The 144,179-nt window shown below is 40.0% G+C and overlaps 1 long non-coding RNA gene and 1 pseudogene across 2 annotated transcripts; one reads left to right on the forward strand and one right to left on the reverse strand.

Moving 5' to 3' along the window:
* Window positions 1-16,188: 16,188 nt before the first annotated feature.
* LOC138986404 (uncharacterized) lies at window positions 16,189-54,544 on the reverse strand. Of its 2 annotated transcripts, XR_011463254.1 has the most exons (4): window positions 54,330-54,544; window positions 28,390-28,572; window positions 25,360-25,570; window positions 22,219-24,690 (listed from the first exon to the last, which is right to left on the reverse strand). It is a non-coding gene; the product is annotated as an uncharacterized lncRNA (long non-coding RNA). The 2 variants fall into 2 exon arrangements; XR_011463255.1 differs by lacking the exons at window positions 22,219-24,690; window positions 25,360-25,570 and adding an exon at window positions 16,189-16,334.
* Window positions 54,545-67,862: 13,318 nt separating this feature from the next.
* LOC138986498 (uncharacterized) lies at window positions 67,863-72,466 on the forward strand (annotated as a pseudogene).
* Window positions 72,467-144,179: the final 71,713 nt, after the last annotated feature.

Below are 144,179 nucleotides of genomic sequence, written 5' to 3' on the forward strand. Positions count from 1 at the left end.
GCTACCCCTTAGTTAGTGGACTTCCGACCGTCAGCACCTGTATTTCTTTGCCTGGAGGCTTTTTCTGAATATTGAAGCCCCTTTGGATGATGATGTCAGGGAATTAATGCTCCCTAGTAACAGTCTTCAAAGAATGACTGACAGAAGATAATGGATAAATACCCCCCAAATGAAATAACTCAAAGACACATGTACTACACTAGCTCTCTGAGTTCTGCAAGCAGGATTAATTAATTAATTGTAGTGGTTAATTGCAGTGGTAAACAGCTAAGTACCCCAGAGAAGGAAATGGCAACCCACTCCAGTATTCTTGCCTGGGAAATCCCATGGATAGAGGAGCCTGGCGGGCTATAGTCCATGAGGCGGCAAAAGAGTCAGACACAACTTAGCAATTAAACAACAACAACAAAATAGCTAAGTAACACTCCCTGATTATTTTACTTCTCTCCCTGTCTCATTTCCTTACCCCTCTGCCAGTGGTTTTGGAATCACCTCGCAAGTAACTACCTGTACTTGAGTCTTATCTCACAGTCTGTTTCTGGGAAAACCCATAATTAGCCTATTATTCTCAAAGTAAAAAGGGGGGAAATGAAATCATTTGCCATCACTAGAGATGATTTACTCTGAAAATTGCTAGTTAAAGGGAAAGAATGAAGTAATCACCCTAGATGAGGAATTTAAATGTATTCCCAGTTGAGTGAATGTTCTTCTTCACAGCAGAATGGCAACTAATAAATTTAACTGACAGAATTAGAAAATTATCATTCTAGAACTAGAAATGATATCATTGATCCAGGCATCAATGTACATTAAAACCATTATGTAAAAGGGTGATGGGAAAGAAGAAAACTTTCAATTTTCAGGATATATATTAAAGGTAGATGTTAAATTAAAATATAAGGAAAAATTCTGAGAAATCCAGATTATGAGATATGCCTCTAGTCAATTGTCCTGATCACTTTAGAAAGCCAATATCATAAGAATAAGTTGTAGGGATGACTATTCTAGGCTAAGAGTTTGAGGAAACCAAACCAAATGTATTGAGTGAAACTTGATTAGATATTGTGTATAAAAAATTGTTATAAAAAGAACATTTGGGGGAAAATTGCCATTTTTAAATGGGCAGAGCATTACATGAATTAAAGGAACCATTTATTTTCCTAGTTGCAATAATGATGTGGAGGTTATATAGGAGATGACCTTATTCTTAGGAAATGTATGTGGAAGTATTTAGGGATAAATTGTCATGATGATGCCTGCAACTTAAGTTTAAATATTTCTCGTGTGTGTGTGTGTGTGTGTGTTTTGAGAAAGAGGTGGTAATGGAAGAAATGAGGGTGAAAGGATAATATGATAAAACATTAACAATTGTTTTAAATCAGTATTAAATATACTACCAGGGGCTTCCCTGGTAGCTCAGTTGGTAAAGAATCTGCCTACAATGCAGGAGACCTGAGTTCAATTTCTGGGTTGGGGAGATCTCCTGGAGAGGGGAATGCAACCTACTCCAGTATTCTTACTTGGAGAATTCCATGGACAGAGGAGCCTGACAGGCTACTGTCCAAGGGATCGCAAAGAGTTGGACATGACTGAGCACATACACACACACACACACACACACACACAAATATATGGGAGTTCTTTGTACTATTCTTTTACCTTTCTATATGTCTGAAAATGTTCATCATAAAAACTGAAAAAAAAACATGCATCTGAGGTAAATATGGCAAAATATCAATATTTTAAAAACAGATGGTGCAGACATCCTTGTTTATTATGTTACTATCTCTGTTTCTGTTTATGGTTAATTGCTTCACAACATAAGTTAATAAATAAATAACCAAAAGCAAAACAAAACACTAAAGAAATAAGTTGGAGTTTATGAGTTGAAGAAAGGGAAGACTGTATTTGAAGTTGAAGGAACAAAAGATGTAAAGCCTATGGCACATGGGACCATGGTTTCTTCATTCAATATGGCTTCCCTGGTTACTGGGGAAGGGTCTGGAGGAATGTACCATGAGGCTAGATGGGCTAGCAGGAGAACCATGCAAGGCCTTGAAGATAGGCAAAAGGGCACAGAATTTAAGATGAAGGGAATGAAGAACTACAAAAAGCCTTCAGGCTAAGGAGAAACATAAATCAGAGAAGCATAGGCAAAAATAAGGAGACGTCAGGAATCTGTGGCAACAGTCGAGGTGAGTGGTGCTGCTGTGCTAGGCTCAGTTGTGTCTGACTCTTTGCGACCCCAGGGACTGTAGCCCACCAGGCTCCTCTGTCCATGGAATTCTCCAGGCTCAAGAATACCAGAGTGGGTTGCCATGCCCTCCTTCAGGGGGTCTTCCTAACCCAGGGACCAAACCCAGGTCTCTTGCATCTCCTGCATTGGCAGGTGGATTCTTTACCACTAGTGCCAGCTGGGAAGCCCTCAAGGTGAGTGATCACTCAGGCTTAATCCCTTCCTGGACCAATGGGAACAGAGACGGTTTTGAAGAAGGAGAAATTTATTTTCAAGAATTGCCCATTCAATGCACTATAGCTCATAATGCTGTCCAATTAGAGGAACCTAAAGAAACTGGATCAACACTAATGAGTAACCTCATTAGAAAGTAAATGCTTTCTAAATTCACTAAGATAAACACACAACTTTTAACAAATGCATATTTATAGAACCTGTGTGGGAGATATTTTGTCTGATCAAAAGAAGAATTTGAGCCAAGAGATATTTTCAATTGTGGTGGTTTATTTATTGAAATTTCTCTTTTCCAAAACCAGGCACATTCTAATAAATGTTATCAAGATGGAACTCTTATAAAACTGCACTATGATTACATTCTTGCAGATTTTAGTCACTTTCTGTCACTTCATAAATACACATCTATCACTTGGCTTACATTTTAGCACTACTTTAGCCAGAAAAATATAAAGAGGAAAAAAGAGATGGGAAAACAGCTGCTACCAACCTGGATGAGCCCTTTGTGTGAATTAGAAGAAGGCTTTGCTTTCTCAATAATGCCTTAATAAAGGACTACATTGTAACAGGCAAACGCTAAATGGCTCCATGATCTCTACCTCCTGGAGTTCACACCTGTGTATGGTTCCCTCAACCTGAGTGTAGGTGGAGCCTATGACTTGCCTCTAACCAATAGAATATAGCAAAGGTGATGGGGTGCCACTCCCACAGTTCCATTACATGACATGACTCCATCTTGCAAGCAAATGTGCTACCTTTCTCCCTTGTTGGCTTTTGAGAAGTAAGCTGTCATGTGGCAAGAGGACCTTTGGAGAGGGACACAAAGGAACTACTGGCAGCTTCTAGAAGCTGAGCATAGCCTCCAGCCAATAACCAGCACAAAGCTAGAGCCCTTGGCATTATAGCCATGAGAAAGTGAATCCTGCCAATGACCCCCAGAGCCTGGTAGCAGATCCACTGCCACTAGAACCTCCAGATGAGAACCCGGCTCTGGCCAATACCTGGGTTGCAGTCTGAGGACCCAGCTGCACCACGCCCATAGTCCTGATCCACAGAAACTGTGAGAATAAACATGTGTTGTTGTAAGTAACAAAGTTTGTTGTCATTTGACATGCAGCAACAGAAAACTAATACATACAGTAATACACAATCTCAGCAACCATAGACAGCAAACAGCTATTGACCCTTGCAGCTACATAGGGGATTGTATCTGCCTCAAAACTCCCTCTGCCTTTCTATTCTAAGAATACATGTGATTGCATATATACCCACCAGAATAATCCAAGATAAACTTCACATCTTAAGATCCTTAATCACATCTTTTGCCTAATAAGTAATATTCACATGTTCTTGGGATTGGAAAGTACATATACCTCGGGGAGGGGGGCTTCCCTGTGGCATTAGTGGTAAAGAACCCACCTGCCAATGCAGGAGACATAACAGATGTGGGTTCAATCCCTGAGTCAGGAAGATCCCCTGGAGGATGGCACAGCAACCCACTCCAGTATTCCTGCCTGGAGAATCCCCATGGACAGAGGAGCCTGACAGGCTACAGTCCATGGGGTCGCACAGAGTTGGACACAACTGAAGTGACTTAGCATGCATGCATACCTCAGGTGGTTACTTTTACAGGCTACCACAGTGATCCCAGCAGTGGCCTATGTAAAAAAAAAAAAAAAAAAAACACAAAGGGACAGGAGAGGAACACAGGAAAGCAGTGGAACACTATCTCCAGGGCTAAAGCAATAACATCCAGTGAGGTTGTAACTTAGATGGCTTTGTAAGTGGCTGGCTAGAACACATGCATCTCACTACAATTTGAACCAGGCCTGTTCAAATGCACCCCATGTGAGCCCGAAGATAGTTTCAGGTCTGAAAGCAGCAGGTGCTTGTGCCCAGATACACCGCAGCCCTCCATCACTGCACATTTCTACCCTGCCCAACACACAAGCTCCACAGTCTACACAGGTCCCAGCCCCAGATGAGCTGACTGTGACAAGAGCAGAGTAAGGGAACTGCTTACTGAAGGAATCCAGACACTCAAAGTACAGTCAGCGGACGTGTGACTGTGTACTCCAGGACTCAGCCAAGAGCCCTGAAATGTCTACACTCCCTGCAGTGCTCCCATGTAAGTTAATTCTGTGTTGTTGTTGCTCAGTTGCCAAGTTGTGTTTGACTCTTAGTGACCCCATGGACTGCAGCATGCCAGGCTTCCCTATTTCTCACCATCTCCCGGAGTTGGCCCAAGTTCATGTCCATGTAATCAGTGATACCATCCAACTATCTCATCCTCTGTTGCCCCCTTCTCCTCCTGCCCTCAATCTGTCCAGCATCAGGGTCTTCTCCAATGAGTAGGCTATTCGCATCAGGTGGCCAAAGTATTGGAACTTCAGCATCAGCATCCATTAATTCTGTCAATGTCCACAATGCCTAGATTGTAACATTGTAGATATGGGAACATTGTACCGTGCACAATCTAAGCAACTTTATACAGAGACTAGGGGAAGGTGTCATTTAGGAGCAGTGCTCATTCTAGGATCCTGAAACCACATTGCAAAACCAAATCTCCAGAAGATTCGGTTCAGTTGGCTGCCTCAAAGGAGATAAACATCTAAAAATAATAACCTCAATATGTGAATACCTCTCCTATTTTAAAGCATTCCATAATTGCTAGTAATGGGCAGCATATGGCTCTGCTAACATCTTAGTGGTGTGTTGCTCCTACTCACATTTTATGTGTTTGTGAGAAGATGAATTCAAATATTGGCACTTCAGTCTATGGAAGACCCTTAGATATGGCTATCTCACAGGCAATGTGAGTCAATCACCGACCTTGGCTAAGCTTCAAAAGTTCTCTGTGGTTTTGGCATTGCATACATACAGCTCAATAACAGCCAAGTCAGTGGGAAAAATTTGTCACGGTTACTTGTGACCACTTGAAAGAAAAAGTAAAAGTGTTAGTAGCTCAGTCGTGTCTGACTCTTTGAGACCCCATGGACTGCAGTCTGCCAGGCTCCTCTGTCCATGGAATTATCCAGGCAAGAATACTAGAGTGGGTTGCCATTCCCTTCACCAGGAGATCTTCCCAACCCACTTAAGTCAGACTCAAAAGAAGATGACAAACATCTATGGAAACATCCTAAATTCATTTAGGGACCTATAAACCCATTCCCAAGTATAGTCATGCTGACTTCAACAAATCACAATTTATTTTAGGTTTTTCATGTATACACTGACTACCATGATGACCCATTACTTCCTATTAACTTCCTAGTAGATACCTAAGAATAGCAGATAAATCTTTCTGTCTTTTGGAGGAGGATATCACTTTAGTATAATCAACGCTACACTGATGTCTGTGTAGATTACATCTATTGCTTACTTTATATCTGCAGGGTCTGTCAATCTATCAAACAAAGACCCTTATCAATTCTAGCATGATCATTCCTGCTGCTTGAACTCGTCTAGTAATTGCCAATTTAAAAATAAATAGTTCTGTTATCATCCTAGTTGTTGAAGCTAAGCTTACTCATTCATGAGCACCAGGCTTAGGTACTTTCACAGTGTGCACGAGCCAGATACATATCACTTTCTTGAAGAGTAGATGAGTCACAAGACTGATCAGTCAGTCCCCAAGTCCCCAAACATATGTTGGTACCCTGAAATTTCATTCTAACTGAAAAAAAAAAAAAATAGCTCCAGAGAAAATGTCTTCCAAAATAGTATTCTTTCAGTACTCCACCTCGTCGTTCTCAACCATAGTAAAATCAAAATAAGTTCTTCCAGAAATATTGTCCTGCATAGGGCTCAAGTATGAGTTTTCACTAGGCCTCATAAAGCTTCATCTGACTAGAGAAAGGCTGATCCCAAATGTCTTCTCCCCTAAGAAGTCAATTCAAATTGCTATTAACTGTATTTTTATATTTTCCCCAAATGATCTATTTTACTTACATAGAGCTAACCTCAGGAGACTTAAAGGGTAATAGACCTATATACCAAAATGAGAACAGAAAAGTCTTAGCCACGCCCTTTTCAAAATAAAGTGGAACCAAGCAAACTTCAGAGTTCGGTTATTTTTCTTTTTCTCTATGTTAGTTCTGAGATTTTTTATTTTTTAAATCACCTATTGCACTGTCAAACCTCTAGTACAATGATGAATAGAAGGGGTAATGACAGGCAACGTTATCTGGTTTTCAGTCACAAAGTAAAAGTTTTCAACCACCATAATATTGTAAAGAAATTATCCTCCAATTAAAATAAATATTTTTTTTAAAAGTAAAGCTTTCACCATTTCATGGTTAAGAATAGTACTTGTGCTCAGCTTGCTGCTCTGTGATGACTGAGAGTGATGGGATGGTGGGAGATGGAAGGGAGATTCAAGAGAGAGGGGATATATGTATATGTGTTACTGATTCACTTTGTGGTACAGCAGAAACTAACACAATATTGTAAAGCAATTATACTCCAATAAAAAGAAAAGAATAGTACTCATTGTAGATTTTTTTCTGTAGATAACTTTATTAGTTTCAGAAAGTCTATTGCTAGTTTGCTTATCAGAGATTTTACCTCCATAAATGGACATAGACTCTTATCAGTTATTTTCAGCATCTTATAGAGATGATCATATGACTTCTGTCCTTAATCCTGTTACTGCCAGAATTACAGATTAATTTTCTAGTATGAAACCAACCTTGTCTTTCTTGAATAAACCCAACTTGACACAGAGGTATTATATATTTTATATATTGCTAAATTTGAATGATTATTAGATTGCTTGTATATTGCAACATGTTCTCAAGTGACATTGTCCTGAAGTATTATTTCTTACGATATCCTTTTCAGATTTTTATTAGCTTTGTTATATTGGTCTCATAAAGTGAGTTGGAACATGTTCCATTTTTTCCCCTATATTCGATAAGGTTTAGACAGGCATTTTATTTTCCTTAAATGTTTGGCAGAATTTACTAGTGAAGTCATTTGGAAATTTTCTTTGTAGAAAATCTCCTAAATTCCATTTTTTAAAATGCTTTATTCAGATTTTCTATTCTTGTGCTGGCTTATAAAATTGTTGTTGTTAGTTGCTAAGTCATGTCTGACTCTTTTGTGATCCCATGGACTGCAATCCACCAGGCTCCTCTGTCCATGGAATTTTCCAGGCAAGCATACTGTAGTGGGGTGCCATTTCCTTCTCCAGGAATCTTCCTGACCCAGGGACCAAACCTGCGTTTCCTGCATCTCCTGCATTGTCAAGCATATTCTTTACCACTGAGCCACCTGGGAAGCCCAGTTGTATCTTTCTATAAATGTGTGTGGTTAATATAAATTTTAAAAATTTATTTGCATAAAGTTGTTTATAATGGTTTCTAACATATTTTTATATCTGTAGGATTTACAGTGACATTTTAAGATTTTTTATCTATTTTATTTGATTCAAAGTACCAATTGTATCCTTGCTGATTCTTTTTATTGTACCTTTTCCCCATTTGATTAATTTCTGGTTTTATTATTTTCTTCTTTCTACTTCCTCTGAGTTTAATTTGCCTTCCTTTTCCTAATTTCTTAAAATGAATGATTAACTCATTCATTTTCAGCCTTTCTCTTATGATACATGGATTGAAACCTGCAGCTTCTGATGGCCAGCAAGAACTGAGGCTCTTGAATGCTGCCAGCAACCACATGAGCTTGGAATGAAAAACTTGTTCTGGCTAACACCTTCACTGAAACTTTGCAAAGGACCTAGCTAATCCATGTACAGTCTCCTGACCCATGTAAACTATGAGTTAATAAATACCTATTATTTTAAGCCACCAAGTTTGTGGCAATATGACTAAGGAGGAACAGATAACTAAAACAATGCATTAATGTCAGCTTAATTACTGAAGGAGATGACCATTGAGTATAGAATTCTAGGATGGTGGTTGTTTTCTTTCAGTATCTTAAAGATGACATCCCAAGGTATTGGGCTTGTCTCTATGTATTAGGTTAATTTTTATTTGCCAGATACTATATTTATAAACTATTTATAGAAATAATATGAGGCATAGGATCATGTTAGCCTCCTTCAGAGTAGGTTTTCATTTCTTCATGCTTTGGTCTGGGGACACTGGTAATTCAAGAACTCTTCAATCCACTCAAGGATTGAGATAAATTGGACTTCAGTATCAGTCGAGGGTGCACACTCACATCTAGGATACAGGCTGTCTATGGTTCCAAGGCCATAAAGTCCTGAATGCCATATCCTGTATCTCTATCCTTATAAAACTGTCAAAAGTGACATTCAACGATGCTCAAATTCATGCATTTTAGGCTCTCAGTCACCTGGCAAGGAATTATCAAATGTCCCAGGGGAAAAGTGGCCGCAAACTCTGGTTTACTCCCTGGGTATCCATCATCTTCCCTATTGACCTTGGCCTAGTAATTCTTGACTCTAGTTTAGCTATCTGAACTGGCATTTTGCAGAATATTTTATAATATAATGCAATATATTAATAATTAATAGATATATATTGTTAATAACAATATTATAACTATAATTAATAACAATATCAGTGATTATATTAATAACTATATATCATTATTATCTTGTATTAGTAATAACATGGGTTTCCCTGGTGGCTCAGTTGATAAAGAATCTGCCTGCAATGTAGGAGACTTGGGTTTAATCTCTGGGTGGGGAAGATCCCCTGGAGGAGGGCATGGTAACCCACTCCAGCATTCTTGCCTGGAGAATCCCATGGACAGAGGAGCCTGGTGAGCTGCAGTCCATTGGATCACAAAGAATCAGACAGGACTGAGTGACTAAGCACAGCACAGTAATAATATATATTATATGTAATATAGGTATAAATAATGTATTTTATTATATAGTATATTAGTTATTATGTATCTATATATCTCCCAGCTTTTTTTTCGTTGTCTTCAGCAGGAGGGTTGGCCTTTTTTTTATAAAAACTTTTTATTTTACATTGGGGTAGAACTAATTAGGGCTTCCCTAATAGCTCAGTTGGTAAAGAATCTGCCTGCAATGCAGGAGACCCCAGTTTGATCCCTGGTTTGGGAAGATTCCCTGGAGAAGGGAAAGGCTACCCACTCCAGTATTCTTCCCTTGTGGCTTAGCTGGTAAAGAATTGGCCTGCAATGCGGGAGACCTGGGTTTGATCCCTGGGTTGGGAAGATCCCCAGGAGAAGGGAAAGGCTACCCACTCCAGTATTCTGGCCTGGAGAATTCCATGGACTGTATAGTCGATGGGATAGTAAAGAGTCGGACATGACTGAGCGACTTTCACTTTCAGAACTAATTAACAATGCTGTAAAAAGGACTCACCATACACATACATGTATCTGTTGCTGTTAAGTCGCTTCAGTCGTGTCCGACTCTGTGCGACCCCAGAGACAGCAGCCCACCAGGCTTCCCCATCCCTGGGATTCTCCAGGCAAGAACACTGGAGTGGGTTGCCATTTCCTTCTCCAATGCGTGAAAGTGAAAAGTGAAAGTGAAGTCGCTCAGTCGTGTCCGACTCTATCGACCCCATGGACTGCAGCCCACCAGGCTCCTCCGTCCATGGGATTTTCCAGGCAAAAGTGCTGGAGTGGGGTGCCATTGCCTTCTCCGATACATGTATCTATTCTCCCTCAAACTCAGAAGGGGTGGTCTTAATTAACTGGTCCACCCTTACCAGCCAAAGCTCTGTACCCAGGATCAGCACAGTCATCACCTGGGTTCCTCTCTGACCGCCTCCACCATGCCCCCCTGCCCCGGCTTACCCCAGGTTCTCTGCTCTTCCCATTTAACAGGCATCACTACCCTGATGGTGTCCCTTCTACTCCATTCTTATTCTGCTTCCAATCTTCTAGAGCCTGTGGAAGATTCAGGAATGCTGAGAGCATCATCCACAGAGCAGTTCATGCATTTATTTACACTGAAGACTATCTCAATTCCAAACTCCAATGAAGGAAACCTTAATTTTCTCTTCACCAGCTCCACATCTAGATTTTTATCAATTATCCAATTTAGCTAGCACTCAGAGACAGAACTTAGGCAGAACTAATCTAGTTCTATTTTTATTTTTTCTGTGAAATGGCAGTCATATATCCAGCTCTCTGACAAGTGAGGAACTGGATGTAAAAATGTCTTTTAAAACTGCAATGCTCTATCCAGAAATGTGGTTGCATCTGCAATTCTAGGCCTTTTACATTGACTACTTTCGTTCCTCTGTCTCTAACAGTAGTACGTAGTCTCTAGTCTTTCCTTCTCTCAATAGAAACTTTTAAAAGCACCTTACCCCAGGCATATAATTTAACACATTTATTCCTCCACCCTTTACCTCCTTAAATCTTCTTACCTCTTAAAATTTTAATAAGTGGTACTTCTAATATTATAATCATCTTCTCAGGATTATTTTTGCTATGTTGAAGCACAGAAAAGTGGACCAAGCTCCAGGTACAGAATTCATCTACCTACCAGCTAAATTCAAAGAACTAGAATTTAATAAATTTGCTATTCACTATTAAGGTGGATTCATATATAGTTCATACCATAAACAAAAGAAGTTTTAAAGTCTCTCAGGTGTGATTGTTAAAATACTTTTAATGTGTTTTCTTTTCCTCATGGATATCTCTAAAGGTCAATCAGTATTGATCATATTCAATTTTAATAGCTGTGTAGTATGAAATATTACAATTTATTTGATAATTTTCCTATGGATGTGTGTTTGGATTGTTTACAGGCTTTTTTGGTCACTGTAAACAATGATACAATAAATATTATTAAGCGTAAGCCCACTTGTTCAAAGAGAATCAGTTTGCCAGGTAGTATAGAAGTGTTCCTCAGTCAAAAGTGTCAATTACCTGCTCACTTTCAGACCTTCATACACTTAACACAAGTTTGAGTAAACTATTTAGTCCTACATCACTCTGGTCACAGGCAAAGTCATGCCAACAAACTCCCACATTATATAACCCTGTTGCCCTTGCCTCTCAGAGATGCCCAACTTTAAGCCAACATCATCAATAACAACAAAAGCCCACATTGTTTTTAATCAAAAACTTTAAAATGATTGTGCAAGATGCATTCTGCAGCATAAACACTGACCTTTGTTTTAACCCTCATCTCATTTTCAGCTAGGGTAGAAATTTTAGAAGGGGTCATAACAACTGTGATCATGGCCTCTGCCTGCATGGCCCAGGTTTCATTTATCCAGGCCTGCTGCTGATTTACTAGCAATGTCAATTCCCTGGTAATGCGATGATTTCATTGGTTTCACATATCTAACACCTGTTGTCTTTTCTTAAACAGTGAGTTCACTCAGCCACGAGTCGATTATTGCTTGGCCCTGAATCTTCTGTCAGATATTTTGCATCCTTTTTCTCCCCTCTCTGGCCCTCAACTTCAATGCCTCTCCCTCATCATGGTACTGTTCTGATTGGAGGGGTTGTATTTTTTTTTTTTTAATTTTCAAAGAGTTGGTTCTATGACCCATGCCATTACTGAATGCCAGTTAGCTTCTGTTTTCCACCACCATTAAATTGTTATTGAATAAACACAGAACTATTGAGACAACAGCACTACTATTACTGGATCTTAAACCCGATCTTTGATCTGGGTCCTCACATTGTGTGATAAGCCAATATTTTGGCATCTGCTTCGCTAAAAGAGTCCAGAATACACCACTGTGACTTAAAAATTATTTTGAGCAGAAGGCATTTGAGTTCCTGAAATTCCTTCTCTGCCTAAAAGCAGAGCCTCCCACAAGATTTCAGGCGTTATCAATTTCCTCCCCAGGAACAACCAAGGAAGACTGAGTCATTACTGAAGATGAAAAGCCTTCACACTGCACCTAAACAGATATTGTCACAAAAATATCGTTTCTCTCTCTCCTAAGGGCCCACTTGTCTCTCCACAAAGTCATTCATTGTCCCGTAATGCTCTTCATCCTCTCCCCCTTCCCCTATTAAGATGGTATATAAACCCCAAATTCTAAACACCCCTTTGAGTTACTTTTCTTTGTGAACTCCCCTATGTACATGATTGGAATCTGCCTTTTCTTTTGCTAATCTGTCTCTTGTCAATTTAATTTGCAATCCCCAAACATTGAATAAAGAGGGTAGAGGAAAAGTTTTTCCTCCATGGTGTTACTAATGAAGAGGAAGATAAAGGTGAGACATGGAAAAAGCAATGGTTTCATGGCAGAGAAAATAAAAGCTAAAAGCAGATTTGCTATATCCTCTCAATCTACTTCTATTATTATATTCCTGACATCCTTCTAAAACAGAAAATTTAAATAACTTTGAGTAGTGCAATTAGACAGGAAGAGAAACTAGAATGAATTATCGAAACTTCATAACTAAAAGATGTCACTTAAAAATACACTTTTTTTTCCAGTTACACATGTACAAGAGGCCCATACCTACCTTGCTCTTTTCCAGAGAGAAACTGTTAACTTGATTTTTAAGAAATTTGTTTTTCAACAAATTTTTTTTTTTATTATTAAATGCTTCAATCATTCTCCAGAAATACTCTTGGCAGTGTTTCATTTCTTAGAAAATTCTACTGAATTCCACACTAACAGAGGGTCTATTATGAGAGCCAGAGCAGGAACTAACTAATATGAACAAGACAATTCTTCCTGGGGTAGAGCTTAACTTGATCCGTCAGCCTGGCCATAGAGGTACCCCAAAGGCCCTCTTGAAGAGACCCTGCTTGGATGAGCATCATTCACTGAGAGCCCCTAGCTGCTGTGCCTTTAGGATCCACTGCAGCATTCCTGCCAAGGCCACTCAGGCCCCAGGATTTCCCACTCAGTGGTGACAAGGTGGGGGCACCAGATCTGGGCCATTCTGCCTGACACAGGACTTCTCTGATGGACAGTCTTGGTTCTGGGGCTCCCCATCTGCCTGGCTGAGACTTTCTCAGAGGTAGGCTATGTCTGAGGCTCTTCCAATCCCATCCTTTGTCCTTCCTTTTCCTTTCTTAGGGGTCATACCTGCATCGCAGTCTGAAGACTCTCCCTGCCTACTCCTGCACCTTCCCCTTTTAGCATTCACACTTATTTCTCCCTATAAATCTCCTTTGTATCTAATCCCATCCTCTATGAGGGACTGAATGGACTCAGTCCACAATCACTGCAAATCCTGAAGTATTATGGTTCATTTTTGCATAGTATCAGATATAGCATGGGCTCCTCAGGTAGCACCAGTGGTAAAGAATCTGCCTGCCAATGCAGGAAACACAAGGGGTGTGGGTTAGATCCCTGGGTTGGGAAGATCCCTTGGAAAAGGAAATGGCAAACCACTCCAGTATTCTTGCCTGGAAAATTCCATGGACAGAGGAGCCTGGCAGGCTTCAGTCTATGGGGTCGCAAAGAGTTGGACACAACTGAGCACACAAGCACATAGGTATAGAATAAGCCAAACTTGTCTCTCTAGATACTATAGAAAGTCCACAGAGTAATATAAGCTATCATTCATTCATCAGTTTCCATGTACCAGTCACTACATTCAATTCTTTTTGTAAGTAATTTCAGTTAAGCCTTATAGAAAACATATAAGTAATATTATCACAGTTTTACAGTAATATGCCCAAGGACACATTGCTACTTATGTTTAAAAAACAAAAAGACACTGGGATTTAAATCCAATTCTATCAAATTTCAAAACACATGTTCTTCTCTATACTATACTGCCTTCCAGCAGTAATAATAACAATTACTCTAAATGCCAGCTTGTATTAAGTGCTGGGCACTCAGCTAAGAATTTTATGAACGTTACCTCATTCGATTATCACAACAGCCTCACAAAATTGACATTATCATTATTTCCCATTTTACATATCCAGAAACTGAAGCTTAACAAACAAATAACATATCACAGATCATTGTTTGCTGGGACAAACTGAAAGGGTTATTCCATTATAGCAAATCTTATGATAGAGGTAAATCGATACAATTTTATTGAATTGTGATTTTGCTAATGGCAATGTCATTGAGATATCTTCTCCAAAATTCTGGCCTTGTTGGAATGCTTGTATACTGAGCATTCCAAAGCTCTTTCTTAGCTCTCTTGGGCCTCCTGTGTTGAGCCTTCAACACTGTAGTTCAAGAGAACCTCTGACTCATTGTTTAGCCAATGTTACTCTCTAGCCCCAGGACATTTCAAAAACAACAGGTTAATTCTAAAAAAAAAAAAAAAAAAAACAACTTCCCCAGCATACAAATCTAGTTTCCTAGAAAATATAGGTCTAAATTTGTTAACAAAGGGTATGATCTACGCAGAGTTGATTTTGCTTTTTGCGTAGTTTGGAAGCTGTTCTATTATGTTCTTTCTTGAGCTGCATATTAACTATAAAGAATGTACCACCATGTAACAGTTAATACATTTTTTCCCTCAGAAACACACTTGGATTTCTTTCTCTTTCCTCTGATGTGATTGCCACCCACACGCACCCACCAGTAAGATTAAATATTCTTTAACAAGAAAATAATAAAAGCTGAATAAATGCCCTCCAGCATCAAAAAATTGCAGCAGAAGCAGTAGGGAAAAATTCTGAGTTTGGCTTTTGTGATTATGTTTAAGACATTGAAGGAGGGCTGCTCTTGTTCTTCCAAGAGGCTTCTGGATGTTTTTTGTAAATCTAGCTCTCTGCCCTGCCCAAACAGTGGTAGTGGGTGGATAAATGTGGAAGGGGTGGAAAAAAGGAACAAAAGTGTATTTCAAGACTGGGTGGGGTAGGGGCTGGGGTTAGTCAAGGGTTTGTGACTCTCTGTTCATGAGCTACCATATTCCTGGTTGCTACAGAGCACCTCACATTTTGCATGGCTCAAGACATCTCAAAACTGTCTCCACTAAAGTCTTGGACCAGAGTTCATAGATACTGTAGCAGGCAATCTGATCCAGCTGACCCACAGAATTGGGAACTATGTAAATGGTTGTTAAGCTACATAATTGGAGTAGGAAATGGCGACCCACTCCAGTATTCTTGCCTGGAAAATACCACGGACAGAGGAGCCTGGCAGGTTACGGTCCATGGGGTCACAGAGAGTTGGACATGACCAAGTGACTACACACAGCACAGCATTAACACATTTTACCTTTAATACATATTTATTAAATTGTGTATTAATAGTTTTTGTGTTTTTTTTTTTTTTTTTTTAGAGACCACAGTGAATTTGAAGCAGGGGCAGGAACCTAGCTGGATGGGAGGGCAGTAAGACAATATATGATTCATTAAATTATGATGCTCATGGCTTTTTATCCTCCACTCAAAAATCACTGTGTACATCAATCCCAAATTCATCATGCTGCAATTTAAGCTGATTGTCTCTTCTGTTGTCCTCACAGGAAACTGAGTAGGTTTCATCTCCTTTGCTACGTTTTTTAAAGACATTTTAAAATTTCTCCTTGATCTTTCCTTTGGTTGACTAAAAAGCTCAGACTCCCTACCATGTTATCGTGTTTTATACATAACCTTTAAATCACCCTCTGGCTCTCTGTGAACTTTCTCCAAGTTCTTCTCGCCTCTCATTATGGATGTCTACAACTGCCTAACAAACCACCGTGATCATAACAGCATTAAAACAGCAACAATTATTTATCAATATATCTCGTCGGTCTGGGGAGCTAACTGTGCTCAATGAGCCAGTTTTCCCTTGGAGTTCGAGCATGTGGTTTTAGTCACTTACTGGGGCTGGAGTCGTCTTGAAAGCTTCCTTTCTTACCTTTCTGGAGAACAATGCTGCTTGTCAGCTAGGGCCCCAGCTGGGGCTGCCAGCCAGAATGTGTCCCATCTCTGTTGCCTAAGTTGGGTTCCAAGAGACTCCCAAGAGATACGGAGAGTCACACCAAAGCTGTCTCTTCCTTTATACTGCATCTGCAATCATAGAGAGTCGCATTCACCACGTTTTGTGCATCAGAAGAAAATCACTATGGCCGGCCCATGTTCAAGGAGAGGGGAATTTAAGGGTCCACCTCTTAAAGGGAGGGGCTTCTCAGGTGGTGCTAGTGGTAAAGAATTCACCTCCCAATGCAAGAAACAAAAGAGACCCAGATTAGATCCCTGGGTCAGGAAGATCCCCTGTAGAAGGAAATGGCAACCCACTCTAGTATTCTTACTTGGAGAATCCTGTGGACAAAGGAGCCTGGTGGGCTACAGTCCATAGGGTCGCAAAGAGTGGGACACGATGGAAGCAACTTAGCACTCTTAAAGGGAGGGATAACAAAATGTTGGCAGCCATGTGTTAAGACTGTGACATACCTCTTTAGTTGGGAAACCCATTGTCCTTTCAGTGTGTAGGAAACACGTGGAGCTGGCCATGAGGAGCTAGAATTAGAACTCAGGGCATCTGTCAGGGAGTTTTAAAGGCTGTCTGTGGCCATGGCCAGAGAAAATGTAAAAAAGAGCCCATAGACGCCAGGGACAAGGTCCAGAATGGGTAGGTCAGTGGAAATTGCTGTGGGAAAATGCTGGCCCCAAAGGGAAACCAGACCTGAGGATAAAGGCTGTTTAATGTAAGGGTAAACGGCAACCCACTCCAATATTCTTGCCTGGAGAATCTCATGAACAGAGGAGCCTGGCGGGCTACAGTCCATGGGGTTGCAAAGAGTCAGACATGACTGAGCAATTAACACACAACATATATGCAGAGAGAATGAACCCAGAAGAGCAGCGGTCAAAATGAAAGTGCATTTAGATACACAATGGAGTATTACTCAGCCATTAAAAAGAATACATTTGAATCAGTTCTAATGAGGTGGATGAAACTGGAGCCTATTATACAGAGTGAAGTAAGCCAGAAGGAAAAACATAAATACAGTATACTAACGCATATATATGGAATTTAGAAAGATGGTAACAATAACCTGGTGTACGAGACAGCAAAAGAGACACTGATGTATAGAACAGTCTTATGGACTCTGTGGGAGAGGGAGAGGGTGGGAAGATTTGGGAGAGTGACATTGAAACATGTAGAATATCATGTAAGAAACAAGTTGCCAGTCCAGGTTCGATGCGCGATACTGGATGCTTGGGGCTGGTGCACTGGGACGACCCAGAGGGATGGTGTGGGAGGGGAGGAGGAGGAGGGTTCAGGATGGGGAACACATGTATGCCTGTGGCGGATTCATTTTGATATTTGGCAAAACTAATACAATTATGTAAAGTTTAAAAATAAAATAAAATTAAAAAAAAAAAAAGAAAGTGCATTTAGCGAGCCACCCCTGATAAGTGCGATGTGAGTATTGTTTCCAGGGGTACCACTGTGGTATCACCCAGGCTTGACTCAGAGCTCTTCCCATGAGCAGACCTGTGCTGAGTACACAGGAGGCTTCGTGTCATAGCACCCACCTCTGATCACTAACCCTGCCTCACTGATGACTGCCATTGCCCGAGAAGAAGGGCAGAACCACCCCGAAAGGAATAAGGCTGCTCTTAGTAGTCTGAGTTTCTAAGTTGCCACACAGAAAAGCATGATGATGTTCATAAAGTATGCAGCAGACCACAGCTTTGTAAGTTCGGCTACGTCTCCAGAAAGGGTTTGCAGAACGGGCCCCTGCTTTTCCATAGAAACAAACTGGATTCTGCTGAAATCCTTTGATTTCTTCACCTAAAAAGAGAATAAGGTGAGGAAGGAGGCAGAGGCAGTGAGTTTTAACTTGAGAAGCAAGCAGACTGACTGGATCCAGGGAGGCTCAAGACTAGAAGCACGATATTTGCAAGTCAACCTCCAAGAAGAGACCTGTTAGATACACACTGGTACCATATGTAAAATAGATTAACAACAACGACCTACTGTATAGCACAGAAAATATGAAACGAGTTGCCAGTCCAGGTTCGATGCATGATACTGGATGCTTGGGGCTGGTGCACTGGGATGACCCAGAGGGATGGTATGTGGAGGAAGGAGGGAGGAGGATTCAGGATGGGGAACACATGTATACCTGTGGCGAATTCATTTCGATATATGGCAAAACCAATACAATATTGTAAAGTTAAAAAATAAAATTAAAAAAAGAATCTGAAAAAGAATGTTATATGTATATGTATAACTGAGTCACTTTGCTGTATACCTAAAACTAACACAACACTCTAAATCAACTGTACTCCAATAAAAAGAGAGAACAATAAAGCTCCAAAAATACATTCGGTGAAAACGCCCCTCAAAAGAATGAAGTACTGATACATTCTACAACACGGATGAATCTCCAAACATGCTAACTAGAGTAAACCAGTCACAAAAGAAAAAAAAAAAAGAGAAAGAGAGAGAGACACCTGTTTGCCTTAGAACTGGCAACCAGTGTGTGCTCATTGAATGCTTTTGCTAAATCCTACAGAACTGAGAGAAACCACCTTGACCCAGGAAAAGCAGGGGTCAGCTCTGTGGCTTCTTTTGTGTGTAGTGAGAAAGGGAAAAGCAGGAGAACTTTAAAACACAAAATGTATCCTGCCCCTCTAAATTTCATGTCCATCCAAACAACAGAAATGACTTTTCACTGTGAGTTTATATTTAGATTGTAATCTCATGCCCAAACCTACACACACATGCACTCATACACACACATACACAAGCACCCTGCCAGTTCCTTTCCCCATAACAGCAGCTCCCTCTGTGAAGTATACACAGCTCCTGGGAGAACTGGTGCCATGGTTACATCTATGTGTAAATGAGTTGTCACACTGATGGAACACGGTGGGACCATGCCCTTATTGTTCATTCAGACAGTGTTTACGGACCCCAGGCCAGGCAGGGCACTAGGCAGATCGGAGTTGGCAAAGATGGATAAGATTGAGCCCTGCCCCCCAGGAGTGACAAATGAGCAACAGGACTTGAAAAATCCTTCACACCACAGCCTAAAAACCTAGAGAAAATTTGGTTTCTTTGATCGCATCTATAAGTAATCTCATGCCCTCCTGTGAGTAAGCAGGAGAGCCAATGAGTTAAGGGCCCAGTCTGGTTCAAGTGTATGTCTATTCACCAGCCTCTCAACCTGCCATCCTCTCTGAGATGGTGAGGCAGCCAGGGTCATGGGAGTATGACACTATCCAGACAGGATCCTCTAAGCATTAAGAGGGATGCTACAACCATCACACTGGGACAATTGGAATCTACTGGGACCATCGGAGGCAAACCAGGACAAAAAGTCATTCCACCCAGCAGCAAACCACACGCAAAGTGGGGTTGTTTAATTAAAAGACTGTTGTCACAAATGAACTTACTTGTGAAACATAAAACAGACTTACAGACCCAGAAAACCAACTTAAGTTTACCAAAGGAGAAGAAGGGTGAGGGAGGGTTGGATTGGGAGTTTGGGATTAGCAGACACCAACTATTTTATGTAGAATGGATAAACAACAAGGTCCTACTGTATGGCACAGGGAAATATATTCAATATCCTGTGATAAACCATAATGGAAATTAGTATTAAAAGAATATATATATATAAAATATACATTATATATATATATCACTTTTCTATAAAGCAGAAAGTAACACAACACTTTAAATCAACTATCCTTCAATTTAAAAAGAAAAAGATTATTGTTAACAGTGTTGATAGGGTTGTGTGTGCATGCTAAGAAGCTCTAGTCATGTCCAGCTCTTTGAGATCCTATGGACTGTAGCCTGCCAGTCTCCTCTGTCAATGGGATTCTCCAGGCAGAGATACTGGAGTGGGTTGCCATGCCCTCCTCCAGGGGATCTTCCTGACACAGGGATCAAACCTGCATCTCCTGCATTGGCAGGGGGGTTCTTTACCCACTGAGCCACCTGGGAAGCCCAAGGTTGATAGGTTGATAGAGTTAAGAGAAGCCAAGGAGAGATGGGGAAGCACGCAAGGTTCAGAAGTCTAAACGGGTAAAAAGAGGGAAGGGTTCTAGAGCCAGATGAGACTTCTAGATTCAGGAGAGGGCTGTGCATCGGTCCTTGGGCAGAGGAATGCAGTCACTTATAAGCTATTGCCAGATAGGGAGGGAGCAGAAGGAAAATAACCCGTCTCTCTTTCCACCCACATGCTGGTCCCCAGGTGGTGCCTTCCATTGGTGAGAGGTGCCCAGAAGCCAGAGGGCAAGCCAGTTGATGCAGCCTGTGAAAAGTCAGCCTCCTGAGACCCAGAACAAAATGCAAAAGGGTGGAAATGGATCTTGTGTTGGGAGATGTGCATGCTAAGTTGCTTCAGTTGTGTCTGATTCTGTGCAACCCTATGGACTGTTGCCTGCCAGTCTCCTCTGTCCATGGGACAGAATACTCCAGGGAAGAATACTGGAGTGGGTTGCCACGCCCTCCTCCAGGGGATCTTCCCCACCCAGGGATCAAACCCATGTCTTTTACATCTCCTGCATGGGCAATTGGGTTCTTTACCACTAGCGCCAGCAGGGAGATGGGGCAAGAATAAATAACACATGGTTCAGTGGAGAAAAGGAACTTATAGACCCTCATGATGACAGGAAAGGTGTGAGGTCCTCAGACAAGGTCATTTCTGCTTCCAAGGCAACAAGGGAGCCCTCAGTTCCCTTGAGTGTCCTGCCCACCATGCCAGCGCCATCCACTGAGGGCTGTGCATGGTAGAACCCCAGGCTGCTAACCCTCTCGCCTTGTGTAAGGCTCAGTGGTGATTCTAGCCTCACCTCAACCATCACAGGTCACTGACCCATCCCTGGGTCTCTGCCAAGGGCTTCATCCCATCTGCCAGCCCAGCACCCCAACCTAAGATTCAGATGAAGTGTCCCTCATCCTCCCACAGGGGGTCCTTATAAAAAGTCAATGGGTACTCAACTCTAAGTTTATGGCACATAGGAACTGAGAGCTGGCATTGCCACTAAATGAAACTCAGGATCTTCCTGTGTCTGGCCATGCCATGCCTGATTCATTCTTGGAGTCACCCTTGTTTTTGTTCAGTAGCTAAGTCATGTCCAACTCTTTGTGACCCCATGGACTGCAGCATGCCAGGTTTCCCTGTCCATTATCATCTCCCAGAGTTTGCCCAAGTTCATGTCCATGGAATCAGTGATGCCATCCAACCATCTCATCCTCTTTTGCCTTCAATCTTTCCCAGCATCAGGGTCTTTTCCAATGAGTTGGCACTTTACATCAGGGGGTCGAATTAGGAGTCACCCTAATTTCTAACTAAGTCACCACCACCCCCATCTTCTCACTGAAACCTGGAAAGGTAAGAATCAGGATCCACACCAGCTTGGTTTTTTTCTCCCTTTTCTTCCTCTCTCTTTCTCTTTCCCACTTTCCTCTTGAGGGAAAGGGGCACAGCTGTCTCCTACTTTCCTGGGGTCACATTCTCCTTGCACTGAAGCAACGAGAGTCATCATTTTGCTATGTGAACTCAGTGTGTTTCTGTTCTGCTCTGGGTCCTTGATGCTGGAGATGCTGAGGTGCAAGAGGGGAGTGAGAAGAGGGGTCTGCTTTCAAAATTGAGCAAATCTTTTCTTTTTTAAATTTATTTACTTTACATTGAAGGATAATTGCTTTACAATGTTGTGTCGATTTCTGCTATACATCAACATGAATCAGCTTTACGTATTACATGTCCCCTCCCTCTTGAATCTCCCTCCCACCCTCTACTCCATCCCATCCATCTACATTGTCACAGAGCACCTACTTGAGCTCCCTGAGTCATACAGCAAATTCCTACTGGCTACTTTACATATGGTGATATATGTTTCCCTGCTACTCTCTCCATTCATCCCACCCTCTTCTTCCCCCACCCCGTGTCCACAAGCCTGTTCTCTATGTCTGCGTTTCCATTGCTGCCCTGCAAATAGATTCATCAATACCATCTTTCTAGACTCCATATATATGCATTAATATATGCTAAAAAATTGAGCAAATCCTTTCTGAAAACCATAGCTGAACTTACAAAGCTGTGGTCTGCTGCATAATCTTATTTTTGTGAACATCCTCCTATGTTTCTGTATTTCTTCTTTAACACTTCTTATCACTAGTGTACACACACACAAAAAAAAAAAACCCTCAAAAAATGTCTAGGCTATCGAGTATCCTAGGCTGTCCAGGGTAAGATCACATGCTCAGGAAAGCAGAATAGAAAATGACATCAATATTTTTAAAATATTAATCCCCCTTAAAATTTTAATTTCCTTTTCCTAGCTACATTCTGGAAGCCTGAGCTTTCAAGTGAAGGGCACGCAACACCTGGGCTAGGGCAGCAGTACACGAAGCAATGTGTGAACTTGGGTCGGAACCCGATCTCTGCCCCTTCTTAGCCATGTAACCTTGAGCAGGACACTTCACCTCTATGAGCTTCACTTTCCTGCCATGTGAAATGAGGGTGCTCACATCCACCCCTCAATATCATGGTGAGGGATAAAGAGAAATAAAGATAAAGAACTGGATAAAGAATTGGCAAAGAGCCTGGCCCATTCTAGGTGTTTCAGTGACATTCATTTCCTGCCCAGAGAGCTAACCCTGAGCAAGAGCAGAACTACAGTTCCTAGAGTTGTTTGAAAACACAGGGGCTAGAATTTCCAGACCTTAGATTCTTTATATCACAGAATGGAGCCAGGTGGGACAGAAACTAGAATTGATGGAGTTGTCTCCTATGGGAAAGACACAGGAGTAGAGCTCTGTTAGTCCTTATAAATGATCTCATCTCCAATGAACAGGAGAAAATGAGGCTCAGAGAGATTAAGTAATTTGCCTGAGTCGTTCACTTCTTGTTAGTAGCTGTGGAAGTGCTTTTCATTAGAAATACATCATTCTTAAAACACTTTGTCTGCACTTTAGCGGATACTGTGGGCTCTGTCCCAGTCCCCTTGTCAGGGCTGGTGCTCCCATCCCCAGCTGTTGTGATGATCAGTTGCAGACACAGCTGGGATGCTTAGCTTGAAGTGCTCTTGGCTCCAGGAAGCAGCTTTGTTTGTCCAAGTTTACGTCTCCTCCAAGGAGTTCAGCCTCAGTGTCCGATTTGGAGATTCAAGTTCTGGGCCCTCAACCTCAATTCGGGATGACTCAGGACGGCCTTCCCAGCTCCATCACTCCCTGTACGATCAGCTGAGACCTCTGTGGCAACCACATGGAGAGTCAGCTTCTGCCTCTCTCCAATCCTGCCCCCTCACTTCCTCATGGCTCTGTCTCCCTAGTGACATGCTCAGTGAGTGACATGCTCAGTGAGTGACATGTTCAGGCACTCAGTCATGTCCAACTCTTTGTGACCCTATGGACTGTAGCCCACCAAGCTCCTCTGTCCATGGAATTCTCCAGGCAAGAATACTCAAGTGGGTTGCCATTTCCTTCTCCAGGAGATCTTCCCAACTCAGGGACCAAACCCGTGTCTCTGATGTCTCCTGCATTGGCAGGCAGATTCTTTACCACTGTGCCACTTGGGAAGCCATATCTCCTTAGAGCACCTCCTAATAAACCTTTGCACACAATGTGATCTCAGTCAGTTTCCAGGGAACTCAGCCTAAGGTGTAGACTTAAACCTGAATGTTAGGGGAAATGAACAAACAAGCAAGCACCCACTGGGCCTCAAAACCCAAATCTTATCTCAATTATATTGACCAAATATAAAATCTTTAAATCTTATTTATCTATTTGGCTGTGCCAGGTCTTAGTTGAGTCATTCAGGATATTTAATTCCCTGACTAGGGATTGTACCCAGTCCTCCTGCATTGGGAGTACAGAGACTTAGCCACTGGACCACCAGGGAAGTCCCAGAATCTTTAAATCTTAAAGGCTCTTAATGTAATCTTGTATATCTATGTACAAATCATACATAAATTTCACTTTATGTAAAACATGAAAGACGGAATTTCAAATCACACTAAACATAATAAATATAGAACTTGCTTTGTTAAAACTCTACTGTATACATTCAAGTAAAGGCTAAATTTCAAATGCCAACAATATATGACATAAAATTAAACATTTATAATAATCACTTTCTTAAAGTGCTATTTTTAATACCCATAAGAGAAAACTCATTCTAATGCTTTTTTTCCATCCAAACCTCTCTACATTCCTTTACTTTCAGAACCAGATGCTTCTGTAACTAATGGTGGTATGAAGAGTGACTGGTGTAAGTGGAATGGAGTGAACACTTCTCGAGAGGAAGCAGGACTAAGAGAGGAAAAAGGATGCTCGAATGCTCCATATGCCAATGGTACACTTAGGACTTTTGAAATTAATCAATGGCCTCCTGGGTATGGCAGGCTCTGTCTGGTGTCCATATACAAAGGATTTAATTGTAGACAGGGTTCTCAGCTACAAGATAAGAAAGAAAGAAAAATAATAGTAACTAGTGGTAATATTAATAGTAATATTAATAACTAACACTTATATAGCATGCATTGTTCTCAGTCCTTTAAACATATTAAATCATTTAACCTTTAAAATAATCCCATGAGATAGTCACTACTATTGTCACCATGGTAAGGAAATTGAGGCATAGAAAGACCTAGCGATTTGTCCAATGTCATTCAACTAATAAGTTGAGCTTTTACCCAGATTATTTGGCTTCATGGTTTTTGCTCATAACTATGCCCTAAGGGGGAAAGGCCACTGCCCTCATAGATGTGGGAATCATCCCAGAAGCCATACCTTGTCTAGAAATCACCAGTCCCAGGAACTACTGTGGCAGCACAAAGACATCACTATCAATCCTCATTTCCTGAACCCACTGACAATTAACTACTTAGCTACTGAAGGTGTTCATTATACACCCTGGGTTGCTTTAGCTAGATATTAATTTACATGAGGTATAAAAATATTATTTTATATATAACTATGCCATTTTAAAGAAATGGTTTTGTTTCCCAGCCTAGGTTAACTGAGGGGACACAGTAGTAAATGGATACCTTGTGCTACTGTTGAGAACATCACTTCACACAAAATAAATGAAGGCTAAGTTTTCATGGTAGTTTGGGTACTCACCCATAATTGGTAATCATCTCCAAAAAGTCCAGCAAAAACTCATAGATCATAGATCTTACATGCCAGTGAAGATTGGTTGACCCATTTGTTATTTATATCAGTTAATTTGACCAAAGCTTTCTTCATTAACCTCTGCTGAGAAGTCCAGGAGGAGCACTACTCATCCAGTATGTGATCACTTAATGGTATATTCTCCTTACTGCTGTTATTCCTGTTATAATTTTGAAGTAAACATTGATTCGTCAAAGGTCTGGAGCTAATTTTACACATACCAGAATATTTCAGTGGATGAAAAGTCTGAGACACTAGGAAGTAATAACTAAAGGTATGTATCAGATAGCTACTGCTGTGTAACAAACTGCTCCAAAGCCTAATGGCTCAATACAAGAATCAGTGATTTTGCTCATGAATCTGCATGTTGAGGAGAGCTGGGGAGAGAAAGAGGCTTTCTGTTTTATGCAGCATCAGCTTGGGCAGCTCAACTGGAGGCTGGAGGACTTGTTTTCAAAATGGCTCACTCATATGGCTGGTAACTTGGTGCTGGCTGCCAGTTGAGAGCTTAGCAGGGGATAGGGACAAGGGAGCTCAGTTTCTTTCCATGGTGGGTCTTTCCACAGGATGTTTGGGCTTCCTTAGGGCTTGGTGGGAGAAGGCAATGGCACCCCACTCCAGTACTCTTGCCTGGAAAATCCCATGGACGGAGGAGCCTGGTAGGTTGCAGTCCATGGGGTCGCGAAGAGTCGGACACGACTGAGCGACTTCACTTTCACTTTTCACTTTCATGCATTGGAGAAGGAAATGGCAACCCACTCCAGTGTTCTTGCCTGGAGAATCCCAGGGACGGCAGGGCCTGGTGGCCTGCCGTCTATGGGGTCGCACAGAGTTGGACACGACTGAAGTGACTTAGCAGCAGCAGCAGCAGCAGGGCTTGGTAGTTTGGTTTCAACCATGAACATCCAAGAAGCAGAAAGAAGCTGTCAACTTCTTCGATTGGGCCTAGAAACTGGCACAGTATGACTTCTACTATATTTTCTTGATAATCAGTCACAGAACCCAGATTGAGGGGGAGGGAACATAGACCCCCACCCCTCCATGGGAAAACAGTCAGAGAATGTTTGGGTAACATTTCAAATCACCACACAATGGTAGTCACAGAATGTCAGGCATATAACATCTCTATTCCACATTGTTTTTTTGGCATATGTGAAAAACAGTTTAGAGAGGTGAAGTTAATCCCCAAGAACACACAGCAAGATAGTTAGAGCCAAATCTAGAATTCAAGCCTTGATTCCTGGCTTTGTTCATTTTACTGAAAAGCAGAGCACTCTATTCAAATTGCCCTGACAGACTAATTCATAGACGTTCTGAAGATAACTCTTTAAAAATTACAGCTAGTTGCAAATGGCTAAATTCCTCAAAGATACACATTTACCACTATTATAGAGCATTGACATGTTAATATATTATAATAATATAATCATATAATGGCCATAAAAAGATAATGATACATTAATCAACTTTCATCAGACATTACAGTACAGAGGCTACAGCAGTGAGCAAGAAACAGCCTCACCCTCCTAGAGTGTACAGGTCAATGGGAGTTACAGACAATTAAACAAGAAAGCACAATGCAGTTTGATTGTGGAAAATGCTATGATGAGGGACATCTATTTTGTTTTGAAAGCACACAGAAGGGGAGAAGCGAAACCTTTGTTTGCAGGACAAGAAATTCTTCCCAAATAATGGGATGCAGAAACCAAAAGCAGACAGATAAGTAGGGATTATTCAGGACAAAGATGAGAAAATTTCAGGCCAAAAGAATAACATGTATAAAGACATATTAAGAATAAGACTCTAGATTGTGTACAAGACTGAATAGACTCAAACTATCACAGTCTCTAGCAGATGAATCAATGAATAGTAGTTGAACTAAAGAAAACACAGGTGATTCCTTGATTATCTCAAGTCACCAGGAAAGAATTAATCTTTCTTGGTTCTTTCTCAGACTTGACATAAGACTAGAGGTTGTTGGGTTAAGAGAGGAACAGAAAGACACGGTTAATCCACCCACATGGCAACTATACTATACCACATATTATTGCCCAGGACAGCCTAGAAAGTCTGTTTTCTTCCTTTTACCACCAATGCTGAAGCTATTTGTTTCTCTTTGTAAATGCTTAATGCATTCTGGAAAGGGTATAGACAAATACTCTTGGTGAAATTATGCAATCTTACTTGTCAGATTGAAATAAATGTTTCACCTTTCTGCACTAATTGCTAATTATGAACTAGCTGATATAGTTCTCCAATGGCCTTAATTTTCTCTCATAGCCTCTGTCTTTTCTGAGCCTTGCAAAAGTGATTCTCAGGAGTCTCAGCTGACATTCCAGTTTCCCCAGAGAGTTTCCCATGATTACTACCAAGGACTTCCAGAAAACATATATTTGACTTCAAAAGGAGATATTTCTTCATTGTGTAGCACCCACTTCCTCCACCCCACCCACATATACTGTTCACTTCTCATCTGAGCTCTTTAATTCAGCTCTACAAATAATTTGAATAAATTATGTTCAAGACACTGAATTGGGTACCATAAGGGTCCTGAGGATGAATATGACACAGATTGTAAACTCCTTGAAAGTGAATACCACTGAGAAAAAAATACATGTGAAATAATACAGTGTAATACATGGCAGAGCGTGGTACATGCCCTCAGAAGTAAAATGTCAGGCCATAGTAGTTTATTCATTTTCCAGCAAAAAGAATCCAGGAAGACTATGGTAGAAGCAGCATCTTAGTTGAAATTAAATGGATAAGTAGGTAGGATTATATAGACTTTCATATGAACGGATAATTGTAGAATCAGATACGCAATACCTATTTTTTTTTTTTTTTTTTGCAGAGTTTAGGGAACTAAAGACTCAGCTGTATGTAGTAAACAGCTATGCTTCACTAATATTTGTTGCTCATTCATATGGGAGGATTACACTTCTCCATCCTATTAAAACTACATATGGCCAAGTCACTTACCTTGACCAATGAGTGAGCAGAAGTATCCATTCTGGATGGAGGCTTTAAGGACCAATGCCTTCCTCACCATGTTTTCCTTTCCATCTGCCACAGCTACTGGTAACATTGCAAACAGAGGCTGCTCCCCTCTTGCATTCCAGAGAGAAGATGATATGGAATAGAACCAGGGTCAACCTACAGTGACTAAATAACACGAGCAAGAAATCAACCTTTGTTGTTGTAAGACAGTGAGATTTTAGGTTTGTTCATGTAACAATATAAACCAGCCCATCCTGATTAAACAGACACCAAACTTGTCCTAGCCAGTTGAGGACTTCAAAAGTATAATATAGGGCTAAAAAATGGAGTGACTTGTGACTTGTTAGATGCTCAGTCATGTCCAACTCTTTGGGATTCCATGAACTGTAGTCCACCAGGCTCCTATGTCCATGGAATTCCACAGGCAAGAATATTGGAGTGGGTTGCCATTCCCTTCTCCAGGGGAATGTCCTAACCCAGGGATTGAACCCATGACTCCTGCATTGCAGGAAGATTCTTTACCATCTGAACCACCAGGGAAGTTATTATTTTACTGTTCCCTAATGTTCCAGGCATTCTATGAGGCACTCTACATACACGATTTCAATTAAATCTCACAGCTTCACAATGTTTAAATCATTACTCCCTTCATACAGATATAGACACTCAGAGAGGTTAAGAAATTTGCCCAAGGTCACACAGCAGGTAGGAATCATTGTGGAGATTCTAATCTCATGTTGTGTAATACGGAATCTGGTCCTTTTGCGGTGATACATGGTCGGGTGTCACAGTGGTAAAGAATCTGCCTGCCAATGCAGGAAACAAAAGAGAACTGCGTTTGATCCTTGGGTCGGGAAGACCCCTTAGAATAGGAAATAGCAACCCACTCCAGTATTCTTACCTGGGAAATCCCATGGACAGAGGAGTCTGCAGACTACAGTCTATGGGGTCACAAAGAGTCAGACAAGACTGAGCAACTGAGCACACACACAGCCTGCCAAGTCACAAAGATACTACAAGCTTAACTTTCCTAACAAATGATATCTCTTGTTTTGAACTTGATGGTCACGTTACCTAAACCGACTTTGGAAATAAGTGGATGAAAACGCTGATACCAGCCCCATTATGTGTTGGAAATATGGGCCCCTGATCAATAATAAATAATTTCATTTAAAGCAAGAGAAAGAGGGAGTTGCCTTGTGACCTAGTGCTTAGGTTTCATCACTTTCACTGATATGGCCCAGGTTCAATCCCTGGTCAAGGAACCAAGACCCTACAAGCTGTGAAGTGTGGACAAAAATAAATAAATAAAATCAAGAGAGAGATTAATCTCAGAAATTAATGAAATCCACTGTGTCCCATCAAACTCAAGTGCCATCTTGGATTCTAGGTGCTTTTCTTTCTTTGTGATGATGGATAACGTTACAAGGTTAGATTTCCTTTAGATACCATAGGACCACAAAAGAAGATTACATAGTTCAGTAGAAACAGAGTGTTCCCCAAGGCTTGGCTTCGTCTATGTGGCTCACTCAGAAACATGGGACTTCAAATCTCTCATCTCATCCACTCTGCTTTTACAGGCTGAAAATTCTGCTACAAAAAGCCAGAAATGGGACTTCCCTGGTGGTCCAGTGGCTAAGACTCAGTGTTCTCAATGCAGAGGGCTCGGGTTTGATCCCTGGTTGGGTAACTAGATCCCACATGCCTCAACTAAAGATCCCACATGCTGCAACAAAGATTGAAGATCCTACATGCCATGACTATGACCCAATGCAGTCAAATAAGTAAACAATTAAAAAAAAAAAAAAAGCCAGACATATACAATCAGTGAAAGTGAAAGTCATTCATTCGTATCCGACTCTTTGTGACCCCGTGGACTATATAGTCCATGGAACTCTCCAGGCCAGAATACTAGACTGGGTAGCCTATCCCTTCTCCAGTAGATCTTCCTGACCCATGAATGAAACCAGGGCCTCCTGCATTGCAGGCAGATTCTTTACCAACTGAGGTACTTAGGGAAGCCCTAGGAAAACTAGTCAAGATAGACTAAACAAGTATGCAATGGATCTCAGAATGTTAGTCCGTCAGTTGTGTCTGACCCTTTGTGACTCCATGGACTGTAGCACATCAGGCTCCTCTGTCCATGGAATTCTTCAGGCAAGAATACTGGGGTGGTTTGCGATTTCCTTCTCCAGGGGATCTTCCTGACCCAAGGATTGAACCCAGGTCTCCTGCACTACAGGCAGATTCTTTACCATCTGAGCTACCAGGGAAGCCCAGATTTAGGAGAGTTGGTCACAAAAAAAGGAGATGTCTTCAGGCTATGGTGGAGTTAGAAGGAGAGCAGAAGCTTTGAGAGAAACTCTAACTTATTATCTCCTTTTCTCTCCAGTTCACCTCCTCTTGGCTCTTCCCTGCCATGAATGTGGCTACTTACAGTTGGTGGTCACTGATAGAGAAGTCTATACTTCTCTTTTATCAAAAATCTAGTACATTTTTGGTAGTCTCTAGTTGAATTTTTCTTTTAAATTTTACATATCACTTCCTAGGTATAGTTATCCCAACCACAATGTCAGGGTTTTTAGCTGATATTTGGAGGTTTTTTGTTTTTTTGTTTTTTGTTTTTTTGTTGTTGTTGTTAGCTAGCAGCTTTTATGTTTTGATATATACATATCTGAACCACACAAAAAGCACAGAAAGACACAAGAATAAGTTCAGTTCAGTTCAGTTCAGTTGCTCAGTCATGTCCGACTCTTTGCGACCCCATGAATCACAGCACACCAGGCCTCCCTGTCCATCACCAACTCCCAGAGTTCACTCAGACTCATGTCCATCGAGTCAGTGATGCCATCCAGCCATTTCATCCTCTGTCGTCCCCTTCTCCGCCTGCCCCCAATCCCTCCCAGCATCAGAGTCTTTTCCAATGAGTCAACTCTTCGCATGAGGTGGCCAAAGTACTGGAGTTTCAGCTTTAGCATCATTCCTTCCAAAGAAATCCCAGGGCTGATCTCCTTCAGAATGGACTGGTTGCATCTCCTTGCAGTCCAAGGGACTCTCAAGAGTCTTCTCCAACACCACAGTTCAAAAGCATCAATTCTTCGGCGTTCAGCTTTCTTCACAGTCCAACACTCACATCCATACATGACCACTGGAAAAACCATAGCCTTGACTAGACAGACCTTTGTTGGCAAAGTAATGTCTCTGCTTTTCAATATGCTATCTAGGTTGCTCATAACTTTCCTTCCAAGGAGTAAGCGTCTTTTAATTTCACGGCTGCAGTCACCATCTGCAGTGATTTTGAAGCCCCCCAAAATAAAGTCTGACAGACACAAGAATAATGGGACATAAATCAGACACTGATCATGGAGTCTCAGGCCTTGCAGCTGAGTAGTTTACAGAAAGCCAGGTAAAAGGCAAGGGATAACTGGTGAGACAACCCATCAACGGAGCTGAGCAAGTGATGATGTAGAAATAAGATGCTAGATGTACCAACATGCCGGTGAGCATCTTTCATGCTTTTCCTGAAACTTATTTTCAATAATTTTGATTAAATGGCTTTTTAGCAGCTTCTAAACTTTGACACCGAGATTCTTTACCATGAATAAGCATTATTTAAAGTTGGTCAATTAGATGCCATTTGTTCTTTTTTCTTTTGTTGAAATTTTAATTTTGATCTACTTAAAACATACACACACAACATGAAGAATATTGTAGAAGACATCCAGTTACCATTAACCTTCCTCACCCTGTAGCCTGCTCCGTGACATTACTTCTTATAGGAAAACTAGAGTGAAACCCATAGCTTTTTTGCTTACTCTCAAATATACTGAAAAATTCTCTTCAATTCCCCAAACAACTTCATGTCAGTTATTTCCCTCTGGAATAACAGTAAAAATGTCAAACTCCTCTCAGAGTCAGAGCTTCTCCATTCTCCTAGCTGAGCCCTTAGCCAGGTGGAAAACTTGCATTGAGAAGACAGACAAGTTTGCTTCCTCTCTAGTTTACCACCTTGAATATCTACACTTCTTTCCCTAACTTACTAACTGTCGTTTCTAACCCCTCTGGAGCCAAATTTTGGGGAGACAAGAGGGAAACAGAAAAAGGCCTTGTGAGGGAGTGTTAATTTCCTCCTTTAGATATGATGAATTTTTAATTTTATCCCTCTTGTGGAATGCCCCATGGGTTTTTTGAATTCCTCATCCATACTCATCACCAAGAACGTTCTACCCGCTGTCCCCGACATGAGTGATACATTCTCCACCTGGCCTTTTGAGAATCTACCCTTGACCCACTATTTCTTTGCATTCTTCCTCCACACAGACCTTGTACTATTCCTCCTCTTAAGGCCCTCTTAGGCAAAATCCCTTTGAGTAGTTTCAGACTCACCTACTTTCTCTATACATATTTAGTCCATCAGAAACTCAAACCTTTGACCAGTCATCAATGGGTATCACTTTACTCCCCAGCCACAATGGTAAGTTGCTTCAGCCAGGCCCTAGAACTTTATTTCTTGTTTGTTTTTATTAATTTTTATTGTAAAACAACAATGTTGGCTTAGTTTCCACTGTACAGCAAAGTGAATCAGCTATATGTATACATATATGCCCTATTTTTTGGATTTCCTTCCCATTCAGGTTACCACAGAGCACTGAGTAGAGTTCCCTGTGCTATTCAGTAGGTTCTCCTTAGTTATCTAGTTCACATATAGTATCGCTAGTGCATATGTGTCAATATCAATTTCCCAATTCCTCTCACCTCTGCTTTCCCTTTTGGTGTCTGTATATTTGTTCTCTAAGTCTCTGGAACTTTAGATTCCTCACAAGTATAATATATACCAGGGTACAGCACCTCCCAAACTCCAGAGGATGACATACTAAAATCTGGAAGTAGTCTCACTGATGGCTTTCTCAAAAGAGACTTGAGGTGATGGGCAAGGGCTTCTCCCCCTTTTCCATGGTAACAGGGCACATACAATGCCCAACAGTGTTCTTTAAAGAATGAGCTAATATCCAACTCGCTCATTTTCTTCAAATGTTTTTATAAGTTGGAATTGCTTCACTGGTCTAGCCCTTCATTTCCTCTACTGTCCTGGAGTCTCAGTCAGAACGGAAACTATATCCCATTTCAACATCTTGCTTACATTTACTTTTATACTGTACACTCTATTAGAGCTTATATTTGTTTAACATAATTCAGTGCAAACAAACTTTGTAGTATTCTATGGAATTCATGTTTGTTCACATCTGACTTTTTGTAGCATGCTAGTAATTTGAAAAAGATCAGGGGCAAGCTTTCTCATAATTAAAGAGAAAGCCCTAGCAATATATAAAGACTTTTTTAATCAGTTCAGGCTGTTAAAGCAAAGTATCACAGACTGAGTGCCTTTTATATGACAGAAATTTGTTTCTCACAGTTCTGGAGGCTGAAAGTTCTAGATCAAGGAGCCAGCATAGTCAGGTTCTGGTAAGAGCCCTCTTCTGGATTGCAGACTACCAACTGATATATCCTCACATGGTAGAAGGAAAAAGCTCCCTGGGATTCCTTTTATAAGGACATTAATCTCATTCATGAGAGCTCCACTCTCAAGACCCATAATCACCTCCTAAAGGCTCCATCTTCTATTATCATCACATTGGGGGTTATCATTTTAATATAAAAATTTGGCCAGGGGGGGACACAAGCATTTAGTCCACTACAAAGACATTAAGGATACTGGTGAGAAGTCCATCCAAAGTCCCTTCCTTTTAAGTAGTGGCTAGTTTAGTCAATCAAGAAAACCACCACAATTTCCATTATGTTAAACTATCTGAAGAAGCTACAAAGATATTTCTCACTGTATTGGAAGGGAGGATGGATGGGAGGGACGGAAGGAGGAAGGAAGGAAGGGAGGAAGGGAGGAAGGAAATGGTGGCAGGGAGGGAAGAAGGACCATAATTTGAAATATTCTACACTCTAGATAAAACTATTTTTATCCAAATTAAACAGCACTGCTATCGTTTAATGGACACAAAGTTTCGGTTGTGCAAGATGGAAAGAGTTCTGGAAGTGAAGGGTGGTGATGGTTGTACAGCAGTATGAATGTTATTCAATGCCATTGAACTGGACACTTACAATGAATAAGATGGTAAATTTGATGCTATGTATATTTTACCACAATTTATAAAAGAAAAAAATTTTAAACTAAAAAAGAATTAAATGTCCCCAATATCGTACATCACTTCATCAATATCAGTCCCATCACTTCATGGCAAATAGATGGGGAAACAATTGAAACAGTGAGAGACTTTATTTTGGGGGGCTCCAAAATCACTGCAGATGGTGATTGCAGCCATGACATTAAAAGATGTTTGCTCCTTGGAAGAAAAGCTATGACCAACTGAGATAGCATATTAAAAAACAGAGACGTTACTTTGCCAACAAAGGTCTGTCTAGTCAAGCCTATGGTTTTTCCAGTAGTCATGTATGGATGTGAGAGTTAGACCATAAAGAAAGCTGAGTGCAGAAGAATTGATGCTTTTGAACTGTGGTATTGGAGAAGACTCTTGAGAGTCCCTTGGACAGCAAGGAGACCCAACCAGTCCATCCTAAAGGAAATCAGTCCTGAATATGCATTGGAAGGACTGATGCTGAAGCTGAAGCTCCAATACTTTGGCTACCTGATGCGAAGAACTGACTCACTGGAAAAGACCCTGTTGCTGGGAAAGATTGAAGACAAAAGGAAAAGGGGACGACAGAGAATGAGTTGGTTGGATGGCATCACTGACTCGATGGACGTGAGTTTGAGCAAACTCCAGGAGTTGGTAATGGACAGGGAAGCCTGGTGCACTGCAGTCCATGGGATCACAAAGAGTCGGACACTACTGAGTGACTGAACTGAACTGAACTGAATATCGTACATCTCAAAGATGAAAGCATGAGTCCCTGGCCAAGAGCAGAGAAGTTTCCTATGATAAATGGTCTACTTTCCCACTGTCTTAATTATATATATATATATATATATATATATATATATATACACATATATAGTGGTTTAGTCACTAAGTCATATCCAGCTCTGCTACCCCATGGACTGTAGCCCGCCTGCTGCATCCATCCATGGGATTTTTCAGGCAAGAATACTGGACTGGGTTGCCATTTCCTACTGCAGGGGATTTTCCCAACCCAGGGATCAACCTGGGTCTCCAGCATTGCAGGCAGATTCTTTACCGACTGAGCCACCAGGGAAGCCATATAGATATAGATATAGATATAGATATAGATATAAATATAGATAGATAGGTAGATAGATAGATATAGGTAGAGAGAGGCTATTTTTTCCGTTTTGCTTTTATTTTTTTTAAGTGTCTTCATGTCTCTGACTTTTTACTATCCTGTCTAAATTTTTTAAAATTTTTATTGGAGTATAGTCAGTTTACAATGTTGTGTTAGTTTCAGGTGTACAGGAAAGTGAATCAGTTATACATATACATATATCTACTCTTTTTTAGATTCTTTTTCCATACAGGCCATTACAGAGTACTGAGTAAAGTTCCCTGTGCTATACAGCAAGCTCTTATTAGCTACCTATTTTATATCTGTTTGCATTTTAAGATCATTTTATCAAAAGACACACCCACTAAACTGTTGGGATTTTTATCAAAATATCCACAAACTTATAGTGCTCTGCACCTGGCTTTCTACATTCAGGTATATATATTTTTTATCAGATTTATTTATAGATAAGCATTTGTTACTTTTATGAATTGCATTCTTTTTTATGAATTGCATTCTTTTTTATGAGTTGCATTCTTAAAATTATATTTTCTAATTGGCTGTTGCTGATGTATTAGAATATTATTGATTTTTAAGTTTTGTTTTTACCCATTAAACTTGTTGAAATTTCTTAATAGTTCTAATAGCTTTTTGAGTCTCTTGAATTTTCTATGGAAGGAACTCAGTTCAGTTCAGTCACTCAGTCATGTCCAACGCTTTGCATCTCCGTGGACTGTGGCACCCCAGGCTTCACTGTCCATCATCAATTCCCAGAGCTTACTCAAACTCACGTCCATAGAGTCAGTGATACCATCCAACCATCTCATCCTCTATCATCCCCTTCTCCTCCCACCTTCAATCTTTCCCAGCACCAGAGACTTTTCCAATGAGTCAGTTCTTCTCATCAGGTGGCCAAACTATTGCAGTTTCAGCTTCAGCATCAGTCCTTCCATTGAATATTCAGGACTGATTTCCTTTAGGATGGACTGGTTGGATCTCCTGCAGTCCAAGGGACTCTCAAGAGTCTTCTCCCACACCACAGTTCAAAAGCATCAATTCTTCGGCGCTCAGCCTTCTTCACAGTCCAACTCTAACACCCATACATGACCACAGGAAAAACCATAGCCTTGACTAGACGGACCTTTGTTGGCAAAATGATGTCTCTACTTTTGAATATGCTATCTAGGTTGGACATAACTTTCCTTCCAAGGAGTAAGCGTCTTTTAATTTCATGGCTGCAGTCACCATCTGCAGTGATTTTGGAGCCCAAAAAAATAAAGTCTGACACTGTTTCCACTGTTTCCCATCTATTTCCCATGAAGTGACGGGACCAGATGCTTTTTTAATTAATTTATTTTTAATTGACTGGTAATTGTTTACAATATTGCTTGTTTCTGCTGTACATCAACATGAATCAGCCACAGGTGTACCTATGACCCCTCCTTCTTGAACCTCCCTCCCACCTCCCACCCTTTCCCACCCCATCCCACCCCTCTAGGTTGCCACAGAGCCCCAGTTTGAGCTTCCTGCATCATACAGCAAATTTCCACTGGCTATCTATTCTACATGTGGGAGTATATATGTTTCCATGCTACTCTCTCCATTCATCTCACCCTCTCCTTCCTCCCTCTTGCCCTTGTCCACAAGTCTGTTCTCCGTGTCCAATTCACTGTAGGTGTTTAGAGTCACATTCAGAGATTGCTGTTCTTCCAGATTACTCGGTGTGAATGGCCTTTGTCATGTATCAGAGGTTCTAATCAGCAGCAAAACTGTCCCTAGGGCACTGTTCTGGGAAATAGAAGCAGTTAAGTGACTTCCTGGAGGAGGGTCATAAGCCAGTCTCTGGAAAAACAGTGTGGAGTTATTTTCTACTGTGCTTGTCTTCATCAACTCCATCTAAAATGCATCCTTTGCTCATTGGCTCCATCTCTGCATTGTTTTGAAATTTTCCGTGCATTTGCTTGTTTCCCTCCAAGTAGATTATTGGATCCTTGAGGATAAGGGCTAAATAGTCCCCTTCTTTTATCTCACATAAACTCTTTAGAATATAAACCCTATGAGGAAAGAGACTTGGCCTATGGTGTTACTGCTGTTTCCAGTGCCTAGTATAGTGCCGAGCACTGTGGGCACTAATTGTCAATGAATGAGTCAGCCTTAGGCTTCAGTCCATGTTTGGCAATTTGCTGAATGCATTCAGAAATGGTGATAGAATGAATGAGCCCGCCTAGCCCGTAGTCTTTCATTTTGATTCCACCATTCTTTCACCTGGACATCTCTATTTCTAAACAGCTTAAGTAAAGCTTGATGTTGAGGTTTTTGTCAATGCCCATAAAAAAATGTTTGACAAGTGTGCAATCTAACTTCATGAATTTCAAAACAGATGACACCCATTTTGATAAATGCATATGATTCCGCAGCTGATGAAAAAGAAAAATGAAAATGGGGCCAAATTACAGTTTGGTACCTAAGACAATAATCAATCTTTCATCACACTAATGGTATGTCATGAGAATGTAAAACCACACGAAGACAGGAAACAGGAAAGACCTCACACCAGCTCTCCAAGAGAGTCAACGTAATTTGGTTAACAAGACATACTTATCTGTGAATGAATTATAGCTAAGTGTGAACCTGGCAGTTCAATTATAAAATGTCAAAGCTTTCCAGAAACGATTACCACCATAGCATTGAGTAAGTTTACCATGGGCAGAACAGACTAATTGGTAGAGTTAGGTCTATTTTTAAATGTCAAACAACATCCTACTCCTCTTCTAGTGCTGCTCTATGTATCTTAACTGGGAACACTAACTACCTTCAGGTTTATCATTCCCACCATAATGATCTATCCATGTTTGTTTTTTAAATCACATAGTAGGGGAGAGATACACAGAAATCTGATAATAAAGTCCTGGTCCTGCCTTCTAAGGGGTGGCAGTAACATAGGGAGAAATTAAAAGATGCTTGCTACTTGGAAGAAAAGCTATGACCAACCTAGACAGCATATTAAAAAGCAGAGACATTACTTTGTCAACAAAGGTCAATCTGGTCAAAGATATGGTTTTTCCAATAGTCATGTATGGATGTGAGAGTTGGACCATAAAGAAAACTGAGTGCCAAAGAATTGATGCCTTTGAACTGTGATGTTGGAGAAGACTCTTGAGAGTCCTTTGGACTGCAAGGAGATCAAACCAGTCCATCCTAAAGGAAATCAGTCCTGAATATTCATTGGAAGGACTGATGCTGACGCTTCACCTGATGCGAAGAGCTGATTCATTAGAAAAGACCCTGATGCTGGGAAAGATTGAAGGCAGGAGAAGGGTGGGGGGGACGACAGAAGACGAGATTGTTGGATGGCATCACCGACTCAATCAACATGAGTTTGAGCAAGCTCCAGGAGCTGGTGATGAACAGAGAAGCCTGGCATGCTGCAGTCCATGGGGTTGCTAAGAGTTGGCCATGACTGAGCGACTGAACTGAACTGAACATAAGTAGGGAAAGGAGAGAACTTTTGTTGCATGCCTTTATTTGCCACTGCCAAATTCAAACTCTTTTCCTGCCCTTCAAGTGCTCTCTTTCAGCTGCATGAACTCAGTTACCTATTCACCTGCCCCTTTATTTCAAAGCAGAAAGCCTTCCCCCTTGATGTCATTATAAACTTCCTGAATATTTTTTATGTTGTGAATCCATAAGGTCACTCATCATCATCCTCCCATGATCCCTTTATGGACTCTAGCTGTTACCCTCCCTCCCTAAACATACTTGTAGAAACAGCCTCTAGATTCCCAACTGTCTTAGTTTGGATTGCCCAAGATGCCAACTCTGAGTCAAGGATTTGGATGAAAATAGCGTTTTTGAAAGTGATCCAGAAAATAACAGAAACGGAGTGAAGAAGTGAGACAGGGAAGAAAAGAAAGGCAATAAAAAGGGCACAATCATGAAGTCACTGTGCTGTGCTTAGTTGCTCAGTCATGTCTGACTCTTTGCAACCCCATGGACTGTATCCCACCAGGCACCTCTGTCCATTGGGATTCTCCAGGCAAGAATACTAGAGTGGGTTGCCATGCTCTCCTCTAGGGGTTCTTCCCAACCCAGGGGTCTAACCCAAGTCTCCTGCATTGCAGGCAGATTCTTTACCATCTGAGCCACCAAGGAAGCCCCATGAAGTCACTACTGGGGGCAATGTGAGCTCAGTTCCACTGGTAACTATGGGAAATGGTGTAGAACACATACCTCAGAGTCACACTATCCAAGGGGCAAAAGGGCCAAGGCATTTATTTATTCAGCTGTTCCTATCAGCCATTGCTTGAAGACTGCTCCTAGGTGGCATGAATTTCCTGGTACCTCTGGAAAGGAAGAGTTGACTCAAGCTGCCAGAGGAAGCCCTGAGTTGCCATTTCTGACATTTGAAGTTGGTCCAGCATGCAATGAAATAGTTAAGGCTGAGGAAAGATGGATGAGGCCCTGACAACATCTGCTATCTCAACCATTTGGGGGTAATGTGGTAATTTTGTATATCTAGGTAGAAGTCCTTTCAGCAGCCTTTACAACAGAAAAGAAACTAAGATGCAAATCCCCATGCAATGTTCTAACTATTCCAACTATACCCAAGTGTCAGGAGCCGCGTTAGACATTACTGACAAAATGGAGGCATGGCGCCAACCCCCTCTCCTCATCTCGCAGGCACAGTACCAGGATGAAGGAGTTAGGCCTTGTGATTCTGACTTGTTCTTTCCTTTCTTCGGTTGAGTTGGCTGGAAAGAATGTTAAGGTGCTTGAGAGAAGCATGAGAAAGCACAAAGCCTTCTAAAGTTGTGCCCAGAAAATAATCTATAAAGTAACCATTAACATTTGTTCAATGATCTTTACAAAGAATGTCCCAGGATGAGCACGTAGGCCGCAGCTTGAGGCCATGGGAAGGCTTATTATCTGAGACCTGTTTGTGAAGGAAATATTTATGGCAAAAGAAGTTTGCTGAGTTCAGGGTTTAGGAATAATTAAGAATAGCTAGAAGCCTTTTTAGGAGATAGTGATCTTAAGATGCTAGGGGCAAACAGGATTTAGAAAGATAAGAAATAAACTGAGGAATGTAGCATGAGTTACAATGTAATCACAAGTTAAGTATAGGACACATAAGAAGAAATAGATAATAGATAGCAAAGCTGATTCTGAGAGAATCGCTGAAGAGGAACTCTGTTTGTAAGACAACAGTGATTTCTGGAGACAGTAAATCTGGGTGGGGGAAACTGAAAATGTCAAACCTCTGACCTAATGCTTTTGTCAAAGTATAAAAGAGAACCTGAAGCTTGAAATAAACATGTAGTTCCATACTATGAGTCAGAGGCTACATCATCGTCCACCAACACCACTCACCCCTTCAGGCTGATTCCCTGGCTGCTGGAGCTGGACTCTGGCACCCAAGTCATTCCATGCTGAAGCACTAAATGGTAATACTCAGCCCACTGTACCAGCTCCCTGTCTTCACACTGACAACCTTTGTCGTTTGCAGTAGGGATTAAATTCAGAGTGAAAATGTTCAAGTATACTTCTTTCTTCAGAAAAAAAAAGTCCTGTAGACAATATTTTATTAGAGCTAGGCAAATAGTTGTGTGTGGAAAAATGTTCTTATTTTAGGAATAAGAGGACTATAAATCCTGAGGCAATTATCTTTAGGAAAGCAGCAAAGTAATAGAAGAAGGAGTATTATCTTACCTTTAGTGACTTTTTGTAATATCAAAATAAATCATTACTGACTGAGCTGAGAGGTAATTTCAATATTATAAACAAATCAGTATAACAATTAAGTTATCAGGAATGAAATCAAACTAAATATAAAAACTATTCTTCAATAACTCGAGATGGCTTTGCCCTTTCAGTAGGAGACTGAATTCCAACTATCATATTTTCAAAAGAGTCTTCAATGTATCTCTTGAAATCTTGGGTTCCATTTTTCCCCAGATATTAATGGACAGGAACAAGGAAATGGAATTTGCCATCTATAATAAGCTAAAATTAATAAAGCTTAGTGGATTCTACACAGTGATAGAAGAGGGGTTCAACCAGAAGTCTTCATAAAAACACTGAAAGAAATTATGGCAGAATCCCAGTAGCAACATTCTAGAAAGAAGAAACTTCATTTACATTGAGTTGAGCTCTTCTTCCAAGAAAAAAAATATATATATTTATTTTGTCCTGAATTCTTTTCTTAATTGAAGTATAGTTGATGTACAATGTTACATTAGTTTCAGGTATATACCATAGTGATTAAGTATTTTTACAGATTATACTCCATTAAAAGTTATCACAAGATAATGGGTATAATTCCCTATGCTATACAATATATCCTTGTTACTTACCTATTGTATACTTAGTAGTTTTATCTTTTAATCCCATTCCCTTAATTTTCCCCTCTTCTCTCCCCCTCTCCTCACTGGTAATCATTAGTTTTCTTTCTATATCTGTGAGTCTGTTTCTATTTTGCATTCATTTGTATGATTTTTTAGATTTCACAAATTAGTGATATCACACAGTATTTGTCTTTCTCTGTTTGACTTATTTCACCAAGCATAATGTTCTCTAAATCCATCCACTTTGCTTCAAATGGCAGAACATCATTGGTTTTTATGGATGAATAATATTCCGTTTATATATATATATATAGATATACACACACATATATATATACACACATACATACACACATATATAACATCTTCTTTACCCTTCATTCTGAATTCTTTTCAAAGTGTTTTTCCATAAAAATCCTATTGAATCCCTGAAAAGTTCTGTAGAATAAAACCCAGCATATTATTGTCATTTTATAGATGAAGAAACTGAGGCATGGAAAGGGTCAAGAGCCTTCACTGAGATATCACTATAGCAACAGAGTATGAAGTCACTTTACCCAGCCATTGTATGATGCTCTTCCTGGACAACAGGATGAAACTTACATCTGAAACGTAGGCACAGAAATACCCTATAAATCAACAATAGGCTGGCCTCTTTCAGAATATAAACTCAAGAGAGTGAACCTTCAATGATGAAGATAGCTTTAATAAGGAAAGTAGAGACAGGAAGCATGCACGTGCGTGCACACACACACACACACACACACAATACTGCCAAAAACTATCTTCAGTGAATGCTAGGTCTGGGGTTGTGCAAATATCTTCAAGCTGTTTAATGTTAGTCATTGACAATTTCCTTTAGCTCCATGATTGGTGGAAATAAATATATGCTCTCTCTAAAGCTCAACCCTCCAAGGAAATACCTAGTGCTGATAAACAAGTTCTGTAATGTCATGTGCTCTCTGAAAAGTAATGCCTCTCACACTCTAGAACACTCCAAGAGCTAAGTTAAAGAAATGGAAATTTATTTAATGACTTTAATAAAACATGAAGATGTCTGAAGCAAGCAAGTGTAATATGGTGGGAAATTTTCACTAGATAACACCTATTTGCAGTTGTCATCTGATCTGTGTAGAACTGAAAACCCTATCAGATATGTCACTGATTTGGTTGAGTAGGGCTATTCCTTCATTTGGATACACTGGAATACTTATAAATTAGTTTTCTTACTAAGTATACACCACAGATCATGTTTACTCTGCCTTTACTTATTAGTGTCCATCTTAAAGAACCTCAAAGCCATTACTCAATGATGCACTGTTTTATATATGTCTGTAGATGTACAGCAATGTCTGGTCATCTATTCCATACATTTGTAGAATGCTAACTGTGTTCAGACACTACTTCAGGCATTTCATTGGAAACACAAGAACTATTTTAACTACTTCATTTTAAGAATGAAATGGCTTAGCACACGGAGTGTTAAAAAAATGTGAACTAAATATTGAGTGAAGAATTAGCTGGAAAGAGAATGTGATAATCCAAGTTGGAATAGACCAAAATCAGCCACACACCAAAAATAATAGCTTTAATTAAAAAAAAAAAAAAACTCTGCTTTGTTTAAACAGCAGGCACTCCTAATTTATATTCCAACTAACAATTGCTTTTCCAATAATAAAACATCCATTTCCTAACTTGTATCCCAAACTCTTTACTCCCTTGTTTATTCACCTCCCCCTGCCCTGTGCATGCCTGTTCAGTCTCAGTCAAATCCAACTCTTTGCGACCCCATGGACTGCAGCCTGCCAGTCTTCTCTGTTCATGGGATTTTCCAGGCAAGAATCCTGGAGTGGGTTACCATTTCCTTCTCCAGGGGATCTACCTGACCCAGGGATCAATCCCACATCTCCTGCATTGGCCAGAGGATTCTTTACACTGCACAACCTGGGAAGCCCATCCCCCTTCCCCAGCACTGAATTAATTTCACAACTCACTTTTCCTCTTCTGATAAAATTAATCAAAACAAGGAAATAAAGACCATTTCAAATAGTGGGTCTTCCTTGCTAGGTAGTTCTTCAATGCAGGTGTACATCATTGATACCAGCTACTTCCTAGCCACTGACAAGATTCGCCAGTGTCTTCCATCACAACATTTAAGCCACATTATTGGTAGGATACCACCTTGCCACTTTTATCACAGGCAAAAAAAAAAGTGCAGCTGTCAACTCTTCACTCTCCAACATGAAATTCTAACACCACCCGCTGCCAATAACCAACCTCATTAGCTCAGGGAACCAGGTAATCTTTTCCGATGGTGAGGAAACCAGAATTGAAAGAGACACGTGTACCCCAATGTTCATCGCAGCACTGTTTATAATAGCCAGGACATGGAAGCAACCTAGATGCCCATCAGCAGATGAATGGATAAGAAAGCTGTGGTACATATACACAATGGAGTATTACTCAGCCATTAAAAAGAATACATTTGAATCCGTTCTAATGAGATGGATGAAACTGGAACCTATTATACAGAGTGAAGTAAGCCAGAAAGAAAAACACCAATACAGTATACTAACGCATATATATGGAATTTAGAAAGATGGTAACAATAACCCTGTGTACGAGACAGCAAAAGAGACACTGATGTATAGGACAGTCTTTTGGACTCTGTGGGAGAGGGAGAGGGTGGGATGATTTGGGAGAATGGCATTGAAATACGTATAATATCATATATGAAACGAGTCACCAGTCCAGGTTTGATGCACGATATTGGATGCTTGGGGCTGGTGCACTGGGACAACCCAGAGGGATGGTACGGGGAGGGAGGAGGGAGGAGGGTTCAGGATGGGGAACACATGTATACCTGTGGTGGATTCATTTTGATATATGGCAAAACCAATACAATATTGTAAAGTTAAAAAATAAAATTAAGTTAAAACAAAACAAAACAAAAAAAACAAAACTTACCTTGCCAGTTGGACTCTGGCCCCTCCTCTTCCACTCTGCCAAACCCATTTATTTCTTGACCCACTATTTTCTGTCTCCACTGTTGATTTGCCACAGAAACAACTCTGGATCATTTCTGGTAGAGTCTTAATTATCTAATCCATGGGATTTAAAACTCTTGAGCCTTCCCTTTTTAGAAGGAAAATTTGAGGGGGGAATAGGTACATGTATACGTATGGCTAAGTTGCTCTGCTGTGCATCTGAAACTACCACAATACTCTTAAATCAACCATACTTCAATATAAAATGAAAAGTTAAAAAATAAAAAGAATTTCTCTTCCTTCATTTTCTATAAAATCTATCTCATGATCTACCACTCTGCCACCCATCCTCAGTCACGGTTACCAACTTTTCCTTGGGGTTTTTCTGCTCAGAAAAGTAACACATGCACATTGCAGAAATTTTTGAAAATATATGCAAAAGAGTAAAATAAAATTTTCTAAATATAAATAATCTGAGCATTGTAGAGTAGTTCTTTCTAGGCCATATGCTTTCATAATCAAATTCCAATCGTGCTGTGTTCATTATCTTGATTGTGGGGATGGTTTTACAGGCATATACATATGTCAAAATGTAGCAAACTGCACACTTTAATGCATGCAGTTTATTGTACGTAAGTCATTCCCAAAGTAAGCTGTTTTTAAAATGTAAACAATATAAGGAGAAACATTATTAATTAGAAGTGTAATTAAGGAAATAGAAATTGAATGTTTGAATCTACTTATAATTTTTTTTCTAAATTATAGCAAAGGAGAGTGATGAGGATAAAAATGATTCTGCTATAACTGGAATGTAGGACACAATTCCTTGTTTCCTTTTTGGGCTGAAACTCTTATACTTTGGGAAGGTTGTTTCTGTCTGTCTGTACGGAAAAAGTAGTATCTAACAGGCATAAAAACTAAAGTGATCAGAACCATGTTTGTAAGATATAAATAGTTTTGTATATGGCTTTTTTCACATAAGCACTTTTGTAATGCCAATTAAAATTCTCCAATAAATAGAATTTTGGGGATATCTCACAGACAGTGAAACCATCCAGTGAAGAGACTGATTTATTAACCTGAATACTCAATAATAGGATAATGCTTTGTTTCTAATTTTTGATGATTATTTTGAAATATAGGATTAATTTACCATTATAAGTTATTACAAAATATTAGCTATAGTTCCCTGTTCAATAAAAATATGATTAATATTCTTGTAAATAAATTGTTTTGGGCCTCCAAATGGTTCCCTGGGATAGATTTCTTAGAGTAGAACAGCTACTCTTTAAGGCTCATTTTACATTATTCTCAGTTGTTTTCCTGAAAGGTTAGGTCAATTCGTTCTCTTATCAGCTTTGGCTAAAAATGATCATCTCACTGTACTGTCAACATCTTTGTATATGTTTAAAACCTCTTGTTATTTTATGGGTGGGAAGGTATCTTGTTGTTTATGTTTGCATTTTTTATTCCTAGGGAACTCAGATATGTTTCTGATATAATTCAGAGGCATGCAAACATTCTTTCTTTTCTGTAAATGCACTGGCCCAGTTTTCTACGGAGACATTACAGCTCTGGTTGCTGATTGGCAGCATATTTATGCATTAACTATAATAAACTTTTGTCTGTCCTGTTATACCAAAATTTATTTAATATATGTCACTTATCTCTATGGAGTTTTCAATATACCTATAAAATATTTGCGTATTTGTTTGTTTTACACAAAGCTAGTAATATTTTCTCCTTTGTGTTTTCTTTTAGTGCTTATTGGCTGAGAAATATTTTCCTCAATTCAAGATTAGTTCTAATACTACCTATTTTAACTTTAGGGATTTTGTGGTTAGATTTTTAACTCTAAAAGCATCTGAAATGTATTTTGGTGTATGATATAAGACAAGAATGTAACTTGATATTTTTCCCCAATAATTTTCTCAGCACTTTTGTTGAATATGTCATTCCTTCTCATTCATCTGTGATATTTTCTTTAGCATATTACTAAATTCTTCCATAGGGCTTCCCTGGTGGCTCAGCAGTAAAGGATCTGCCTGCCAATGCAGGAGACACAGGTTCAATCCCTGGGTCAGGCAGATCCCCTGTAGAAGGAAATGGCAACCTACTCCAGTACTCTTCCCTAGGAAATCCTATGCACATAGGAGCCTGGGTCCATGGGGTCACAAAGAGATGGACATGACTTAACGACTAAACACAACAACAATAAGTTCTTCCATATGCTAGGAACTGTTTGCAAGCTATATGTTCTTTTAAATTGATCATTCAATATTTCTGGTCATAATGATGCTGTAGCTTTTTGTTTGTTTGTTTGATATCTAGTAAAGCAAGTCATTCCAAATGTCCATATTTTTTTTGTATTTCATAACATTATTCGTAAGTACATTCTTCACAAAGAACTTTCTATAATATCCCAAGAAAAAAATTCACTGGGATTTTTAAAATTATATTATCCCTGGTTTATAAAGAAAAGGCCAGTGAGAGAAAAAAGCAAGGCATTGCTGGAGTCCTGAGCCATGGGAGAAGTTAGGAAAGCTGCCAAATTCCCTTCCCCATCTCCCGCACCCCCAAATGACCCAGAGTCTAGTTTCACCAAAGTTTACAAAATACAGTGAAAGTCAAGCAGGGAAGAGGCTCCAAGGGAATCACGCATAGACATTGGGTGTCTCTGCAAGAAGGGAAGACTGGCACCAGGTCCTGTCTTGAAATGTAACTAGAGAGAGGACTTGCTGATCCTCCCGAGGGGGACAAGAAAAGGGCTGGCCATGGAGCAGTCTATATGCCCGATGGTCAGTTTGGCATTAAAGGCCAAGTTTCACTCGGGTTATCTGAATGGCTTGTAAGGAAGCCAAACCTGCTCAAATGTGCGTGTATCCCTGCCCCTACTCTGAGGTGGCTGTGTTGGCTGCAGCAGGCTGGTGGTTAGTGAGCAAGGCTGGAGAGGAGGTGGAGTTTGGAAGATATCAAAGAGTCACATGGTAAACATTTCATTGTCCCCAGTGAGAGCTAGTGTTTAGACCTGTCACCCAGAGGGCATCTGGCCCCTGTCAGAGAAGCCGCAACAACTAAGAGCTGATTGCCAGGAAAGTGAAAGTGTTAGTTGCTCAGTCGTATCCGACTCTTTGCAAGCCCATGGACCGTAGCCCACCAAGCTCCTCTGTCCGTGGGATTCTCCAGGCAAGATTATTGGATTGGGTAGCCATTTCCTTCTCCAGGGGATCTTCCTGAGCCAGGAATTGAACCCAGGTCTCCTGCACTGAAGGCAAATTCTTTACCGTTTGAGCCACCAGATTGCCAGGGAATGCAGCTAAATCACTTACTATTTTCCCTAATCCCTCCTCCTTCACCCCTGCAACACAACAGAAGCCTGCCAAGAAGGGGCAGCACTTGGGAGCCCTGCCACACACCATGGTTCACTCCAGGGCCCTTGAGCCACAAACCTGGTAAACTTGGGGAAAGAGAAAAGCTCTGAGAGTACATGAAATTGACAGATTTTTAATATCCTAAAAATGAAGTCAAGGAATCATCCCAAAATGTCCTTAAGGGGTCTGTGACCCAGCGGGTGGGACTTCTCATATAACACAGTTGTGGGAGTGAAGGCTGAGAATGGAGAAAAATAAAACCATTTCCTCTTTGTACCCCACAGAGATGAGACAGTTCAATAAAGCACTTACATATGAATAAGCAAAGAGGAGAAAATAAAACTCATCTGTTATCCCACAGGGCAGCTATAACTAATATTAACTGATGTTTGCCAGGGATTTTTATGTGAATTTCTTTTCAAAACTGCAATTACAATATATTTTCTGTTTTTTTTTTAAACTATCTTTTATTCTCTAGAATATATTCTGAACATTTGTACTTTTTTGACAAAAGTATAACATGATTTTCTTTTTTAGGGCACCCCAGACAGCCTGAGGGATCTTAGTTCCCAGACCAGGGATCGAACGTGGGGCCCCTGCAGTGGAGCACAGAGCTTTAATCACTGGACCAACAGGGAAGTCCCAACAACATAATTTTAATATCTTAGAATATTGCATCCTGTTGGTTGGTTATAATTTATTCAGGAAATGATATATTCTTTCATATTTAAAGTTGCTTCCAATGTTGTATTATTATATATAATACTGCAATAAACATCCTATTACTTCCTTAGGGTAAATCCTAGTAGCGGAGTTCCTTTATCAAGGGTATATACATTTTAGAGCTTTTCTGATATGCTGCTAATTCACCTTCTTTCTACACATCCACCACTAGCCAGTGAGAGTCTTTTGCTGCATGCTATCTATCTTCCATTTTTTGAGTTGCCTAATATCTATTTGTAGCATTATTTCTAAATGTACTTTTTAAAATATTAGTGAGAACTGATATTTTTTCATTGTTTTATTGGTTATTTATAATTTCTGTGCTGTGCAATGCCTGTTTCTGTCTTTTGCCCATTTTTCTACTAATGTACAATTTTTCCTATTGTTTTGTAAAAGATGGTTACATCCATTTTGTTGTAGTTGTTGTTGTTCAGTCCCCAAGTTGCATCTGACTCTTTGCAACCCCGTGGACTGCAGCACATCAGGCTTTCCTGTCCCTCACCATCTCCTGGGGTTTGCCCAGGTTCATGTCCATTGAATCAGCGATGCCATCCAACCATCTCATTATATCCATATATCTATCATATATATTGCAAATCTTCTTCCCAGTTCCTTTTTATTTATGAGGTTATATTCCATGCCAAAGTGTAAACTTCTTAGATTTGACCATATAAAATTGTTTTATGATTGATGTCTGGAGTCAACAAACTTTTTCTGTAAAGGGACAGATGATAAATATTTCAGGCTTTGCCAACCAAATGGTCTGTCACAACTCTGTCTTTGTAGAGCAGAAACAGCCCTAGAGGATAGTCACTGAATGGGCATGTCTTCATTTTAAATTCAGCCACGGGTGGGCAGTGGGCTTCCCTGCCAACACAGGAGAATCTGCCTGCCAATGCAGGAGACTCAGGTTTGATTCCTGGGTCAGGAAGATTCCCTGGAAAAAGAAATGGCAACCCACTCCTGTATCCAGTATTCTTGCCTGGGATAGCCCATGGATGGAGGAGGCTGGCAGGCTACAGTCTATGGGGTCACAAAGAGTTGGAGATGACTTAACAACAATGGGTGGGCAGTAGCTTTTCCACCTCTGGTTTAACTTATTAGTGTCATGTTTGGAAAGTGGTTCTATACCACAAGGATATATTATTTTCTATAATCTATTCTTACTTTATGGCTTCACTTTTGAAATGTCTGTCTTTAATATAATCAACTTTGTTATTTAATTTTTCTCAAATGGGTTAGCCCTCTGGTCTAAAATCATTCCTTCAATAATTCATACATTTCCAACTGAGTAGATTTGCAAACTTTTCTAAGTTAAAAAATGTGGACAACTGCACATATACTTGGAATTTTAAATGCTATTACTCTTCAGGAGCTAGTCCAGTTCAGTCACTCTGTCATGTCTGACTCCTCATGACCCCATGAACTGCAGCATGTTAGGCTTCCCTGTCCATCATCAACTCCCAGAGCTTGCTCAAATTCATGTCCATCAAGTCGGTGATGCCATCCAACCATCTCATCCTCTGTCATCCCCTTCTCCTCCTGCCTTCAATCTTTCCCAACATCAGGGTCTTTGCCAATGAGTCAGTTCTTCACATCAGATGGCCAAAGTATTGGAGTTTCAGCTTCAGCATCAGTCCTTCCAATGAATATTCAGGACTGATTTCTTTTAGGATGGACTGATTGGATCTCCTTGCTGTCCAAGGGACTCTCAAGAGTCTTCTCCAACACAACAGTTCAAAAGCATCAATTCTTCCATGCTCAGGTTTCTTTATGGTCCGACTCTCACATGCATACATGACCACTGGAAAAACCATAGCCTTGACTAAATGGACCTTTGTTGGCAAAGTAATGTCTCTGCTTTTTAATATGCTGTCTAGGTTGGTCATAGTTTTTCTTCCAAGGAACAAGTGTCATTTAATTTTATGGTTGCACTCACAATCTGCAGTGATTTTGGAGCCCCCCAAAATAAAGTCTCTCACTGTTACCACTGTTTCCCCATCTATTTTCCATGAAGTGATGAGACCAGATGCCATGATTTTAGTTTTTTGAATGTTGAGTCTTAAGCCAGCTTTTTCACTCTCCTCTTTCACTTTCATCAAGAGGCTCTTCAGTTCCTCTTCACTTTCTGCCATAAGGCGGTGTCATCTGCATATCTGAGGTTATTGATATTTCTCCCGGCAATCTTAATTCCAGCTTGGGCTTCATCCAGCCTTGAATTTTGCATGATGTACTCTGCATATAAAGTTAAATAAGCAGGGTGACAATATACAGCCTTGACGTACTCCTTTCCCAATTTGGAACCGGTATCTGGGGGTAGTATCATGCCTTTAATTATTAGTTTTTCAGTACATTTTAATATCTTGTATAGCAACTCTACACCCACCCTCATACTCTTCTTTTTGTCTTTGTTGTTGACTTTATCTTCTTTTTCAAAATATTCTTTAGAATCGTTTTGTCAAGTTCTAGTAAAAATTGTGCTATGACTGAAAATTATCTATAATTTTCAGATAAACTGACAATCCAAGACAGTGGTATCCACTCAGTGGAGGTGACTTTCTCATTATCATTGGCCTCATTAATTGATCTTATAATCAATAAATGCAACTTTAAAAGCACTGCTTTGTCATTTGGAATTAAATGTAACATTTTCTCTTTTTTTTAAATTTTTTATTTTTTAAATTTTATTTTATTTTTAAACTTTACAATATTGTATTAGTTTTGACAAATATCGAATGAATCTGCCACAGGTATACCTGTGTTCCCATCCTGAACCCTCCTCCGTCCTCCCTCCCCCCATACCTCCTCTGGGTCGTCCCAGTGCACCAGCCCCAAGCATCCAGTATCGCATCAAACCTGGATTGGCGACTCATTTCATACATGATATTATACATGTTTCAATGCCATTCTCCCAAATCTCCCACCCTCTCCTCTCCCACAGAGTCCATAAGACTGATCTATACATCAGTGTCTCTTTTGCTGTCTCATACACAGGGTTATTGTTACCATCTTTCTAAATTCCATATATATGCGTTAGTATACTGTATTGGTGTTTTTCTTTCTGGCTTACTTCACTCTGTATAATAGGTTCCAGTTTCATCCATCTCACTAGAACTGATTCAAATGTATTCTTTTTAATGGCTGAGTAATACTCCATTGTGTATATGTACCACAGCTTTCTTATCCATTCATCTGCTGATGGACATCTAGGTTGCTTCCATGTCCTGGCTATTATAAACAGTGCTGCAATGAACATTGGGGTACATGTGTCTCTTTCCCTTCTGGTTTCCTCAGTGTGTATGCCCAGCAGTGGGATTGCTGGATCATAAGGCATTTCTATTTCCAGTTTTTTAAGGAATCTCCACTCTGTTTTCCATAGTGGCTGTACTAGTTTGCATTCCCACCAACAGTGTAAGAGAGTTTCCTTTTCTCCACACCCTCTCCAGCATTTATTGCTTGTAGACTTTTGGATCGCAGCCATTCTGACTGGCGTGAAATGGTACCTCATAGTGGTTTTGATTTGCATTTCTCTGATAATGAGTGATGTTGAGCATCTTTTCATGTGTTTGTTAGCCATCTGTATGTCTTCTTTGGAGAAATGTCTATTTAGTTCTTTGGCGCATTTTTTTGATTGGGTCATTTATTTTTCTGGAGTTGAGCTGTAGGAGTTGGAGGAATCAACCTACCTGACTTCAGGCTCTATTACAAAGCCACAGTTATCAAGACAGTATGGTACTGGCACAAAGACAGAAGTATTTATCAATGGAACAAAACAGAAAGCCCAGAGATAAATTCACGCACATATGGACACCTTATCTTTGACAAAGGAGGCAAGAATATACAATGGATTAAAGACAATCTCTTTAACAAGTGGTGCTGGGAAAACTGGTCAACCACTTGTAAAAGAATGAAACTAGAACACTTTCTAACACCATACACAAAAATAAACTCAAAATGGATTAAAGATCTCAATGTAAGCCCAGAAACTATAAAACTCCTAGAGGAGAACATAGGCAAAACACTCTCCGACATACATCACAGCAGGATCCTCTATGACCCACCTCCCAGAATATTGGAAATAAAAGCAAAAATAAACAAATGGGACCTAATTAAACTTAAAAGCTTCTGCACAACAAAGGAAACTATTAGCAAGGTGAAAAGGCAGCCTTCAGAATGGGAGAAAATAATAGCAAATGAAGCAACTGACAAAGAACTAATCTCAAAAATATACAAGCAACTCCTACAGCTCAACTCCAGAAAAATAAATGTAGCATTTTCTTTGAGAATAAGATTTAAGTGCTTGAAATTTTGAAACCCACTGATTTAACCTATTGACATTTGTCATTATTATGGCTTATGTCATCTTATTCTATATTTTCATACATTTAACACTTCTTTCTGGTTTCCTTTGCTTCTGTTTTTTGATAATAACTGACAATTGTGCTAGTGGTTATTTAAAGGTTATCTTTACAAACTATTACTCATCTATATGAGTGAGAAGTGAAATTATATCATTTGAGTCTCTTCTGTTTGAGACAAAGGATATAACACAAGCTTATATTCCTGACCCTCACTACCTGGTCCCCACAACCTTTTCAGTTTTATTAATAATATAACAAAGAATTTTAGATCTACCATCTTTTTTAATAATCATGGATCTTCTCATTTTGGAATGATTTTTGACATTTTTATTTGATTTTATAACAAGATTTTTTTTATTAATGTTACTATCCTTCTATTCTGCAGCTATGTTATGAAGACTATGTCTTCCTGTGCTCTGTTGTAAATGTCAAATAGTTTCTTGACGTTTTCCTCTGGATTCATTGGTAGATAATTATCAGAAGTCTGTTATTCTTCTGAGTCTTCTAGATACATCTCCCCCATTGTTCTATGGTATTTTTCACAGGCCTAATTGTTACTTATTCATCTTAGTCCTTGATCCTGTACCCTGTTTCCAGCTAGTGATAGAATATACTTCTCCTACTTAGAACAAAATGACAAGTCGATGTGCAAATTTAAGCAAAATTTACCTTTGTGCACCTTTGTCCCATGTGAGATGATGTGTCCTTCCTACCTGATGGCCTGGTTCTCTGAACTGATGGGTTACATGAAAAAATGATAATTCCCAGCATGCACTACAACCTGGGTTCTTTCTACAATGGCCCCATGTAAATGATGCCCTAAAAACCTATTATCTGTGTATGTACCATCCCTTCCCATACTCAGGAGAAAAGAAAGATACTCACATTTCTGGCTGATTCAAATCTTGAATCTCTGGGTGAATCTCTAGTGAGTGGAGAACAAAATACTTTTCTACCTTTTACGAAGCATTTTGTTTCCAAACCCAGCTCTTGTTGTCCTGAAATTAGTTCCAATTTCTTCAAGGTTCTGACAGTATATGATCTATCAGTTTTATTTTCCATGCTGGGAGGTTTATTTTTCCCCACAGGCCTTCATTAGTGTTTTCTGTTAGCTGTTGAGAGAGGCTTCCCTGGAGACTGTTACCCAGATGCCACTTTGAGTAACAACAACAGCCACAGCTAACATTTACTGAGAACTTACCATGTTCCATCCCACCATTTTTTCATTTAATCACCACTACAGCCCTCATTTAACCTCTCTAAGACTAATTTGCCCAAGGACATTCTGCTAAGGGCACACACTGCCATGTACATGTATTTAATATCATTTCCAAAAGAAGCAAAATCATTTGCTATGTGGGATTCAAATAAATACACCATCTTTCTCATGCTGCTTTTCTAAATTTCTTAATCTTTCTGACCCTGACTTAACCCCTCAAATGCCAGTATTTCCTTTTCCTTCCCTTGAATGTTGATATGATACATGTACTCATTAGCTAACTGTGATTAATCATTCATTTGATATACATCTCATGTCAGTCATGCCTAATAAATGGGCATTTTGTAATCAAATTTAAATTTAAAAAATTTTAATTTTTTAGCTGGAGAAATTATAGGTTTCAGGTACTTGAATGAACGTTTTACTTCTGTGTCATTTTTTTTTTAACTTTATGGAAGAAGGATCTTTTCATAAAGAATATACAAGTCATATATTTTTTCAGTATTCATGGGCTTCCCTGGTGGCTCAGATGGTAAAGAATCTGCCTGCAATGTGGGAGACCTGGGTTTGATCCCTGGGTTGGGAAGATCCCCTGGAGGAGGGCATGGCAACCCACTCCAGTATTCTTGCCTGGAGAATCCCTATCGATAGAGGAGCCTGGCAGGCTACAGTCCATGGGGTCGCAAAGAATCGGACACGACTGAGTGACTAAGCACACACATACCCTTTCAGAGATATACATGACATAAAATGTTAACAATTGTAGAGAAGCATTGTACACAAGCACCAGATTCACTAATATATATGGTCACAGGAATGTGAAGAAGGCAAAACACCTATACAAAATCATTACAAGTTGGATTTTCTGGAAAGCAGATTGGGAGTTTAACGTGCACAATGTTTTTTAGGGAGTGATCTTAGGATCAACACCCGTAGAAAGAAGGAAACAACAGCAGGATTGAATAGCAGGAGAAGCTGGGTTGTGATGCAAGGTCAACAACAGTCTAAGCTCACCCTCTTGAGCATCGTCAGAGCCTCGGGAGTTTTCCTGCATTGGGTCAAGATAGTCAGATTGTTATACTCCCTTCTCAATCAGGCATTGGAAAAAAGTCATCTGGGAAGGGAGTGGCCTCGGTGAGGCTGCAGTTTGCAGCTAAGGCAATCTCTGAAGGTGCTGACATTGAAGGCTGACTGCTGGTAACAACCTGTCCTTCACTGAAGGGTGATCTGGGCAGAGGAGCATCACAGGACCCAGCACAAGGAACTTCTCTGAAAAGGCAGGCATTTTAGAGATGACCAAATCACTTCAGAATGTTTCCAAGTACTTCAAGGCTTCCTGTAATTTTTCAGTACTTCTCAAAGTCCTAATAAAATGAAGATGGTAAATAAATCACTACTTTCCATGGGACTTTAGCTAGTAATCACTAAATACCAGAGTACTTGGGAAAGAAAAAGAATTGACTCTCAGTGAGACCATACTGGGGCTTCCCAGGTGGCACTAGTGGTAAAGAACCTGCCTGCCAGTGCAGGAGACATAAGAGACACGGGTTCGATCCTGGGTCAGGAAGATCCCCTGGAGGAAGGCAGGGAAACCCGCTCCAGTATTCTGGCCTGGAGAATCGTCATGACAGAGGAGCCTAGCAGGCTGAAGTGACTTAGCACATATGCACACACAAGTACTCTCTGGCTCAGATTTTAACATACATAATTTCATGTCACCAGCCCAACAGTGCTGTGAGTTTACAAAGGAGAAAAAGGAGACAGAAAACTTACCCACAGCTGGTCAATTGTATACTTAGAAACTAGATCACCACAAATCTCTTGATCCACTATGATGGCTCATCCTGACAAAGTAGCTGTGATGTCAGACACACCCACTCCTGGCTTTCAGGGTGTTTTGGCAAATGGTGGTAGAGCCTATGGCCAGGGAACCTGGGCCAGAGCAGATGGTCTGGATGGTGCCCAACACTGTCCCGGGAGAAAACAAGGGGCTGCTGTGCTGTCCCTGGACAAATGTATCAGGCATAGCCTTCTTGGAAACGTCCCATGAGAGAGGGTCTATTTAATGTGGCTCCTCACAAAGGTCGTCAATGATCCCCACATGTTGATGGATCTTTCATGCCTTGAAGGAACTTAAGTGACAGAACCCACCAATTAACTAATATATAATATTCCGAGAGCATGTGTGTGAACTTCTGCATTGGAGGAGACACAAAGAGATTTAAAAACAGCATGTTATAGTCAAAAAAGCACTGGCTTTCCACTTCACTCGGAATAAAATTCTTTGTCATGGCTTATAATTCTTACCCTTATTCCCCCCCTATTTCTCAGATCTTCCCCTCCCCTTTGTTCACTTTAGCCACACTGCTTTTTTTTTTCGCTATTCCACTTGCCTGGAACAAATCTTCCCCAAATCTCCGTGTAATTGACTTATTCTCTTCCTCCAGATTTCAGCTCAATTTTTTTTTTCTGTTTCAGAGAGGTTTTCTCTGATTCCCATAGCTAAAGTCATTTTCTATTTAACACTGCTTTCTTTTCTTCATGGCACTTCTCACTTTTGGAAGTTATCTTCTTTGCTCATGTACTTGTTCATCATCTGTCTCCATGGAATATGTAAACTGCGTGGGAGCCTGGACCTTCTTTATCCCCACTACTTAGAACAATGCTTGACACCTGGGGCTTCCCAGGTGGCGCTAGTAGTAAAGAACCTGGCTGCCAACGCAGGAGACAGAAGAGATGCAGATTGGATCCCTGGGTCAGAAAGATCCCCTGGAGGAGGAAATGACAACCCACTCCAGTATTCTTGCCTGGAGAATCCCCATGGAGAGAGGACCCTGGCGGGTTATGGTCCATAGGGTTGCAAAGAGATGGACACGACTGAAGCAACTGAACGTGCATGAGCATGACACATAATAAGGACTCAAATACTTACTGCATGAATAAACAGGAAACCTAGGTTCCATTTCTACTCCTATAAGTTGCATGAGATTGGGAGGATCATTTTAACCACTTTGAATGGAAGCTCATTCATCTAGAACAAGAGTTAGCACACTATGGCTCATAGACCAAATATAGCTGGTCACCTAATTCTGTAAAGAAAACTTTATTAGAATACAGACATGATCATTCATTTGTGTATCATTGCTACCTGCTTTAATGCTGTAGGAGCAGAGTTGAGTAGTTGAGACAGACACCATATGGCTCCCAAAGCTTAAAATACATACAATCAGATATTTTAAGGAAAAAGCTTGCAGACCTTTGGTGATCATAACACCTACAGCATTTTTGTAAGGAACAAATAGGAAGATGTGTGTGAAAGATTTTTATGAAATGAAAAACTGCTACTCATGTCAGGGGGTCAACTTTATTAGCTAGGGAGATGATTGTCGTGAAGACACTACAATCAGTCAGTGATTGTGTAAAGAAAGGAACTGCCTTATAAGATCCAGACTATTTCAAGCAGGCTTCAAAAAGTGTGAAATCATCCCTTTGGGCATAGGCCAGCCAGCCCTACCTGAATACTAAGGCTAGGCTTGGAGTTACAAACACCTCACCACAGTGGAAGTAGAGAGGAGACAGACACACTTGATCAAATTTCTCTACTACTCATCAATTGTGTGCCTTTATAACCTCATCAACTCTACCCAGCAGGTTCCTCATCTGTGAAACAAGGATATTAAATTAATATATACATACTACTATATGTAAAATAGATCAAAAGGACCTACTGTATACGTATCACAAGGAACTCTACTCAATACTCTGTAATCTGAAAAATAGATATATATATCTTGATATTTGGAGAAGGCAATGGCACCCCACTCCAGTACTCTTGCCTGGAAAAAGTCCATGGGGTCGCTAAGAGTCAGACACGACTGAGCGACTTCACTTTCACTTTTCACTTTCATGCACTGGAGAAGGAAATGGCAACCCACTCCAGTGTTCTTGCCTGGAGAATTCCAGGGACAGGGGAGCCTGGTGGGCTGCCGTCTCTGGGGTCGCACAGAGTCGGACACGACTGAAGTGACTTAGCAGCAGCAGCAGCATGTTGATATTGTTCTGTCACTAAGTCATATCCCACTCTGCAACTCTATGGACTGCAGCATGCCAGGCTCCTCTGTCCTCCACTGTCTCCCAGAGTTTGCTCAAATTCATATCCATTGAGTTAGTGATACTATCTTACCACCTCACCTCATTTCTGCCACCTCCTTCTTCTTTTGCCTTCAGTCTTTCCCAGCATCAGGGTCTTTTCCAATGAGTTGGCTCTTGCATCAAATGGCCAAAGTATTAGAGCTTCAGCTTTAGCAACAATCCTTCCAATGAATATTCACTGTTGATTTCCTTTGGGATTAACTAGCTTGCAGTCCAAGGTATTCTCAAGAATCTTCTCCAGCACCACAATGTGAAAGCATCAATTCTTCAGTGCTCAGCCTTCTTTATGGTTCAACTCTCACATCCATAAATAACCACTGGAAAAACTATAGCTTTGACTATATGGACTTTTGGCAGTAAAGTGCTGTCTCTGCTTTTAATATGTCTAGGTTTGTCATAGCTTTTCTTCCAAGAAGCAAACATCTTTTCATTTCATGGCTGCAGTCACTGTCCACAGTGATTTTGAAGACCAAGAAAATAAAATCTGTCACTGTGTCTATTTTTTCCCCATCTATTTGTCATGAAGTGATGGGACAAGATGCCATGATTGTAGTTTTTTTGACATTGAGTTTAAGCCAGCTTTTGCACTCTACTCTTTCACTCTCATCAAGAGGCTCTTTATTCCTCTTCATTTTCTATCATTAAAGTGGTATCATCTACATATCTGAGGCTGTGGATATTTCTCTTAGCAATCTTGATTCCAGCTTGTGACTTATCCAGCCCGGCATTTAGCATGATGCACTCTGCCTAGAAGTTAAATAAGCAGGCTGACAGTATGCAGCATCATCAATCTCTTTTCCCAGTTTTGAACCAGTCAGTTGTTCCATGTATGGTTCTAACTGTTGCTTTTTGACCTGCAAACAGGTTTCTCAGGGGATGGGTAACATGGTCTGGTACTCCCAACTCTTTAAGAATTTTCCACAGTTTGCTGTGATCCACACAGTCAGAGGCTTTAGTGTAGTCAATGAAGCAAAAGTAGATGCTTTTCTGGAATTTCCTTGCTTTCTCCATGATCCAGCAAATGTTGGCAATTTGATCTCTGGTTCCTCTACCTCTTTGAAACCCAGATTATACATCTGGAAGTTCTCAGTTCACATACTGCTGAAGCCTACCTTAAAGGATTTTGAGCACAACTTTGCTAGCATGCGAAATGAGGGCAATTATATGGTAGTTTGAACATTCTTTGGCATAGCCCTTCTTTGGGATTGGAATGAAAACTGACCTTTTCCAGTCTTGTGACTATTGCAGTTTTCCAAATTTGCTGACATATGAGTGCAGCACTTTAACAGCACCATCTTTTAGGATTTTAAATAGCTCAGCTGGAATTCCGTTAACTCCACTAGCTTTGTTCATAGTAATGCTTCCTAAGGCCCACTTGACTTCATAATCCGGATGATCAGCCTTAGGTAAGTGACCACACCATTGTGGTTATCCAGGTCATTAAGATCTGTTTTGTATAGTTCTTCCTTGCATCTATATGTATAACTAAATCACTTTGCTATATACCTGAAACTAACACAACATTGTAAATTGAATATACTCCAATATAACGTTTTCTAAAAGTACCTATTCTATAGAATTGTTGTGAAGATCAAATGAGAAAATGCATGGAAGGAGATAGCATCTAGCTTATTGTCAACATCGATGGCAATTGTTACCACCATCTTCACTGTCATCATCTAGCTACCTCTCCCACATTCTGAATTAAATCTGTGGCTAAGAAAACAAATTGGTGTACCTGTTCCTTTATACACTGGCAGGATCTACACAGGATGCCAGTGATCTCATTTTCCTCCCTGTTTCTCCTGTATTCATCTACTCTCTCCAGGGCTGCACAACTCACTTCCCAGATGACCTTTGAACCCTAATTTCATCCTAGCCTTTTCTCTTCCTTTCTCCCTACATCTAATATACTGCTAATTTTGCAGTCTATTATCTGTGCTCTGTACTCTATATTTTATGGCCCAAATCTATTTCACAGGCTCACCAGTTCCTGTCTCAACTCCTATCACAGCCTTCCAGGTGGGCACGTGACTCCAGGGAACCCCAGCTTCAGCCCACCTTCCACACAGCATCAGTGTTATTCTCTAGAATAAAATCATGCCACGTCTTTACTTTAAAAGTTCTGGGATTCCCCATGGTCTCCTTGCTGCATGAGGCCCTTCTAAACCTGCCACCTGCTTGCCTGTTCAATCTCATCTTCTTCCACTTGTTTCCTACTGACACCCTCCCCGTGTATGTTTCAATCACATGTACCTATTCGCTGCTTCCCTGGCCAACCTATAGAACGAAGAGTGAGGGAAAAATGCTTATTGTCATGAACTGCTGAGATCTAAGAAGTTGCTTTATAAAAAGCAGCATTCTCTCGGCAGAAATATGACTAATATGTGAATAGAAATTGTAAATGAATAACCAGGTATTGAGCTAAAATGTTCTTCCCCTGATATAACATCTATAGCCTAATTTCACTCCAAAATAAAGTCATGGATTTAAAAATTCACACATAAACTTATAGAGAGAGGGAAACCATATTATGTTGTCCTTGGGAAACATTTGCTAAATGTGTATCTTATACACCCACAACTTAATCACCATTAGCAGGAGCAACTTTCTTTTTTAAAATACCATAGTAAAGTTTTAAAGAATAAAAATTGTGACCAAAGAAAAACCAGAGGCAAGAAAAATGCAGATGAAATGGTACTGCATAAAAAAACCTGAGAAGGAACAAAACGGGGCCAATTTAGATTGATTGAATGATGCAGGATAAAGGAAAGGAAGCTCAGAAAGATAGATAGCCACGAGGATCTCTGGATAAGAGGTCTCCAACGGGCAGGAAGAGTGAAAAGCCGAGCAGCACCCTGGAAGTGGATCTGAGCCCAATGAGTCACCTAAGAGAGGTAAGTACTGTAGCTGGGTAAGAAGGTCTGGGTCATGGGAGAACAGTGTTCCCAAGTAGAGGTAGCCATTGAATTAATTCTCTTGGGCATTTATCTGAGAGCCTTAATGGATGCTAGAAGATCATTTTGCCCACATTAGCTACTAAGGAGACTTGACCCTTAATGAGAGGCAGCATCGGGTACATTAATCATCCTGCTAATGGCCTAACCTCTTTGATAATGTCACATAGACAGTTCTTTTCCCTGATTGGCTTTGAATTGCCCCTGCCCCGGCAATAACTGTATATTGTTTCTCTTGCCTTGTTTCTGGGAAGAAAGGAAAAGAGAGAGGGAGGGAGGAGACAGGAGGCAGCAAGAGCAAACTATAACTCACTCTTGGTAACTACTAGAGCCCATGAATGAGGCAGTGTTGGTACCTTGGGAGTTACCAGCAAAGTAAAGATGTCTCGTTTAGTTCCTAGGGCCATCTGTGCGTACTCTGAATTATCTTGATCTTCAGTCTGAATGAGAGGACTTGATATGTTTCAGAACTTGGGGTCCATATCCAATTTGTAGCAAAGACTCCTTGGATTCTTGCTGGAAAAACAGAGAGAGCAGGATAAAACCAGTTATTATTACTCATCAAAGGGAAAAAATTATTTCATCCAGCCTTTCCAGGTAATTAGCATGACATCATCTAAAAAGCCCATGGTGTGAAATGGGTACTATCATGGAGGACTGATCTCAGCTCTTTAGGTTCTTCATTTCAACATAAACTTTGAATAAATAGAAGAAAAGAAAGCAAATACGGTATTGTTTTTTATTTGGATAGTTTAAAACTTTTCATCCTGGAAATTACATCTAAGAATAATAAGATACCAGTGCCTGTTGAAAAGGTCTAATTCTGTTGAATTCGAAGTTTTCACAGGCTATAAAGTGCTAAATCCTTGGGAACAGGTTTGTATATCTGGTTTTAAAAGTCCTTTGTACCCAGAACATGTAAATAAACAAGTATATCTCCCACATCAACAGGAAATCCCCTGGGTAATTTTGGAAATGGGCATTGATGGCACTAATGGCAGCATCCTGGTTTAGCATATGTAAGTTCAGTTATGATAGAATAAGTTCAATTATGATGGGAGAAGTTCAATTACGATGGAATAAGTTCAATTATGATGGAACATGTTATAAACTTCAGTGGTCAATTTTAGAAAACATTATTTATATTAGAAAAAAATTTAATGGTAAAAATATAATAATTCAGGACTTTAAATGAAAAAAAATGCCCTAACATTCCAACAATTCCTAACATAATAGAATAAGTAAAATAAAATTGGGAAGAGAGTGAATCAGTTTCTCCTACAGGCCTTAGGCCCCCATTTTTAAAATAAAAGGCATGCACCAGAAAATTTCTAAGTTGCTTCCTGGTGGCAAAAGGTGAAGAGCTCCAAGTTTGTGTGTGAACACAGATTAAGGGGAAACCCTCCTGCCTGCAGCCAGAGCTTCTGTAATTCTGGCAGTCCACTCTTATCCCCCACCTCACTCCATTTTGCCTTAAATCATACAGCTCACCAGGAACCCTTCTACTATACCAGGACCAGTTTTCTCAACCCATTTATGGACTCTCACCAGGTTATTCCTTTCATTTGGAATGTCAACCCTACATCACTTAAATTCCTTTTTTTTTTTTCCTTCAAGGCACAGCTTGCTGTTTGCTTCTTCTGTGAAGCTTTGCCTGAATAGATCAGTTCTGGCTCTTTCATCTTTCTGAGCTATTGTTTGTCTGATATACAGTGTTATATAGTCCACTATTTACTGCGGATGTTTCATTTAGTTTAAGAGCTTGGGCTGTGGAACCAGGCTACCTAGATTCAAACCTCATCTATACCACTTATTTACCTTAAGACCTTGGGCAGTTGGTTAACCTCTATTAACCTCTTTATATCTTGGTTCCATCACTTGTAAACTGGGGATAATGTGATATATAAATCAGAAGTTCTGTATCATGGAACTATTTCTGCCAAATCATCTTAAGTAAGTCCACTGAGAATGTTTTAAGAAATGTGTTCAACATTCTACAGTGTCAACATTATATAACATTTTTTGTGGTCTATTTAAAACTGTATAGGTATACAGTATTATTTTAATACATCCATATCCATGTAAGCAATTAAAATACAAATAAATCAATAACATAGTCTCACCACCTAGAGATAATTTTTGTTTTAAATGTTGCATTTATTCTTACAGATATTCTTTCAAAAATTGTGATAGTTTTAAAATATGTCCACAAAGTCTTTAAGACTACTGCAGAAGGCAGAGCCTAATTCCCTTCCCACTGAGAGTGGGTCAGATTTAGCTTGTCTAGCTGTTAAAAAGTGGCAAATGTGGCAATGTGTGATTTCTGAAACTCGGTCATAAAAAGCATTGCATCTCTCTTGCTCTCTGCTTTTCTCCCTCTCATCCTCTCTCCCTCTCTTTTTGTCTCACCACTCTCTCTGTGGGAGCCAGCTGCCATATGGGGACATTCAAGCACCACAATAAAGTGGCACATATGGCGAAGAACTGAGGCCTCCTGCCAGTAGCTACATGAGTGCTCCATCTTGGAAGCAGATCCTCCATCCCCAGTCAAGTCTTCAGAGACTGCAGCCCTAGCCAACGTTGTGACTCCAATAACATGAGCAACCCTGAGCTGGAACCACCCAGTCAAGCCATTCCCAAATTCCAGACACACAGAAACTATGAGATTATGTTGTTTTAAGCCACTAAGTTTTGGGGTAATTTGTTGAGCAGCAATAAATAACAAATACACACACACACACACACTGTGTTCTCCTGCCTCACAGAATTAATCACATACTGTATATATAGAAATCACGTGTTTACTGATCTTTCAACCCCTACAGTAAAAACTGCTTGGGAAAAGGGAATGTTTAGTTCTTAGTTGTTATATCCAGTACCTAGCACACCGCCTGCCATATTGTAAAGTTCAGAGCTTCTTTGATGAATAAATGAGAGTGTGACTAATGCAGAAATAGAAGAAAAAGTGGAACCATTGTTGAAAGATGTGGCCATGAAAGAAGGGAAGTAGTAGGATCATACTGAGTTAGAAGATTAAAGTCAAATGAAGGAGGACTGGTTCAAAACCTGATCCTGAGACTGTCTAAGCTGAAACTAAGGATGGACCCAACATCAGGCTTTGAATTCGGTTATAGAGATAAAATCAGCATCTGTCTCAGCCCTTGGAAGGCAAAAAATAAATAAATAAAACATATAATTTCTGGTATCTTTTTATTTACACTAATCAAAAGTCATATGAGAGTATATAGATTACCCTGATATTTAATCAACATAACACTTATGAATGAATGAGACATATAATTCTGATTTATTGTCATTATCAGAATGTTCACATTCAAATTCTAGATGTATTTGGAGAGAAGTATTCTAGATATAACTTGGAGTAAAAAAAAAATTCATGGGCTTTACATATTGAAATTCTTTCAAACTGTTGAAGCATAAATGTATATTGATCTTCGCAAAACTTAAATGCTACTACAATTAATGATGTGAAAGCTGTCAATTTTATATTCAAAGACAATTATTAAGTATTTTTAAATAGTTAAATAAGTAGGGACATAGATTGACAGTTTATACCATATTAAGTATGAGTATTCATTGATAAATTAATGAAGAAGATTAATTCCTCTCTAAAGCAGCAAGCATTTCATACAGACTTAAATAGAAGGCCAAATAACAGAGATTAAACTATATTATAAGTCTATGCTTTCAGGGATTGATTTCAGTGCTATCATTTATACTATTAAACTAGGTAACACAACTATTTCTGAACAGTTAAGAAAGCAACTTTCTCAAGCAATGCACAGAGCTTTTTTGAAGGTGACTGCTTCAACCGAAGTGTATCACCATGACCAATGTTCAAGTCCAACAGACAAGGAATAGATATCCTTAGACTTTTCTGGTTACTGGTAGAGAGAAGCACATTCTAAGTTGCTTCAGTGGTGTCCCACTCTTTGTGACTGCATGGACTGTAGCCCACCAGGCTCCTCTGTCCATGGGATTCTCCAGGCAAGAATACCGGAGTTGGGTTGCCATTTCCTACTCCAGGGGATCTTCCCAAACCATGGATCGAACCCACATCTTGAGAGTCAATTCCTAGGCAGGTTGATAAGAAGTCTGGGGGTCCCCGAGGAGAGAGGGGTCTGGGGTTCTCAACGAAGAGATAGGGGTCTGGAATTCTCAAGGAGGAGGAAAGGACAAACGTTTTGTTTGTTTTGTTTTTTTCTCTACATTCCTTAGTCTTAGTCACATGTTGGTTTTTTTTTTTTTTTCTTTAAGCCTGGAACTGATGATTACACAACAAACAACTCAGTTTAAACTTTGTTCAATTCAATTCAATTCAGTCACTCAGTCGTGTCGGACTCTTAAACTCTGTACTAGGCATTATATAACAACAATGTATCCTGCTTGAGGACAGTTTCTCCTTCCTGAAAACCTTCTGACTAATCCTGATATCTTAGAATGTATGCTATTGGAGTGGGTCTGGTAGGCTCTTTTTATTGTTAAATTCTAATCCTCTTATCCTAAAATGTAGATTGTGGGAGTGGGTCTAGTAAAATGTTTACAACTTTGAGACATTCTTTTTATTTGTAATAGCTAATTTAAAAAGTATACAATTCCCTTGCTAAAGACTAGTAAGGGGGCACTCTCTGTACCCCTTCTGATGTTTATGTCAGAAGCTTTCTCTGTACCTTTTTATACTTTAATAAAAACTCTGCTATATAAAAGCCCTTGAGTGATCAAGCCTGGTCCCTGGTCCCAAAGTTAAATATTCTTCTTCTTTGGAGATCATTAATCCGACACCATTCACCATAAGCTATCATCTTGGAGGCTCGTCCAGGATCTTCAGGACAAAGTAAGAACACTCAGAGCTCTAGCCACTCTGCTTTCTCAGTATACACATTTTCTGCTTTACTTTACTAACTCTTCGGTGTGCTTATGTGAATGAATGACACACTCTGCATGAAGCAAGTGATGAGCCCTGCTCTGTGATTTCACTGTGCCTTGTAATGACTGAAGGCAGCCCTAAAAAGGGGAGCCTTGTCCAGGGTTTATACCAACCAACCAATGGCAAGAGACTCCCAAGTTCCCTGTGAAGGGAGCGACCAGACATGGGCAAAGCATTTGGGCCAAACTTTCCTTTCTCAGTCAGTTTTTCCTGGTCTCTTTGACCATTTCAAAATTGTGTGGGAAATTAGAACTACCAACTTAATCTGTCAAATCATAGACTTTCAATGGACTTGTGATTCATGCCATTACTGTATACTTTTACTTAGATGCCAAGCTTGATAGTCATAGGAACCCAGACTTGCTAGCGAACATGAGGTTTCTAAGAACATAGGTTCAGAATCCCAGCTTGGGAGTACGGTGGGCTTCTTCCACTGTACTAGCTCTTAGTGGACTAGATACAGCTCTCCAGTGGTTTACTGACGTGGCAATGATTCATTGCTTCTACTGCAGTCAGGACTGTACTCAGGAACGTGAACGGGGACACATAAGATGGGTGCTTCCTCTAGTAGTACTAGCTTACTAGCTTGGGAAACATTCTGGGAAACTACTCTGGCAAATCAAACAAAGGTCGTGGTGGTATGGAACTAGAAATCAATTGAGGATGCCATCAGGTCTACCCCTGGTGCATCTCCACCCTGCCTCATTGGTAGAACCAGGAGGGACGGGTAAGGTGCCTGGGTGGGTAAGGGACAGACTAAGGAAGGGAAGCTTCAGTGGAAAGTCTGTCTACACCCCCATGTAGAGCAGGGAGGGACGCCTCCAATGGAAGGAAGCAAAGGCCCTGGTCACCGCTTTTTTCTCTCTTACAAAGGGGAGGTACTCAAAGTTACAGACTCACACCCTTGGATTGTGTCCTGAAAAACTGGGATAAGTTTGACCCCCAGAGTTTAAAGAAGACATGCCTGACTTTCTTTGGCAAATCTTCATGGCCACAATATACACTGGAGGGTGGCAGGCAGACAATGGCTGGTTGAAGGGTCTCTTAATTACGATACTGTTTTACAACTAGACTGGTTCTGTAGAAGACAAGGCAAATGGGTAGAAGTGCCATATGTGTTACTCTTTTTCTCTCTGAGAGATATGCCAGACTTATGTCCTAAGGGTACAGATTTGGGTGTAAAGCCTTCAGCTCCCTCCTGTCCTCTTACTCTGCCTTTGCCTCTGTATCTTGGGCTCACAACTGAGCAAGATGAGGGTCAAGGAATCCCTCCAGGAAGAGTTGCCTCAGTATCGATAGAAGTTCAAACAACCCCAGTTCCAAGGCAGCTTCAGACTAACTTGGTTTCAATAGGAACTCAGACAGTCAAAGTAGAGGAGGCACAGAAAACCAAAACTAAGGATGAGACAGAGGACAAGAAAGAGGATGAAGATGATAAAAAGCAGCTTTCACTAATCTATCCCTGGGAATGTATGCAAAGCGTAGCTAGAGGGGTGAGGAGCAGCCACATAACTTACTGCCTCTTGAGGAAGCCCCCACTGGGAAAAATAACCAGTCCATAAGCTGTTTTCTTATCCAGAGGTACAACAGATAAAGAGAGATCTTGGAGACTATCTAGAGGATCCAGAAAAGTACATAGAAGCCTTTAAGGGACTAATTTTACTTTATGAGCTTACTTGGAGAGATGTAATGTATGTCTTGGGGGAGATGCTGACTCCTGACTTGAGAGTTCAAGTTTTGAGGGGAGCTACTGCTTTGGAGATGAATGGCTTGAGCGTGAGGCAAGGAGGAAAGAGGGGACATGAAATAGCTCTCTTCCCTATGGGGAGACAAGAAGTTCCCATAGCAGAGACAGACTGGGACTATAACATGGCTAAAAGAGGGTGGGATCAGAACCACTTTGCCAGATGTATTCTTGTAGACCCAAGTGAACATGCTAAGACTTTAAACTATGTTAGGTTGACTGACATGGAACAGGGAGAGAAGGAAACTCCTGATAAACTCCTAGTAAATTCCTAGATAGACTACAGGAGGCTCTCTGCAAGTTTACTGAGTTGATCTTAAAAGTGCAGAGGAGAAATGATCCTAAAAGATAAATTTCTCACTCAGTCAGCTCCAGATATCTTCTGTAAGTTCCAAAAACAGGCGTTAGGACTGGATCAGTCTTTAGAAAAACTGCTTCAGCTGGCTCAGACAGTATATTACAGTAGAGAATATGAGGAGGAAAATAGGAGGCAAAAAAAAAAAAGACCAGGGAAAGACTGAAGCCCCAACAATGGCTGTTAGATCCTCTCTGAAGCAGCCTGAGGAAAAATGCCCAGAGGAACCCAGGTGAAAAGGGATGGGCTTGCTATTACTGTGGAAAAGAGAGGCATCTCAAGCAAAGTTGCTCTCAGGAACCTAAGCTGCCCCTGGCTCCCTGTCCAGTCTATAAAGGACCACCCTGGAGGAGAGACTGCCCCCAGAGGTGTCAGCCCCAGGGGTCAGGCTCTCGGGACAATCAGAACTGAACGTGCCTGGGGGTCCCCACACAAGCTCCCATCATAATAACACCTGAGGAACCCCGGGTATTAATAACTGGGCGGGGGGGGGGGCGCCAATCAGTCGATTTTCTTTTGGACACTGGGGCAACTTTCTCTGTGCTCACTGAAGCCCCTGGTCCACTTTCCTCTTGATCCACTACTGTAATGGGACCATTAGGACCAGCCAAATGCTATTATTTCAGTCATCCTTTAAGCTGCAGCTGGGACTCTGTGCTATTTTCTCAGGAGTTTCTGATCATGCTGGAGTCTCCCTCACCCCTTCTGGGGAGGGATATACTGAGCAAGATCCAGGCCTCTGTTTTCATGAACGTGGAACCTGCTCTTTCTTTCCAATTAATTGAACAAAATGTAAATCTTAAATTGTGGACTAATGGAAAAATGGTGGATTGAGCACAAAATGCTGTTCCGGTCATTATCAAATTCAAAGACCCTCACCTATTTACACATTTAAAGCAGTACCCACTAAAGCCCAAGGTTAAGGAAAGGTTAAAACCCATCATTGAGCATTTAAAGGAGCAGGGGCTATTAATTCCATGTAATAGTCCATGCAACACTCCTATTTTGGGTGTGAAAAAGTCAAATGATAAATGGAAACTAGTTCAAGATTTATGAATAATAAATGAGGCTGTGGTTCCTTTTACTCATATGCCAAAAACAAATGGATTTTCTTGCTTGCAGGTCTGGGTAGACACTTTTACTGGATGGATTGAGGCCTTTCCCTGCTGTAGAGGACAGGCTAAGGAAGTTATAAAATTTTTAATCCATGGAATTATTGCCAGGTTTGGGCTGCCATGGAGCCTCCAGAGTGACAATGGCTCTGCCTTTAAAGCTGCTGTAACTCAAGAGGTGTCAAAAGCTCCAGGAATAAATATCACTTATACTGTTCCTGGAGACCCCAATCTTCAGGGAAGATAGAAAAGGCTAATGACATTATTAAGAGATATCTGCATAAATTAACTCAAGAGACTCAGGATAATTGGCTTAAAGTTCTACCCATAGCTTTAATGAGGGCTCGGACTGCCCCTAAAAAGCAAGGACTGTCCCCCTTTGAAAGTATCTATGGAAGACCTTTTTTATGCACAGACATTGTTATAGACCCTGAAGCCTTAGCGTTAACTAACTATACGACTCAGCTTTCAGCCTTTCAAGAGATGTTATGGAAACTCCGGGAGGTGACTCCTGACCCAGCCTCTGAGTCAAACAAGCCACTGTTTAACCAGGCACCGAGGTCCTGATAAAGACTTTGACATCTGGAGGCCAATCTCTCAAGCCCCTCTGGGAAGGCCCTTACCAGGTTATTCTTTCTTCTCCCACAGCTGTCAAGGTACCAGGAACTGATTCTTGAGTGCACCACACTCGAGTTAAAAAGTGGCACCCTGACCAAAACTAAACAATGTTGTTTTATGTCTTTATCCTCTATGCTTTCACCTTTTACTTTTCAGATGGGCCTGATAATCTATGTGGGCCTACTCCTGCTGACTCCAAAAGTCCTGAGTCTGCCGTTTGACCCTCAAGACAATGCCTTCCTGTCCTGGGTTCATTCTTACACTGCATTCCACAGTCTAATTTCTGGGTCTGCAGAGCACTCCCCTCTTCATCGGTTGAAGGTTTCCCATGGTGGGTTTCTTCATTTCAAGGAAAAGACTTTCTTCAACTCTGAATATCTTCACCAACAACAATCACGTGTGATGCCTTTCTTTAATCCGATGATATTTGGCAATCCTAAAATGGACTAGTGTAACACTTTGTACCTTAACTATGGACATAATGTGACTTTCGACTTTGGTTATACATTATCTTGGTTTAATGACTATTTTGCTGCTCATAAGAAGTTCAGGTCCTCCCTTTTGCCTGGCCAGGCACTCATTGGGACTGGACCCTCAGTCACGCTGCTTTGCGCCTAGTGGGACCTACTGGATATGTGGCTCTTATGTATGGGCATGGCTTCCCCCTGGTTAGATAGGGAGATGCACCCTGCTGCTGCTGCTAAGTCACATCAGTCATGTCCAACTCTGTGCGACCCCATAGACGACAGCCCACCAGGCTCCCGTCCCTGGGATTCTCCAGGCCAGAATACTGGAGTGGGTTGCCATTTCCTTCTCCAGTGCATGAAAGTGAAAAGTGAAAGTGAAGTCGCTCAGTCGTGTCAACTCTTCACGACCCCACAGACTGTAACCTACCAGGCTCCTCCATCAATGGGATTTTCCAGGCAAGAGTACTGGAGTGGGGTGCCATTGGCTTCTCTGGAGATGCACCCTAGGTTTACCTTTTACTCACAGCTTCATATTTTCAGAGCTTTCAGAGAAACCTGCTAATCTGCCACCTTAAAACTCACTGGGTAAGGTCTGTATTTCACTGTTATGATTATCTGGCTGCAATATTCATTCCCTCTCTGGGAACTACAAATGTTATGCTATGAGTTGATGCTCTAACTTTACTCAACAGGCTTTACAAGATTCTCAAAAAGCTATTTCAGCCCTTGCTGCTGCTGCTGCTGCTGCTGCTAAGTCACTTCAGTCGTGTCCGACTCTGTGCGACCCCGTAGACGGCAGCCCACCAGGCTCCCCCGTCCCTGGGATTCTCCAGGCAAGAGTACTGGAGTGGGTTGCCATTTCCTTCTCCAATGCATGAAAGTGAAAAGTGAAAGTGAAGTCACTCGGTCGTGTCCGACTCTTCGAGACCCCATGGACTGCAGCCTACCAGGCTCCTCCATCCATGGGATTTTCCAGGCAAGAGTACTGGAGTGGGGTGCCATTGCCTTCTCCGTTTCAGCCCTTAATGCCAAACAAATACAAATTAGAAGGGTGGTTTTATGACAGATTGGCCTTAGATATTCTAACAGCCATACAAGGAGGAACTTGTGTTATTATTCATACCCAGTGTTGTACATATATACCATATATGAGTACTAATGTTACTCACTTTATTAAACACATGAACAGGCTATGGATTCTCCTGAAGCCTCAGTCACCTCACTTTGGGAAATGTTAACTAGCTCCCCTTGATGGAAACCTATCTTAAATGTAATAACTCTAATTGTTCTGTTTTTACTATTTGCTCCCTGCATCTGTAACTGTGTAACTGGATTTGTTTCTAACCATTTGAAAGCTTTTAAGTCACAAATAGCTGTCCAGGCTCCTAAGAGTCCCACAGACTCCTCCAACTATTATTTGGGGCACATGGATCAGAGATCCTCAATATGAGGGTTAGGAGAATATGTTGCCTCAGCAATTTAGGGATGACGCCCTTCAACAGCAGGAAGTAGTTATGGAATGAAAATGATGCCCCTTTCCCTTGGCAACATAATTCTCCTAAAAGAAAAAGGGGGAATGAGAGAGTCAGTTACTAGGCAGGTTGATAAGAAATCCGGAGGTCCCCGAGGAGAGAGAGGTCTGGAATTCTCAAGGAGGAGGAAAGGACAACTGTTTTGTTTTTTTTATTTCTCTGCATTCCTTAGTCTTAGTCACATGAAACTTTTTTTTTTCTTTAAGCCTGGAACTGATGATTATACAATAAACAACTCAGTTTAAACTCTGTACTAGGGATTATACAACAACAGTGTATCCTGCTTGAGGAGTTTCTCCTTCCTGAAAACCTTCTGACTAATTCTGATATCTTAGAATGTATGCTATTGGAGTGGGTCTGATAGGATTTTCCTATTGTTAAGTTTTAATCCTGTTGTCCTAAAGTGCAAGTTGTGGGAGTGAGTCTGGTAAAATTTTTACAACCTTGAGACATTTTTTTGACTTGTAATAGCTAATTTTAAAAAGTATAATTCCCTTGCTAAAGACTAGTGAGGGGGGCACTCTCCATTTCCCTTCTGATGTCTATGTCAGAAGCTTTCTCTGTCCATTTTTATACTTTAATAAAACTCTGCTATACAAAAGCTCTTGAGTGATCAAGCCTGGTCCCTGGTCCCAAAGTTAAATCTTCTTCAGAGATCACAAATCCAACACTGTTCACCGTAAGCTCTCAGTCTCTTACATCTCCTGCATTGGCAGGCAGGTTTTTTACCACTAGTGCTACCTAGGAAGCCCCAGTAGAGAGAAGGGAAGGCTTAATAATATGGTGGCAGCCTTGGCCCCAGTAGAATCCTATGCTGACAGAACAAGCCTCAAAATATCTTGCTCAACCACCAACCTCATTTGAAAATTAGCATCCATTTGGTTTCATAAATGTGTATTATAGTGACCACACAATCAATCCAGCAGCTGATAGTACCAGAGAAAACATTGTCATGATCTTAAACATGATTCTGATTTATAATGTCAATCTTGTAAAAGTTCACTCTTAGATTATTCATAAAAAATATTTTGGTACATTTTCTTAGAGCTACCATATGACCCTGCAATCCCACTCCTGGCCATATATTGGGAGACAAACATGGCCTAAAAGGGTACATGTACCCAAATGTTCATTGCAGCACTGTTTACAATTGCCAAGACTTGGAAGCAATCTAAATGTCCATCAACAGAGGAATGGATAAAGAAGATATGGTACATATATACAATGGAATATTACTCAGCCATTAAAAACAAAATAATGTCACTTGCAACAACACTGGTGGATCTAGAGATTGTCATACTGAGTGAAGCAAGTCAGAGAGAGAAGTAGAAACATTGTATGACATCCCTTATGTGTGGAATCTAAATACGTGATACAAATTAACTTATTTACTAAACAGAAACAGACTCACAGACTTAAAGAATAAACTTATGGTTGCTGGGAGGAAGAATAAGAGGGAAGGGATAGTTAGGGAGTTTTGGTTGGACATGTACACACTGCTGTATTCATGTTGATGTCTGGTAGAAACCAACACAATACTCTTAAACAATTATCCTTCAATTAAAAATAAACAAATTAAAAAAATAAAATGGATAACCAACAAGGTCCTACTGTATAGCACATGGAGCTCTGTTCAATGTTATGTGGAACCCTGGATGGGAGGGCATTTGAGGGAGAATGGATACACATATATGTATGTCTGAGTCCCTTTGCCATCCACCTGAAACTATCAAACATTGTTAATCATCTCTACTCCAATACAAAATAAAAAGTTTAAAAAAAAAGACCCAGTGCAGCCAAATAAATAAATGAAAACAATATTTTGGTACATTTTCAGATTTATCCTCATCATCTAGAAGTTCATTTTATGATGGTGATTTTGAGCTTTGGCTTCAGCTTGGACTCACTATGATTTTTTAACACTGGCCTTTGAATATTTGGCAAAAATATGTATTCAATGAACTATAATAAAAACCACACATGATGGGAAATAGATAACCCCTGCAGTGTTTGGTAGATGTCTGTGGCTCCAAATCTGAATAAAGGGAAATCTCAATAAGGTTTTTCTTTTGTTGTTGTTGTTCCCAGAGGAGGGCTGGGATTGATGCAAAGGTGTAATTAAAGGAATAGGAGAAGTGAGATGGTGTCTCCCTGACAGACAACATGGGTCAGGAGGTGGGGAAAGGGTATGATTATGGGGAGGCACATTTTGTATCTTCAACATGCCAAGCAGCACTGAGAAGAGACCCAAAAAGGAACCTTATGATACTGCAGTAACAAAATTAAATCTCCTTCTTAGATAGGGTTTCAGGCAGGACCTCCTCATTCCAGATTTGTCTTTAGACCAAATGCTATTAGCATGAAGATTGGAGATGTTTGGGTATCTACTGACAGATGCAGGAATTAATTAAGCATAGTAGTGGAGGTGCTATGGGGATGCAGGGATTAGAATCCCCAGGGTCACCACATTACCAGACCAGGCCAGCACTGAGAGCCCAGACTCTGCCCCCCACGGCCACTTGCCAGCCTGTCTATCTTGCTCAGTGTGGAGATCAGCTGTCCAGACCCCTAATTGCTAACCAGCTGCTTACTTCGCTTCATTGTTCACAGAGATATTTGAAGCAGAATAAAATTTACCTTCCAATTACATAGAATGCCTAAATTGCTCTCTACAATTCCTGAACCTATCTGAGTATTTATTGAGCATCTAACATGAAAAAAAAACAAAACAAAACCTAGTATTCAAAAGCACTTGGCATTATCATAGAACAAGGTGGTTAGGAGTATGAAATATGGATTCCAATAGGGCTTGAAATCCTGACTCTTTCAGCTCTTTGACCTTGAACTAGCTATTAAAAAAATTTTCTGAGTCTTAGTTTTCCTCACATATAAAATGAGATTAAAACTCTGACAGGACAGATGAACTGTTGCTACCCATTTTTTTTTTTTTTCCTTTTCAGCTGGAGTTCTCAAGTCTCATCAAACTCCTGGTCATTTAACTGGCCTCACCCACCTCGTTAAGGTTTTTGAATTGTTCTCCTGGTAGAAAAGATTCGAATTGGAGGAAGGATGTCAATTTGTCATAAGCTGTGTTCATTCTGGACTCAGAATTCAGGCATATTAGGAAGCAGCTAGGGCTTCCCTGGTGGCTCAGACTGTAAAGAATCCACCTGCAATGAGGGAGATCTGAGTTTGATCCCTGGGTTAGGAAGATCCCTTGGATGAGGGCATGGCAACCCACTCCAGTACTCTTGTCTGGAGAATCCCTGTTGACAGAGGAGCCTGGCAGGCTACAGTCCATGGGGTCACAAAGAGTCAGACACAACTGAACAAAATGAGCACAGCACAACACAGGGTCTGTTTAAGGGCAGGCCAAAGAGATACAGGAAAAATCGCCTCCCCAAGAGAAAGCAAAGTCCAAACAGCCTGACTCAAGACTGAGGGGCCAGTAGATTTAAAGAATCACCAGAATTCTGACCATAAATATTTTAGTTACCTCTTAGTGAATTCAATGATGCAAAGTGTACCCTATTATAGTACTTGCCAATCTGGAGATTTATGAGGTTTTAGGGAGGTATCCCTCTCAGGTGTCAAAGGCTTAGTGTATTATCTTATAGAGTCTCTCTATTCTTTTAAATAACATTTAAGTTGGTTTCCAAACTCTGGGATAACAGGAAGCTTACATAAGCTACTAAAGGCAACTGAAATCCATAGCAAATAATAAGTTATTTGCTTAGATTTCCTGGGCAGGGGATGTTTCCATCAGGTTATGTTAAAACAGCATCTACCTGAGCAGAGAAATTTATTTCTGTATTTACTGAAAGCTCCCTATGAGTAAAGTACTAAATAAACAGTGTACTTAGACAAGGGGTTACAAAGGCAGCAAGATATAAGTCCCACTTTCAGGCAATTTGTACTTTAGTTTGACTAAAAGTAACAATAATAGTTTATATTTCTATGACAGTTTACATTTTTCAGAGTTTTAATACCTAACCTCATTTCATCCTTAAAGATTCTCATGACCACTTTAAAGACGAGGAAACTGAGGTTCCAAGAAGTAAAGACTTTTTTTGAATATCATAAATTGAATACATAACCACAATTCAAACACGTCTTCTGACTCTTGGTTGAACTGTCTCATGCATTATAGCTGCATCTTAAAAATAAAGATCTATGCCTTTGCTTTATCAAGGTAGAAGGGAAGGAGCAGAAAAAAATTTTTTGATTGATTTCCCCAATCAATCAGGGCCCAGTCGGGGGCTGTTATAGTCCATCTGGCTCTGACAAAAAAGCTATCAAGGAATGAGTAGAAAAAGAAAACTGTTTTTCTACCATCCAAAAGAGCCACCTGGGAAGCCCCAAAGAAGGAAGTGAAAAAAAAAAAAAACAGAAAGTATTAAGAAGACTTGAACTAGAATCAATGGTGTGATAACATACTCTCTTACAGGATCTTTCTTGTTTACCTTTATATGTCCCAGTGCCTGCCACAGGGCCTGGGACATAGTAGGTATAGGCACTCAATAGAAAACGTGTTGTCTAAATAAAATATCAATGGGAGCAAACAGATAACCATGAAACATATTGTAATTTCAAACATGGTAAAGAAGGAATCACAAAGCAATAGGGATTAGGTGTTTAACACAAGGAGTTTGGGAAATTAGCTATTTAGAGAAAATCAAGTTATAGTCTTATTTTATAATATAATCTCATGCTGTGCTCAGTCACCCAGTCGTGTCTGACTCTTTGTGACCCGGTGGATTGTAGCCCACCAGGCTCCTCTGTCCATGGGGATTCTCCACCCAAAAACACTAGTGAGTTGTCATGTCCTCCTCCAAAGGATCTTCCCCACCCAGGGATCAAACTCAGGTCTCCTGCATTGCAAGCAGACTCTTTACCATCTGAGCCACCAGGGAAGCTCAAGAATCCTCGAGTGAGTAGCCTATCCCTTCTCCAGTGGACCTTTCTGGCCCAGGATTGAACTGGCATCTCCTTCACTGCAGGCAGATTCTTTATCAGCTGAGTGAGCTACCAGGGAAACCCCAGTATAATCTCATAATGTCAAGTAAATGCCAGATTAATCAAGAAGACACATGCCAAGAACAAAACTATTTTTTAAGGCAGAAACTAACTAGAAATTGCTATTTCATTAATTCCTAATTGATTTTCTAAATATAAAATAAGAAATCATATTGTAAACAGCTAATAGCAAGATTACATAAAAAGAAGATTTGGTTCTTGATTTTAAATTTTTAAATTTCCGTATGCCCAAGAACACCATGAATGTCATTTATGAGCTAGGAAATATATTAACAATAAATTTAAAATATTAATAATTTAACATATTTAAAATATAAAAAGCATGTAAAAGTATCACTTATGTAAAGAACTAACAACTCAATAGAAAAATAAATAAACTAAGAAAAATGGTCAAAGACATAAAAAACTAATTTATAGAAGAAAAAATGGAAAATAACTGAAAAAAATTCAACCTCACTGCTAATCAAAGAAATAAAGGAACACTGAAATATTTTTATGTATTTGTAAAAATTTAAATTATAATGCTCAATACTGTCAAAAGCATGATGAAACAGCCCTCCTATAAATTGATGGAATAAATTAAAATGGCACAAACTTTCTAGAAGGCAATTTGGCAATTGTGACCAGATTTTTTAATGTACATAGACTATAAATTAGTACAGACATAGCTCCCAAATCCTGTGGGTTGGGTTCCTAACCACCACAATAAAGCAAATATCATGATAAAGCGAGTCACACAACTTTTTTGTTTCCCCAGTACATAAAAAAGTTACATTTACACTATACTGTAGTTTATCAAGTGTGGAATAGCATTATGTCTACAAAGGACAGTGTACATACCTAATTTTCAAATATTTTATTGCTCAAAACTACTAACCACCATCTGAGTTTTCAGCAAGTCATAATCTTTTTCCTGGTTTTCTTGCCTCAATATGGATGGTTGCTGACTGATCAGAGTCATGGTTGCTGAAGGTTGAGGTTGCTGTAGCAATTTCTTAAAATAAGACAATAGTGAAGTTTGCTGCATCAATTGACTCTTCTTTTCATGAACAATATGTACAGTAGAACCTCTTTCAAAATTGCAATCAGTCCTCTGAAACCCTGCCACTGCTTATCAACTAAGTTTATGCAATATTCTAAGTCTTTTGTTATCATTTCAACAGTCTTCACAGCATCGTCATCAGGAGTGGATTCCATCTCAAGAAACCACCTTCTTTGATCATCCATAGGAAGCAATTCCTCATCCATTAAAGTTTTATTATGAGATTGAAGCAATTTAGTCATATCTTCAGGCTCCACTTCTAATTCTAATCCTCTTGTGGTTTCTACTCCACTGCAGTTTCTTCCTCCATTGAGTCTTGAATCCCTCAGTTATCTATGAGGGTTAGAATCAACTTCTTCCAAACTCATGTTAATGTTGATATTTTGATTTCTTCCCATGAATCATAAACATTCTTAATTTCAGTTCTTCTGCCCATTTTTAATCATTTTTTTATGTCGAGTTAGTATGAGCTGTTTATAGTGTTATTCACTCAGTCGTGTCCAACTTTTTGTAACCCTATGGACTCTTAGCAACCTCTGTTGATACTTTACTGTATATCTCAGAATAGTGACACTGTAAGGGATTTTTTTATTTGTTATTTTGTTTTTGCTTTACTGTTTTAAAATTATTTTCAAATGTTGGTAATTGAAAAATTATTTATTTAAGACTGTAAAGAATACTGAGAAATCTCTGGGCAATAGGATTACAAATATTCTTCACTTTCTTCTGGATAACTTCTCTGTATTTTTTCAGTATCTTTACAAAGAGTATGAATGATTTTTATTGAAAGGAAGAAAAAGTTATTTTATACACAAAGAAGATATGGGTATCTCTTGAGTGTGACATTTTATTTCAACATAGTATTTGTACAATTCTATGAAATATATTTTTAATAATAAAGATCTGGTCTGAATAAGCTAGAATAGATGAAGAGTTCAAGATGGAAACAAATTTGGCAGTGAGTCCCAGGTATCAAATATCCTTTCAGTTTTTTCCACAAGGAAAATGTGACAGAAATGAAGACTTATTCCCCTCATTTTCTGTTCAGCTTCCATGGCAGACTGTGGGATGGAGAAGGCTTAGCTGCAGGCTTGCTGTTTTGTGCTCAGAATTTGAGGGAGAAAGGAACAATAATTAGGGTGTGGCTAAGCGGAGAGGTCTTAAGAGTAGTATTTATAAGGTATGTACACATTTTTTCCCTGGTGGCTCAGAGGTTAAAGCATCTGCCTCCAATGTGGGAGACCAGGGTTCGATCCCTGGGTCGGGAAGATCCCCTGGAGAAGGAAATGGTAACCCACTCCAGCATTCTTGCCTAGAGAATCCCATGGACAGAGGAGCCTGGTGGGCTACAGTCCACGGGGTCCCAAAGAGTCGGACACGACTGAGCAACTTCACTTCACTTCACTTCACAAGTTAAAACAAACAAAAAAGTGTTGTTGTAAATAATGTGTTTATTTCACCTTTGTTTGAAGTTTAAATAATGGTAAGCAACTTTTCAATAAAAAATATCGAAAATGTAACAATGGCTGACATATTGAGGGCTTGCTCTATGTCAAGCACTGTATTAAATTTTGGCCATGCAGTTTTTCCTTTCATCTGAACAGCAACTCTACAAGATAGGAACTATTTGAATCTCCATTTGAAAGATTTTGGAAAAATTAGCTCAAAGACATTAAGTAATTTGTCTACATTCCTAGTAAGCAGTAGATCTGAATTACCAGGTTTATCTGAAGTTAAGCTCCAAGCACTTTATATTACCTAATATATCTACTAAAGCTAAAAAACAACAAAAATGCATTCACATGGTCACCAACATACTAACTAAAAAGTTAAATAGTAACACTGTCCTTAAAAGCCCCAAACAAGAAACTACCCAAATGAACATCAGTCATTGAACAGATAAATTGTAGTATATTTACACAATGGAATGAATTATCTACAACTACATGCAACTAAGAGATACACCACAAACAAATAGGCTATCACAAGCATAGCGTTGAGCAAAAGAACTCAGGCCCCAAAGAGGACATAATGCATGATTCAATGTACTTACGTAAAACATGTGAAAGACAATCAAAACCAACCTATGGTTTCAAAATCAGGATAATGATTACTCTTTGAGGTTGGGAGGTGGTGGCAGGTGAGGATAGTGGCACATGAGGGGTTTCTGAGATGCTTTTAATGTTCTATTTCTGAATTTGGACCCTGGTTACAAGAACGTGCTTACCTTGTGAAAATAAATTGAGCTGTACACCTGCCATATATGTAGCTGTCTCTATAGCTAGTGATGCCAGAGAAAAACGTGGTTGGTGACAGACATCTAGTTTAGTTGCTACCATGGGGAAACCTCAAACACACTCCATGCACGAGAAAGTAGTACGAAGTGATAAAGGTGGGTTGTGGAAATACTGATCTGATAATGATCAGCTTTCTGAGATATAAACAATTAGCTCTGGGGAGTGACAAGTAATATGCCACAGCAAGCTCACTTGGTTACTTTTCCATCAGAATTCAGAACCACAGAGTGTCTGTTTGGACAGCAGGAAAAGTGTTTGCTTTAATATCACCACCTGCAGAATGAAATTCAACCAATTAAGTTAGGAAATTGCCATTTGCAGATAATTATTATTTAGTTGGTTTCTAACTTCATAGCTCTGCAGCCATTTGAGGACAAGGTCTCAAAACTGCCACAGGGTGTGGTGTCGGAGTTGGTCTATTTTAACTTAATGATCTGGAAGAGGAAATAACCAGCATGGTAATGATATTGCAAACGATGCTAAATTGAGAGTGTTGCAAATGCTAATAAAGGCAAAGGAACAAAATGAGAAGACTTTGCTGATAAAATCTGGGCTTTAGTAAATAATACCAGTGCATTGAATTCCTAAATCTCTACCCTAACAATAGATTCCTGAACACATTCTTTTGTGCTCAAAAAAAGTCTCATATCTAAAAAAATTGAATATTCTATTTCAGTATTGCAATCCTAAATAAATTTGTACAATTATAGGATAGTATTAAATTTAAAGAAAAGTTGCAAAAATTGTAGAGAGTCCCCATATACTTGACACCCAGTTTTCTCTATTATTAATATGTTACATTAGTATGGTACATTTCTCACAGTTAATGAACCAATATTGATATGTTATTATTTATTAAAGTTCATACTCTTTGCAGATTTCCTTAGTTTTTACCTAATGTTCCTTTTCTGTTCCAGGATCCCATCCTGGACCCCATATTCTATTGGCAGTTTTGAAGACCACTGGTCAGATATTGGTATTTTGAAGAATGTCCTTCAGTTGGAATTTCTCTGATGTTTTGCTCATGATTAGACAAGGATTGTGGGTTTGGGGAAAGAAGACCACAGAAATAAAGTACCAATCTCATCACATCATTTTCAGGGTACATACTATCAACATGATTTATCGCTGCTGATTTTGACCTTGATCACCTGGCTAAGAAAGTGTTTGTCAGATTTCTCCAATGTCCTTACTTTCCCCCCAACCCTCAGCAAGATTTCATTTTTCTTACAGCTGAGTAGTAAGTATTCCATTGTGCGTATATGTTTCTGTATGTCTGTGTATGTGTGTATTTCACATCTTCTTTAACCATTCATAATTAATTTATGACAAAGGAGCAAAGAACATAGAATAGAGAAAAAATAATCTTTTCAAAAAAGGGTGTTGGGAAAACTGGACAGACACATGCAAAAATTTAAATTAGAACACTATTTCACACCATACACAGAAACAAACTCAAAATGGAGTAAAGACTTGAATGTAAGACCTGAAACCATAAAACCCTTAGAGGAAAACAGACAGTGTGCTCTTTGACACTGGTCTTAGCAATATTTTTCTAGATATGTATCTTCAGAAAAGAAAACAAAAGCAAAAATAAAAAGGACTACTTCAAACTAAGAAAGAAGCTTCTGCTCAGCAAAGGAATCTTTCTGCTTTCTTTTGAAAGTGAAAGTGAAGTCGTGTCCGATTCTTTGCAACCCCACAGACTGTATAGCCTACCAGGCTTCTCCATCCATGGGATTTTCTAGGCAAGAATACTGGAGTGGATTGCCATTACCTTCCCCAGGAGATCTTCCCAACCCAGGGAATGAACCCAGGTCTCCCACATTGTAAGCAGACGGTTTACCGTCTGAGCCACCAGGGAAGTCCTGCTTTCTTTTGAATCTTTTAATTAGTGTATTTTTGACCTTTCACATTTAAGATGACTATTGATATAGCTGGATAAAGAATCCACCTGCAATGCAGATGACGCAGGAAATGCAGGTTAGATTCCTGGGTCAGGAAGATCCCCTGGAGGAAGAAATGGCAACCCACTTCAGTATTCTTGCCTAGGAAATTCCATGGACAGAGGAGCCTGGTGGGCTACAGTCCATGGGGCCACAAAAGACTCAGACACAACTAAGTGACTGAGCACATCTTGTTGAGTATTTTGTATGATTTCATTTTGTCTGCTCTCTTAGAATATAAGTCATATGCAATTTTTTAAAAAATCCTAGCAATGATCCTAGAGTTTCCAATATATTCTTTTAACTAATCTAATTTCATATCTAAATAACACTATATGCTTTAAGTGTGGTCAAGTACCTTAGAGTATTCCAATTCTCCCCTCCCATTTTTGTAACATTTCTGTCTTGTCACCCTGCTTATTTAACTTATATGCAGAGTACATCATGAGAAACATTGGGCTGGAGGAAGCACAAGCTGGAATCAAGATTGGCGGGAGAAATATCAATAACCTCAGATATGCAGATGACACCACCCTTATGGCAGAAAGTGAAGAAGAACTAAAGAGCCTCTTGATGAAAGTGAAAGAGGAGAGTGAAAAAGTTGGCTTAAAGCTCAACATTCAGAAAACTAATAAGATCATGGCACCCGGTCCCATCACTTCATGGCAAATAGATGGGGAAACAGTGGAAATAGTGGCTGACTATTTTTCTGGGCTCCAAAATCACTGCAGATGATGATTGTAGCCATGAAATTAAAAGATGCTTATTCCTTGGAAGGAAAGTTATGACCAACCTAGATAGCATATTAAAAAGCAGAGACATTACTTTGCCAACAAAAGTCCGTCTAGTCAAGGCTATGGTTTTTCCAGTAGTCATGTATGGATGTGAGAGTTGGACTGTGAAGAAAGCTGAGCACCGAAGAATTGATGCTTTTGAACTGTGGTGTTGGAGAAGACTCTTGAGAGTCCCTTGGACTGCAAGGAGATCCAACCAGTCCATTCTAAAGGAGATCTGTCCTGGATGTTCATTGGAAAGACTGATGTTGAAGCTGAAACTCAATACTTTGGCCACCTGATGTGAAGAGCTGACTCATTTGAAAAGACCTTGATGCTGGGAAAGATTGAGGGCAGGAGGAGAAGGGGACGACAGAGGATGAGATGGTTGGATGGCATCACCAACTCAATGGACATGGGTTTGGGTGAACTCCAGGAGTTGGTGATGGACAGGGATGCCTAGCATGCTGCGGTTCATGGGGTTGCAAAGAGTCGGACACGACTGAGTGACTGAACTGACTATCATTTATTCATTCATTTCATTTCAGATTTCATTTATCCATATGTTATAATCACTAAGTGCATTGTTACTACTATTACTATAAGTAGTCATTCTTAGATCAATTAAAAATAAAAAATTAAAAGATTTTACTGTGTTTTCAATTATTTATTTCCCAATGATCTATCTTTCTTTTTATAAATCCAAGTTTCTGACCTATGTGATTTTCCTTATGCCTAAAGAACTTCTTTCGACATTTCTTGCAGGGCAAATCTGCTGGCAGTTGGCTGTCTCAGTTATTGTTTGTCTGAGAAAGGTTTTATTTCTCTTTCATATCTGAACGTTAATTTCTTTGGATATAGAATTCTAGATTGGTGATTATTTGTTTTTAAAACTTTATTTCATGCCACCTTTTTCTTGCTTGCATGGTTTCTGTTTAGAAGGCCACTATAATTTTTATCCTTATTTCTATATAGGTAAAGTGTTTCTACTTCCACTGTAACCCCTCTCTCCAAATTTCTGGCTTCTTTAAAGAGTCTCTCTTTGTCTTGGGTTTTCTGTAGTTTAAATAGGATATGCCAAGGTATGGGGTTTTGAAGAGGGTTGCTTTTGTTTTTGTTTTGGAGGGGAACTATTTTTCTTGCTGGTGTTTTATGAGCTTCCTTGATTGGTGGTTTATGTACATCATTAGTTTTGGAAGGTTCTCAAATGTAACTGCTTCCAATTGTTTTTCTGCTCCGTTCTCTTTTCTATTAATAATATTCCATTTACATGTATGTTATACCTTTTGAAATTGTCCCACAGTTCTTAGATGCTCTTTTCTGTTTTTTTTCCCCCACTGTTTATTCTCTTTGCACTTGAGTTTGAAGAGGTTTTATTAACCTATTTTCAAGCTCATTGAATCTTTCCTCTGTCAAGTCAAATCTATGGATGAGTCCATCAGTAGCATTTCCTTTTGATTCTTTCTAGAGTTTCAGTCTCTGTACTTAACATTACCCATCTGTTCTTGCATATTGTCTACTTTTTCTATTGGAGCCCTGTGGACAAAAAGAAATATTGTCTGCCATTTCAGTAAACAATGACTGTTGCCTGCTATCAAGCCATCAGCCACTGCAGACACCTCCCACAATGCACCCTGAGGGGAATTCAGGATAGAGAAAAACTAGATACTGGCCCTGGATAGTTAAGATACATAGAAAAGGGAAAATTTCAATAAGCCCAGACTCTTGCATCTTCCTATGCATAGAAAAGAACTAAAATCATTAATTTGAGATGTCTGATTTTTGTGATTAGCAGAAATCTTTTGATGTTTCACTTCATGTTTTGTTTTGTTTCTTCAAAAAAAAACTCCTACATACCCTGTTGCTCCCCTGCTGCTGCTGTTGCTGCTGCTAAGTCATTTCAGTTGTGTCCAACTCTGTGCAACCCCATAGATGGCAGCCCACCAGGCTCCACTGCCCCTGGGATTCTCCAGGCAAGAACACTGGAGTGGGTTGCCATTTCCTTCTCCAATGCATGAAAGTGAAAAATGAAAGTGAAGTCCCTCAGTGGTGTCTGACTCTTAACGACCCCATGGACTGCAGCCTACCAGGCTCCTCCATCCATGGGATTTTCCAGGCAAGAGTACTGGAGTGGGGTGCCATTGCCTTCTCTGGTTGCTCCCCTACCTCTGTGGAATAGTTTTCTCAAAGCTATCTGAGAAGCTACCTCCCAGGCTATAGTCCTCAATAAAACCCTGAATAAAACATAACTCACAACTGTTAGGTTGTGCATTTTTATAGTCAGCAGACCTTAAATATTAATCACTGTCATTTTAGATTGTCTAATGAATAAAACATCTGTTTCATATGTGAGTCTGGTTCTTATGATTGCTTTATCTCTTCAGATTCTTTTTTATCTGGCATCCAGGCATGCCTTGTATTCTATTGTTGAAAACCAGACATATATGTGTGTGTGTGCACTCAGTCATGTCCGACTCTTTGTAACCCCATGGACTGTAGCCCACCAGGCTCCTCTGTCCATGGGATTTTCCAGGCAAGACTATTGGAGCAAGTTGCCTTTTCCTTCTCTAGGGGATCATCCCAACCCAGGGATAGAACCTGGGTCTCTTGTGTCTGTTGCATTGGCAGGTGACTTCTTTACCACTGTGCCAACCAGTAATAAGTACTGAGGCAAAGAGGCTTTTAATGTGAATATGATTGTTAATCTGGCTGGAAACTGGGCTCTGTTTAATGGTTTCTGTAGCTATAAGTGCCAAAGACTTCAAAATCCTCTAGTGTCTTTTCCTTCTCCAAAACAAAAACAAGGATACTTCCTAAAGTACTCAAAGAAAGTATTTCTTGCTGCTCTTTTGGCTATAATTCACCCTTACTATACTAGAGACCTATGGTAAGTATGTAGGAGGTGAGCATTTGATAATGTTTTGCTTAAATCTCAGTGTTTTAGTGGTCCTGTGTCTCAGAACTATAACCTTCACAAATATTTCTCCAGTGACATGGATTTTCCCCCTGCCCCAACTCTCTTCTTGGCTGCAATATCCACAATCTATTTCCTAGGTGAAGCTCTGACCCTTGTTGATCATGCTTTTCTGCCCTAGGTAAGACAGGAGGGCTAGAGGAGCCTGTCTGAAGTGGGAGGAACACTCTTCCTCCATTTGAGGTAAATATCAGGAAATGTTTTATCCCCTCGACGCTATAGGTTTTTGTTATGGAGAAGACCCTGGGATCATTTCACAAAGATTACTCTTCTCCTCCCCGTGCCAGAACCATGAGGGGATCTTTCTCACATTTTCCCCAGGAGAATCTAGTTCACCTCTGTAGGTAAATTCCACAAAATTGTGCGGCTCTTTAAAACTGCAACCCCAGGATTTTCTCACTCTCTACCTAGTCCACACTCAACCTTCAGCAATTCATCAAAAATTACCATTCAAATGTTCCTATTAGTCTATATCTCCAAAGGCTTCTGCTCCATGTTAGCAGATCTCAGTTGTAACTACCTAGATGCACCTTTCTATACAGATTTCAGAGTGATTTGCTCCAGAAACTCAGTTCTCTAGTGGGTCCAAAAAAAATTGTTGATTTTCAGCTTGTCTAGATTTTTTTTCCTCATAAAAACAGGAGTGAAGACTTCTAAGCTCTTTACATGTCAGAGCTGAAACCAGAGTCTGTCCATCATTGCATTTAAATCAAAGAATATGACTAAAAGATTCCCAGTGTTATGTTTCTAAGAGGGGCATTGGGAAATGACATTTATCTAGTGTCTGAAATTTTATAGAGTAATAGTTTAATCAACAAATAATTGTTGAGTGCCTACTATTGTAAGGGATGAGGCCACCTCAATGAATAAAACAAAGTCCCTTCCTTTATGAAATTTATATTCCAGTCAGTGGAAGACAAAAAATGATGATCCATGCTATAAAGTGAAATAAGAGTGGGCAAGGATGATACAGAGTGATAGGATGGAGGCTGGAGGATGCTGTTTTTTTTTAATTTTTCTTTTTATTATTATTATTTTTTTTAATCTTATTTTATTTTTAAACTTTACATAATTGTATTAGTTTTGCCAAATATCAAAATGAATCCATCACAGGTATACATGTGCTCCCCATCCTGAACCCTCCTCCTCCTCTCTCCCCATACCATCCCTCTGGGTCGTCCCAGTGCACTAGCCCCAAGCATCAGTATCATGCATTGACCCTGGACTGGCATCTCGTTTCATACATGATATTTTACATGTTTCAATGCCATTCTCCCAAATCTTCCCACCCTCTCCCTCTCCCACAGAGTCCATAAGACTGTTCCATACATCAGCGTCTCTTTTGCTGTCTCGTACACAGAGTTATTGTTATCATCTTTCTAAATTCCATATATATGCGTTAGTATACTGTATTGGTGTTTTTCCTTCTGGCTTACTTCACTCTGTATAATAGGCTCCAGTTTCATCCACCTCATTAGAACTGATTCAAATGAATTCTTTTTAATGGCTGAGTAATACTCCATTGTGTATATGTACCACTGCTTTCTTATCCATTCATCTGCTGATGGACATCTAGGTTGCTTCCATGTCTGGCTATTATAAACAGTGCTGCAATGAACATTGGGGTACATGTGTCTCTTTCCCTTCTGGTTTCCTCAGTGTGTATGCCCAGTAGTGGGATTGCTGGATCATAAGGCAGTTCTATTTCCAGTTTTTAAGGAATCTCCACACTGTTCTCCATAGTGGCTGTACTAGTTTGCATTCCACCAACAGTGTAAGAGGTTTCCCTTTTCTCCACACCCTCTCAGCATTTATTATTTGTAGACTTTTGGATCGCAGCCATTCTGACTGGTGTGAAATGGTACCTCATAGTGGTCTTGATTTGCATTTCTCTGATAATGAGTGATGTTGAGCATCTTTCATGTGTTTTATTCAAGAGTCACAGGAGAGTAAGTGGTAGGAAGCTTCATCATGTGGAGCCTCATTAGCCACCATAAGGATTTGAGTTTTCACTCTGAGTAAGATTGGAAACCACTGGAGAATTTTTCAAACAGAAGAATGGCATGAGTTCACACATTTTTAAAGAATTGATCTGGCTGCTGCACTGAAAACAGATTGCTGTGAGTGGGGAAGACAAGATGGAAGAAGCTACAGAGACTATTGTGGGATGCTACTGGAATAATCCAGGCAAGAAATGGTAGTGACTTTGGAATAACGAGATGTTGTCAGATTCTGGAATTATTTTGAAGGTGGAGCCAAAGGAATTACTAATGGATTGATTACATTATTTAAGCTTCATAACAACTCTTAGTAGAATAAGGGTAATAATATTTATGAAACATGAAGAAAGTGACCAAGGAGATCTTACCTAGGTCCCTGAGCTAGTGAGTGACAAATCAAAATTCAAAGCCTAGTCTGTTGGGCTCCAAACCCCTAACTCTGACCCTCTCATTTCTAGACTATTAGGGTTTTGAGGGATCTTTGAGTCAGCCCAACACCTCATTTTACAGAAGAGAAAAAGGAAAAAGGTTAAGAGACATACTTTAGGTTCTACAATTAGCTAAGGGCAGGACTAAGACAAAAGACACTGGCTAGTGATGCTTGAATGGGTCACTTTCTACTCTGCTATACTGCCCTTTCCTCAGGTGAGTGGGAATAAACAGCCAAAAGGTTGCAGATAATTTTCAATTAAACCTCTGTTCACAGTAAAAAAGGTCTATTACAAAATCCACTGCATATTGGTCATTTTTGAGAAGGCATTACAAGACAGGGGTGATATTTATCACACTGGACCCTGAACACTGCCTGTATTTTCAGTTATTAACAAAATTATGCAATATCTACTGTAAGTCTTTTTAAAGAAGAAAAGGAAAGAAAAAACTAAGCAAAGGAGATTTATGGAATCAACCAGTTCTAGCTGCCTAAGAAACATGCCAGGGCTGGCAAAACGGTTGATTTCCATGTGTTTTTAATAGGATTCTTTGGGGATTTTTGTGCCAGTAGTATTAGCAGTTACTGTGTGACACTGCCTGTGACATTATTCTGTTCATCTTAATTGGCTGTTTTCTCCTTGAAAAGATATTATTGAAGAAAAACAAGAATCGCAATCCTGGAAATAAACTGGGGGCATTTCCATTTGTAAAATACTTTTTTCACCTAGTAAGATCCATTTGTCCTTCTAATTCAACTCAATCTACAATTTATTAAGCCCTGACTGTAGGCCAGAAATGGGAATAAGGGATTTATGCATTGTTTATTTAAATCCTCAAAACAGCCTTATGAGGTAGGTATATTATTATCTCCATTTTACAAATGAAATGATAAAGTTTACTAAATTGCATGCCTTTCTTTGGTTCACAGAAAACCCTCGGTTTATCTCTACACTTTCAACTTCCACAAGTAAATCAAGGATTACAGTGCTATGTGATATCTCTCTTCCACTATGCTTTGAATGCCTTGAGGGCACAAATTCTTGCATTTCACTTAGTTCCATTTATTCCTCACAATAACCCCATAAGATATTGTTTAAATAGCCTCCTATTTATCCCATTAGTGAGGGAGAAATTCCCATCCTAGGGTAATGGGGATGACTGATCACACAGTACCAAATACTGGACAGATGAGATTAATAGCACTTTGCTGCTGCTGCTGCTGCTAAGTTGCTTCAGTCGTGTCCAACTCTGTGCACCCCCATAGAGCCCACCAGGCTCCCCTGTCCCTGGGATTCTCCAGGCAAAAACACTGGAGTGGGTTGCCATTTCCTTCTCCAAGGCATGAAAGTGAAAAGTGAAAGTGAAGTCGCTCAGTCGTGTCCGACTCTTGGCTACTCCATGGACTGCAGCCTACCAGGCTCCTCCGTCCATGGGATTTTCCAGGCAAGAGTACTGGAGCGGGGTGCCATTGCCTTCTCTGGCAATTTGCTAATCACATGTATTTAGACTCCTCAAGAAGAGGACACCACACTATGCAGGCCCACGTGGGGGATGCACTTGGGAGCAGAGTGAACCATTATGTGCTGCAGGAGGCAGGCTTTGTAGTGTCAAGATGGTGGGATGGCCCCTGGTTCCCACATTACAAATGTGTAATCCCACAGTTGTGCAATTCCATGGCTTGGCAGAGAACTGGAACCCACTAGTCATGGACAGGCAGGAACTTGGTCCCTATGATAAAGAAGGTTGCTTGCCTAGGGGACCTTATCCACCAGAACAGAATTGGGAGGGAATTTGTGGTTAGTCTTTTCAAAGCCCTCACAATTTTATCTGATGTCAAAGTAGTATGTACTACAGAGCTTTAATTTTAAGCCTGACACCACAGACAAGCATCATTATATTCAATTTTAAAATGAGGAAACGGAGCTCAGAATGCTTATATCATGCATGGAGTCACATAGCCACTGAGAAGTTGAGGTTAAACTATGGTCTGTCTGATCTTAAAAAGCATATTTGGCTTGCAAATTGTTAATGGTACATCTTCAGTTTCTAACAAAACTTTCAGTGTGACTTCTGAGAAGTATGAGAGTGGAAAAGAAAGAATATATACTTTTCTGGCTGAATTCAATGTACAACACAAAGGAATCACCACAAATGCTTTGCAATCAGGGGGCAGAGAGACCCACTGTTGGTTCATGCCAAGGTTCCCTCAACCTGCCTGTTGCCTATTTAGCCCATTTACTATGAATTGGTCCAGTCTAGTTCAGTCTCAGAAAAAATACAGGCATAGCTTAGCTAAATTAGCATGGAGATTTTAATATGCATATTACTGTTCTTGAATGTTTTGACTGTCATTTATTCATAATAACTTCATCCTTTTTGTTTTAAATATTTTAATAGTCTTTGTTTTTCTTCTTGTATTCTTATTTTCTTAAATCTCAAGTTATCGTAGACCCCATTTTCAGCTTCAGTGTGTTTTGCTATCAATAATGAATCTAATTCCTAAAATAATATAGTAAGGTTTCTTCTTTTTTTCCCCTAAATTTACTGAGTCATTTAATTTCAATCAAGAAATGTGAGACAGAATAGCTGTTGTTCTTGTAAATTTCCTGGGAGCAATTATCTTAATTGTGATAACATTGGGGTAAGGATAGTGACAGATAGGGGTCCCACAGGGCTGCTGTTTATGGATTTTGAAATATAAACACTAATTTATAGGCATAAAGTATGTAGAGATTGCAGAGTTTAATAATGCCCCAAAACTGCGTTATATGCGAGTTGGCTTTTTGGCTGTATACGGTTTTTAGAACCTGGTAACCATGAGGAACAAATACCTCAAGACTTTGAAGTTAGTCATCTATTCCAATGCATGAGAGTCACAGGGCACAAAAGGAAAGCAGGTGACAAGCAAAGCAACAAGGTAGTAATTGGCATCACTCCCCAGAAAACACCATGAGAGTTGAGATAAAGGTAAAATGTATTATCAAAGTACCAGAATCTCCTGATGATGGAGCAAAAATAAATATGCAGTCATTGACTCAGCAGTGTCATCTCTAAGAATCTATACCAAAAATACACTGTCAAAAATATACTATTTGTAATAGCTAATGACTAGACACAACACAAATAAATATCCATCACCAAGAGAAGGATTGAATAAAATATGGTATATCTACCTAATGGAGCCCTATGCAACTTTAAAAAGGAATAAGACTATCTACAAACAGCTAGATGGAGAAAAGTATGTAGTATGTAGTATACTAATAAATGGAGGAAGAACTATCATAGAAGAGACTTCAGAAACAAAACAACCAAATACAATGTGTGAACCTTGTTTGTATTCTGATTTTATATACTACATAAAAGTAGTCTCATTTCATGAGACTACTAGGGGAAATTAAACACAGACTAAACATCAGATGAGGGCTTCCCTTGTGGCTCAGCTGGTAAAGAATCCCCCTGCAGTGCAGGAGACCTGGGTTAGATCCCTGGGTTGGGAAGATCCCTTGGAGAAAGGAATGGCTACCAACTCCAGTATTCTGGCCTGGAAAATTCTATGGACTGTATAACCATGGGGTCACAAAGAGTTGGACATGACTGAGCAACTTTCACTCACTCAAACATCAGATAATAAAGAATTATTATTAACTTTGTGGGTGTAATAATGATATTTTGGTCATGTTTTCTTAAAACATGAGATACTGATATATTTTTTTAATCAATTATCTGAAGTCTGTTTTTTACTTTTGAAATACTCCAATAAACAAAAGGGCAATGATGGCAAAGAAGAGTTGAAAGTAAAACAACAGGTGTTGATAAATGTTGAAGTTGGATGGGGAATACTCTTTTTTTACTTTTGTATATGTTTAAAAATTACATAATAATAAGTTTTTTAAAAAGTATTAGGGCTTCCCAGATAGCACAGTGGTAAAGAATTTGCTTTCCAATGCAGGAGATGCAGGAGACATGGGTTCAATCTTGGGTCGGAAAGATCCCCTGGAGGAGGAAATGACAACCCACTCCAGTATTCTTGCCTGGGAAATCCCCTGGACAGAGGAGCCTGGTGGGCTACAGTCCCTGGGGTTGCAAAGAGTCAGACACAACTGAATGACTGAGTGCACGCACACACACATACACACACACATATTATATATATATATATATATATATAATATGTGTGTGTATATATATATATATGCACACACACACAAGTATACTATATATGGAGAGATATAGAAATAGAGATGGATAGATAGACAGACACCTATCCCTTGGTCCCAACCAAGAGGTCCTGAATCAGTTTATTTGGGGCAAGATTTGGGAATCTGAATGTTTTTTAAAGGTCCAAAGTCCTTTAGTATTCTCATTAATCAAGTAATAGAATGTAGCATTTGGGGGTTAAAACTCAAGGATTATGATTATTATAAATCCATACTGTTAAAACCATGATTGATAAAATTTCTTTCTCAGATAATTCTAAAAACCCTTTAGGATTCTTAAGTGACTTAGGGTTACATGAATAACATGGATTTTTATCTCAGCCTACTTTGATGTTCACATCTGCTGATTAATAGAGAGTCATGGTTGACAGAATGCCAGACACAGGCATAATATACTTAAGTCAACTTGAGGGCAGGGCCAGCATCATCTCTGTCTTTTATAAATGCCCATCGTCTCTGTCACTTTGAAGGATTATAGAGAGGTTAACATGTATATTCGTGCAAGTGTGTCTGAGCCCTCAAAGAAAGTCCTTCAATAAAATCCAAGGTATTAGTGGTAAAAGTGAAAAGTAAAAATGTTAGTCACTCAGTCATGTCCAACTCTTTGTGCCTCCATGAACTGTAGTCTGCCAGTCTTCTCTGTCCATGGGATTTTTCAGGCAAGAATACTGGAATGGGTAGCCATTTCCTCTTCCAGGAGATCTTCCTGACCCAGGGATCGAACCCAGGTCTCCTGCACAGCAGGTGGATTCTTTACCCTCTGAGCCGACCGGGAGTCACTCATCCAATGGGCTCATTAGCTGAGGAAGAAAAGCCTAGATTGGTGAATGGTATCATCCCCACCAGCACCAGAGAAAATGAAAGGTGAGAAAGGGAAGAAAAGGGAGGCTTGCTGGGGTGAATTGCCCAGTCACCTTTTCCATGTTTGAAAGAAGAAAGACATGAAGTCTAGAAATGTTATCCACCCCTGCAGCTTCCTTTCACATACAAAGGGCAGGGTTTGAACCGGAAGTTTAACCACACCAACCTCCAGAAAGAAGAAAGAAAAAGAACTTACATGTATTTTTATTTTGCTGTGAGTTTTTTAAATCCATTTGTAATTACTTTTTTGAGCAAGGCTGAGCCAGCAGCAAAGTTTCTCTAAAGCATTTTATCAAATGGCTTATTTTAACTCTTTTTCAAAATGAAACTGTAGAACTTTCTGTCTGGGAAATCTTTTCTTTGAAAAAAAATGTGGCTGGTGCTTGCAAGTCACTTTAGAAATCTCCACTGTCCTGGGGTGTTCCCCAGCAAACTCAGCCTTCTTGACGTCTTCAAGATGGTTTTATGCTGGATGCTGCCTCCAATTAACAAAGCTCGTTAGGGATTGATATGTAAATTCAGAGTGCAAATTTGTTAATTTGCAATGAGAAATAAAACTTCTAGACGGATTGAAAAAACTCTTCAATATTGGTAGATCCAACAGCCATTCAACAAATATTTATTAAACACTGTAGTAAGCTGAATAACAACACTCAAAAATAACCCGTCTTAATCACTGGAATGTGTAAATGTTACTTTATTTGAGAAAAGGGTATTTGCATTTTGAGATGGCAAGATTATCCTGGATTTATCCTGGATTTAGAGCCCAAGTGGGCTTGCAATCACAAGGAGAGAAATTTGACTACACATTCACAGAGGAGGCCATATGAGGATGGAGTAGAGAAAGATTTGAAGATGGCAGCCTTTAAGGTTTCAGTGATGTAAGCAAGAGCCAAGGAATGCAGGCAGCTACCAGGAGCCAGAAGAGACAAGGAATGGATGTTCCCTGAAGGGAATGGAGTCCTGATTTGATATACACCTTGATTTCATCCCAATAATACCAATTTCCGATTGCTGGCTTTCAGAACTGTCAGAGAATGAATTTCTGTAGTTTTAAGATACCAAGTGTATGATAATTTGTTATAGCAGTTACAGGAAACTAATACAAGCACAAACTGCATGTCAAGTGCGTGCACACGAGGAATACAGTGGCCACACAACCTATACGGTCTCTGTCTTCATAGAACATCACAGCAGGTAGTGGAATGGTATATGATTTGATGACATCAGGCCTCAGTAACTTTTTGTATTCCTGCCACAATAGGTTTATATAATTTGCAGGCAGACTGATGTCAAATGGAAGGGTCTTTATTTCCTCCAGACAATTCTCTAGTTTCTTCTTTCATGCACTAAGCTAACCATCCCATATACGATATGGTTTAGATTTTACCTACTTACTGAATTCTTGAGGCACCACCTCGTATAGCTGTCTTCACATTATATTTGATATTATAATGTTTACAATGAACAAAATCATAGATGTTGGGCACTGGAACAGGAATAGTTTTCACATTTTATGACACTTTTGGCTGAGACCTTCCATTCAGCAAAGGGACCTGTGACCTGGACAAACATTCTGGACATTTTGCAAATCATTAACTTTAGTGTCCCATTGACCATACTACAGACTGTTAGGTATGGTGTGCTGCCTTGCAAAGTATGATACATTTCCGTACATTGGGTTTAAAGATGCCTTGTGATTTATAAAACATCTAGGATGAACTGTGTTTATCACAGTTAACAAATAGAATTTTATTGAAGTATAGTTGATTTACAATACTGTGCTAGTTTCAGGGTACAGCAAAGCCAATCAGTTATATGTACACATATATCTACTCTTTTTTAGATTCTTTTCCCGTGTAGGTCATTACAGACTGCTGAATAGAGTCCCTTGTGCTATACAGTAGGTACTTATTAATTGTCTATTTTATATATAGCAGTGTGTACATGTCAATCCCAATTTACCCCTTTCTCCTTTCCCCGCTGGTAACCATAAGACTGTTTTACACATCTGTGACTCCATTTCTCTTTGTAAATAAGTTCATTTGCACTATTTTTTTAGATTCCACATATATGCGATATCATATTTGTCTTTCCCTGTCTGACTTACTTCACTCAGAATTTTTTGCTTCAATTGATAAAGTCTTGATGCCCGAGTCCAAGAAAAGCCACCCTCCTTTGCCTCTGACTTCAATGATGTAATCCAAACCAGGCCTCCTCCCCCAGCGCAGGTACAAGGTTGTTCATCATCCAGTATCACAAACAGAAAAATTGCCCAGGGTTTATCCTCCACTGTCACTATCCAAATGTGGAGCTTCAGGGACAAAAGAAAACACAGGCAGTTCACACAGCTAACTTCACTACAAGCCTAGGAAAGGGAAAATCACCATATTCCTCTCTTACGGTTTCCTATCTCCTGCAGTTCCTGTATTCTACCACCAGTCCACATTCGCTATTAAGAAATGAGATTAAGTCACTCATTTCTTTAATTCCCTCTAGGATTTGTAAGGTTTTCCATGGGTTTCAGATACTTATATTGGAGTCAGTAGGCCTAGAGAAGTGGTCTGAATGCCAAGGTAAAGAGAATAGAGTTTGCCTATTTGACTTTTCTGCTTTCATAGGCTTTGAAAAAGCATGGACTGAAGATCCTCTTTGGATGATGCATTTATTGAATTCTTAAATACATTTTATGATTATAAAGTAATAATGTAATCATTGCTTATAATTTAGAATATGAATTAAAGTATAAAGAAGAAAACAAGACCACCTAAAAAAACGATCACTCCAAAGTAAGCAGTGTGGGCATTGACTATGGATATATTTCTTAATGAACTTATGATAATTATCTGTATACAGTTTAGCATCCTGCTTTTTTCATTTTACTTGAGTCATATGTTTCCGTGTCATTATATATTCCTCATAAACATGACTTTTCAGGGTTGTAAATATCCTATCATAATATATTTGACCACTTCACTACCATCTGACACTTCTATAGCGTTCAATTTCTCACTGTTAAAAGTAGAGCACTTTGAATACAAAGTCTTGCGTATAAATTTGCAGGGGGTGGGGGAGGTGGGGTGGGGTGGTGGAACATCCATAATTGTTTCACTAGGATAAAATGCTAGTTGTGAAATTACTAGTTGAAAGAGCATACAGACTTTAAGTAATTTTTATTAAAGGATGCCATCCATCCCCGAAAGTTCACGAATCATAAATGTTAATAGTTGATGAGCTTTTAATCGAGTGAACACATCCGTGGAATCAATACTCAGGTCAAAAATATTACCAACCTCCCAGAAGTCACCCTCCCAGTTCCTAAATGCCATAAAGGTAACAGCTACATTGATATTTGGGCTTCCCAGCTGGCACTAGTGGTAAAGAACCCACCTGCTAATGCAGGAGATGCAGGAGATGCAGGAGACTCCAGTTTGATCCCTGGGTCAGGAAGATCCCCTGGAGGAGAGCATGGCAATCCACTCCAGTATTCTTGCCTGGGAAATCCCATGGACAGAGGAACCTGGTACAGTCCATAGGACTGCAAAGAGTCACACATGACTGAAGTCACTTAGCACACATTATACTGACCTTTAACACAACAAATGAGTTTTACCAGTTTTTCAACTTGTTATAAATAGAATCATTTTTACAGTATGTGCTCTTTTTATCTGGCTCCTTTCACTCAAAAGTATGTCATTAGTGGAATTCATCCACGTGGTTGGGCCTAGCAATCATTTGTTCATTCTCATTTGCTGGATGGTATTCCGTTGCGGGCATATGCCGAATTCATTATCCATTCTACTGCTGATGGGTATTTGAGTTCTTTTCAATTTAAGGCTATTATGAATAGTACTGCTATGAACATTCTAGTACATGTCTTTTGGTGAACATATGTACACATTTCTGTTGGATATGTACCTGGGAGTGGAATTACTAGGTCGTAAAGACAGCATATGTTCAGCTTCAGTAGATACTGTCAAACAGTTTTTCCCAAGTAGTTGTAGAATATGCACATTTTAAGTCTCTTGACGCAAACTGCCATTCACAAAGATTTTCTCCCCTTACAGTGTATTTTCCAGCAGCTATGAGGCACCATGTGGAACCCTTCCCAACAGTCGGTATTATATGGGGAGGGAGGTGGGAGGGGGGGTTCAGGACGGGGAACAAGTGTACACCCGTGGCGGATTCATGTTGATGTACGGCAAAACCAATACAATATTGTAAAGAATTAGCTTCCAATTAAAATAAATAAATTTAAATTAAAAAAAAAACCTTTGCCACTTCAAGAGGCCAAAAAGTAGTTTCTGTGTGTGTGTTTGTGTGCATATGTGTGACTTCTCTGCGTTTATTTTATTTTATATTGGGGTATAGTTGATTTACAATGTTGTGTTAGTTTCAGTGTATAGCAAAATGAATCTCTTACACAAATACATTTATCCACTTTTTTACATTCTTTTCCCATATAGGCTATTACAGAGTATTGAGTACAGTTCCCTGTGCTTACACAGCAGTTTTTTATTAGTTATCTATTAATATTTTATATATACTATTGTGTATATGTCAATCTCAATCTCCCAGTTTATCCCTACTCTCCCAGTAACCCTAACTTTGTTCTCTACATTCATGACTCTACTTCTAAAAGGTGATTTCTTGCTATTATGTCCATCTGTATTTCCCTGATTGCTATTGACAGTCAATAAACATTCCACAAAACAAAAAACAGAAGTTTCTAACAAGCATGTGAAAAAGACATTCACTTCATTTCCAAATTATCTATTAGAATGTTTGTCTTTTACATGTTGTTTTGAAAGGTTTTGCTTTATATTGAAATCATGGATGATAACTTTACATGCATACTCATATTCAAATTAATCCAGGAGTCTATTTTATGACTCTCTAATGACTTCTATTTTTAATCTTTGATTCAGTAGGCAAATTTACTATGAACACATCATGGTCAAGGATATGTGCTACACACTCTAGTAGACACAAATTGTTCAACACATATAGACTCTGCCCTTAAATAGCTTATAGGCCATTGGCTGCATAAGACCCTTAAGTGGACATCTACAGTGCAGAGCAGCAAGATATGCAAGTCACGGGCAACAAGGGAGTAAGAGGCTTCGAAGTGTAGAGGAAAGACTAAGAACTTTTGGCTGGAGTCCTAGACTACATTGAAGGCCCAGCCTCCAAGCTGAAACTTGAAAGATGAGCGAGTCTTCTTCCCTACTTGAAGTTGAAGGGGAAGCATAGGCCAGGCTGGCAGTAAAGCCAAAAGGTGGCCCGGGGCACGTTGCAGACCACAAGTGTGTCTAAAACAAGATGAGTAATGAAATGAATGGTGAGCTCAAAAGATGAGAAGGCTGTTGAAAGACAGAGAGCCACTGTTGTCACTGTTCTAAAAGATTTCATTGGCATCCAACTGTTCCTTCGTGTTCAGCCTCATGTTCCCTTTAGAAGAAATGCCTCCATTGGGCTCTGAGTGCCAGGCTAGGCTGGGTGGACTTAATGTGCTCAGCCGCATGTGCACAAAACAAGGAAACTTTTGCCATTGAGGCAGACGAGAATGTAAGCTGGGGAGGCACATTTATAATTCTGGAGACAGACTGAGTCAGTCTCAAATGTTCTCCTATTTGAAAAGGGAAGAAAAATAAAAGCAAGGGTGGACCAAAGGGAATTATGGCTTAGAGAATCCGAGGAGAGTTTATTTGGAGTTGTCTTTTGTAAGAGAAAAACAACTGGGGATGGGAGTGAAAAGCACAGAGATAGTGCCTGAGGAGGCCCATGTGAATTGCAAGTATGTTGGCCAAAAGAACTCCAAGGTTCTGATGATACTCTAATTTATGTTAGCAGTATTACAAAATATTCAGGGCTTTTCTTCTGCTCGGCATTATACTTATACCCTAACACTGTGTAGCCAAATCTGTTTTCCTCATTCCACTTAATACCCATCCTCCTTCCTCTGTGGTCCCCACAACACAAGCACGTGCACATACACACACACACACACACACACACACACACACACACATGACATGGTGGGAGCACTCCTTTAGAACCACAAAAGTCCATAAACCTACTCCCTGGCTTAGGGCCCAGCAAAAGGAAATGAGGGACTAACTGTGAGTAAGACTCACTGTGCTGTGGGTCACAGGCTTGTTTTCCTAATGCTATTCAAGGGCTCTAAACAAATGATCAAAAAGAACTTGTGAAAGAATGGGAGTAATTTTCCTTCCCGGAATTTGGTGATCCACAGGTGGGGCAGTGGGAAGGTCAGACCCAGGTGTAGGCAATAAAGGGTTGTACTGTTTGCAGGTAATTGGAAAACAATAATAATGCCAGCTAAGCTGGTCTGCTTTCTTTTCATCATGCATTGGCAATGCTTCACCAGTCAGTGACAAAATAGTCCTCCTCCAAAAACTCTCTGGTTGTTCTTGTTCCTTTCAAGTTTTAATACTATAATATGTATGTAAACTTCAAGAGAGCAATTTTTAGTGATTATCCTTCAATCAGCATGGTATTCTATGAGGAAATGAATTCGGAGAACTCTCAGTCCTAGAGCCAGCCTGTGACACACACAGATCCAGCTACATAGTTCATTTCTAGAGAAAATCTAATTCCAAAAGATTCAGCTCACTCTGAATGCAGTTTCTGTCTCCAACCCCCAGGGCACTACACAGCCCCACATTGAAACAGTAGATCCAAAATAAACAATGAGAGCCAAATGATTCTAAAGACAAAGAAACAGAAATTGAGCTACTTCAATTTTGTCATTCCAGGGATGAAATCTCTGAACTTAGTGGCAGTCATCCTCTTGGAAATGTTTCCTCATGTGGTTTTCTTTTTCTGTTGGCTTTTATTTGTTGCTTTTCAAAAATGACAGTAATGTAATTAAAATTTATCAAACTGGTACCTTTGGGTTTTTTTTTTTTTTTTGGTAGTGTAATATTATTTATTTTGTAAGTGGCATAATATATTAATGGGCATCCCAGGTGGTGCTAGTGGTAAAGAATCTGCCGGCCAATACAGGCGATGCAGGAGACATGAGTTTGATCCCTGGGTCAGAAAGATCCCCTGGAGAAGGAAAGAGCAACCCACTCCAGTATTCTTGCCTGGGAAATCCCATGGACAGAGGAGACTGGCTGGCTACAGTCCATGGGGTTGCAAAAGATTCAGACACAACTGAAGCAACTAAACAACAACAAATATTATGAGTAATGAAATCTGCCTACTCTATTCTACTTCATGGTTTTAAAATGTTGATTTTGACTCAGTAAATCGATTCCATGACCCACTACTGAGTAGTAACCTATAGTTTAAAAAATACTGAGAAGGAAATCTTGACCTTTCAGCATTCAGATAATTTAGTTGTTGGTCTTCTGTAAGTTGCTCAGTCATATCCAACTCTTTGCAACCCTATGGGGTGTAGCCCACCAGGCTCCTCTATGCATGGAATTCTCCAGGCAAGAATACTGGAGTGGGTTGCTATGCCCTTCTTGATCCAAGGATTGAACCAGGGTCTCCCACATTGTAAGCAGATTCTTTACCATCTGAGCCACCAGGGAAGCCCATTGGTCTTTTACTCCAGAGCGGGGTTTGAAAAGCCAGACATCCCTTCTCTTTCTGTATCCTGGAGAAATCTGAACTCAGCTTTCACTAAAAACCAGAAACAAGGATGAATCCAAACCAAAATAAAATTAAAACAGGACCAAAAAGCATGTAAAGGAACAAAAAGGAGACCTGGAAATTTTCTGAAACTTTTAACTAATGAAATAAGCACTCTTCAACTAAGAATACCTCTGCAAGTCAAGGGAGGGCCTAATTTATTGCTGCAATAGAAAAACAATAGAAATTTCAAGAAACAAATTTTGAAGAAGGGAATGTAATAGTACAGTACTACTTCACTGACAGTGAGCAATGTTTTTGTTGTTGTTGTTGTTTAGTCGCTAAGTCGTGTCCAACTCTTTGTGACCCCATGGACTATAGCCCACCAGGCTCCTCTGTCCATGAGATTTCCCAGACAGGAGTACTGGAGTGGGTTGCCATTTCCTTCTCCAGGGGATCTTCTCAACCCAGGGATCAAACCTGCGTCTCCTGCTTGGCAGGCGGAGCCTTTACCACTGAACCACCAGGGAAGCCCAAGCAATATTTATGTAGCCTCAATCATGCAAATGTTTTTTATTTTCCAATTGTATACTTGACCCATAGAAAAAGAAAGAATTGATTTATTTGAATTTTGTATCTATTGTTGTTAACCTTCAAAAGCAAGAGTAAGTGTATGGTGGCAAAATTAGGAGGTAGGCATGTGGGAGAAGAGTTGAGAAAGGGTAGAGTCTCTAAGATCCTCATGTCTAGTTGATAAAATAGAAATTATTATAGTACTTAAAGCTACAGAGGTAACAAATAGTGGAACCAAAATAGAGATGTGAATTTATTGGTCAGCTAAGAAGAGAAAAAACACATAAGTGAGTGAAATTCTCATTTCCCATAGCAGGGAGTCAATATAGAATGTATATAATTAATACATCAAGAAATAATAGAATTATATATTGTATTTAGAGATATATCAATAGCTACAAAAAAGGGGAGGGAAGTAGTTTAAAAGTAGATGCAATCGGGCAAAGGTGATATCTGAGACAACTGAATATTACACATACTTTTCTCTACAAATTGACTTTTAAAATCACTTTCATGAATTACTCTGAGTTAAAATAACAATAAAATTAATAAAAACACTGATGATACAATTATTCCAACCTGAAAATACATAGCTTTATACTCTTCACCTTCTGAAGTTGTGAATCAATGGCTGAGATAAAAAGAATCATGGTGCTTTAGAATTCTTTCTCTTGTTCCTGGTCCAGTTTCCAAGTTTCTAAAATGGTATTTTATATACCATTTATTCCGGAGAAGGCAATGGCATCCCACTCCAGTACTTTCACCTAGAAAATCCCATGGATGGAGGAGCCTGGTAGGCTGCAGTCCATGAGGTCGCTAGAGTCGGACACGACTGAGTGATTTCACTTTCACTTTTCACTTTCATGCATTGGAGAAGGAAATGGAAACCCACTCCAGTGTTCTTGCCTTGAGAATCCCAGAGCCGGGGAAGCCTGGTGGGCTGCCGTCTATGGGGTCGCACAGAGTCGGACACGACTGAAGTGACTTAGCATTAGCATACCATTTATTCACAAATGACACTTAAATATAAGTCAAATAAAAACATTCCCCAGAAATTAATCAATTTCCATGGGATAGACAAGAATTCTATAGTATTTTGGTCCTATTTTATGTTCTATACTTGGTCAATATGTTTCTTAATGCTACCAATGTTATCCTGCATAAGAGAAAAGCCATTTTCTTTTCTGTTACATTGTAACTTGCATTGCCAAGACCTCCAGAGACAACTCAAAGTTTATGAGTTGTATTGAAAGTGCTAGTTGCTCAGTCGTGTCTGACTCTTTGTGACCCCATGGACTGTAGCCTGCCAGGCTCTTCTGTCTATGAAATTCTTCAGGCAAGAATACTGGAGTGGGCAGCCATTCCCTTCTCCAGATGTTTCATTACTAATGTCAGATGGAATGGCAGGGACTTCCCTGGTGGTCCAGTGGCTAAGACTCCTAGCTCCAATGCAGGGGGCCCAGGTTCAATCCCTGATCAGGGAACGAGGCTCCACATGCCACAACTAAGATGGAATGGCAGAGCTGAAATAGACATCAGAGATGGTCAATCTCCTTGATCCTCAAAGTGGGGTCCTAGGGCCAGCAGCTAGAGAATCACTTGGGAGCTTGTTAGACATGCACAACCTCAGGCCCCAGAGCTGCTGAATCAGCATGTGTATTTTAACAAGACCCCCAGGTGATTTCGTTGATTTGTGTGTACATTAAATTTTAAGAAGCCAGGGTTATTCTAATCTAATCTCCCTCTCAGTGTAGGAGCGCTCTCTCCAGCATCTTGACAGGTATCTCACATACTCACCTGTGAGTAGTGGTTCTGCTCGTTTGTTTATTCCTTAACACACAATAGGCCCTTTCCATGTGGATGCTCAAATTCCTGATCTTTTGTATTGGAATTGGTTTTCCTTTCCACATTGTTGATAACTTCCCCCTCTCATTTTGTCTAGTCTCCCTTTCTGGAATCCCTAATTAGTCCGATGTTAGACCTCCTGAATGAATCTTCTTATCTCTTATTGTTTTCATCTGTGATGATCAATTTTGTGTATCTACTTGGCTAAGCTACAGTACCCAGTTACTCGATCAAACATAATATGTTGAATGTATGTTGAATGTGAATGTATTTTGTAGATGTAGTTAACAGTTACAATCAAATGACTTAAAGTATCCTCCATAATCTGGGTAGGCCTGACAAAATCAGTTGAAAGCCTTTTTAAAAGCAAACCTAGGGCTTCCCTGAGGAAGAAGAAATTCCACTTGTGGATGGCAGCATAAGCTCCTCTCCAAGAGTTCCAGGCTACCCTTTCTAATGATCTTGAACTTTCCTAGTCAGCCTTCATAGACCACATAAGCCAATGTCTTCATATAAATACATATGTCAAGGTTTTGTTTTTCTCTGGTAGAGCCCTGATAGATATAGCATCTTTTTGTACTCTTTTGGAAGATTTCCTTTACCTTATCTTCCAATTCTTTTCAACATATTTTTATTTTAGCGATGATATTTAAAACTTCTTTTTAAAGGAGAGGAGGGGAAGGCATGAGGGAGGGAAAAGGGGGGGAGAAGGAGAAAGAGGGGGCGAAGAGGGGGAGAAGAGGGGGAGAATTTTTTTCAGATTTTTCCCTTGCCATAGTATCCCATACTTGTTTCCCTAATACAATATTTATTTTATTTCTCCTAACTTTCAAACTCTCTTTTCTTGCTCAAATTATCTCTCATCTCTGAAATTGTCTTCTTTTTCTATTTATTTTTCTAAGTGTCTTTTCATATTGGAGTTTTTCCTTAAATGCCCACCAGAGGTGGGGAGAAGAGATAAAGAAAGGGGGGTGTCTACACATTTCGATGTTGTTTACCTATGCCCTCTGCCATTATACTGTGTAGCTATTAAATGCCAGAATGTAGAAATTTTTTTTCTGAGGGCATTTAATTATTTTGAGACGAATTCTCTCATTTTGCTTGCGTGAAAGACATCCAGTGAGTGCTACATTCAAAGGGGATGGGTGAGTTTTGTGTTTCATAGAAACTAATCCTTCACATCTCTCCCTTCGTGCTAAGTCGCTGCTCATATCCAACTCTTTGTGACCCCATGGACAGTAGCCTGCCAGGCTCCTCTGTCCATGGGATCCAAGAATACTGGAGTGGGTTGCTATGCCCTCCTCCAGAGAATCTTCCCAACCCAGGGATTGAACTCTCATCTCTTATGTCTCCACCACTTGCAGGTGGATTCTTTACCACTAGCACCACCTGGAAAGCATCTTTCCCATAGCCCCCATTATAGCTGTAGTTCTGCAGGATAGGCTGTGCCCTCCTTAACAGTAACCCCTTCATGCATAGTATGAGCTATGGCATCTTTTGCCTGATTCATTAGTGCAAACCCTTACATATATTTTCTGTCTTCCAGAAACTTGAAGTTTCACTTGCTCCCAGCCCTCTCTATCATTCTTGTTGTTGCCATGAGTTTATATATTTTTATTCCATTGCCTTAATTTTGGTGTTGGGAAGAAAACAAGATAAATGCATGTGGCCAATTGGTCAGATTTAATAGAAAATGTGGCTATTGTTATTTCTAATTTTAGTATTCAATATTGATTGAAGGTGATAACAGTGCTGGTGATAAGAATCATAAGGAGAAGACATAAATCGTGTAAAGTGAGATAAAGATTCCTACTTATGGGGCTTCCCAGGTGGCACAGTGGTAAAGAACCCGTGTGTCGATACAGGAGACTCAAGAGATGGGGGTTCGATCCCTGGGTTGGGAATCCCCTGGAGTAGGAAATGGCAATCCACTTCAGTATTCTTGCCTGGAAAATTTCATGGACAGAGGAGCCTGGTGGGATACAGTCCATGGAGTCACAAAGAGTCAGACACGACTGAGCAAGTGAACACACTTTTGTAAAACACCAGTTTCTGTCCTTTCTTTAAGAGTCCCAGATGGTTTCTCACTGATTATCGGGTCAAAGCCAGATGGAGCCCTCAGGGCCTCCCATTAACTGATCCCATTTTACCTTTAGCTTCTTCTCTTTCCTTGGTCACCAACTCAGAACTTGTTTTCTCATGACCTTCTCTGTTTCCAACCTCAAAATCCAGCCTCTTTTCCTTTACCCTTATAGATCTTTCTGCCTACTACACTGTTGTCTACCTTCCAAAATTTTCACTCCCACCTATGACTATCTCAAAAGTCCATGAAGCCTTCCTAAATCAACCCCAAGTGTATGTTCTTTTCTTCCCCTGCAGTCCTCATATACTTAAACTCACCCATTACCTCCATGCATTTTTTCACTCATGCTGCAAACATGGAATGAGCACCAACTATGTACCAGACACTATGCTAAGCACTAGTGATGGACAGATAAGTAAATCGGAGATGATTCTTACTTTTTCAGTAACGTGTTCTCCTTCAACATAACACATGCTCAACTTTCCCCCCATATTCCATCATCTATTTTTTTATGTTGGCCTTGAAGCAGCTACTAACGTAGTAGGTGTCTACACACATTATTGGGTTAGCTTAGATTTTTCCTACATTCTCTGACCCTTCAACATTTTAGAAGCAGCTATTTCCCTTCAAATTTTCCTCCATTCCATTTAGGAACCCTTTATCCTCTCAAATAAACCAGAGGTTTGATGGGCATTTCAATGCCATCTGCCAAGGACACCAGAACACATGTGCAATGCTCAAAACTAACAAATACACCAGCCAGAAAGGCACACACAGGGTCCACATAGCCATAGGGCTTTTGGAGTCTCTGCTTGCAAGCAGCTACAGACATGAATCCAGCAAAGTTCTATATTCATGCCCACCCCTACCTCCATCTCTATCTGCCAACGGTCATTCCACTGTGGAGAGGAAGTCATTAGCAATGTTCAGCTACCACCCCAGGACACACAGCCTTGAATAAACTCATTTGTATAACGCAGGTACTCACCAAGGGCATACAGGAACAAAGAATACTTTGCTCACCTATCTCTTTCCCTATTTTGTCCTGCATGGTCCTCAAGTTTTTTATGTAAGAGATTCATGATGTAATTATCATGTTACTCATGATATCAAGATATCAAGTTTCTCGTGTTCCTTTCTTACCTATTTCTAAGTTCAGGCTATGTGCAGAAGTATTAATGTCACAGTTTGGGTTTCCAGAGCACAGAATTTGAGACAGAAATTAGCATGCCAAGACCTTTATTATGGAGTATTTTAGAAGTTCATCTTGTGAAAGGGAGGGGAAGAAATCTGGAGTCAGGCAGAAGGAGAAACTGGGCTGTGCTGCCAATTCATCAAAGGTTCAGCCAGTCCCACAGGTATCTGTGGAGCTGGGGTAGCCTTCCATGCTGTCTCATGTTAGGACGAGGGGGGCTGAACCTTCAGACTACATGTGGAGGGAGAGAAGATCTTGAACAAGGCAGTTTTCTTCAGTTGGAGGCAATCTCCAGAGAGAGAGCTGAAGATTGTCCTACAGGCAACATTTCCAATAGCTGGGGGAGTAAGAGCTTTGTTCCTGAAGTGAAATCTGCCCACCATGGCAACCACCATGGTTGAGTTTCCCAAAAGACTGCACTCTAGAGAATGGTATATTACTGAAGTTGGTGCAGGCACACGAAAATCAATTCAAATGCTTCTTGGACTAAAGTGGTACTTCTCATTCAGTTACCCTGAGGCCTTAGGGGAATGTTCCTGGTGAGGAGGCTCCCACCACTCTCCCCTAAGTACAAGTTCTAAGAGCTTCTTTGCCAAAGAAATAACAAGGGGATTAGGAGGCATGTCACAAGCTGTCACAAGTATATCCTTTCAGATCAATGAAGAAAAAGAATCAGCACAAGGCAAAGGCAGGGAGAAATAAGAATCTGTGCTCACCACTTTACATGTGCTGTTTGTCCCTTTTTCATATTTATCCATGTTCTGTTGTCATTTACATAAGTCCTAGAATAATATTTTGTGTGTAGTGAAAAGGAAAGAAAATGAAAGTTAGTCACTCAGTCATGTCTGACTCTTTGAGACCTAATGGACTGTGCCCTTCCAGGCTCCTCTGTCCATGGGATTCTCCAGGCAAGAATATTAGAATGGGTAGCCATTTCTTTCTCCAGGGGATCTTCCTGACCCAGGGATTAAACCCGGGTCTCCTGCATTGCACACAGATTCTTTACTGTCTGAGCCACCAGACTGGTCAATAAACATTTATTTAAAGAATGAGTAAAGCAATCTCAGAAACACCACTCCCCTACTCAACCACGGTGAAGAAAAAAAGGTAGTGTTGGAGAATTACTGGGAAAAGACTATTTCTTGACTTTACTGTTTTTATTTATGACTTATTTTAAATGTCTTGGGTGATGACTTTTTTGCTTGATCACTAGGAAGATACATATGGTTAAACTCATTAAGCAGTAATCACACTGACTCCTACCTCTTATGATGGCGTCCATTTCATACTGTGCTCCAGAAATGGTAAATTAAAATCCTGCTTTGGATTTAGCCCTTGCTCACTGTACTGTCTGCTTTTCCTATGGGTGACCAGTAACCATTGGTGAAGGTCAAGGTATATGTCTCTGACATTAATGATATTTTCAAAGCCTGCTATTTCAACAATGAAAACAAATAAGAAAGACAGAAACAGAAATGTCCTTTGAGTGCATAGTATCTAAATGCTGTTGGGTGTTATTTGTTAGACAACAGATGAGCCTTGTGAACAAGAAACTTCTAAACTGAAACGTTCCCCATGGAGAGCTCTCATCAGTTTCTTTGTCTTTCTGTCCAAAATGTTTAAGCAGCCTGCCCTGATAGCCAGTTAACTACTGTAAGGCAATGGAGCGCATGTTCTACCTATACTCTACACCTTGGTTTTCAGTCGTCTGGAAGAAATTACCCTGCCACGACTGCATTGATGCTCCAGGCTTGACACTGAGCAACATAACAAGGGCACAATGTTCTTTAGAAACACAAAGTGAAAATAGGCCAAACTGAAAACCTGTGTCATTTCTCTTGAGACTATTCCAAACATTCTCCCAAGGTCCTTACCAACACATGAATCTCAAAATCACCAAGATTCTACTCAGTGGCCATCACCCATTTGCTCACACACACATAAAGAGATGGGTGACACCTGTAAGATACTGCTGAGCATTCAAAGCATTGTTTAAGCATTTTCCTTTGCTGCTGCTGTTGCCACTGCCGTGAATGCTGAGAAATTCTCATTTTATTCCTGTAGCCAGGCTGTACTCCTGACGCTGACTCACAAGAACAAAGTACAATCTGTTTATTAATAGGTTACAATATCCTAGACTAAGGAAATACCTATAATCCAAAATTGGAGCCTGGGCTTTCACTTCAGACCACAGGACATTAAATAATTCCCCAAACATCCTCTGAAGCTGGTCTTTCAGACAGATAATAAAAACAAAGAAGATAATTTGACTCTTCACAAAGTATAAGGGTATTTGCAATATATACTAAATGCCCAAACTTCTTACCACAAAATTTGGCTTTAAATTACCAGGAACCATTCATGTCTAGAATTTTTAGTTATAGAAATTTCCAACATCCTGGTCTTTTATAAGTTAAGATCTAATTTCTGAGTCAAGTTCAGTTAAGGTAATTGTATGGCTGCTGCTGCTGCTAAGTCGCTCAGTCATGTCCGACTCTTCATGACCCCATGGACTGCAGCCTACCAGGCTCCTCCATCCATGGGATTTTCCAGGCAAGAGTACTGGAGTGGGGTGCCATTGCCTTCTCCAGTAATTGTATGAAAAAATTGTTAAAAGAGTGAAAAGGGTTCCCTATTTTTTTTTAATCAAATAAAAATTTTATTTCTACCATGGGAGAATATGAAGAGACAGTGAAAAGAGGAAAACAAAGGTGTAAGAAACACATTTAAGGATATCTATCTATCCCCAAATAGGCCTGTTTTTCTGAGAACTGTTTTTGTCACCCATAGGGATGGGGCCCTGGCAACCATGTCTGTATTATGGAACCCTGAGTCTCAGGTCACACAGCTGATTGGATCCAGGGCAGACTCTGCCTCCAAGCTGGACCAGTCACAGTCTTTCTCCTTGGAATGTACAGGTGAGATTCTTTATATCTGGTCAGTCTCTTGATACTGGAAGAAAGAACAGACAAATGTGAAAAAAGCAGGGCAGTCATTACCTACCACTCATGGGGAGAAGCCAGCCTTCAAATAATCAAGAGTGGGGAAGCCACAGTGGGAGAGATCAAAAAGTATGACAGACAGACAACCTCAAATTACTGTTTGAACTTTTAACTCATAGTTCCAACTCACAGAGGCTTAGCTCCACTCCCTGCATTTACGTTCTGTGGTTATCCTTGTATTCTTGTAAAAAATTCCTCTTTTTGGCATAAACTAGTTTGTGTGGGTTTCTGTTTCTTACAACTAAAAGAACCCTGTCTATGACAAGCAGGATTATTCCATTAACATCACTGAGTAGTAACTAGGAATCACACTGTATCATTTCTTGTTTGTAGAGTCTCCGGTGTACGTTAGCTACAGATCTGAAAAATGTAAAACCTCTACATTTTCCATCTCAATCAGTGTGTGTGTGTGCACGCGCGCATGTGTGTGCATGCTCAGTCATGTCTGACTCTTCGTGACCCCATGGACTGTAGCCCTCCAGGCTCCTCTGTCCATGGAATTCTCCAAGCAAGAATACTGGAGTGGGTTGCCATGCCCCCCTCCAGGGGATCTTCCCCACCCAGGGATCGAACCCACATCTCTTGCATCTCCAACAATGCAAGTGGATTCTTTACCACCAGTGCTATCTGGGAAGTCCAACATGAGACCAAATACACTGAGGAGAGAATGGGCTTGGCAAACAGGCAGGACACCAGAGGACAGAGGTTAAAACACTCCCTGACCCGTGCACTCAAGTTTCAGCAACGGAAATAGTGTTTCACTCTCCTAAGATAGAGAGCATGATTCAGTCCTCTAAATTATGAGGGTTGGAAAGGAGAAAGAGGAGAGAAGATACAAGAACCCTGACAAGAACACTAATGTACTGGGTCCAAAAAATGGAAATTATGTGGGAACTTCAGAACTGATTCAAGTGTTCAGTTTCTCTTTGTTCTGCTAAATAATCTTGCACAGGGGACTTGGAGAAGCAGCCTGTTGTAAAGTTGTCTTTCTAGCTCTAAAAGTAGTGTTGAGTCATGCTGCCTCTCATGTGTTTGGATAAAGGAACAAGAAAAAAGGATAATAATACTGATAACTACTATAATTGTAGCAGCTAACATATTCCTTAGCTTAGTAACATATATAACATATAACGTAGTCCTTGTTGAGCTACTGTGAGCAGTTAACCAACTCATTTAATCTTCAAAACAGCCCCAGTGAGGCAGATATTATTATGATCTCTATTTTATGAATAAAGAAACTGAAGTTCAAAATGGTCAGGTAAAATTTCAAGGATGAACAGCTAGCAATTGTGGGACTGGTATTCAGACCCAAGCGATCTGACTCCAGGGTCGGAGTCTTAACTTCTAAATTGCGCTGCAACAAAAAACAAACGGAAGAATTGGCCATTTGAAGTTCAAAAATAGGTGTTGAAGACCTCTTTACTCAAATGAATCCCTAATCTCATTCACTGAGCTTCTAATTCAAGCCTCTTCCTCCACTCCTAAGTGGGTCTGGATGCTGACAGGAAATATTATGCTGACAGGTATTCGCATGATTTTAAAATTTTTAATTAAGGAACTGTTTACAAGGTTGGGCAGAATTAAGAGAATGCAACAGGAAATGATGAAGCACTCCAAGCACTCCTGTGATCCCCAGAGCTGAATGAGCAAGAGGAGGGAGCAGTTACCAGAACCTGGGAAGACCTGTGGCTATAGGAGAGGATCAATGGGTAGGAGCCATGGCTATCAGCAGAGAAATGGAACCTTACCAAACTTTGACCTTGACAGGGAGGTAACTCTGGGTATAAATATCCTAACCTCTCTCATTCTCTTCCTGCCCTCTGTTCTCTTGCAAGTGCTTGCTGTTGGCCAAAATCAACCAGAACATAGGCAAAAGGGTGCATTGTTGCAGCTCATACAACTCAGTTCCTGGGGAAGAGAGCAGAAGAGAGGAAGCATGGATCTAAAGACTCAAGTGCAGAATATCCATGACACTGTTCTGCCAAGGTCCCCAAAGGCAGGAAAATGTGATTTTTTGAAAACATAAAACAGTGAAATTGGAACACAAGAAAGGAAGTCAAGAGAGGAAACTGGAAGTGAACTAAAAATTCTGAAACCCTGGAACATGGAAAACTGATAAAATTTGTTTATGGAAAAAATAACTGGGAACCAGAAACTTAAAGTATCAGTGCAAGTATATAGGTAGGTTTAGTTGCTGTGTCTGACTTTTGCAACCCCACGGACTGTAGCCTGCCAGGTTCCTCTGTCCATGGGATTTCCCAGGCAAGAACACTGGAGTAAGGTGCCATTTTCTTCTCCAGGGGATCTTCCTGACCCAGGGATCAAACCCAGGTCTCCTGCATTGCAGGCAGATTCTTTACCAACTGAGCCACCAGGGAAGCCTATGTAACTATCTTCAAGGGTTTAAGATGAGCGTTAACTAATTTTAAGACTGAAAAACGCTCTAAGGTACTTCATTAGAGAATTGTCTTAGGTACACACTGTCAGTGGGTTTTCACTACCTGCCCCCCATTGTTATGTAGGGCGTCAATCTTTTAAAAGAAAAAGGTAAGTGATTTGGCCAGCAAAACCAAGTTTGTTTGGGAATAGCATAAGAATTGCAACTGGGGGCAACCAAACTATGGCAAATGATAGGCAAGCCCAGAGAACAGAGGACAGTGTTCTTCTACAGAGGAAAGGAGGAAGTTGGGAGGGGTTGTTTTGAACAAAAGTTCATTGGAGGAAAATGAGAGTTTGAAGTAGTGATGGTTTCTCATTGGCTGCAGGCAAGATTACCTTGCTGTTGGCTGCCAAGAGAAAATCTCCCTTATTCCTGCAGGACTATGCAAGTTTTTTTGAATAGTACATACATGAGAACCTTCCCTTCATGGCTTACAACCTCCAATTCTGAGTTAGATTTCCTTAACACATTTGTCAGAGAAGGCAATGGCACCCCACTCCAGTACTCTTTCCTGGAAAATCCCATGGACGGAGGAGCCTGGTGGGCTGCAGTCCATGGAGTTGCTGAGGGTCGGACAAGACTGAGCGACTTCACTTTTCACTTTCATGCCTTGGAGAAGGAAATGGCAACCACTCCAGTGTTCTTGCCTGGAGAATCCCAGCGACAGGGGAGCCTGGTGGGCTGCCATCTCTGGGGTTGCACAAAGTCAGACACAACTGAAGTGACTTAGCAGCAGCAACACATTTGCACAAGAGCATAGGTAGTGGATACAGCATCAGGCTAAATATGAACTGACATCCAAGAATCACTAGAAATTTGAAGAAGGTCATATTTGGGTTAATGGTTCAGTGGGCAAAGAATCCGCCTACAGTGCAGGAGACATAGGGGACTCAGGTTTGATCCCTGGGTCAGGAAGATCCCCTGAAGAAGGAAATGGCAAGTCACTCCAGTATTCTTGCCTGGGAAATCCCACAGACAGAGGAGCCTGCTGGGCTACAGCCCATGGGGTTGCAAAGGGTTGGACACAACTAAGTGACAAGGCATATACACATGTTATGAAAAAACAAAGATGAACAAATAGAACTGGACTAAAAGGAAATGGGCATAATTAAATGAAGAGAGAAAAACATTTTTCCAGAATCAAGTGAATATTCAGATTCTTCTCTGCATGCAGACGTCCCCCTGAGAATCAAACTCATTTTCAAATGCCAGCTGGACACACAGCAATGTGGAGTCCTAAAATAACTGGCTTTTTCCATCCCCAAACATTTTATCATTCCTGAGTTCTTAATCTCCATCCACAACACAACCATCCATGCAATTTCTAGGATGATAAGTCTCACTTTACTTTTTTTCTATTTCTCACCCCTACTTTAAGTCTCATCTCTAACCCCCATTGATTTCATTTCAGAAATGCCTCTTAAAATACAATTTCCATCTCAGTTCCCATGATCCCAATAAGGGATGTCTTTCATTGTCTTTAATCTGAACTTTGTCAACCGCACTTGTGTCAGTCAGGGTTCTGACAGAGAAACAGAACTAATAGGAGAGAGATGTGCTGATTGTGGGAAACTGACAAATCTAAAATACAAAGGGCAGGCCAGTAGGCTGCAACCCTTAGGTGGTGAGCATCTGCTGCCATTCACAGGCAGAATTTTTTCTTCTTTATGAATAACTCAGTTTGCCCCTTAAGGCCTTTCAACTGATTAAGCCAGGCCCACCCAGATCACCTAAAATCATCTCCTCTACTTAAAGTTAATTGATTAGAGATGTTAATCATGTCTAGAAAATCACTGGGGACTATAGCCTAATCAAGTTGATACATAAAGCTGACCATCACAGCTCCTCACTGCTTCCTCCCTCTCAACAGCTCTTTCTCTCCCCTTCATCCTGTGTAACAATTGATGTCAAGCGAGGAGCCACATCAGAATCTCCTGGAGGCTTATACACACACACATATACACACAAACACATACACTACTATTCCCACCATATGGCTCCAGGGTTATCTATCTCCAATGCCTATCTAATTATACTACTTTAAAATCTGGGAACCTCCCTGGTGGTCCAGTGGTTAAGAATCTGCCTTGAAGGGGATGTGGGTTTGACTCCTGGTTGGGTCAACTAAAGCCTGCATGCTGCAACAAAAGATTCTGCATACCACAACTAGAACCTGACACAGCCAAAAATAAATAAATAATTAAAAAAAAAAAATCTGTGCCTCATCATTAAATATAGTGTATAGTCCAAATCCCTTAGCTATACTTCCAAAGCCTCAAGATTTGGCCCTATCTCCTCTCCTGGTTTCAACTTTTGACGCTCTTACCCATAGCCACAGCAATGACCTCCAGCTCCTGCATTGGCAGGTGGATTCTTTACCACTGAGACACCAGGGAAGCCCATACACATCATATACTCTTTCTTTATATTCTTTTCCATTACCTTGTATCCCAGGATCTTGAATATAGTTCCCTGTGCCATACAGTAAGACCTGGTTGTTTATCCAATCAGGGTCTGCTTTTGGGTGTGGTGGAAGACAATATAAACCAAGACAGTAGGCTAGACATGCATAATAGTGGTGAGAAGGAGAAGTCTAAAAGAAGAAGCATTCCATAATATAAAGAGGTGGGAAGGTCAACACAACCCTGTTTATTGGAGTCTGTGGGACAGGAGAGAGGGCCTACCCACCTTCCTCTGGGTATGTTCAGCCCAGCTGGACCCAAGACCTTAACAGAAGAAACCATATAGATGATTCGACTGAACTATTTACCTGACCCAACTTTCACTTAATTTATAATTCTACCTTAGAAAAATGTAGATAGAATTGGGGTTTAACTTTAAGAAATTTATGTTAAACAGACTCAAAACCTAACTTGATAGAGCTGAGCCATAAAAATATTGTTCCTGTAAATAAACAGCAACTTTTCTTTTCTCATCTGAAGTCAGATGGAGAGGAAATAAATTAGAAGGTGGCGAACGTACTGCATCCCAACCATTGTTTATAGCTCTCTTTACTTAGCTATTCTAAATCATGCATTGCCACTAAGGGCCATAAAGATATCACATTTTCCACGCAGCAAGAGAAATGAGAGGTGAGGGAGGAGAATGTTATTTTGCAGGAAGGGGAACAGAGCTCTAGAGATTTATCTGGGCCTGCAATGGAGCAACTGGCTGGCCAGGAAGTTTGCATTCAGAGCATCAGAATTCCAGGCATTTGCTTAAGCTAGAAGGCCCAGAAACGGATGAGCTGCCAAGCCTTCTGAAAACACAGTCACAGCCAGATCCCTCGTATCTTCCAGTTAAGTGATGTCACCCAGCTCTTCCCCACCGAGAAATGTTTAGGTATGTGGCTGCTAGCAATCTCCAACCAAGACTTTTCTGAAAGATTGGTATTAATAAAAATTCAGTTAAAACCATGGACACATTGAAATACCATCTACTCTGTGTAGGCAGTGTAGTAGTAGAAGGTGTGCGACATCCACGGGTGTCTAGGTGGTTAAGGAAGCTTTCCATGAGGAGAGTGCTTACCTCCTCTGTCCCAAAGTCTTGGCAGCAATGGCAATTCTTGGACTTTCTTTTGGAATTAGCTATATTAAATGACTCTTGGAGAGGGAAATGGCCACCCACTCCAATATCCTTGCCTGGGAAATCCCATGTGCCGGGACCAGCCCGGCTGATCCAGGGTATTCAAGGAGAGGCGAGTGGCGAGGATCAGGATACAATAGCTTCAATTAGATATTAATTAAAGATATAAAGAGTAATAGAATAAGGATAGCTCAGTAGGAAAATTCAGTGGAGAAAAGAGGCTGAGTAGCTTGGTTTACGCGGGAGACCAATAAAACTTCAAGACAAGAAGTTAGCACCACTTACGTAGGCCGCAGGCGTCCTTCTGTTCTCCCGAAGGAGAGGAGACACTGAGGCCTCCCCGGTCGGATCTTAGAAGCCCAGGCATAATTAGTAAGCATGGTGGGTTCCGCGCTCCAGATGGAGACTCAGCCAGAGTGAGAGAGAGAGCGACATGGGGAGACCAGTATTTCGAGAAACTGATCCCAATTCTTTATTTTCCAGAGTCTGTTTTTATACACTAAGATGTTATACAAAAGTCACGTGGGGACAGCAGTCCTGACTTTTATCAAAGTCAGGTGCTTCATACAAATGTATACAGAGGTCTTAGGGGTGTTACATCATCTTCTGGCCAGGGGGCCTGCTGACAATTTGACCCTCTCCTTGTGACAGCGGTCAGTCAATCAGGACACTTATTTCTCCAGAGCTGATTATTCTCAAAACAGACGCCACCCAAATAAAGTTACATTCCTACAGGGTGAGGGTGTAGTGGATTTTAGTTAAGGAAAGAATTTACTTAGCCTAAGGTCTAACGTGATTAATATCAAAGGTTAATACTTATTTCTTCTACATATTCATTAATGTGTGTAAGGGCAGGGGATGTGGAGACGTAGCAACAAACATTGGCTCAACAAATGAAAAACCCTTCACCAATACAATTTCTAATCAGCCCATTATACTTATACTAATAGTTTTCTAACTTTTCTAAGGAACCTGTTTTTAGAAGGTTTAAAGCATCTCATGCCTCTCACGGTTGGGAGGCTGTGAGCAATCACATGTGGCGGACGAGCCTGTCAGGCAGGCTAGAGAACCTTCAGAGGAGTTTGTAGGTTAAAACACTCTTACCACGCCCAGGAATTATTATAAACTGGAGCTCTAAGTTAACTCCTTCTCCAAAAGAGGTGGTGGGGACAGCCCCGTAAAGTCAGAGGTGTAGGTGAGCACAAAGTAGTAAAGTAGGCAGGCTCTGGTTATGGGGTAGACGCTGAGGATTTCAGGGGACTCCTGAGGCTCGATCCGCCTTTGCGTATGTCGAGCCTCCTTCCTCATGACCTTTGCCATGGGCGGAGTACCTCACTCTGGCCCCCAACACCCATGGGCAAAGGAGCCTGGTGGGCTACAGTCCATGGAGTAACAAGAGTTGGACACGACTGAGCAACTCAACAACAAGACCTAGAGGGATTCATTAATAGAGGACTTTATGAAGAAAACCAAAGGTTCATTCAAATAATTGAATCCACCTTTAGTAACAATTAAAATATATGTGTTCCTCTATATATTCATGTGATAATATAAAAATCCTAGTCTTGTTCATGCTGTGTATATTTGTGATATGTTCATCTAAAACTGAGAACTATCATAGCTTGATCACTTTGTATGGGCCAAGTACCATGCTAAGCATTTTGTATTCATGAACTGAGCTAATACTAACAAAACTCTTCGTGGTATTTATTATGATCATCATTTTGAAAAATAAGACAATGAAGCTCAAAGACATAAATCAACTTGCCCACTGACACACAGCCAAGAAGTGATAGAGATTGGATTTGAACCCATAAACAGTGATTCAAAAGCCCATGCTCTTAATTACTATATTAAAAAATTAATTTCCATGCTCTCTTCACATTATTTAACTAGATGCATAGGCTTGATATTAAAGATTTACTTAATCTTTGAAATGAGATTATAAGCCCCTCAATAGAAAATATCTATTCATTCTTTTCTAATTAATTACCAGGCATTATTGAACTTTTGTTAGATATAGAGAACACTAAACCATGTACCCAGGAAACAAAGGCACCTATAACAGAAAGCCTTACTTACACTGAATTTTATTTATATCTATCTATATCTACATCTACACCTATACTTGTATCTGTGTTGTTAACCACAGAAACTAGAGTAACTCACATAGAGTTGGCAGGAAATGGTCAAGCAACAAAACTTAGGTTCCTGGGGCCAAGGAAAATGTTAAATGCTTAAAGACCTCCATTCTGAAAGCACTTCATAAGTCCAATTATTTGTAAGTTCAACAAAGCTAGCCTAGGTACCCAACTAACACAATCAACTATATAGTACCGTACAATATTACTGTACTATAATAGGTTGATAATACATTTCACAGAAATAATACATAAAACAAACAAACAATCACAGTAAAGTACACAAAAGCACAGTCACTTGTAGAGGATACATACACATGACAATGTACGCCAGACACGCGAACTAACTTACATGATTGGACATGCAAACACACGCTTGCATCTTTGAAAGTTTGTAACTTGAAAGATCATGTGTAGGGGACTTACTATATATCATAAAGGAGGCATTTCTGGGTAGTAGGGAGATGTTTTGATGTGGCACTATAGAGAAATTAGACAGTATATTTGTTAAATATTGTCGCTCTGGAATCAGACAAACCTTGTTTCAAGCCATGGCTTCAACAGTGAGATCTTAGACAAACTACTTAACACCTCTGTATTAGAGCTGCTATAACAAGGGACTTCCCTGGTGGCTCAATGGTAAAGAATCCACCTGGCAATGGAGGAGACACAGGATCAATCCCTGGGTCGGGAAGATCCCCTGGCCTAAGAAATGGCAACCCACTCCAGTATTCCTGCCTGGGAAATCCCATGGACATAGGAGCCTGGAAGGCAGCAGTCCATGGGGTCACAAAAGAGTTGGACACAACTTAGCAACTGAGCTGCTATAACAAATTATCACTAAATGGGTGGCTCAAAATAACAAGTTTCTTCTTTAATAATTCAGGAGGCCACAAATCCTAAATCAAGCTGTTGGATGGGTTGGTTCTTTTCTGAAGGCTCTGAGGAAAAATGGCCCCATGCCCCTCTCTTGACTGGAGTTTGCTGGCAATGCTTAGTGTTCCTTGACATCACTCCAATCTCTGCCTCTGTTTTTACAGGGACTCTTCTCTCTGGGTCTCTGTGTGCCCTCTCCTTCTATAATGACTTGGGTCCTTGGACTAGAGGCCCATTCTACTCTTATGTGATCTCATCTAAACTAATTACATTTGCAAAGACCCTATTTCCAAATTAAGTCACATTCTGTAGTTCTGGGTGGACATGAATTTGGGGGTCACACTATTCAACCTACTACATCCTCTAAGCCTCAGTTTCCTCACCTGTAAAATGTGGATAACAGTGTGCTTCTCTTTTGAAGCTACTGTAAAAAAATTAAGTGAAAAATACATGTATAGTCCCAGTACATAATAAGATGTCAACAAATGTTAATTATAAATAACAGCTCTAAAACCTTAATGACCAGCCCAAAATATCTTCCTGCCATAGACAGAGCAGGCTCTATGGCCACTGTGAGCAGAGTAAAGGTCTAAGGCAGACAGATAGAGGAAATGGAGATGACAAGTAGCTGGTTGTATTCTATATATTTACTTTATTTCAGTGTGTCCTAGAAAGAGTTTCTGTACTGCATGAGCTAGAGGACAAACCATTTCAAAACAGGAATAGCAAAGTGATCTAAGTAAGGCATTGGTCAACTGTACAAGTATAGTGACTGCACAATTGCAGACAGACCAGTCGAATTCTCTACAATTAATATAATAGCTCTTTTATAAAGAAGGGGCCAATTTGGACTGGCATGAGTTACAGAATACAAAAGAACCACAAGAAGAGAATGTAAGTGACTGGGTGTTTCAGTTATCTATTACTATGGAACAATCCATGTCAAAGTTTGAAAGTGAAAGTGTTAGTCACTCAGCACTCTTTTCAACCCCATGGACTGTAACCCACCAGGCTCCTCTGTCCGTGGGATTCCTCAGGCAAGAATACTGGACTGGGTAGTCATTCCTTTCTCCAGGGATTCTTCCCGACCAAGAGATTGAATCCGGATCTTCTGCACTGCAGGCAAATTCTTTACCAACTGAGCCATGAGGGAAGCCCAGGCGGCTTAAAACAACCACAATCATTTATTCTCTAAAAGAAATTGTGTAAAACTGGCATTAGTTCTTTAAATGTTTGGTAGAATTCGCCAATGAAACCATCTAGGCCGGAAGATTGCTGTTTTGGGAAGCTTTCAATTACAAATTCAATTTCTTTAATAGGTTACAGATCTATTCATATTGTCTATTTCATCTTGGTGATAAATAGTTTGTGCGTTTTGAGGAATTGGTTCATCTCAACTGTTGATTTCATGAGTGTAAAGTTATTCATAGTATTCCCTTATTATCCTTTTAATGGCTGTAGGGTCTGTACTGACAGTCCATTTAATTAGTGATATTTGTGATTTGTATATTCTCACTTTTTATCTTTGTAAGTCTTGTTAGGAGTTTATTTTATTGATTTTTCAAAATAACTAGCTTTTTTGAGTCATTGATTTTCTCTGTTCTTTTCCTATTTTCAACTTCATGTATTTCTGTTCTTATCTTTATTATTTCCTTCCTTCTGCCTGATTTGGATTTATTTTGTTCCTGCTTTTCTAGTTTCCTGAAGTAGTTGTTTAGACTATGGAACTGACACTTTTTTCTTTTCTAATGTAAAATTTAGTGCTATAAATTTCTCCCTCAGTACTGCTTTGACTGTATCCCACACATTTTGATATGTTGTCTTTTCAGTTTCATTATTTTCTGTTTTTTTTAATAATTTTCTTTGAGACATCCTCTTTGATCCATCAATTACTCACATGTGTTGTTTAATTTATAAATATTCTGATATTTTCCCTGTTTTCTTTCTATTATTTTTAGTTTGATTCTGTTATGATAAGAAAACATACTGTATATGATTTCAATTCTTTTAAATTTGTTGAGGTATGATTAATTGCCTAAGATATGGTCTATCTTGGCCATGTGAAATGTTCTGTGGACACTTGAAAAATGTGTATTCTATTATTACTCAGTCAAGTGTTCTATTAAATCTTGGTTGATGATGTTTTTCAGTTCTACATGCTTGCCATTTTTCTCTCTAGTAATTCGATCAATTTTTGTGAGTGGACTGTTGAAGTCCCCAGTTATAAATACATGTGTGCTCAGTTGCTTCAGTTGTCTCTGACTCTTTTGTGACCCCATGGACTGTAGCCTGCCAGGATCCTCTGTCCATGGTGATTCTCCAGGCAAGAATACTGGAGTAGGTTGCCATTTCTTTCTCCAAAAATTATAGAATTATAATTATATAAAATTAATACAATTATATAAAATTATTATAATTACAGTTTTACCTAAATTTCCCTACGACTCTGTCAGATTTTGCTTCACATATTTTGAAGCTCTGTTGTTTTGTTAGGTAGGTAGTCAGACATGAGTGGGTCCCCGGCCTAACCTGGACAGGGTCATCTTTCCCTCCCTCACCTGAATACTGGTGTCCAGATCACACCAGAGATCCTCCCTTTTTGTGGTCAAAGACCACGAAGTTGCCAGCCTTATCAGTACTAAGCAAGCTAAAACCCACCAGCACAAGTTGGTGCAAGTGAACCAAGACCTAAACAAAATAACCTGAGGTTCATTGTGCCAAATTTGTAATAAATTAGCATTTTGGTTTTTGCACCCCCGCCCCTGTAGGTTTCACTTGGGTGATTGTGGGTAAGTGCCTGTGCACAAAGAAAAAAGTTATACAAACTAAAGTTGCCAACTTGTCAAAACAACAATGCAGGACACAGGAAGGGACGTTCCACCACTCTGAAAAAAAACAGCCCTGCCAACATTGTGGGACTGCTTCTGGTTTCCAGACAGCACACTCTCGTCCTTTCTTGGGAGTTTACTTTCATTTTGCTTAATAACACTCTTGTTACTTAAAACTACTCTGTGTATCTCATCTGAATTCTTTCCCTCAAGAGAACAAGAACAGAGGAAATTGCCATTCTGCTGGTAACACTATTATACTTACATATATAGGATCATTATGTCTTTTTAGTGGATTGATTATTTTATCATTAGGTAATGCCCTTCTTTGTCTTGGTAATTTTCTTTGCTCTGAAGTTTACTTATTATATTAATATAGATACTCCTGTTTTTTTTAATTAATGAATACATGCTCTATCTTTTCTATCTTCTTACTTTCAACCCATCTATGCTGTTATATTTAGAGTTTCCAAGGTAGCTCAATGGTAAAGAATCTGCCTGCCAATACAGGAGATGCAGGAGACATGGGTTTGATCCTTGGGTTGGGAAGATCCCTTGAGAAGGAAATGGCAACCCACTCCAGTATTCTTGCCTGAACATCTCATGGACTGAGGAGCCTGGTGGGCTATAGTCCATGGGGTCACAAAGAGTCAGACACAACTTAGCAACTGAGCACACAAATTTAATGTGAGTCTCATGTAGATAGTATTTAGTGAGATCATGTTTTTTCTTCATTATCAGTCTCAGTTCAGTCACTCAGTCATGTCTGACTCTTTGCGACCCTATGGACTGCAGCATGCCAGGCCTACCTCTCCATCACCAACTCCCAGAGCTTACTCAAACTCAGGTCCATTGAGGTGGTGATGCCATCCAACCATCTCATCCTCTGTGGCCCCCTTCTCCCACCTTCAATCATACCCAGCATCAGGGTCTTTTCAAATGAGTCAGTTCTTCGCATCAGATGGCCAAACTATTGGAGTTTCAGCTTCTGCATCAGTCTTTCCAATGAATATTCAGGACTGATTTCCTTTAGGATTGACTGGTTGGATCTCTTTGCTGTCCAAGGGATTCTCAAGAGTCTTCTCTAACATCACAGTTCAAAAGCATAAATTCTTAGGAGCTCAGTTTTCTTTAAAGTCCAACTCTCACATCCATACATTACTACTGGAAAAACTGTAACTTTGACTAGATGGACCTTTGTTGGCAAAGTAATGTCTGTGATTTTTAATGTGTTGTCTAGGTCAGAAAACTAAGATCACGGCATCTGGTCCCATCACTTCATGGCAAATAGATGGAGAAACAGTGGAAACAGTGTCAGACATTATTTTGGGGGGCTCCAAAATCACTGCAGATGGTGATTGCAGCCATGAAATTAAAAGACGCTTACTCCTTGGAAGGAAAGTTATGACCAACCTAGATAGCATAATCAAAAGCAGAGACATTACTTTGCCAACAAAGGTCCGTCTAGTCAAGGCTATGGTTTTTCCAGTGGTCATGTATGGATGTGAGCATTGGACTCTGAAGAAAGCTGAGCACCGAAGAATTGATGCTTTTGACCTGTGGTGTTGGAGAAGACTCTTGAGAGTCCCTTGGACTGTAAGGAGATCCAACCAGTCCACGCTAAAGGAGATAAGCCCTGAGTGTTCTTTGGAAGGACTGATGCTAAAGCTGAAACTCCAATACTTTGGCCACCTCATGCGAAGAGTTGACTCACTGGAAAAGACTCTGATGCTGGGAGGGATTGGGGGCAGGAGGAGAAGGGGATGACAGAGGATGAGATGACTGGATGGCATCACCGACTCGATGGACATGAGTTTGGGTGAACCCCAGGAATTGGTGATGGACCGGGAGACCTGGCGTGCTGCAATTCATGGGGTCGCAAAGAGTCGAACACAACTGAGCGACTGAACTGAACTGAACTGAACTGAGGTTGGTCATAACTTTTCTTCCAAGGACTAAGCGTCTTTTAATTTCATGGCTGCAATCATCATCTGCAGTGATTTCGGAGCCCCCCAAAATAAAGTCAGCCACTGTTTCCACTGATTCCCCATCCATTTGCCATGAAATGATGGGACTGGATGCCATGATCTTAGTTTTCTGAATGTTGAGAGCTTTAAGCCAACTTTTTCACTCTCCTCTTTCACTTTCATCAAGAGGCTCTTTAGTTCTTCTTCACTTTCTGCCATAAGGGTGGTGTCATCCGCATATGTGAAGTCATTGGTATTTTTCCCAGCAATCTTGATTCCAACTTGTGCTTCATCCAGGCCAGCATTTCTCATGATGTACTCTGCTGCTGTTGCTGCTACTGCTAAGTCACTTCAGTCGTGTCCGACTCTGTGCGACCCCAGAGACAGCAGCCCACCAGGCTCCCCCATCCCTGGGATTCTCCAGGCAAGAACACTGGAGTGGGTTGCCATTGCCTTTTCCGGATGTATTCTGCATATAAGTTAAATAAGCAGGATGACAATATACAGCCTTGACGTACTCCTTTCCCTATTTGGAACCAGTCTGCTGTTCCATGTCCAGTTCTAACTGTTGCTTCCTGACCTGCATACAGATTTCTCAGGAGGCAGGTCAGGTGGTCTGGTATTCCAATCTCTTTAAGAACTTTTCACAGTTTGTGGTGATCCACACAGTCAAAGGCTTTGGCATAGTAGATAAAGCAGAAGTAGATGTTTTTCTGGAACTCTCTGGCTTTTTCAATGATCCAGTGGATGTTGGCAATTTGATCTCTGGTTCCTCTGTCTTTTCTAAAGCCAGCTTGAACATCTGGAAGTTCACAGTTCATGTACTGTTGAAATATGGCTTGGAGAATTTTGAGCATTACTTTACTAGCGTGTGAGATGAGTACAATTGTGTGGTAGTTTGAGCATTCTTTGGCATTGCCTTTCTTTGGGATTGGATGAAAACTGACTTTTTTCAGTCCTGTGGCCACTGCTGAGTTTTCCAAATGTGCTGACATATTGAGTGCAGCACTTTCACAGCATCATCTTTGAGGATTTGAAATAGCTCAACTGAAATTCCATCACCTCCACTAGCTTTGTTTGCGATGATGCTTCCTAAAGCCTACTTGACTTCGCATTCCAGGATGTCTGGCTCTAGGTGAGTCATCACACATCGTGGTTATCTGGGTCATGAAGATTTTTTTATATAGTTCTTTGTATTCTTGCCATCTCTTCTTAATATCTTCTGCTTCTGTTAGGTCCATACCCTTTCTGCCCTTTATTGAGCCCATCTTTGCATGCAATGTTCCCTTGGTATCTCTAATTTTCTTGAAGAGATCTCTAGTCTTTCCCATTCTATTGTTTTCCTATATTTCTTTGCACTAATCACTAAGAAGAAGGCTTTCTTATCTCTCCTTGCTATTCTTTGAAACTCTGCATTCAAATGGGTATATCTTTCCTTTTCTCCTTTGCCTTTCACTTCTCTTCTTTTCACAGCTATTTGTAAGGCCTCCTCAGACAGCCAATTTTGCCTTTTTGCATTTCTTTTCCATGGGGATGATCTTGATCCCTGTCTCCTGTACAATGTCCCAAACCTCCATCCATAGTTCTTCAGGCACTCTGTCTATAATATCTAATTTCTTGAATCCTTGAGTCTATTTCTCACTTCTACTGTATAATCATAAAAGGTTTTATTTGGGTCATACCTGAATTGTCTAGCGGTTTTCCCTACTTTCTTCAATTTAAGTATGAATTTGGCATTAAGGAGTTCATGATTGGAGCCACAGTCAGCTCCCAGTCTTGTTTTTAATGACTGTACAGAGCTTCTCCACCACTGGCTGCAAAGAATATAATCAATCTGATTTCAGTGTTGACCTTCTAGTGATGTCCATGTGTAGAGTCTTCTCTTGTGTTGTTGGAAGAGGGTGTTTGCTATGACCAGTGCATTATCTTGATGAAACTCTATTAGCCTTTGCCCTGTTTCATTCTGTAGCCCATGGCCAAATTTGCCTGTTACCCCAGGTATCTCTTGACTTCCTACTTTTGCACTCCAGTTTTCTATAATGAAAAGGACATCTTTTGGGGGGTGTTAGTTCTAGAAGGCCTTGTAGGTCTTCATAGAACTGTTCAACTTCAGCTTCTTCAGCATTACTGGTTGGGGCATAGACTTGGATTACTGTGATATAGAATGGTTTGCCTTGGAAACAAACAGATACCATTCTGTTGTTTTTGAGTACTATACTTGGGACTTTTTTTGTTGACTATGAGGGCTACTCCATTTCTTCTAAGGGATTCCTGCCCACAGTAGTAGATATAATGGGCATCTGAGTTAAATTCACCCATTCCAGTCCATTTTAGTTCACTTATTCCTAAAATGTCGATGTTCACTCTTGCCATCTCCTGTTTGACCACTTCCAGTTTGCCTTGATTCATGGACCTAACATTCCAGGTTCCTATGCAATATTTCTCTTTGCCACATAGGACTTTACTTCCATCACCAGTCCCATCCACAACCGAGTGTTGTTTTTGCTTTGGCTCTGTCTCTTTATTTTTTCTGGAGTTATTTCTCTACTGATCTCCAGTAGCATATTTGGCACCTACTGACCTATGGAGTTCATCTTTCAGTGTCCTGTCTTTTCGCCTTTTCATACTGTTCATGGGGTTCTCAAGGCAAGAATACTGAAGTGGTTTGCCATTCCCTTCTCCAGTGGACCACATTTGGTCAGAACTCTCCACCATCACCCGTCCATTTTGGGTGGCCCTACATGGCATGGCTTATAGTTTCATTGAGTTAGACAAGGCTGTTGTCCATGTGATCAGATTGGTTAGTTTTCTGTGATTGTGGTTTTCATTCTGTCTGCCTCTGATGGAGAAGAATTAAGAAGCTCATGGAAGCTTCCTTGTGGGGGAGACTGACAGGGGGAAACTGGGTCTTTTTCTGATGGGTGGGGCCATGCACAGTAAATCTTTAATCCAATTTTCTGTTGATGGGCGGGGCTGTGTTCCCTCCCTGTTATTTGACCTGAGGCCAAACTATGGTGGAGGTAATGAAGATAATGGAGACCTCCTTCAAAAGGTCTTGCCTTGGAATCACAACTGTACTTAGTGCCCCCAACCCTGCAGCAGGCCACCACCAACCTATGCCTCTGCTGGAGACTCCTGGACATTCATGGGCAAGTCTGGGTTAGTCTCTTCTAGGGTCACTGTTGCTTTCTCCTGAGTCTTGGTGTGCACATGGTTTTGTTTGTGCCCTCCAAGAGTCTGTTTCCCCAGTTCTGGCAGCTCTATGTGGGGTTAATGGCAACCTCCTCGAAGAGGGCTTATGCCATACCCAGGTCTACTGCACCCAGAGCCCCTGCCCTTGCAGCAGTCCACTGCTGACCCATACCTCCACAGGAGACACTCAAACACAGTTCTATCTCAGTCTCTGTGGGGTCTCTGGGTCCTGGTGCCCACAAGGTTTGTTTGAGCCCACTGAGCATCTCTCGAAGGTATGGGGTTTGATTCTAAACATGATTTTGCCCCTTCTGCTGCCTTTCTGGGGCTTCTCCTTTGCCCTGGGACATGGGTTATCTCTTCAGAGTCACTCCAGACCAGTGCAGCTGCTGCTCCAGCGCTATGCAGCCATGCTCCAGCACCTCCCATCTTGCTGGGGCTTCTCTGCCCTTGGACATGGGGTATCTTCTCAAAGTCACTCCAACGCCATGCAGCCACCACTCCAGTGCCCCCTTGGTTTGGCAAAATTTGGATTCCTCTTCTTGGTTTCTTGGTCATCAGCCTTGTGCTTAGCTTTAAGCATAGTTAACTTCTCTCACCTCCACATCCTTGGATGAAAAAAATCCCTGCTCCAATTGTAGTCTAGAAGGAATCTGGCAGTGATATATGACAATGGAGTTCCACTGCTCACTGACTCACTTGAGCTGTTGTTCACTCTCTTCTCTCTCCCTCTCTTCCACACACTGTCTGTCACCTTTATTAGTGCATGCTGCAGGAGAGGTGGTGCCTCACTGTGCTTCTCTGGTTTGGAGCAGAAAGAGTATGGCTTCCAAGCTATCTAAGTCCTAAACCAGCCCCACTGCCATACACACACCTTTCCCAAAGGACAAATAGCATGGTCATGCATATTGGAAAAAGAATAAGAGATCCAAACAACCTCTTTCACCCTCCCCACCCCCACCTTCTTCATCCAAGTGAGAACAGTACAGAGCTTTGTTCTTTAGTCTTTTGAGTTTCAAGCCTGTTCTGTGGGGGCTACATTTGTACTCAAAGTAAATATTCATTAATGTATTTAATTCCCATCCTGAATATCTTTCTGTTTCATTATTGTCTCTTGAATGGGCTGAGACCGAGTCTGAGTTTTTTCTATATACTTCCCAGTTTAGCATCACATATAACTGGGCACCTAATAAGTGATTTTGGTCATGACAGCATAATTAAATCTTTTTGCATTGGAAATTACACATGACTTGACTCAAGGGCTGGTCTAGTCTAATTGTGTTTGTGTTCGTTTTCTTGATTTTTTCCTTTATCTTGCTTAATCCTGTCTCATCAAAGTGGGCTTTAAATTCCAAGGAGGCTTACGTGGCATTTCAGTCCCCAATTCCTTCTCTTGGTTGACCAAGGGCAAGGAATTAAAATATATATATATGATCCGCCTGAAGTGGGTAACGTGATCCAGCCTTTAATGTATTCAAACCACTAATGCTGTCATCCCCAGTGAGAGCTGAAGGAAGGATTGCTGTTATATCTACTTAAGAAGCCTCCACTCATTTCTACAGCCAGTGTCTAGAGAATGTCTTGTCTTCAAGGAAAGCTTTTATTATTTGGAAAGACTCCAACTTCTTGTCTTATTGAAAAAACTGATTCAGGGTTGGGAGGCAATGCCTATTGTCTCGAGGCGAAAGCTCCTCTACATATTAGCCTGAGCCAGAGGCTGAAAAAGAGGACAAGGGGACCCTCCTTTGACACCAAATTTACATGTGGTAAAGAACCTGTGTGCCATTGCAGGAGACACAAGAGACACGGGTTTGATCCCTGAGTCAGGAAGACCCCCTGGAGTGGGAAATGGCAACCTACTCCAGTGTGGTTGCCTGGAGAATTCCATGGACAGAGGAGCCTGGAGGGCTACAGTCTATGGAGTCCCAAAGAGTCAGACATGACTTAGTGACTAAATCACCATAAGGAAACACTGAGCAACATGTAAATCATGCAAACTCACAGACACATGTGGCTACCAGGATAAACAGCTACTTAAATGGGTGACTCCAGGATACCAGGTTTCTCTTTTATGCTATAGTGTGCTGTGCTGTGCTCAGTCACTTCAGTCATGTCTGACTCTTTGCAACACTATGGGCTGTAGCCGGCTAGGCTCCTCTGACCATGGGATTTTCCTGGGAAGAATGTTACAACAAGTAGCCATTTCCCCCTCCAGGGGATCTTCCTGTCCCAGGGATTGAACCCATGTCTCCTGTGTCTCCTGCATTGCAGGCATATTCTTTACCTACTGAGTCACCTGGGAAGCCCACGCTAAAGATAAATGTTGCTAATTATTCCTTTTTATTATTTTCCATGGTTTACTTCTGCACTGTGTATAACACAGTAGCCACTAGCCACATGTGGCCATTGACATTTAAATGAACTAAAGCTAGGCAAAATTTAAAATCCACTTCCTGAATCAGACTACTCCCATTTCACATGCTCAACAACATGTGGCTAGTGACTACACTCTGGAGAGCACAAATCTAGAATTCCATCATTATGAAAGGTTCTATTGAACAGTGCTGGTGTACCTTAAAGCACATCAACATAAATCTATTCACTATAGACTGGAATTTGGTAGTTTTTATACCTTGCCTTGTACCCCAAAGTATAGATGATGAGTTACATGGTCACCTGACAAAGTGCTACAGGCATAGAGAGTCTCGAGAACAATCCATTGGATCCTGGAAAATTCTAGCAAGAGGCTAGCTGAGACTGAATGCTTTCCATATTGAGTCTTCTGCTAATAGTCAATGCAGACCTCGCATAGTCATAAAACTTGCAGCTTCTAGAAATGCCTTCACCCAAGCATGGGGCTGGTTAGACTTAGGGTGTTGGTAAGCTCACGTATCTCTGCCATTCAGTCTTATTCCTTGCCTCTGTTATGTCTTTACACTCTCCTATAATAATATTTTACATTTCACACTTCACACATTTAAGGAATGTGATGAACAGTCCAACAGAAACCTGAAGAGGGAAGTTTTTTGAACTCACAGCAAACGGATATGTGACAAGAATAAAAGGGGGGAAAATGTGGCTTTGAGCTAACTGAGTTTACCACTCCTTTGTGATAAGTTATTCCTTCAAGTCTGCACCCCCCTTTAAATACAAATACGCTACCTGTGCAAAGAAACACAATGACTATGTAATACTCAATAACACATCAGTGTAGCTTAATTCATCAGATGTCTTCATAAAGAAGCAAGAACCACAGGGAATTATGCAGTGAACAAACAAAGCTTAAGGATTAAGTGACAGAGAAAGGTCTGTGTTCCTCAACTGATAACTCTTCCAGAAGTCTCGTGGTTCTTTCCTTTCTTTCCCCTTTGGTTTCCTTAACTTAAATAACAGCTGCAGTGTTTAAGCACAAATTCTTCTTAAAGACTCTGAATTAATAGCCTCCTATTCACTGTTATCCTCCTCAACTGCCCCTTTTCAGCTTCTCCTCTGCTAGCCCTGCCCACTGGAGTTGGCAAGGAGTACAGTTAGCTCCTTTTTCATAGGCTGGCCCCTTTCCAGCACCAGCTTTTATGCCTAGTGTTAGATGTGGCTTCTAAAGAATACTTAGTCATCTCTAATTTCCCTCACCAGGCTTTCATTTCCTGGCACCTCTCCTTCACTCCTCCTTGTACAGCAGGTGGAATCCTCATTAAATAAAATCAATGCTCTCTTTAAATAAGAATTTCAGAAATAAAATTATTTTCTGTGAAATCAGCAGGCTCTGTCTGCCAGGGTTCCCTGTTTGACACTGAATCTGCCATATGAAGATATCTATTATTCTCCTTGTGGGAAAACAAAACAACTTTCTACTGTTACTGAGAAGGAGGAAGGTTCTTCTGAAAGGGGATGTGATGAACTGAGATCTACTGATGTACTGTTGGATACTAAATGCATGTCTCTGCACATGGCACGTATTTGGATAAAAGGGGACAGGACTGCAGAGAAAATTCCAGTGGAGGAACAAAATCACTTGCCCACACCTTGGCAAGCACTTGATTAGGATCTCAAACCTAACTCATTTTCCTCGAGGCCCCCCTCCCAGCCTGGAACAATACTCTCCTTCAGTCAAAAGGGAAGGAAATGAAACATGGGTCCACAGTGGCCTGAACTGACTGGCCGTCATGTCCCTGAGAGTAAGATTCAGAGTGCAGTTTGCCCCCAGTGTCATTAACACCTCCTGCCCTTGTTTCTCCTCTGTGCCAAAGAGTCTGGGAATGGAGAATGGGGACGGAAAGGGGTGTTTACGTCTTCCTTTCCGTTTCTGATCTGCAGCACTGTTTCCACACTAGGTAAATAGCAGGTTAACAAAGGAGCAGTGGTTTGAGGCTGGGCGCCCCAGACAAAATGGCTTTCCTTTGCATTGCTTAAATAACATTTTCTGAGCACTGGCCAGAGATAAATAGTACGGCTCACTATATGCTGGACTACTCAACAGAGACAATCACTGATGCTAATAAAACCAGTATTTGAAAGCAAGCTTAAGGGATTTTAGGAAATGCATCCATACCCTTAGAATTGCAGCTGTTACACTGTCATAAATAATTTGGAGGCTAGTGGCTTTTCGCTTTCAACATAAGGGAAGCCACTTTGTAATGGTCAGCAGCTGCCTAGGAAATCATTTTTTTGTTCATCCCAGTTCTATTACTTCTGATACTTTTGCTTTTAGTTTTAAAAAGCTAACAAAGAGCTTTGCATACCAAGTTATCAAATGTGTGTTTAAAGTTATTGAATCCATCACAAAGGGCTTTAAAAATGTGACCGGCATTTATCCTCTTTTGCTGCCTAGCGGAGCCCTGTGTGCCCACGCCTCACCAGATTCTGTCAGGTACTTCAGAATTCTGCTCAACCTGCTCAACGCAGATGACAGAGGCATCATGCTCTTGGTTGGATCTGTAATTGTATTTTTTTCAGTAAAGCAGAGAAACTTCTTCACTGTATTGTATATAGCCAAACAAGTACTTCTTTACCTATTTTTCTTCTTCTTCATGACAAAGGACCCTGAATGTCACAGAGAAAATTAAACCGAAGATTGAGGTTGAAGCAAATTGTACTTCTCCTTGTAGCGCTCTTCATACTTATCAGTACATCTGTCTCCCCCAACAGATTGGGCTTGAGTTCCCCAGGAGACCTTGAGATAAAGATCAGAGGACAAGGAGTTTATTTGAGAAGTAATCTTTGAAAACACCCACAAAAGAGTAGGGAAGTGAGACAGGGAAAAACAAGACAGCCTATAAAAGATCTATTATCAAGCCAGTTCCACTGGGTTTCATCCAGTGGGGACCTACCAGAGCCAGTATAGAGAAAGAGGGAGATGGGCTGTTTTCTACCCAACATGTCAATCATGTTTGAGCCTTGTACCTGGGGAGCATTGATTCCCAGCACTTCCACGATATCCTACACACAGGCAAGTGGGCTCTGATAGCCAGAGAAAGAACCCAGGCAATGAAACACACATGTTGACAGTCATAAGTGGGACCCATACTCACTGAAAAAGTAAAGACACATTGCCACCAACACATTGCCTCCAGTGTAGGAGGGATCCTTTTATCTCCACAGCCTCTCCAGGATTTATTATTTGTAGACTGTAATGATGGCCACGCTGACTGGTGTGACGTGATACCTCATTGCAGTTTTAACTTGCATTTCTCTAATAATTAGCAATTTTGAGCACCTTTACATGTGCCTTTTGGCCATCTATCTCTCTTCTTTGGAGAAAGGTCTATTTTTATCTTCTGCCCGTTTTTTGATTGGGTTGCTCATTTTTTTTGATATTGAGCTGTATGAGTTGTTCATATATTTTGGAAACTAATCCCTTGTCAGTTATATAATTTGCAAATATTTTCTCCCATTCTGTTAGCTGTCTTTTTGTTTTATTGAGAGGTTTTTTTTTTTTTTGGGGGTGGTGGGGTAGGGTTTGCTGTGCAAAAGCTTTTAAGTTTAGTTAGGTCTCATTTGTTTATTTTTTAAATTTCCATTATTCTAGGAGATGAAGCCAAAAAAATCTTGCTTTGATTTATGTCAAAGAGTGTTCTGCCTATGTTTTCCTCTAGGAGTTTTATAGTATCTGGTCTTATCTTCAGGTCTTTAATACATTTTGAGTTTATTTTTGTGTGTTTGGTATTAGAGAATGTTCTAATTTCATTATTTTACATGTAACTGTCCAGTTTTCCCAGCACCACTTATTGAAGAGACTCTTTTCTCCATGTATATTCTTGCTCCCTTTGTCATAGATTAGGTGATCAAGGTATGTGGGTTTATCCCTGGGCTTTCTTCATTGATCTGTATCTCTCTTTTTGTGACAGCACCATACTTATTTTAATCATTATGGCTTTGTGTTATAGTCTGAAATCAGGGACCCTGATTCCTTCAGCTCCATTTTTTTTCCTCAAGATTACTTTGGGTATTTTGGGTCTTCTGTGCTTCCATACAAATTTTTTAAATGTTTGATCTAGTTCTGTGAAAAATGCCATTGATAATTTGATAGTGACTGCATTTAATCTGCAGATTGCCTTGGATAGTATAGCAATTTTGACAATATTTTTTCTTCAAATCCAAAAACACAGTATATCTTTTCATCAGTTTGTGTCATAGTCGATCTCCTTATCAGCATTGTATAGTTTTCAGAGTACATGCCTTTTGCCTCTTTAGGTAGGCTTATTCCTGGGTATTTTATTCTTTTTGATGTGATGGTAAATGCACTTGTTTCCTTAATTTCTCTTTCGATCTTTCATTGTTAGTGTATAGAATGTAAATTGGTACAGCCATTATGGAGAACAATATGGAGATTCCTTAAAAAACTAGAAATAGAGCTACCATATGATCCTGCAATTCCACTACTAGGCATATATTCAGAGAAAACCATAATTAGAAATGATAAACCACCCCAGTGTTCATTGCATCACTATTTACAATAGTCAAGACATGGAAGCAACTGAAATGTCCATCTACAGAGAAATGAATAAAGAAGATGTGGTGTATATATATATATATATGATGGAATATGTGTTGTTGTTTAGCTGCTATGTCCAACTCTTTTGGGACTCCGTGGACTGTAGCCCACTAAGCTCCACTGTCCATAGGATTTCCCAGGAAAGAATAATGGTGTGGGTTGCCATTTCCTTCTCCAGAGGATCTTCCCAACCCAGGGGTCAAACCTACATCTCCTGCACTGGTAAGCATGTTCTTTACCACTGAACCACCAGGGAAGCCTCAACAGAATATTCAGTTCAGTTCAGTTAAGTCACTCAGTCATGTCCGACTCTTTGTGACCCCTGTGGAATTGAACCACAGCATGCCAGGCCTCCTTGTCCATCACCAACTCCCAGAGTTTACCCAGATTCATGTCTACTGAGTCAGTGATACTATCTAACCATCTCATCCTCTGTTGTCCCCTTCTCCTCCTGCCTTCAATCTTTCCCAACATCAGGGTCTTTTCAAATGAGTCAGCTCTTGTCATCAGGTGGCCAAAGTATTGGAGTTTCAGCTTCAACATCAATTCTTCCAATGAACACCCAGGACTGATTTCTATTAGGATGGACTGGTTGGATCTCCTTGCAGTCCAAGGGACTCTCAAGAGTCTTCTCCAACACCACAGTTCAAAAGCATTAATTCTTCTGTGCTCAGCTTTCTTTATACTCATCCAACTTTCACATCCATACATGACTACTAGAAAAACCATTGCCTTGACTAGATGGACTTTTGTTGACAAAGCTATGTTTCTGCTTTTTACCCAGCCATAAAAAAGAATGAAATAATGTCATTTGCAGCAAAATGGACAAATATCATATGATATCACTTATATTTGGAATATAGAAAATGACACAAATGAACTTATATGCAAAACATAAATAGACTCATAGACAGAGAAAACAAACCCATGATTACCAATGGGGAAAGGTAGGGGAAGGGATAAATTAGGAGGTTGAGATTAATATACACACTACTAAAAATAAAAGAGATAACCAATAAAGACCTACAGTATAACACAGGGAACTCTACTCAACATTGTGTAATATATATATATATATATATATATATATATATATACACACACACATATAGATATATTTTGAAAAAGAACATGTGTGTGTTTGTGTGTGCTGTTGTTGTTGTTTAGTCACTAAGTTGTGTCCAACTGTTTTGTGATCCCATGGACTGTAGCCTGCCAGGCTCCTCTGTCCATGGCATTTCCTAGGCAAGAATACTGGAGTGGGTTGCCATTTCCTTCTCCAGGAGATCTTCCCAACCCAGGATTCGAAACCATGTCTCCTGAATTGGCAGGGGGATTGTTTACTACTAAGCCTCCAGGGAAGCCCCATATACATGTATATGTATAACTAAATTACTTTACTGTACACCTGAAACTAATACAACATTGTAAATCATGTATACATTGTAAATCATTGTATACATGCATGCTCAGTCATGTCCAACTCTGGAACCCCATGAAATATAGCCTGCCAGGCTCATCTGTCAAAGGGATTCTCCATGCAAGAATACTGGAGTGGGTCGCCATTCCCTTCTCCAGGGGATCTTCCTGACTTTGGGATCGAACCCGCATCTCCTGTATCTCCTGCATTGGCAGGTGGATTCTTTACCACTGAGCCACCTGGGAAACCCCTTTATAAATCAACTATTTTCCAATATAAAATAATTATTTTTAAAGGGAAAGTACAAATGGGTGTTTTTCAAAAGTTAACTCATTTGGCAGACAAATCTTGTGCAAAATATTTACTATATAAAACATACACAAAAACCATTTTTCAAAAGGAAACAAAAATGGTGCATTCTGTGAATTTCCATTAATGTAGAATCTCATTGTCATGTAAACTATCATAGTAATACTTTAATTTGTGTAATTAAAGCAGTTGTAAATAAAAATCATAGATTGGACTTTTCCTGCAAAATTTTTTTTTTTTTTTAAATTTTAGAACAAGACAGAGGAGGAGTAGGTGGACATGGATTACATCTCTCTCCATGAATACATTAGGAATACACCTCCAGACACAGAAGTGCATGCAGAATACCACCTGAGAGTGGACAGGAGGACCTGACTAGTGGAAAAGAATATATAGAACCATGCAAAACTCTGTAGGATGAAGGAACTAGGGGAAAAAACAGAAGTGTTAGTAGGACTGAACCTACCCTCAGCAGGTGGGGGAACTGAAGCAGGGGGTCTGAGTCAGAGGAGAAATATTTAAGGCTGAGAGTGAAACAGCTGATCTGTGGCAGCCTAAATGGAATGAAAATCAGACAGTCCTTGCCGCAGCCATACATATGCCCAGCAGGAATGTGGGTCTCCTGGAAAGGGCAGCAGCTGGGAGCTGGAGTTTAGGGATTGTGGAGCAATCCCAGTGCGAGGGCTGCTGTTGACTGTGGAGAGACAGATCGAGGGGATGGAAGGGAGGAGATCGTGGTGGGAAATGCCTGTGGAGGAAAGCCAGGCAGGCATGGAAGCAAGGTGATACTGCTGAGTCACACATAGTGGTGGAGCCATCACCATAGCCTCTTTCTCTCCACAGGCCAGCATTGGCAGCTGAACAATAGAGAGGCTGGACCATCAAACGCCTGACGCACTGCACTGCAGAGTAGGACCCCACCCACAGTGCTCCTTTAAGTGACTGAGGCACTGATCTACAGAGTAGGACTCCAGTCAGGGGGGGCCTCTCTATATGCCTGACACGTCAACCAACAGAGAAGGATTCCAGGCAAGGGATCCCTCTAAGTGCCTGAACAGGCAGAGCTATGGAGAAAGACTGGCCAAAGAGGCCTTCTGATTGCCAGCTACAAGAGGCTCAAAAAAAGACTCTGAGAGGGCCATAACTCCTGCTGCAAAGGCAGTTTGCGTCCCTAAACACTTGGCGCTGCCAGGGTCCCTGCAAGCTCAACTCTCACTGGGGCAGAGCTGCCACAGGCAAAAAAAAAAAAGAAAAAAAGTCTTGTGCTTATGCGTGCAGGGTCACTTTGGTCCTGTCTGATTCTTTGCAACCCTGTAAACTGTGGCCTGCCAGGCTTCTCTGTCAGAGAGGGGGTTCTCCAGGCAAGAATACTGGAGTGTATTGGCCAATACTGGTTGCTATACCCTTCTAGAGCACTGTATTTCCTGCTGCCCTAGCCGCCAACACCCCTGAGTACCTGGTGCTGCCAGAACCCCTGTGACCCAAGCAGCTGCACCACTTCGACCTGGCCCTCACAGAGGCAAACACAAGCCCTCCAGGGCAGCCTCAGGAGCAAACCCCAGAGGACGACCCACATGTAGAGGTAGAAATAAAACCATAATTGAAACCCAGGGGCAGTGTGGCTAAGGAAGAAGACCCAAAACTTTCCCACCAGCTGTACAAGCTGCAGATTAAATCCACAGGTTCAACTAAGCAGACTCTGTATCTATGGAATATATAAAAGGCCATTGAGAGCTCCCACAAAAAACACACTAGCTCTGATAGCTGTGGACTTTGGAGGCAAGAACACACGGGAGTAGGACCAGATTAGAATCTGAGCACCCCCTACAGTAGGTCCAGAGATCAGTACAGTGTTGGAGGACATCCTAGGGAGGTAAGGTGGACTGTGATTCCCAGCATGGGAAAGGACTCTGACAGCAGAGACTCAAGAAAAACATTTATTCCTATTTTTTGACTTGTTCTGCAGACTCTTTTGTTTTTTGTTTTTTGTTTTTTTTCTGCTTTTTCCCCCTCTGTTGTAGTTGTCGATTTTATTGTCACTAAGAAGTCCAATTAAGCTTTTGAGTTTTTTTTTTCTTTTTCCTCAGTCACATTTTTTATTGTTGTCATATACCTCTGCCTTTATGTTGGGCTTTTGCAGTTCTGTGAATTTTTCCTCTTTTTATATTTTTTAATTTTAATTTTTAATTTTAAAACCCTAATTTTTTCTACATTTATTCCTTTGTCTGCTTTTTCTACTTTTCTTTTCCCCTTGCAGTTAATCTTTAACATATATAAATCTTCTTTATCTACCTCTTTTTAACTTTGCATATATATTCTCTCTTTTCTTTCTCTCCTATCCTCTGAACATATTTGTTTTATTTTCATTGCTTTATTCCCCAATTGGCACCTTGTGTTAATTATGTTTTCCAGGTTGTGCTTAAATTAGTTTTCTTCTGGTAGATATAATTTTTGGTTTGCTTTATTCACCAGGTTAATCTAATTGTACTTAATTTTTCTTGGATTGTTTTGAATTTGCTTATGGGTGTATATGTATATGTGCATATTCAGTCACACTTTCTATTGCTGCCTATAAACCTCTGCCTCTACATTGGGCTTTTGCAGTTCTGTGGAGTTTTCTTTCTTTTTCCTTTTTCTTTCTTCTTCCATTTTTTTCTCTTTTCTTTTTTATAATTTTAATTTAAAATTTTTTAAACCTATTATATGTTTTCTACATTTATTCCTTCACTTGCCTTTCCTACTGTTCTTTTCCCCTTGCAGTTAATCTTTAATGTATATAAATCTTTTCACCTACCTCTAACTTTGCATATCTATTCTTTCTTTCTTTTCTTTCTTTCCTTGTTTTCATTGCTTTATTCCCTATTTGGTGCCTTGCTTCAGTTTTGTTTTCCAGTTTGTGCTTAAGCTACTTTTTTTCTTAACTGGTAAATATAATTTTTGATTTCCTTTGTTCACCACATCAAGCTACTGCACTCTATTTTTGTTGGACTGTTTTCACTTTGCTCATGGGTGTATATGTATATGTGTATATTCCATTATTTTAATTAGTATTTGCCTGATTTTGTAACTGCCATTTGTCTGGGGTGCATCTTTGATTTCTCATTTTTGGATATTTGTTTTACTCTTCTTTAATGCCATAACAAACCACCTGTGGAATCTTCATTCCTGACCAGAGATCAAGCCCTGAGCCTTTAGAGTGGAAGCACTGATTCCAAGACCCTAGACTACCAGAGAACTAACCCTAGGGACTATCAAATAGTGAGAGCTCACACAAAGGAAACCACTTGAATACAAGACCCATCATCACCCAACCACCAGTAGCACCCTGTGCAGGACACCTCATCTAGACAACAAACAGAACAAAAATACAAAGTCAATCATCAGAAGGCAGGAGTACCACCTCACTCAGCCTTGCCCATCAGAGGAAAAACAAACAAAAACTCAGCACAAATCTCACCCTATATGAAGCTCACACAAACCACTGAACCAACCTTAGGAGGGTAGAAGCCAAAAGGAAGAAAGAATTCAAACTTCTTCAAGGAAAGAATTCAACTTTCCTTGAAGCCTAGGAAAAGGAGACCTCAAGCACAATAACTTAAAAAAAATTGAAAAGGTAGAGAAATACTGCACAAATGAAGGAAGAAACTAGAAACACAGAAGTCCAAATAAATGAAGAGGAAATAGGAAAATTACCTGGAAAAGAAATCAGAATAAAGATGATCAAAAACCTTGAAAACAAAATGGAGAAAATGCAAGAATCAACAAAAAAGGCCTAGAAGAATTAAAGAATAAACATACAGAGACAAACAATACAATTACTGAAATTACTCCAGAAGGAAACAATAGCAGAATATCTGAAGCAGAAGCACGAATCAGTGACCTGGAAGATAAAATGGTGGAAATAACTTCTGAAGAGCAGAATAAAGTAAAAAGAATGCAAAGAACTGAGGACTGTCTCAGAGACCTCTGGGATCATATCAAGCACACCAACATTCGAATAATAGGGGTCACAGAATAAGAAGAAAAAAAGAAAGGGTATGAGAAAATTTTTGAAGAGATTATAGTTGAAAATTTCCCCAAAATGGAAAAGAAAATAGTCAATCATGTCCAAGAGGCACAAAGAGTCCTATACAGGATGAATCCAAGGAGAAATATACCAAGACACATACTAATCAAACTAACAAAGGCTAAACACAAAGAAAGAATATTAAAAGCAGCAAGGGAGAAGCAACAAGTAACATACAAGGGAAACCTCATATGCTTAACAGCTGATCTTTCAGCAGAAATTCTGCAGGCCAGAAGGGAATGGCAGGATATATTTAAAGTACTGAAAGGGGAAAATCTACAACCAAGATTACTGTATGCAGCAAGGATCTCATTCAAAATTGATGGAGAAATGAAATTCTTTTCAGACAAGCAAAAGTTAAGAGAATTCAGTACCACCAAACCAGCCTTACAACAAATGTTAAGCTGACTTATATAGTCAAGAAATACAAGAGAAGAAAAACGATCTACAAAATCAACCGCAAACAATTATAAAATGGCAAGAGGAACATATATATCAATAATTACTTTAAATGTAAATGGATTAAATGCTCCAACCAAAAGATACAGACTGGCTAAATGGATACAAAAACAACACCCATACATATGCTGTCTACAAGAAACCCACTTCAGACCTCAAGACAAATATAGACTGAAAGTGAGAAGATGGAAAAATATATTCCATGCAAATGGCAAGCAAAAGAAAGCTGGAGTAGAAATCCTTATATCAGACAACATAGACCTTAAAATAAAGAAGATTACAAGAGATAAAGAAGGACACTACATACTTGGATTGGTCAGAAAGACATAACAATTGTAAATATCTATGCACCCAACATAGGAGCACCCCAATACATAAGACAAACACTAACAGACATAAAAGGAGCAATTGACAGTAACACAATAATAGTAGGAGACTTTAACATCCCATTCACACCAATGGACAGATCATCAAAACAGAAAATTAAGGAAACACAAGTCATAAATATCTGCAGGACATTCCATCCAAATGCAGAGGAATACATCTTCTTCTCAAGTGCATGTGAAACATTCTCCAGGACAGACCACATCTTGGGTCACAAATCAAACCTCAGTAAATTTAAGAAAATTGAAATTGTATCAAACATCTTCTCTGACCACAATGCTATGGGACTAGATATCAATTACAAGAAAAAACACTGTAAGAAACACAAACACATGGAAATTAAACAACGCATTTCTAAATAACCAACAGGTTACTGAAGAAATCAAAAGGGAAATCAAAAAATTTCTAGAAACAAATGACAGTGAAAACACGACAACTCAAAACCTACGGGACGCAGAAAAAGCAATTCTAAGAGGGAAGTTTATAGCAATACAATCCTACCTAAAGAAACAAGAAAAACATTGAATAGACAACATAACTTTACACCTAAGCAACTGGAGAAACATAAGAAAAAAAAACAAATATTAATAGAAGGAAAGAAATCATAAATATCTGAGCAGAAATAAATGAAAAAGAAATGAAAGAAACAATAGTAAAGGTTAGTAAAACTAAAAGCTGGTTCTTTGAGAAGATAAACAAAATTGACAAACCCTTAGCCAGACTCATCAAGAAAAAAAGAGAGAAGAATCAAATCAACAAAATTAGAAATGAAAAAGGAGAGGTTACAAAAGACAATGCAGAAATACAAAGGAATATAAGAGGCTATTATGAACAACTATATGGCAATAAAATAGATAACCTGGAAGAAATGGACAGATTCTTAGAAAAGTTCAATCTTCCAAGACTGAATCAGGAAAAAATAGAAATTATGAACAACACAATTATAAGCACTAAAATTGAAGTTGTGATAAAAAAAAATCTCCCAAAAACCAAAAGCCCAGGACCAGATGGCTTCACAGGAGAATTCTATCAAATAAATGCCTATCCTTCTAAAACTCTTTCAAAAAATTGCAGAGGAAGAAACATTTCCAAACTCATTCCATGAGGCCACCATCACCCTGATACCAAAACCAGACAAAGACAACACACAAAAAAGAAAACTATAGGCCAATATCACTGATTAACATAGATGAAAAAATCCTCAACAAAATTTTAGCAAACAGAATTCAGCAACACATCAAAAAACTCATACACAATGATCAAGTTGGATTTATTCCAGGGATGCAAGGATTCCTCAATATACAGAAATCAATCAATGTGATATACCATATTAACAAATTGAAAAATAAAAACCATATGATCATCTCAATAGATGCACAAAAAGCCTTTGACAAAATTCAGCACCCATTTATGATTAAAACTCTTCAAAAAATGGGCATAAAAAGAACCTACCTCAACATAGTAAAGGCCATATATGATAAGCCTACAGAAAACATTGTTCTTAATGGCGAAAAACTGAAAGTATTCCCCCTAAGATCAGGAACAAGACAAGGGTGTCCACTTTCAACACTATTATTCAACATAGTTCTGGAAGTCCTAGCTACAGCAATCAGAGAAGAAAAAGAAATAAAATGAGTCCAGATCAGAAAAGAAGAAGTAAAGCTCTTGCTGTTTGCAGATGACATGATACTGTACATAGAAAACCGTAAAGAGAGTGTCAGAAAATTACTAGAGCTAATCAGTGAATTTAGCAAAGTTGCAGGATACAAAATCAATACACATAAATTGCTTGCATTTCTATATATTAACAATGAAAAATCAGAAAGAGCAATGAAGGAATCAATCCCATTCACCATTGCAACAAAAAGAATTAAATATCTAGGAATAAACTTACCTAAGGAGACAAAAGTACTGTACACAGAAAATTATAAGACACTAATGAAAGAAACCAAAGATGACATAAACAGATGGAGACATATTCCATGTTCCTAGGTAGGAAGAATCAATATTGTGAAAATAACTATACTACCAAATGCAATCTACAGATTTAATGCAATCCCTATCAAATTACCAATGACATTTTTCACAGGACTAGAAGAAAAAATTTCACAATTCATATGGAAACACAAAAGACCCCGAATAGCCAAAGCAGCCTTGAGAAAGAAGAATGCAGCTGGAGGAATCAAGCTTCCTGACTTCAGGTTATACCACAAAGCTACAGTCACCAAAAAAGTATAGCACTGGCACAAAAACAGAAATATAGACCAATGGAACAAGATAGAAAGCCCAGAAATAAACCCATGCACCTATGGATACCTTATTTTTGACAAAGTAGGCAAGAATATACAATGGGGCAAAGACAGCTTCTTCAATAAATGGTTCTAGGAAAACTGGACAGCTATGTGTAAAAGAATGAAATTAGAACACTTCCTAACACCACACACAAAGACAAACTCAAAATGGATTAAAGACTTAAATGTAAGACCAGAAACTATAAAACACTAAGAGGAAAATGTAGGTAGAACACTCGATGACATAAATCAAAGCAAGATCCTCTATGACCCAGCTCCTAGAGTAACAGAAATAAAAACAGAAGTAAACAAATGGGAACTGATTAAACTTAAAAGCTTTTGCACAGCAAAGGAAACTATAAGTGAGGTGAAAAGACAACCCTCAGAATGGGAGAAAATAATAGCAAATGAAACAACTGACAAAGGATTAATTTCCAAAATATACAAGCAGCTCATACAACTCAATGCCAGAAAAACAAACAACCCAAAAAAAAGTGGGAAAAAGACCTAAACAGACATGTCTCCAAAGAAGACATACAGATGGCTAACAAATACATGAAAAGATGTTCAACGTCGCTCAATATTAGAGAAATGCAAATCAAAACTACAATGAGATATCACCTCACACCAGTCAGAATGGTGGTCATCAAAAAGTCTACAAACAATAAATGTTGGAAAGGGTGTGGAGAAAAGGGAACACTCTTGCACTGTTGGTGGGAATGTAAATTGATAAAGCCACTATAAAAGATGGTATGGAGATTGCTTTAAAAACTAGGAATAAAACCACCATATGACCCAGC

The sequence above is a fragment of the Bos mutus genome, chromosome X (assembly GCF_027580195.1).
Source record: "Bos mutus isolate GX-2022 chromosome X, NWIPB_WYAK_1.1, whole genome shotgun sequence".
Classification (NCBI taxonomy): Eukaryota; Metazoa; Chordata; class Mammalia; order Artiodactyla; family Bovidae; genus Bos; species Bos mutus.